Raw genomic sequence first — 115043 nt, 5'->3', positions numbered from 1 at the left:
AGCTCACTGCAATTTATGTGTATTATACACCTATATTATAATCAACACGTCTAAGTTATCTTCGGCCACATAAATAATTTTTTCAATTTTTCTTTCTAATATAAATTGTAGCATGGGCGTGTATACTTGATTCCGAAGTTCCTATATTAGTAAGGATGTTCAAAAGAGGAAACTTATAAAAGAATCCAACATCATCAACAAAATTGAAAAGGAAAAAAAATATAACAAATGAATTATCCATTAATGCCTGCTATATAGTATATCTTAGATCATCTCCTACCCATCCTCTACTTCTATCTCTATATTTTCCCCCAAAATAGAGAAATTCCATTATAGAAGTAAAAATACTCCAATGTATGTCTTTATAATAGAGTTCCTAACTAAGTTGCTTTGGCCTAGTGGTAAAAGAGCTTCAGCTGAAGTACCCACCCCTGGATTCGAGCCTTGGTCACTGCGGAATTTATATATGGGCTGCAGCGTCCGAGACCGAAGACCGTTAACGGTGAGCCACCTGGTGACCTTCGGGTCCATGCTCCTTCGGTCTCTAGTCTGGACCACCACGGTGGGACCAGAATACTCGGTTAGCAAAAATATAAAATAATAGAGTTCCTTTATTTATAAAGAAAAATATAGAGATATGTTATTTTCACTTCTAAATGTAGAGGAAAAAGTAATTTTTTCTCTAAATTTTCCTATAAAATAAAAGAACTCTATTATATAAGCATACATTGAAGTATTTTCAGCTCTATAATAGAGATCTTTATTTTAGAGAAATATATAGAGATGTACATTGGATATGCTTTTAATTACACAAGAGACGGGGAAAAACTTTTTTTTTTTGTGCACCCGATGGGAAAAAGCTAAGAACTCTATTTTCATAATATATACAAAAGGCTAAAATGAATAGAGGAATAAAAAATTGGAGCAATGTTTTTTTTTTGTCAAATGGAGCAATGTTTCGTATGCAAAAGAAAACAAGAAGAAAGGTTGTCTGCATAGGGAGGGTGAATTGGGGTACACTTGTAATAAACGCCATAATTCGCTTCGTGTTTCTTATTTCAACCATCAATGGCACAGCTCCATATCACAGACACCATCATCTCATTAACTTCTTCATTCTATATATAAATCTGTAAATAAATGTGTGTATATATATATTGGTGTACCCATAACACATCTACATGGACTTATTTTTGGTTATTTGTTTCTGTGTTGTTTGCATGAATATCAGTAAATAACGTTTGTACCCATCCTACACTGTCCAGATATAAGCTGTCCATTTTTTCCTACTTTTTATATAGAAAGTGAATTATTTGTCCAATTCTTGATAAAGCGAAAAAGCGAGGAAACTTTATCACTGAATCAGTTTAAATAGATTTTTTTAATTGGTCAGAGTTTTCTGTAAGAAATATCGCATGAGGGCTTTATTATATATGCATAAAAGCAAATGACGTCATAAGAATAACATAGTAATTTGTTATTTATGGCATGATAAGTATCATCATGATGTTCACTATTGTAAGTTCTGTTAGTAACTTTCATTATTTCACTAAACGTACCATGGTGTTCAGTATTGTACGTTCTGTTATAGGCCGTGCATTTTTTTACAGGGCCGTGCATTTTACTTATCTAGTATGCTTTTTATAAAATTAAACATACAAGAAAGTTAATATATATATATATATATACAATTTTTTAATTTTTCTTTGTACATATTTTTAGCCGTAACTAAAAACTGGATTTTAGTGAAATTGATGCACATACATGTGATGTTACCGAAAACCAGTTGCGTCTATAAATTTACAGAGCTAATTTGGAAAATTTAAATGGTGATTATAAATTTATACTACTACGGTTTACAAACGAATACACACACGAAAAAACAGACGCTTCTCCTTTTATTCTCATCCTTCCATTTGCCATTAAAAACTTAGGTGTATTAGATGGTCTCCGCATTGATTCAAAGGAACCTTTGAATCTGACGTGATGATCGTCTTGATATCGCGGTCTATGAACCTGAACACTTCAGTTGCAGTGTGTGAGACTTGATTATGGAGAGCGTTGTTACGTTGCTTCCATATGTGGTAGACTGTTGCTACATTTACCACACTCCACACGTGCCGTGTGCAGTGGCGGACCTATGTACATCAATGGGGTGCCACCTGCAACCCCATAAATCTATATAAATATTATTTTGTCCATAAAAACAATGGAAAAACAGTAGCTCTCCTGGTTAAGTTCAGCATCTGACCCCTCTAAACCGTGGTTCAAAGCCTCTTGATGACACATTTTAGTTGTTTTTCCTTTTTATGTACATAGTTTGACCTAGGTTAAATTTAATCCTCGGTCCGCCACTGGCCGTGTGTGCATACAACTCCATGAATATTAACGTCAAGGTACCTCTTATCAAACGGGGCTTATATAGAGTTGTAACCCTTGTATGACGTATCACTAATTACAACCTCTCTTATCAAAACTGGTGGAGATAAGTTATGTATTTCCATGGATAATCTTGAGTTAGTGCGTTAGGTTGAGAAACGAAATAGGAAATGATTGCGAGCATTCATTTAAAGTTGCAATTTGTGAATTCACGCTGGTTTTAGACAGATGTACGTGGGCAACAAACACTATAACAATTGTTTTTCTATGTTTTAATTTATTCTCTCATGTCACTGTTTTTTTCATATTTGTCTATCAAAATGTGTTTACCAAATACATTTAATTAAGTTTCTATGTTTATTCTCGTAATTGAGTATCCTTAAAATATCCATTTCTTGAATAAAAAACGCAATGAATTAATTAAGTGTTAACTCATTTTTGAATACTACATGTTGGGATCCCGCATGAAATTTAAGAAAATATCTTTACTAATATAATTATAGGAATTAATCCATTGTCAATTAATCTATGATAAGTCCAAATTTAAGAGCATCCTATTTAAAGTCAGAACTTAATTTTAGCATATGTATGTTGGATTTTAAATATTACACTGAGTTATGTCAAACTTTAATAGGCGAAACTATACATTTTCCCGTGAAAGCTCGCTACAAATAGGTCATATACAAATGTAATTCAATATAATTATTAAATTTCCGTTCTAATTAATTATAGGAGTATCACTTAAGAAAATAAATTAACTATAACAAGTAGTAGATGTACTAACATGGAATTTCTATTTAATCCTAAAAATGTGTTCTTCTAACTCTCTTATCAATGATCATTACACAATGGATTTCTTAATAACATATTACTTGTTCTTCTTCCAAAATAATTGGATGTTGTTTTTTTAATTTTGCCAAGAAAAAAAAAACATCTGTTGAGAATTAACATCTGTTGAGAATTAACTCATGTTACCAATTATCTAGCTATTGTTGAATAAGTAGGGATAAAAGAAGGACTGATTTATTATATATGTATTTTCTTCTTGGTGTGAGTCAACGAGAGAGAGAGTAGCTTTATGTTTTGTGTGAAGAGTATAAGAGAGTAAGAGAAAGATATAATTATTATTGCTCATCTAACTTTTACAAAAGGGAGAGAAGTACTATTTATAGATGGGTAAAGTCGGTTAATTCTCACCAACTTGGAAGAAGAAGACAAAATCACCAAGAGGTGATGGGTGACTGTTTTTACAGATGAAAGACATCTGTTTTCCTTTGGATAATCATTCTTTTTATAATTATCTTTTTAACACTCCCCCTTGATTATCCAAACTTGTATTACGTAGTGTCTCGTTAAAAACCTGGTCATGGAAAAACCCATTGGGACAAAAACCATGACAAGGGAAAAAGAGTACACTGCCGTAATCTCCCCCTAAAAGTAGTGGACCTAGCTTCCTTGTTACAGGTCACGCAAATGTCGCATTCCGATACCATAGACGTGTTTTCGGAATATTGTAGTCGGAAGAGCTTTGGTGAACAAGTCAGCTGGATTGTCGCATGATCGTACATATTCGATGTCCACTTCTTTATTTTTCTCGAGCTCCTTTATGTACGAGAAAAATCTCGGAGGGATGTGCTTTGTCCTGTCGCTTTTGATGTAGCCTTCTTTGAGTTGAGCGACACAAGCCGAGTTATCTTCAAATATTTTCGTCGGCTCTTTCTCGTTGACTATTCCGCTTGATTCTTGTATGTGGTGACTCATTGACCGAAGCCACACACATTCTCGACATGCTTCGTGAAGCGCAATAGTTTCTGCATAATTTGAAGATGTCGCAACCAGAGTTTGTTTCTGGGACCGCCAAGAGATCGCGGTTCCACCAATTGTAAAAACATAGCCGGTTTGCGATCGAGCCTTATGAGGATCTGATAAGTATCCTGCATCTGCAAAACCAACTATACCAAACTCGGGTTTTCTAAAATACATTAACCCTAAATCAACTGTACCTTGAAGGTAACGGAATAAATGTTTTATTCCGTCCCAATGCCTGCGAGTAGGAGCAGAACTATATCTCGCCAGTAGATTAGTAGCAAAAGCTATATCTGGTCTGGTACAGTTTGCAAGATATAACAGCCCACCGATAGCACTCATATAAGGTACTTCTGGACCTAATATCTTCTCGCTATCTTCGCAGGGCCTAAAAGGATCACTCTCAACATTGAGAGTTCTACCAATCATTGGAGTACTCAAAGGAGTCGCTTTGTCCATACGAAAGCGTTTCAATAACCTTTTCGTATAGTTTGATTGATGCACAAATATTCCTTCTCGGAGATGCTCTATCTGGAGCCCAAGACAAAACTTTGTCTTGCCGAGATCTTTCATTTCAAACTCCTCTTTCATATGAGTTCGAGCATCATCAACCTCCTTTTGAGTTCCAATTATGTTCAGGTCATCAACGTATACAGCAATGATCACAAAGCCAGATGACGATTTCTTTATAAAAACGCATGGACATATCGCATTATTAACATATCCTTTACTCAAAAGATATTCACTTAAGCGATTGTACCACATGCGTCCGGATTGCTTTAATCCGTAAAGTGATCGCTGTAACTTGACCGAGCAAATCTCCCTGGATTTTTCTTTCAATGCTCTTGGCATTTTCAATCCCTCAGGGAGTTTCATATATATATCGTTATCCAACGATCCATACAAATATGCAGTCACAACGTCCATGAGATGCATTTCAAGATTTTTAGACGCCGTTAGGCTCATCAAAAATCTAAACGTAATTGCATCCATTACCGGGGAATACGTTTCCTCAAAATCAATTCCCGGTCTCTGAGAAAAACCTTGGGCAACTAATCGGGCTTTATATCGTGTTACTTCATTTTTCTCATTTACTTTTCTCACGAATACCCACTTATACCCAACAGGATTTATATTCTCAGGCGTTATGACTATAGGTCCAAAGACATTTCTTTTATTCAGGGAGAGTAATTCAATTTGAATGGCCTTCTTCCACTCCTCCCAATCATGTCTTTTTTGACATTCTAAAATGGACCTTGGATCGGGATCATCATTTTCATGATCGATCTCTTTGGACACAGAAAAGGAGAACATTCCATCAATATCTTTTATCTTATTTCTGATCCATATCTTTTCATCTCGGGCGTAGTTGATGGAAATCTCATACTTTTCTGTTCCCTTCTCGTCATCTGGATCATCTTTATCTATGTCTTTATTCAGACATTTTTCAGTATCAGGTTCTTCTAGAACCTTACTTTGTTCATCCAATTTCTTTTTCTTTCGGGGATTTTTATCTTTAGAACCCGCTGGCCTCCCCCTCTTTAACTGAACCTTAGGTTCATTTATTTTATTTCCACCAGTTTGTTCCTTAGGAACATCAACTCTTGATGGAACATTTTCAGCGGGTATACATGACTTCGTCACCCTTCTCGTATCTGTGAACGCATCTGGTAACTGGTTTGCCAAATTATGCAAATGCACAATTTTCTGAACTTCCAGCTCTCTTTGATTCGTAGGAGGATCAAGGTGTAACAACGACGGTGTACACCAAGTAAGCTCTTTAGGAATTTCTCTAAGTCCTCCCCCTAATGCTGGAAATTCATCCTCATTAAAATGGCAATCGGCAAATCTTGCCGTAAACATATCACCAGTTACTGGTTCCAGATACCTTATTATACTTGGTGACGTATAACCCACATAAATTCCCAATCTCCTTTGTGGGCCCATTTTTGTTCTTTGTGGCGGAGCTATCGGAACATAGACCGCACACCCAAAGACACGGAGATGGGATACATCTGGCTCTTGCCCAGATGCCAATTGTAAAGGGGAGTACTTATGATATGCACTCGGTCTTAGCCGAACCAGTGCAGCCGCATGCAATATAGCATGACCCCATACAGAAATTGGGAGCTTTGTTCTCAAGACTAACGGTCTTGCAATCAACTGCAACCGTTTTATCAATGACTCAGCCATGCCATTTTGTGTATGCACATGGGGAACTGGATGCTCCACATCAATCCCCATTGACATACAATAATCATCAAAGGCTTGCGATGTAAATTCACCAGCATTATCAAGCCTTACTTTCTTAATGGCATATTCTGAGAACTGCGTTCTCAGCTTTATTATCTGGGCAATGAACTTTGCGAAAGCCGTATTTCGTGTCGTCAAAAGAGACACACTTGACCATCTAGTAGATGCGTCAATCAATACCATGAAATACTTAAATGGCCCGCACGGTGGGTGGATCGGCCCACATATATCACCATGTATTCTTTCCAAAAACACTGGTGATTCATTACCTACTTTTGCTGGTGATGGCCGAGTTATAAGCTTTCCTTGAGAACATGCATTACATGTAAACTCGCCCGTTTGCAAAATTTTTCCGTTTTTCAACGGATGGCCATTCGAATTTTGCACTATCTTTCTCATCATGACTGAACCAGGATGTCCTAGCCTTTCATGCCATATTTTAAATGTATCAGTAAACTTCATGTTTACCACGGCATAGGACTCAGTCATGGTTATTTTTGTACAATATAGTCCAGAGGATAACATTCTTAACTCTTCAAGTATATGTTTTTTCTCGGACTTAATGCAAAGAAATTCAATGCCATCTTTACTCATAGTCTCAATATGATATCCATTTCTTCGGATATCCTTAAAACTTAACAAGTTTCTATGAGACTTGGGGGAATACAATGCATAACTTATTTCAAATATCGTTCCCCCTGGCATTGAAAATTTCGCTCTTCCAGAGCCCATAATAATCTTTGCATTACCAGATATTGTACTTACGCTTCCAGCGTAATTTCTTATTTTGAGACTGGAGAAATATTTCTTATCTTTGATTATTGTGTGCGTTGACGCACTATCTGCCAAACACAAATCTCCATCCATAGTCTCAAAGTTTGGCATTCTTTCTGAATTTAAAATATTCATAAAACATATATTATTAAACATTAAACATAACAAACATAACATATATCTTACAACAAAATATATAGATACTATAATACAGTCTACTTATATCACATCTATTTATATTACTCATCGATATTCTCTGGTTCAACCAGAAAGTCTGATACGTCGAGATGAGTATCATCGTTTAAACCATGAAAGGATGGCCCAGGTTCATCAGAGATGAAGTTAGTTTCACCTCTTCCTTTCTCTTTTCCCTTTTGGGATTCTCTATACAGATCGGCTAAATGTTTTGGTGTACGACAGGTACGTACCCAATGACCTTTCATGCCGCATCTGTAGCAAACCGTTCCCGTTTGCCTTTTATCATCCTGGCCCTTTTCATTCCTTTCATTTTCGTGGAAGTCTTTATTATTTCTTTCATCATAGGGACGGAATCTTCTTCCTCGTCCTCTTCCACGACCATGATAACGGTTTCCACCACGTCCACGACCTCGTCCTCTCCTATTATCATAACTGGATGATGCAACATTCGCTTCAGGGAATGGAGCAGATCCAGTGGGACGAGCTTGATGGTTTAAAGTCACGAGTTGATTATTCTGCTCCGCTACAAGGAGGACTTGCATCAACTCCGAGTAACGGGTATATCCACTCACTCGGTATTGTTGTTGCAGGATTACATTTTCAGGATGGAACGTGGAGAGAGTTTTCTCGATCATATCATAATCACTTATTTTCTCTCCACATAACATCATCCTCGAAGTAATTCCGAACATCGCGGAATTAAACTCACTAACACTTTTGTAATCCTGGAACCGGAGATGGATCCACTCGTGTTTAGCTTTCGGTAAGATCACATATTTCTGGTGATCGAACCTCTCTTTTAAAGATTTCCAGAGGTCACAAGGATCCTCTTTCGTAATATATTCATCCTTTAAACCATCATGGATGTGGTGTCGTAAAAATATCATGGCTTTAGCCTTTTTCTCATCCGACACCGTTTTTGAACTATCGATGGTTTCCAAAAGCCCGTTTCCTCTCAGGTGCATTTTTGCACCCACTGCCCAGGTCATATAATTATTTCCCATAATATCCAGGGCATTAATTTCGAGCTTTGTCAAATTCGACATGATAACTGTATTCATAGAATAATATATATAGTTATAGTAATTACAAGAATTTAAATGCGTAATTTAAATGCAGAAATTAAAGGCATAAAATAAAAGCATAAACTTAAATTGCAGAAATTTAAATTGCAGAAATTTAAATTGCAAGAATTTAAATAGCATAAATAAAATCGGGAGGCTCAGCCTACCACATGATCCGAGGAGTCATAGACTACCATATTGATCATTTTTCAAAGTCCGAGGAGACATGGTCTACTATTTTGACCTTTTTATTCACGGAGGCAAAGCCTACCACGTGTTTCTCTGATCGTGAAGGCATAGCCTACCATAACGATCAGTCGGGGAAGGCAGCGCCTATCATCCCGAACGGAGAAGGTCCAGCCTCTCACTCCGAAGCAATAATAAAATTTAAATAAAATAAGTATATTAAAATACATAAATTTAAACATTACCTCGGTTGGTTTAAGAACTTTTCAGATTAATAAACTTCAGTTGATCAGAGCCTCGTGCTGATAACGTGTTGAATAAGTAGGGATAAAAGAAGGACTGATTTATTATATATGTATTTTCTTCTTGGTGTGAGTCAACGAGAGAGAGAGAGTAGCTTTATGTTTTGTGTGAAGAGTATAAGAGAGTAAGAGAAAGATATAATTATTATTGCTCATCTAACTTTTACAAAAGGGAGAGAAGTACTATTTATAGATGGGTAAAGTCGGTTAATTCTCACCAACTTGGAAGAAGAAGACAAAATCACCAAGAGGTGATGGGTGACTGTTTTTACAGATGAAAGACATCTGTTTTCCTTTGGATAATCATTCTTTTTATAATTATCTTTTTAACAGCTATGTCCTTTTTTGTTATTTTTAAATGACCTAAATAGCAGATCGATGCTGCAACTTTGCAAAAATTTATCGTTGTTCTTCCATTTAATAATGTTTTCGCTATGATATTGTAGCTCTATTATATTTTCATGATTGAATTATTTTTATTTATATATTGCAGTGATATAAAGAATTAACACAAGGGAGAATTTAGCCACGCGTGCCAACATGAGCTGTATGTGTGGGTGGTGATAGACGCGCGTGCCTCAATATCTCACGTGTAAATAAAGACAACAACATATTTCTTAGGTGTTTAAATATTTTCTCATAAAAATTAAACGTTTGGTATTTAAATACCACATGTTTCTTTGGGAGGGGGGAGGTTTTCTATATTTTAACTAAATTCATTTTCCTAATAATATTGCAGTACCAATCAAGTGCCTACTTTCAAAATAACAAATAAAAGTTTAATGTTTAAAAATGACTAAATTAAATCGATGACCAGCATGACGAGAAGACACACTATATAACAACAATGGTTGTGCCAAGAAGCATTAGTGGTGAAGATACACTACAACTCCAAAAATAGAGTTTGTGAGCTTTCAGTCAGGTTTCTTTTACACTCGTTTCTTGAAATTAGATTCTTGTACTCAAAGAAACCTTAAAACTATTTACCTTTTCTCTTTCCGGACTACAAAGTTAGATTTATCAAAACTTAGAGCTCGGAATCAATGGAGATCAAAGCTGAAACGATGCAAAAGTCAAAGTTCAAAAGAATCTGTGTCTTCTGTGGAAGCAGCCAAGGCAAGAAGAGTAGTTACCAAGATGCTGCTGTTGATCTCGGCAACGAACTGGTAATCCATGAATTTCAACTTATTGGTAGGTTTTGAGACAAGATGATATGCTTCTTTGGTTTCATTGTGTTCTGCAAAACCTTTTCGGATTTTGATAAAACATGTTCACAAGATGTTTGTTAATGTTTAGGTTTTTCAAATTCAGAGCATTTTTCTTTCTTCTTTGGAACGTGCCAACTTTAGAATATTCTGGTTGCTACTTTGTTAAATGGGTTTGAGAGTCTCAAAGCTTCAATATTGTTTTTTTTATTATCCTTTAGTTTAGCAAATCTAGGGGTGTAACTATGTTTTTTTGTTCTGCAGGTTTCAAGGAATATTGATCTAGTCTATGGAGGTGGGAGCATAGGATTGATGGGTTTGGTTTCACAAGCTGTTCATGATGGTGGTCGTCATGTTATTGGGTAACTTTCTTATAGTCAAATCACTTAAAAACTATATACTCTGTTTTAATCTCTTCTCTTAACAACTTAATGATCTTTATGGTTAAGATCATACAACAGAAAACTGTCTTTTGAGCTTGTGATATAACTAAAGTGTTGGGTTATGTTGTTGATTACTTCAAACTAAACCTCTTTTGTCATCTTGTTGTCACTCTACAGAGTCATTCCCAAGACCCTCATGCCCAAAGAGGTATGAACTTTTAAAGTTTTTTTTTAAATAAACATTATTATTTGTTTATTTTTGACTCTTAAGTTATGTTTTCTTCTCTACAGACTCCCATTCAAACCCATTTTAATCTTCAGTCTTTGCTTCTGTTTTACTCTTTTCCCTATTTATTATAATCACCTTTACTTGATTGAGTAGTTTATCTTTTCTACCCCCTATTTTTTTTCCTTTAGGTATCCTAAAATAAAATATATGAAGAAAATTATTAGAAAGATGTTAACTAGAATAAAGTTTTGTAAAACAAAATGTATGTAAGAGATTTCAAAAACATCCAAATATCGATTACTTGCATAGCCATCATTGCTTTTGCCTGTAGAAGAGTCCAAAGTTGCTTTTTCCCTTTAACTGCTTTTAATTATTACTTCCTTTTATTTTTCTAAAATTTGGTGGATGCTCTTTGTTATGGCAGTTAACTGGTGAAACAGTAGGAGAAGTAAGAGCAGTTACAGGTATGCACCAAAGGAAAGCTGAGATGGCTAAGCACTCCGATGCTTTTATTGCGTTGCCAGGTTTTGTTTTAAACCCCATCCTGCCAAATTATCAAATAATATTTTGTTCCTTTGCACAAAAGTAAATATTTATAAGTTCAAATATTGTTTTTTTTCAAACAAAGTAATGATGATATAGGAAAACTGGTCAAACCTGAAGGGTTTCGTATAAAAATAATGAATGAGAGAATTCAAAGTCTTGAAGAACAAATATTTATTTGGTCACAAAAATAGACTGATTTTGCAAAAGAGAGAAGAAAAAAATTGGTAAAAAACATGATTTCTTGGTCAAGCTGCAATGCAGTGTGAAAGCTACTGTGAAAAGTTTTTCCTTTATTTTTTAAATGCAAAAATGTAGAATCATAAAAGTCACCATACTCTTAAAGATAAAGGCCTTGACACATCAACATCTGGCACTTAAAATTAGATATTTTTTCTCTCCTCTTTACTCAGCTGATTGCTCTGCTTTTTTTTTTAAACATAGCGGTACTCTGTATGGCTTGTGTAGTCTTGCTGTGACCAAAATTTTCCTTCTTGCCCATTTCAAGCTAAGAGACAAAATCTGAAACAGTCCCACAAATAGCATTGCCCACACTGAATCTGAATGATCCTGCTTTAGTAATCATGTTGACACCAATGTACTAATTGTTACAGAGATGGAGAAGAATACATCATTTGGTTTTTCTTGTATACATAACACACTATTGACTTGACCATGTCATAATAATAATTTAGTCTGATCTCTTTTAACAAAAAAAACCTAAAGTGTAGTGTGGTAATTACAGGTGGCTATGGAACCCTTGAAGAATTGCTTGAGGTCATAACTTGGGCTCAGCTTGGAATACATGAAAAGCCGGTAAGAAAACAAACCCTCTTTCATATTTTCAAGAAAGATTCAAACTTTTAAATGAAAATTCAAGAACCCAAAATCACTAAAACAATTTTTTTTCTGCAGGTGGGTTTGCTCAATGTTGATGGATACTACAACTCTCTGCTCTCATTCATCGATAAAGCCGTGGAAGAAGGATTCATCAGTCCTACTGCTCGTGAGATCATCGTCTCTGCTCCTAATGCTAAAGAGCTTGTGAAGAAACTAGAGGTAATTAAAGTAAAATCGAGTTGGATTGTTTCTGCATTTCACCATAATCTCAAACATTGTTGTTGTTGTTGCAGGAATACGCACCTTGCCATGAAAGTGTTACGTCTAAGCTTTGCTGGGAGATGTGACGGATTAGAGAATGATCAAGATCAAGAACTAATATATCTATTATAAATATTTATATATAGATATGAAAAAATGTCTAGAAGATTTTCATGGTTTTGATCTTACTAAAAAAGGAATAGATTCTGTTTAGTTGGGGTAAAGTTTATGTAAATTATTAGTACTAGTACTAAAGTCTTTTAACTCCAAACTATAATGTCTTGACCTGTTTAAAGTTGAATCTTATCGGCTAAGTGAAGTCTTGTCACAACAAAATAGTGACACACGTGGAATGTTGAGGCAAAGTTAGATTAAGTGGTTGAGTTTGGTGTGAATAGATGAAGTTGAAACCTAACTTATTATAGGTTGCAAGTTAAGATAGGATAATGATGATGATGCACATAAAGGTGTGCAACGGATACTTCTCCACAGTTTCAGGAGTTTGATAGAATGATAGTTGAGTAACAAACAGTAAAAATTAGTTATATAACCATATCAATCAATCAGTCACTCAAATCAACAGGAAAAATGTACGACTTACACTTCTCCACAGTTACAAGCTAGACAAATCACAGTGAGGTATAAGTGCAACAACAACCTTCACAGCATTCCTTCATGAACTACAATGTAGCTTTCACCTACTATCACGAGCAACTATGAAGGTACCATGATGCTTATTACGAACATGAATGGCTTGAAACTGTTATCATTATTTAGTATCTATAACTTAAAGGATGTAAAGATAACATAACACGATCCAATACTATGACAACAACAGATGATTTCAGTGAATTGAATTGTAGGATGTATTATCTCAATACAAGGTGATGAAAACGGTGGTGTATATTACAGTTATTGCTAGTACATGTTCCAAGAAAGAGCCTACAAATCGTATAGGACAACTGTTATACATGAGCGAAAACTAAAGACAGGAGTCTGAGGATGTCTATCACGAAAACTAATCTAACGGGGTGCCTGTCTTGAACGGCACTTTAACCTTGAAGCTTCCAGCTCTTGTTTTAATGTCTCTATCTCACCGAGCAACGCCGCATTTTCCTAAACCCAAGAGAGCAAAAAAGTAATGAGCCACAAGCATCCAATATTATAAGGAGTGTCGATTGGGAAATGGGAATGTCACCTTATGTAATGAATCTAGCTTTTGATTGAGAGTAAACGCGTTTCCATTCCCAGATGACTCTTTCATCTGAACAAGAAAAAACAATGCTCTAAAAAAAAAGAAGAAGTCTTTCTCTGACTACATGGAGGAGGAGCTTAGAGAATAGTACCAGTGCCAGCTCTGTGTTACATTTAGAAGCCTTCTCAGCTTCACTGTCAAACATTCTCCGCCATTCTGCAGATTCATCCATTGCTTCCCTATTCGCCAAATCAAACTGTCTCCTACACACCAAATATAAACTATCACCAACCATATAAACACAGCTGAGCTACAAAAAATCAAATCAAAGGAAACTTAAAACATAAAGTCTGAAACTTTAACGAAACTAACGAACCCTTTTCACAAAATCCCAACACTAGTAGCAAGACAACCCCTGAATGGAGAAAAGAGAGGAGGAGAACCTTAAGCGTTCTGTGTCATCAGACGATAGAGTGTAATCGATAGTCCACAGCCTTAAGTAAACAGCGACGCCAAGAACAAGAGCTAGAGCCAGACCCACTAGTATCGTCTTTCTCTCAGATCCTCCCGCCATCCTTCCTCCTTCCCTCATCAGAGGCAACATTCCCGACGATTTGATTGTTTCCGATTGAGAGAAGTAAAGACGGTTCTGTCAAACCGGAGATTTATTTCAACTAAATCGTAATAGAACCGGTTCGGGCAGCTGTTTGGATTCGGAACGTTGTTCTTTAGGTTCTATTCGGGTTATTATGTTTGGATCGTTTCGATTAATACTAACTAGATTTTGACCCGCACAACCGTGCATGTGTTTATTTCCACTTTATAAACATATAACATTATTATTGGTATATTTTTTTATTAATCCCTTATATACTAAAGCGCAAGTCGCATCACCAATCTAAAGCTGACATGTGAAAAATCTATTTTTCAAAAAAAAAATTGGAATAGAAAACAGTCTGAAAAAAAAATAATGCTTAAAAGAAAAAAATAACAGAAACCATAGAACAATTTAAAAAAGTAGCCCACAACCCATGATTCTTTGTTTGTTCACTGTCCTTTTCATTTGATTTTTTTTTTACATATTCTGTTTTGTATTGTTTCGATCAAGTTAATTATTGTCTAATTTTTTTAATCTTCCATTATTAAAAATTCTTTCAGTTCTATTGGTGAAACTGTTTTCCAATATCTTTACCGTCCCACTACCTTCACTTCTTTTGCATCTAAATAAACTGAAATCTCCACATTTAAAAGATCAGAAAACACCGTAAATTATAAGTTTCACATAAAACTCAGAAAATTTCTAACACATGTATTCATTGCGTAAAATATTTAAGCACGGAAGACATAGAACAAGAAGCACCAACTCCTCAAAATCTAATAATAATGGTGATGAAATGTCTTAACACTCTCATTTAAAGCTCCATCGAATGTTTCGTTTCTCAAATGCGTTCAAGACCTCGAGTTCATCCACAAAAGCAGTTGTCAACTATTAAAGGTGTGTATTTCTGTATTCATTTAAGTGGTAAACAATGGTAACTAAAGCTTTTTCTCAAAAAAAAAAAGTTAACTAATGTAATGTTTTTCATCTTTAATTTGACAATTATTTTGCCCTTGCATAGCAAGGGCCATAATACTAGTTAATCATATATTTAAAGTTTATATAATTTTTTTGATACAATAATTTTATAGTGTGCATGTTTGTCTATTCAATTAATTGTTTTGAACTATTACATGTAATTGTGACTTATATATTTATCTTATTAGATTTGCTAACTAATATATGCAAAGTTCAACAAATTTGAAAATTATTTGTATTTATATTTTTGAAATAAAATATTATCTATAATTTTTAATTAAAAATATAAGTAATATAAATAAATATTTTATTATTTAGTAATTGTATTTGTATTTATGAACATATTAAAATATTCATCTACACTAATATTTGAACATTATTACAATTGAATATTAAACAAAAAACACTGATATATGTTTTTAATATGTTAAATTGAAAAATGTTCATGATATAATATACATACAAATTCATGGTGAGATGAAACTATTTTTTAGTAACTACTGGTGGACTCCATCAATTTAAGTTTAGTGAAATTTTTATATCTACGACCAATATAGTTGCGGGCAAATAATATACCCGTAATTTGAGTAGTAACTTTTTGAATTATATTATTTAATATTGCAATATATTTTTCCTTGATATTATGCTGATTTTTTTTCCAATAATGTTAAAATAACAGAATTATAGGATTATACCATTTATATATGATTTTTGTAACAAACAACAAATATTTTTGCTGTTAAATGAATATACCCGTATTTGATGTTTTATTATTTTGAATACAGCCAACTTCATCTTCTCCAAATGATGTCTGTGTTTCAGTATATAAAAAAATAAAGATCATATAATACAAAGAGAACAATAACTCAAATAAGGCCAACACAAGTGCAACAATAAATTCAAAGAGCATCGTAACTCAAATATCACTCGAGCATGTTTACTAAAAATAAAACGCTGTTAGTAACAGAGTTAGTTTGGTTATGAAGTTATGGCCATGAGATATGTTTATATGTATATTGTTACATATTTACATGATTAAGTATTTAATGAAAACGACAGAGACACATGAAATAAGACTTATGAACTAATGTATACATTTATATAGTAACAGAAAATGTATGGTCATTTATTATAAATCTAGACTATGAGACTCATGTCATTGATTTTCTATACAGTAAAGTGAAATCATCACGATTAATAAAAGATGAGTTGGTAATGTGAGATTTTAGGTGACATTAATTTGAAGATAAATGATAAAACAAATAATATGATAAATATAAAATGAATTTCTAGTAATAGGTCTATTAGGTTCATTTTTTAAAAAATCATACATGAATCAAGATTGTGACTTCTGTTTTAATATATAAGATTGGATATCCGATATATTTAAAATTTTAAATTATCTTTCATTTTAAATCGGAATTTATTCTTGATTCAGTTAATAACTCTTCAGTTTCGTATATTTTAGATTCATATTAAGATCATAATATGAAATTGTGTATTTATAGTATTTATTTAAATTTTAATAATTATTTTGAATATTGATTCCAATCTTAAGTTTTTCAGAAAACAATTTCGAATTTTAACATTTTTAGATTTTTTAAAATAAATATTTATTTGTGCTCGGTAATTATATCTCGTGTTGCAGTTTATTTTATCCACTTTCTCTATAATCCATTGTTTTTCTATTCACCAAATCAAACTATCTCCTACAGCAAAGTAAACATTTACTTGATTAACCACAATTAATATATACAGATGAACTACAAAGATCATTTCAAGGGAAATTGAAAACATAAAGTCAAAAACTTCATATTAGTGTTACAAAAAGTACAAATCTAATTCCAAAATTAAGGCTGCACAAATACCCAAACTAATTGTCTTTATTTTCTTAAAAAAATTATCTTTTAATTTAGAGAGTATCATTCTTACAATTAGTGTCATTCTTAATATTGACATATTGTTTTAATATTTTTTTTTTGTCTAAACTCTAGTAAAGCAAATATGAAAGATGTGAATGTACATTACTATTTGATTATTACAAGAGACACATTTTAAATTTGAAAAATGTATCGTCTTTTTTAATAGAGAATTTTTTCGAAAATATAATGTGTGTAATGTTTCACTGTGTTTAGAATAAGCTTTTTTGTCTTATATATTTAGTTTAACTTCCACTGTATTATGTAACTTTTTTAATTTAATATGGTTATAATATAATTTCAAACCTAATGAAAACACTATATTTTAAAGAAAAATATTAAACTACTTCTATATTCTAAAGGCGAAATGGTGAAAATATTAGATACAATATTATAAAAATCTATTCCAAGAACTCAAAAAGCCCAAAAGTTCTATTAAGGACAATATTAAACCAAAATATTCCAATCAAGCATGACAAATTCAAATATTTACGGTTCTTGTGGGTTTTAGATCGGGCTGGACTTGACAACCCGATTGACATTCCTACCCACTTCAGTACATTTTAATTACTTAAACAATTAATTAGTTATATTAAAATCTCTATAAGCAATTTTCTTGACAAAATATGGTTTAAATTTTACTAGTTATGAAAATAATGGTTCTTATCGAATATAAGATCAGATTTCTTAAAATAATATTGAAAAATATAAAAGTTTTTAAATATTTAGCCACTATAAAATATTTAAAAGTGCTTAATACTTTAATGATCTTGTTTAGATATAAAAATACTTAATTTTGAAAATAATAATGTAAAATTTTCATTTAAAATGTAGTTTCAATGTGTGAAATCCACTCCTTATTACTTTCTAAATCCACTCCTTTTTGAAAATAATAATGTACCTGAACATACCGATCAACTACATTAGAAATGTAAGACTTAGAGAAATAAGTGTATTTATATATATTTCATATATATTTAAAAGTTTATCCATACCATTCTAAACAACTTAACAAAATTTTGTGTAGAAAATAGCACGTGAGCACGGAGGGACGACCACATGTCACTTTGAGCAACGACAAGATGCTTCAAAAACATTTGTGTATGACACATTGGAGAGGACACCTTTGAGAATTGTTGTAAATAATTTTCCTATCATTGAAGATGTTGGAATGGTAAGTAAATTACTTGACTCTCTCTCACTCTTTTTTTTTACTTGACATACAAACAAATAGATTATATATCCACACAAAATGTATGTGCTTTTTTTGTAAGTAAATTACTTGACTCTCTCTCACTCTTTTTTTTACTTGACATAAAAACAAATAGATTATATATCCACACAAAATGTATGTGCTTTTTTTTTGTACGGAATCTATCATGTGCCACTCACTCTAAATGATACAACTCAAGAACATGCTCTACTTGTTGTTGCAAGGCGCGTATTAGATGGTGGAGTAGATCGAGTTTGTGGTGGTTCAGAATTCATGGGGAGTAACATTTGGCAACAAAGGTTATTGTAGATTGTTTCTCCCAGCGGATGGCATTTTCAAATCTTTTGGCCAAATTTTGATTAGCTAAGCTAATGGTAGATTTAAGAAGATTTGTGGGTTGTTTTGCTGCTTCTTTTGCAAATGGTTATTGAGGTCAGCGAATAACACTGAAAGAATGTAGTAAACTCTATGGATTAGACAGTTGTTTGTTTTCTCGATTTACATCTTATGTTAGTTGCTTATCATTTCCTGGTCACGTTAAATTCGTTAAAACATTTTCATCATCTATAATATAGATTACCGCAAGTATCTAGTAGAACACGTAAAAAACACAACATGTCATCAAAAAATCGATGATGATTCTTCATAAACCCTCTATAAAACTAGAATTTTGTGTATCTATAAAATTAGAATTCTGTGCATCTCTTCCCAAGTTTCAGGGAGACTGCACACTCAAATGGCTTATGAAATCCTAATTTTGTGGCTTTACAAGATTATCAGAGTCTCTGGACCGAAGCAAACCGTACAGGGATATACACTACTTTGATGGGTATCACTTGTTAAAAAGTATGACTTCTCCCTAGAAGAATTGACTCGTATCACTTTGCTCGGGATAGCCACCTTTCTTACCGGTTTCACAAGTGAAGTGTGCATTCATGATCAAGATGAGTGAGATCAGAACGTGCTACTCGATTGACATCTATCCGAAGATGTTTACGGATGTCTAGAGCGGGCAAAAAGATGTATCATGCACGGGCGCTAATAACCTAAAGCTACACTCTACAAAAACTCTATAGAATTAAGAAACTAAAATCAAATAACATTGAAAGCAGCACTAGTCCTAATAAGAAATTATTGAAAAATCATAGGTGCGCACCCTATCAAAGGTCCAGTCATTCTTAAACAAAAAATAAGTGAGTACAAAAAGTATTAAGAACCTTAAGTTAAAATGTTACAACCATTAAAAAAAATGTTACAACCACTAAATCTAACTTCCCATGATACGCCATTCGCCGCGAGTTCCACCAAGATGACAAAAAAAAAAGAAGTTAATGTTGTATTTATTTAAATTATATTTTTTTAAAGCTGCAGCAAGCGATTTTCTAAACAAAATTATTGTTTTAATTTTACTAGAAGAGGTATGCAAAAGCAGGTTTTACTAATTCATTAGTCTAGAATCATGCACATGAAGATTTACATATTCAAATAGTACCCTTCATGTATATGACAGAAACAGAAATACCATTATAGGGTGACCATCTTCAAACCAAAATCATAAAAGACATAGATGTTTCATCGTGGACAAAGCTAATCCAAACTAACTACATACCTTAAGGGTTTGGTGTAGGAGGAGTGGGTCTGCAGAGGATGGGGTGTCTCTTTCTATCAAGAGTAACCATAGCCTTGGCTTGATACTCAACAAGTGGCCCATCTGGCTTCTCCCTGGCCATAAAAGTAATGTATGACTTGGATCTGGGTCCTCCGCGATAATGACCTCTCACGACTTCAACGAACTCCACCTTGGGATCCTTTAAAAAAAAAATGATTCACACAATGTACATATATAACTACTACTTGTCTGAACAAAAGCAGAGAAACAGAACTAGCCTTGTCTCGGTTGTGTCTTTCGAGACAGACATGAACCATCTCTTCCCAGTAATCACGAAACGTTCTGTCGGGAAGTGCGATCCGGTCCAAACCCACTGGACAGATGCCTTTGTAGTGATAGATATGCTTTCGGTTTGGATCAGCGTAAAACCCCTACACAACACACAATTGTACTCTATCATTTCATATGATTTCAAACCCTAAAAAAAAAAAAGAGGTCGTACGTACCTTGCTGTTGATAAGCTGGCGTTTAATGATGTTGTAGTCTTCTATGGCCTCCTCTTCGTCGGATAAAGTGGAAAGCTGCACATCCGGAGAGGAGTAATACTCTACACCATCGAAGCTGTCTACATCCCACTCAGGCGCCTGTAACATCTCAGCTTCGCTAATCTCACCATCGCTCTCTTCCCATTCATCCTCCTCCTCCTCCTCAGGCTCGAACTCGGCCTTCCGCTTTGAATTCACAACGACGTCCATGGCTTCTGCCGTCTCTTTTCCCGAATCTCCTTCTTTCTTCGTCTCTGTTGGTTTGAGATAACTTGAAGATGCATCCATCACTGCTTTCTTCATCTCTGCTTCAATTGGGAAAAGCGAAAGCCAATAAACTAACTTTTCTTTGTAAATATTCCTATTTGTATAAATAGGAATCTCACTTTTCCTTTTTTCTAACATTATTAATTTATATATAAAAACTCTATAGATTAAAATATGTTATTTTATTAAACAAAAGTTTAAGATAATACTAAAAATGTTTTTATTATAAATACATCACATACAAATTAAAAAAATGACCAAAATATTTTGTTAAAGAGATACATACTAAGATAAATTAATCTAAATTGAAGATTTTGATTTGAGAACTGTGGTTTAGAATTTTAAAAATTAAATTAATATTTAAAAATGATAAATGATAAATTTAAAAATAGTTTCAAGAAAAAATGTTGGATTTCAAAATATTTTTTTTAAATAAGTTTGAAATAAAATAACATATTGTTTTAAAAAATTATAATAATAATTTCATTTAAAGAATTATTATATTTATATATATAGTAAATGTAGAATGGTTATTTTAGGATCAAATCTAAAACCAAATCTATATAGATTTTGCTGTTTTAATGGAATTTGATGATTTCAATAGTTGAGAAGATTTTACAAGTTAACTAGATTTGACAAATTTTATCCAATATTCTTACATAGATTTTCATTACTTGTGTATAGAATTCTATTGATTGTTATCAACTTTTAAGGTAAGAAATTAATGGTATAATAGGAGAAAAGAAAAAAAGAATCATTTCAATTATTAAAAAGACAAAATGTCATTGTACCTTTTAATATATAGATATATAAATAAAAGTTATTTTTTTATAATTTTAAAATATATGGTTTTAAATTTGAACTTTTTATATAAAAGGTTTCGATTTTTTTTTTAAATTGTTTTTTTTAATTCTTTTTGAATTTCAAAAATAGTTTTTAAAACTATTTTTTTTTACTTTTATTAAATTTTTAATATCTTTTTCCTACTTTTATGTTAAAGTTGTGATTTGTATTATTTCATTGTTCAATTTTTGTGTGTTTTTGTATGCGAGTGTATTTTATTGCATAGATTTCCAAAATCTTATTGGTATAGATGATATTCTCAAAGTTTAGTCTTATGAGTATAAAAAAAGAGAATTTACATCCCAATAACAATAGATTTTAATAGAATCTTAAAATCAATGAAAACTAAACTTTTCCAATAACAAAAGATTTTGAGTGGAATTTAAAAGTCATCATCCCAATAACAATGGATTCTAATTAAATTTTAAAAATCCATAAACCAATAACAATAAAATCTCAAAATTTAATAACTCCTCTTGAATTCTTCTACCAATAACCCCCCTAAATCACTTTCATGGCTAGAGGGTGGGTATAACTATGAGGACTATCTCATCGTAAACAGGCCAAGTCCAACCAAGATCAATTTATGATCATTATATGATGTTGTTCTTTTCTTTGAATTTCTTCAAATGGATTTTGTTTAAAGCCACTTATTAGTGATCAGCCTATATTAGTCTTACAAAGAATACAAATCTAAGTCTAAGATTAAGGTTGGACAAAAAGTCAAATGCAAACCAACCTGGAAAATAAATTGAGACCAAATTAACTGAAATCAACATATATTCAACTGCGCTTTCTTCAATAACATTTTGGATTTTAGATTCTAGATTTTATTAAAACTCAAAAGATTCATACCAACTCCTAATACAATTTAGATTTTAGATTTTATTAAAACTCAAAAGATTCATACCAACCCCTAATATAGTTCTTCATAAATATCATAAAATACTCAGTAATTAAAATAAATATCTAAAATAAAAACAACTAATTTAGATGTTCAGTTTAGTATACTTTATGTTGTGTATTATGTTATTTTAATTGTTTTAAATAATATAAACTCCTGAACCCAATCTGAATAAAAATGATGTATAATGATTTTTTATTTATTTTCAAAATAACATGGTACTTGAACCGATCCAAATAAAACTAAATTTTCTATGTATAAATATCTGAATAAAAAGTAAATTAAATCTATATATCAAAATTCGAAAAACCGAATTATTTTTGTTGAACTGTTTCTAAACCCGATTAATTAATCCTAAGAAAAAAATCAAATAATTTGCAACAAAAAAAAAAAAAACATCGAATGGATATCAAAAAATAATACACAAGGGTAAATTCGTCATTAAAACTCCATTTTCGTAAACCCTAGTTTCGAGACTCCATATCTTCGAATCTTCTTCAAAACCCCATCTTCTTCTTCTTCAAGCAAGCGCCTCCTCGAGAAGAAGAAACCACCAAAAGACAGCCATGCCGCCGAAGTTGGACCCAAGCCAGATCGTTGACGTGTACGTCCGCGTAACCGGAGGAGAAGTCGGAGCAGCGAGTTCTCTAGCCCCCAAGATCGGTCCGCTCGGTCTCGCCCCCAAAAAGATCGGAGAAGACATCGCGAAAGAAACCGCCAAGGAGTGGAAAGGCCTACGCGTCACCGTCAAGCTCACGGTGCAGAATCGTCAGGCTAAGGTCACGGTGGTTCCGTCGGCGGCGGCGCTGGTGATCAAGGCGTTGAAAGAGCCGGAGAGAGACAGGAAGAAGGTGAAGAACATCAAGCACAACGGCAACATTTCGTTCGATGACGTGATCGAGATCGCGAGGATCATGAGGCCGAGATCTATCGCAAAGGAGCTGAGTGGGACCGTGAGGGAGATTCTCGGGACTTGCGTGTCTGTTGGGTGTACGGTTGATGGGAAAGATCCCAAGGATATTCAGCAGGAGATTCAAGAAGGTGAGGTTGAGATTCCTGAGAATTGAGGATAAAACGGAGAAGTGTTTGTGTTCGGTTCTGTGTTTTTATTTAGCTTCTATGTTTCGGTTAAGAACAAGTCAGTTTTGGTTTTGTTGTTTTGTCGTATGCTGTGGTTTGCTACTTTTGATGATCACTTTTAAATTGAAATGGTTGAAACTTTGGCCTAGGAATCGAAATGGTATTGCAGCAGCTTTTTGTTGCAAGACTACTTACAATGTTCATCAAATGGTGTAATCACTAGTACATAATGCATAAGGTTTATGAGTAGAGTGACGATAGATACTGTGGTTTATAGAAGAAGTTGCAGTGTAACATTCATTTTACATTTTCTATACTGTGCTCTTGCTCCTGGCAAAAGACTTACGGCCTCAAAAATTGCGTAGGGGTTTTTGTTCTTCATCCACTTTTAAAATCTCCATTGAAGATTCATTTCTGAACGCTTTTCTTACGGGTTAGTCTAAGTATCCGGTGCGGATTGGAAGATGGAAGATCAAATAAGCTTAAGCAAAGTGACTTGTTCTTAAGTAAACGAACTTACATTGCGAAGATGAAAACGTAAAACACTAGACTCCGTTGATTGGAATTCATACAAATAGAAGTAGAGGAACCAAAAAAAAAGAAAAACGCATGAGGAAAAGGAGGGCATATTTTAAAAATCATGTGCCGAAATACTACACAAAGAGTAACTACTTCTGTTGTGTGTGTGTGGTTGAATTCAAACGTTGGCCGCACTTCTGAAGGATCCGAGTGACTTGGAACCGGAAGCTCTTAGGACGAATTGGTGATAAAATGCAGCAATCGCAGCTCCAATGAATGGTCCCACCCAGAATATCCACTGAAATTAGACCAAAAAACTTCCAATTATTTTCCCATTAAACAATATAATCTGTCTCATTAGCTTCAATTAAAAGAGACATACGTGGTCATCCCACGGCTTGGACTCGTTGTAGATAACCGCAGCTCCGAAACTCCTTGCCGGGTTAATACCGGTTCCGGTGATCGGAATAGTTGCCAAATGAACCATGAACACTGCAAACCCAATCGGAAGTGGCGCCAACACCTTTTCATTTCATCATTGATATTAATTCATTAGTATCAAACTATATATCATGTTACCTAATACCTAATAATCTAAAATTACTAAATTTATTTGACTGCTAAAATACTTACGGGAACGTGGGAGTCACGTGCGTTTCTTTTGGGGTCTGTGGCTGAGAAGACAGTGTAGACAAGAACAAAAGTTCCGATAATCTCTGCGGCGAGTCCTGTCCCTGTGCTGTATCCGTCGGCTAGAGAGTTTGCTCCTCCGCCGTAACGCACGTAGTAAGCGCTTTGAAAGGCCTTTACGAACCCAACTCCACATATAGCACCCAAACACTGAGCCACCATGTATAGAAGCGCTCTAACCAACGTTACCTTCCGGGCCAAGAACAAGCCGAACGTCACCGCCGGGTTTATGTGACCACCTTCACATAAAAGGGGCCAAAGTTAAATAAATGATAAAACAAAAGGTCGACTTGTAATGTTTTTAAATAGCTGAACCGGGTGTGTAAACCGGGCTGGTTTGGTCTAGTAATACCTGAAATACCGGCGGTGCAGTACACAAGGATGAAGATCATGCCACCAAAAGCCCAAGCGATGCCGAGGATTCCTACGCCGCCGCATTCAACTCCACCGGCGGTTGTGTCGGACGAAATCTTGTAGCCAATGACAGTCAAAACGGTGACGTACAAGAAGAGAAGAGTGGCTACAAACTCGGCGATGACGGCTCTGTATAAGGACCATCTTGTCAACTCCTCCGCGTCGAAAAATGGTGTAGGCGGCGGGTCTTGGTAATCCCTCGCCGCAAATCCTTCTGCTCCTTCCACGTCTTTCGCCATGTATGTATGATGTTTCTAAATTTTCTTATGAATTGTTGTTGTTGTGGTTGTGAGAAGATGAGTAAAAGGTTCTCTTTATATAGAGTGAGCTATTGATTAGTGTTACTGTATAATTGACACTACTATTTATAAATTGCTATAAGAAAATTTAGATTTAAATCTAAATTTTCTTATGAATTGCTATACTGAGAGATCGAGGTCCCCATGTCACGTCATTAAATTTTGACCGTTGACAAACCATCAAAAACCATTATTAAAACGTGAGCAAAAGCAAGGCATGAACAGAAATAATAATGATAATTATAAATACTATTTTAAAACAAATAACTACATATTCATAAATTTTTTTTTTTTTTTTTTTTTTGTAAACTTCATAAATATTCATATGATACAATGCAATCATACAAACATGCCTTATCTGTATAAGCTGTACCCGCCACATGCATACGTAGTTTGAAGTTTTGATAAATATTCGTAACATCATTTGTAAACATTAGAAGTATTTATTTACATCGTGTCACAACACTATTCCTGTGTTTTCATGCTTAGTCTGGATTATTCTTGCATCTTTTCATGCTTAGTCTCGTAAAAATATAAGTACGCGAATGTTTGAGGCTTTACATTTTCAATAGAAAGCGACAAGGATGAAAAAGTCATTTTATGTGAATTTCTTTTCTTTTTTTTTTGTCAACCATTTTATGTGAATTTCATCTTTTCTTTATTCCTAACATCTATGTATTTTTTGAATTCTTACTAATGGTAATATATAATGTTTTAAAAAGGATGAAAAATAAAGTAAGAGCGAGAAAGTGCACATTGCTGACAAGGAATTATTTACTCCAATAAGAACAGAGAGGCGTCGCTAAAACGATAAGGTTATATTGACGTGGCAAAACATTAGCCATAAACACCACAGTCCTTTTGTCTATGTTCAGTTTTTCTAATATTTTTTTGTTCAATATACGTAAGAAAATTGCAATTGAATTGAGGAGAGAGAGAGAGAGAGAGAGAGAGAGAGAGAGAGAGAGAGAGAGAGAGAGAGAGAGAGAGAGAGAGAGAGAGAGAGAGAGAGAGAGAGAGAGAGAGAGAGAGCAAATAACTGTTGACGACTTGTGGGGTCTATGGTACGTGGCATTATAGTTGTGGTTGAGTGGAACCGAAGTTGGATTTAATCTGCATGGGCGGTGCCGATACATTTGTCCGAGCTATGGGGCGGTATACTGGACCCACGCCGCACATCGAACGTCCACAATATTTTGACCTTTAGTGGAAACAGAACCATTGAATAGAGGACGTTTGTTTTATCCTGTCCGTGTAATTATTATGTTAATGTAATGCAGCTAACCCAAAATAGACTTTTTCTATCACCCAGTTTTATAAATAGGTTGAGACTATACAGTATATATTTGTCCTGCGTCGGAAGTCTTTTATTTGCTCTGTCCGTCTCAAAATAAACAACATTTAGAATCTTCACACCGATTAAAAAAGTTATTAATTTATTTAATTTAATTCATTTTTATAAAAATATCAATAACTATAGTTAATTTAACCAATAAAACATTATACACCGTCCGTTTTATAAAGATCTACATTCTAAAAAAAAAGTTTTTAAAAATATATTTTACTTGTTTTGATGTGTTTTCTTAATATATGTGAAAAATCTAAAAATCTGTATTTTTTGTAATGGAGGGATATTGTATAATGCAAAGAGTCACAAACACCAAATAACATTTAATTTGTATAAAACTTATAAACATCATTTAAAATGAAGTAAAAAATTCTTAAAACACCATTTAAGTGAAATGGAGGTAAATGTTATTGAGTTTCGCAAAAGATAAGCCTCTGTAATTTTCACTACAATTTATAGAAGAGCTTATGAGATTGCGAAAATTGTCGTAGACCTTTGATTACCGTCTTGGCGCAAGCGCAAGGTTGTCCTCGTTGGCTAAATAATTATTTCGACAAATAGATAAGTGCTGATGTGTGGTTCCTCTGTCTTTATCTTGAGCTTTTGTTTACGTCTTGATTTTCGGTGCTTTATTGTCGTTAAGCTTCTGCTTGTGTGGCTGTTTGGACTTTCACATGTTTCTTTATTCTTTTAGTAATCCAATTTTTTATACGGAAAAAGCTTTTTTTTTTTTTTTAGACGGAAAAAGTTGTAACAGCTTTAAGTATACGATATAGATGAATTTAGGCGATACAAAATAGAATTACTGAAACTAACTAATAACATCATGTAGATCAATCAACTTATGAGTTTTTGTTTTATCGACAGCTACTTTGCTCGTTTTAGAGAGGGATTGTAGATACAATATACAAGCAGCAACTGAAGAATGGTATAATATATCGACATCATCCGAACTTTTACCTCTAATCAATCTTATCTGGCTATCTCAAAGTTTTCAACTTATAACTTTATGATAAGATTCATATTATATTTTTTTTTGTGTAAAAGAGTGACAGCCTATATTATTGTAGGGGATGGACACAGCTCGTGACATAGGACAAGGGAAAAAATACAGACGCATATAGTATATTAGGGTCGGTCCAAATGATAGCTACATTTAGGTGTGGGGCGGCGAGGCTAAGTTTAATTAACCATAAAACTCCATTATCTACCATACATTTAGAATTAAGAAGTCGCTGTTCTTAATAGCTCCACAATTATTCTTTTACATTATCCAAATCTTAAATAAGTTCAGATCAAGTATAAAAGATCAGTAACATTAGTTTAAACCAATTTTCGTTTAAGTTGAAAAAGGGCTAACCAAAATAAAGTCGAGTTCTACCTTTGTTAACAAAACAATAACTTTTTTTTTTATAAAGGCAAAACAAGAACTATTTAACTATCCTCAGTTAATATTACAATCTCTTTTTTGCTATGAAAATACTTTTTAGATGGAAAGGTAGTATATAGTTCAACAGTTTGATTATTTGACTATGTAAATAATATCATGAAAATCATTTTGCTAATAAACGGATATGAAAATTCTGCTTGCCAAAAAGTATAGTTTATTACGCAATACTAATATATTTAGATAACGAGAGAGGGTTTTATGGCGGAGGGTTCTTCTCGAACTTTTTTTCTTTGTTTGCATTTTCTATTTGATATTTTTAAAAATTATTTCAATAAGATCGATGTAAACTATAATTTTTTGAAAAAAACTGTCTTTGTCGACTTACTATAAATTTATTTTTTTAAATATAGTTAATCTCATAAAATGTTTCTTATAATTATATTTCAATATATGTTTTAATATACCCGAAAACATAAACCTATCATTTGGAAATAGAGATAATATTAATTATGGAGCAATGATTAGTATGGTTTTAGATTATATATCAAGACAGCTAGCTAGGTAATTAATTAGTGCAAGCTAGTTTTCCACCAAAATAATCATAATCGTCAATTCGTCATATATAATTCTACATTCATTTACGAGTAATAGAATAACCATAACCTACCAATGAAAACATTATTGTAATATAATCAAATAACAATATACGTATAGCTTACAATTATTCATATGTATGCATAAACTCACTCTATATAAACAAACTTTTCTTCATCTATTCACCATCATAATAACCAAAAACACATTTTTCCTAAATAGAAATATATTAAATGGCTAAAGATGTGGAAGGAGCAGAGGGAGTCACGGCGAGGGACTACGAAGACCCACCGCCTACTCCGTTTTTCGATGCGGAGGAGCTCACGAAGTGGTCTTTATACAGAGCAGTCATCGCCGAGTTCGTAGCCACTCTCCTCTTCTTATATGTCACCGTTTTGACTGTCATCGGCTACAAGATTTCCTCCGACACTAAGGCAGGAGGCGACGACTGCGGAGGCGTCGGAATCCTCGGTATCTCGTGGGCTTTCGGCGGCATGATCTTCATCCTTGTCTACTGCACCGCCGGTATCTCAGGTATTAATATACAAAAACCGGTCCGGTTCAGTTTTAACAAACATACCCTTTCATTTATAGTTTATTTGATATTGACCCCAAACTTTATGAAGGTGGTCACATAAACCCGGCGGTGACGTTCGGCTTATTCTTGGCCCGGAAGGTATCGCTGGTTAGAGCGGTTCTATACATGGTGGCTCAGTGTTTAGGTGCGATTTGCGGAGTTGGGTTTGTCAAAGCCTTCCAAAGCGCTTACTACGTGCGTTACGGCGGAGGAGCCAACTCTCTAGCCGACGGATACAGCACAGGGACTGGACTCGCCGCAGAGATCATCGGAACTTTTGTCCTGGTCTACACTGTCTTCTCAGCCACAGACCCCAAAAGAAACGCACGAGACTCCCACGTTCCCGTAAGTATTTTTAGCATCAAGTAGTAATTACAAGAACGTTAGTTAACATATGATATAACTCGAGCTACTAATTAATTATACTTGTATGTAATAGGTGTTGGCGCCACTTCCGATAGGGTTTGCGGTCTTCATGGTTCACTTGGCCACTATTCCGATCACCGGAACAGGAATTAACCCGGCAAGGAGTTTCGGAGCTGCGGTTATCTACAACGAGTCCAAGCCGTGGGATGACCACGTATGTCTCTTTTAGTAGAAGCCAATCACACTATAATTAATGTTTATGATGTGAGAATAATTGAGTATTTTTTGGTTTATTTTATTTACAGTGGATATTCTGGGTTGGACCATTCATTGGAGCTGCGATTGCTGCATTTTACCACCAATTCGTCCTAAGAGCTTCCGGTTCCAAATCCCTCGGGTCCTTCAGAAGTGCGGCCTAAGAAAAACAATTACAAAATGGTTGTTATGGTGTGTGTACAAATTTGGCAAGTTTCAATTTCTTATTGTCTTTTTCTAATTTCTGGCATCAGTGTGGGGATATATGTGAATGAATGTTTGTGTGATCGGGGAAAACAATCTTAATGAAATCATATTGTTTTTGCCTGCTTTTAATTTTCCTTTTTTATTACCATCATCATTTTCAGAAAATAAAATGTTACAAAGATTTAGATACTCTACAATGGTTCAATACTTCAACTTATAAGTTTCATCTGATTCAGGTTAGCAATATGAAGAGGATTAAGAGATTAAAGTAATAAACTAAAATCGGATAACTCTAGTCCAACGTACATGAAAGTGAACACTTATTTTGTGTTGACATTACCATTCACTATTACTACTTTAAGATATAAAGAACTTGATTTTGTAATGGTTCAAAATAGGTCTGGGTATTTTACCCGATACAACCAAAATAGCAAAGTAGTTAAACATGTTTTGATATGAGCATGTCCGGATAACCGAACCCAATCGGTTAATTATATCGGATACCCGAACATACATATATATAACATTAAATCTACATCTCTCATTCTCCATTTAGTTTAGCCGACTGTGCAATCTGTTGAAATTGTTGAAACAAAGCTAAGCCTATTTAAAATTGAGATTGATTTAATTATGTAGAATTTGATTGCATCGAAGTTTTCCTAGTGGTTCTATAGAGATCTTAAAATTTTGAAAAGCTTTGCTTTTCTTCTGCATCTGATTTCAAGAGTGAGATCAAAGCACGTTTGTTTGTGTGAGGTGAATTCTTAATTAAGAAGAAGAAAGAAAGAATAAAGATGTGTAAAGAGATCTCATTGGTACATCTTAACTTTCTTCTCATTCTGGCCATTACAATATTTCTTTTCTCCACATTTTTAAGCACCTACAAAATACTAATTTTTTTATCTGCAAAGTATACACTATAAATACCCAAACCCGAAATAGGGATATTCGAATCCGGCCCGGTATATAAAATTAACAGGTTCTAAACTTTTATAATAAAATATCCGAAATCCGAAATACTCGATCCAAACGGAACGGTATCCGAAACAATGCGTCACTTTTCTTGAATATACGTACAAAGGTCATCTTCTGAAATAACAAATCATAAAGTATATAATAAGATGGACACACAAGTTTGTTGGTAAATCCAGTCGAGGCCCATCTAAAATAGGCCCATTATCAAGTAACCAAAAGAAAAGAAAAAAAAAAGGTTTCTTCATCAGCTTCGACCTGTCGTGAAAGGTTTGAAATTTGAAAAATGCAACCCATAATAACAGGGAATATGCCTAATCACGAGTCAGGGACACATAATAAATGGGTGTAGTCGGCAAAAGAACATTGAACGGGTTCCACCGGTAGCCGGTGAAAATGGTCTAAATTTCCCGGCAACGTGCACAACCGCCGCTATTAATCGCATGTTTCGTCCTAATTTTTCCTTTGATGATATGATTATTTGCTTTTCTCTCTTTTTTAAATATAAAAACCGATCCTCTTCCTCTTCCATTGCAACAAATAAAAAGAAAAAAAAGGAAGCAACTTTTTTCTCTCAAAAACCTCTCCTTTTCTTTTCTAAGAAGCTGCGTCATCTGTACGAATCCATTCCTCTCCTTTGCTTCCTCCTCCTTCGATCGGTCTACTCCTTCCTCCATCGCCGTGCGCGCGCTCTGTGGTATGTTTCTCTCTTATCCGATCCTTTGTTTGAGCTGAGGTTTCGTGTTCGTATAACGGTTTGTGTGTATCTATATGCTGAGGCGATTGCAATTAATCAATATGTCTTTTTTCTTTTTTAACATCTCGTCACCGATCATCTGTTTGCTTTTCCATCGGTGACTTTTCCTGCGATCGATCTTACTTTGTTTTGAATGTACAAGTCATCATCGTTGGTATGTGTTGATAGAAGGTGAAATGATCACATCAAATGATTTATATTTATTGTTCTTTTGATGCTCTTCAACCTCAATACATGTATGTTATTATATGTAAATGAACTATTGAGTTTGCTTAGTAATTAAAAGAAAAAAAAAACATTTCTGAGCTTGCAAATGCTTTTGTAGATAAATTTAAATATTGAGATGATTTTCTGTGCAGGTTGAAGCTTTGTGTAATCAGCCATGGGGCACAGACATTTTCCTGGTTCATCCCAATTTTTTGATGATGATGAACATGATCAAGGCTGGAATCATATACACCCAGAGCATCCATATACGAGTCTAGGTAACTATTCGTACATTCATATTAGATCTTTACTCTGTTTCGAATTTCTATCTTTGAACCTCGTTCTCCATTTATAGACTCAACTTTTGGAAGAGATATTGAGTTGATGATGCATGCTTATGTTTAGGTTAAGAAGTTCCATGTGGTTCTCCCTCATGGGTAGATTCGGCTTCACTAGGTAGTGAGAATTAGGAGGCAACATGTTATAACCATCACATATATATATCCTTTACCTTTTCCCTGTGCATGAAATTTCTGATCTTATGTTATTATTAATATGTCCACGTTTTCTCAGAAAGATCTGGGACCAGTGAGAACAACAGACCGCATGCTTATCTAGCAGAAAACTTGTTGAGTGAAGGAGTGCCAGTTTCTTCACATTGGAACTCTTCTATAGGACCAAGTGCCTACACTGCTCCAGTTCATGGTGTGGAGAGGCCACACTACAATCCAGGCACTTCGGGCCCATCCCATGTTCCTTTCATGAGCTCAGCAGTTGCGACTTTCTCTGCTCCGCATGAAACTTATGTGACATCTGCATCTTCTTCGAACTGCAACAGCCATACATGGTCAAATGATAGCTATTCTGATCTACCTATGGAAAATATGAGAGGATCACTGAAGCGGAAAGCCCCATATGATTCTTCCATCTATGAAATGGGTAGCTCAAGCCAGTACCACGGTGACATAGCTTCCTCAGACATGCATTTCCCCTCGGAGTTGCACATGGGAAAATCAATAACTCATGATCATGATCCTCATTACATGCCGTGGCTCATGGACCCAACTCATAGAAGTAATAATCTCTCTATCAGAGGAGAGAGTTCTTCAAGGAATGTTCGGAGCCGTCCTATACTTAATTTAGAGACGGGCTTTAATACTCATCCTACACACCACAATGTAGAGCATCCTACTTCAGGTCAGTTTCCTGGTCAGGCATCTAACAGAGATAAGGACTGGAACTATCCTAGACTCTCCCCAGTTCCTGGAGGTATGCAAACTTCACCTGGTCCCTCTTGAGGTGTTGTTTTCTACATTCATTAACCACATTACATCTCATCTTGCAGATATAAATGGCTTTAGTCCAGAGACGAGTAGTTTTCTTCCTGCGAGAAGTGTTGTCAACAACACATCTGGTGATACCTCTGGCTATCACCAGGGGATAACCGGAAACAGAAACTCTGCAGCTTCACACTGTTTCCCTGGAACTTCAACGCAATCTGCAAGCAGCTCCCGCTTCTCTCATAGGTCAACACCTACCTATAGAGCTTCATCAAACAGTTTGCGGTTGGGACATGTAGCATCTTCTTCTTCAGACAGGTCTCATTTTGTTAATGAGACATACCCTTCTAGGCATCTAAGGCCACCACCACACATTTCATGGCGTAGCAGTGGTCGTCCAGGGAGACGCAGGAGTTCTTATGAGAGGTTTCAGCCTCCTTTCGATGAAGCTGCTCTCCATGAACGGTTTTCATCTCAGGTCTGGTTATCCTTTTCTGTACAACTTACCAATAATAACTTAAGCTTCGAAGCTCAAGCCAATGTGATATAGTGCATATCTAGTAGCAAGTGATGGGACCAGCCTCTCAATATTTTTTTTATTTTGATGCAGGGATTTATGGTTGTAGATCATCATCTGCAGCATGGATCCAGAAATATGCTTGATCACCACAGAGACATGAGGCTGGACATAGATGACATGACCTACGAGGTTAATTTTACAACACACTTAATTCTTTGTAAGCCTTACATAGTTAGAAGTCTTGCAACTGATATTTATATCTAAAATGATTGACACACTTCAGGAGCTTCTTGCGCTGGGAGAAAGGATTGGGAGTGTCAACACTGGTCTATCCAACAACGCAATCTCCAGTTGCTTGTCAGAGACCGCATATTACCCTTTGTATCAAACGGATGAGCAAAGAAAATGTGCAATCTGCCTGGTAAAGATTGCTTCTTCTAAATCATTTTTATGTGCAAGTGGAAGGCTATATGAAGTTAAAAGATAGGCTAATGGTGTGATGTTGGTAATGGTAATGATTAGGAGGAGTACGTGGAAGGAGAAGAGTTAGGAGAGCTTAAAGGGTGTGGTCATGACTACCATGGTGGGTGCATCAAGAAATGGCTGTCTATGAAGAACTCTTGCCCTATTTGCAAAGCCCCTGCTATACCAGATGCTTCTTCTAAGAACCCATAATAAACTGTATTTAGATTATTAGTTTACCTCCTTTACTTTATGGTTATATTTTCTGTGTGCATGTTTTTTTTTTAAAGAAAAACAAAAACATAAGTTGTCATAGTGACGGTTGTAAATAGAAGGGAAATCTTCTTTATGACAAAGAGGTGATCCTTGACTTTCCCCTGAGGATTGGTAAGCTCTTCTCCAGTTCTGTAAGTCACATCTTTCATTTTCCAACCATCACTTAACTATACAGTTTTGCTAAGACAGTAGTTCAGAACTTACTACTAAGAGATCATAAAACAAATTCAGCTTAGCAGTTTTGAGTTTCCTTGGCCACGTTCAACCATTTCGTTTTATAGTGTTTATTGAAATCAAGCATAGCATAGCATAGACTGGTATTTAAAAATAGACCACTAAGGGGTGCTATTGCTTGTATAAGTCTAAATCAACTACCACATCAGACTTAAAATAGGTAAGATATAAAAACTTTTGCTTCAGTTTACAATATCAGATATATGATTTATCTAAATGTTTTAAAATCGTTATCATTTTATTTATAAAGTCAACATGATATCTGATTTCGATGATAGAATTGAACTCCATTTTAAGAGGATTCTAATTTAAAATTTAACTTCAGATTTTAAAGAAATTTGTATAAAAATATAAACTGAAGCTAAAATAACTTTTGGTACAAGATCAAGTTACTTTCAAAGTTGTGTCTAATCATAGTATTCAGGACTTCAGGTTCTACGGCATTAATCATCATAGCTCACCATGTTCATAACTAATGGTACTCGCTAATTTAGGTAGTGCATAGGGCCTTAGAGATATTCGTAACTTAGGATACTAGCTATAATGTAAACTTAATTAAGCAGATTAAAAAACTAAAATACAAATAATAAGGGTATAATAAAATTTTAATGTTAGGGATAAGGCTTTCCTAGAGATATTCATTAGGTCAACTCAAATAAGTCACATTCATTTTCAAAAAATATAAATTATTATGTAGCAATAAGGCCAATAATACACTAACATATTAACGAATATATTGATTTGTTTCGGACGAAACGACAGGAAATCAAGAATTATTATCCGACACGCTTGCTGTGTCGAGCAATTTTCCGGGAGAGAAGCAAGGTTGGTCCACATTTCTAAGAACAAGTAACGCAGTTTCCTTTTCATTCTATTTAGAAGAGATATATGAGAGTAATTCCATATTAGCATCTTAGAAGTATTACAACATTGAACTAAGAAATTCAGGTCGTGTTTCTTCGTTCATAGTTGTCATCAACGATTTACTAATGATCAAAGGTTTCTCTTCGGCTTTAGGGAAGACTTGATGAAACATTCGTTTGAATCTTTAAATTTTAAGTGCCTAATATATGTGTATAAGATCACAAGGTAGTTTATTGGTACGCGGACTTTGGATTTTATTGGTATGTGGACTTTAACCATGGTTTAAAGACATTCCATTACACTTCATCTTGTGCCCACATGAATATAAGACCATGATTTCGGGCTTTCGGGCTTTTTTTTCATTTGAATATCCAGATAAATGGTCAATCTATGAACTATCTCCTCTTAAAGATTAGTCTAACTAGATTTTTTAACCGCGCTACGCGCGGATAAGATATTATATGTATTTCTCAATTCTAAAAAATAATGTATAATATTGTATTATATTATTTAAAGAATATAAAATAAGACCACATAATATAAATATATTTTTTATATTTTCTTTGTGAAAATCATTATGTTGTTTGATTGTTGTACTTAATTCACATATTTGCATAGATATTTGTGATAGATGAATAACTATATTTTTATTATCAGTAAATAATATATATTTATTATATAATATAAGAAAAATGGAATTATTTACTTTTTAACAAACTTGTCTCATGTTGGGGACTCGGTTATAGATATATCATATTCGAATGAAACATTTTTACACTTATCAATCTTCTTAACAATCAAGAAACAAATCTGAATATCAAAACAATATCTCATACAATCTCTTTGTGGAATAACTGCTCTGAAGAAATTGAATTTATGCATCAAAAAGGACTGGAAATGGATGTGCATATGTGTTATCTAAGTCAGCTTTACAAAAAACTATTTATAGTTCATATATCATTTATGTCCATCCTATTTTTTTGTCCATCATTTCTTAAACATCTTGAAATAAGTAATGCTAATTAATAATAAACTTTTTACTCACAAAATAAAAATCAAATTTGTCTAATTATCGCTTAATTTGTCTAACTGATATATGTATTTCTCAATTCTAAAAAATAATGTATAATATTGTATTACATTATTTAAAGAATATAAAATATGACTTCATAACATAAATATATTTTTTAAATTTTCTTTGTGGAAATCATTATGTTGTTTGATTGTTGTACTTGATTCACATATTTGCATAGATATTTGTGATAGATGAATAACTATATTTTTATTATCAGTAAATAATATATATTGATTATATAATATAAGAAAAATAAAATTATTTACTTTTTAAACAAACTTGTCTCATGTTGGGGACTCAGTTATAGACATATCATATTCGAAAGAGACATTTTTACAGTTATCAATCTTCTTAACATTGAAAAAACAAATCTACATATCAAAACAATATCTCATACGATCTATTTGTGGAATAACTACTCTGAAAAAATTGAATTTAAGCATCAAAAAGGACTGGAAATGGATGTGCAGATATGTTATCTAAGTCTCCTTCACAAAGTACTATTCATAGTTCATATATCATTAATGTCCATCTTATTTTTTTGTCCACCATTTCTTAAACATCTTGAAATAACTGATGCTAATTAATAATAAATTTTTTGCTGGAAAAAAATCAAATTTGTCTAATTATCGCTTAAATATTTTATTAATATGGTCTAAGAAGCTTTTAAGTGATATCATAGTTTAATTTATTAGTTTTTTTTGTTAATTTTTAGAGGTTTTTGTATTTAAGATTTTTTTCCATATTAAGCTTCTATTTCTTTCACAGAATTGATATATATATATATATATATATCATAAAAATTACCATCAAATCAGTTTTACTTATTTATTATTTTGTTTTAACGAAAATACACTTTTTAAATAATTTAATTTAAAATAAAATTATATATTAATTTGCTGTATTTTAACAATTTCATTGATTTAATTAATTTGCTTTGGTGGATAACTTAAAAAGTTTTCATATGAATCGGGGAAAGCAAGCTTATGTTGTTATATTATATTTATTTTGTGTATATAGAATCTATATACAATGCTAGTGTAATAAAGAAAGAACATTATTTTTTTGTAACTTCAAAAAGATACATTATTACAATTTGAAATGAATCAAAATTGAATAAAATGGTAATTAAATATTTGTAAATCTAATTGTTTAGTTGGATTCTCATGAAAAAAAAAATCGATTGGTTAAACAAATGTTTCAAAATTTGTTGTGGTATTGTTTTGTCTATAAATTATAAAATTTATTGAATTAATATATTTAATTATTGCATCCTTAAATAATATTTTATTAAGACATTAGAAAAATATGTTTTGAGTTGTTTTGTCAAATTGTACAAAAATCTATGCTTTTTCATATTTGTAACTTCAAAAAGATACATTATGACAATTTGAAATTAATCAAAATTGAATAAAATGGTAATTAAATATTTGTAAATCTAATTTTTTTTATCTTGTTTAGTTGGATTCTCATGAAAAAAAATCGATAGGTTAAACAAATGTTTCAAAATTTGTTGTGTTATTGTTTTGTCTATAAATTACAAAATTTATTGAATTAATATATTTAATTATTACACCCTTAAATAATATTTTATTAAGACATTAGAGAAGTATGTTTTGAGTTGTTTTGTCAAAATTTTACAAAAATATATGCTTTTTCATATTTGTCACGAAAATTTATATGTTAAACTTACTTTTACAAAATTCTTAACTTTGTCACGAAAACAAAAATCTATGATTTTTCATATTTGTCAACGTTCTCACACTTTCTAAGAATATATTAACTTAGCCACTTACTTTTTTTTTTTAACAAAACAAAGTATCGGAGTCTTGAAAGTTGAATTCATATTATTGTAAATGTACATAAAAGTTTGTGATTATATACTTAGTGGTTCTTTATATGTGTCCAAGAAAGTGTCAATGGCTTAGTGGTAACTGTTCTATATATATATCATACCAACCCGGGTTCGATTCTCACCTTCGCATTGTTTTTTTTATTTTTTACGAAAAATAAATGAGATGACATGGCAATTTCGGGTTCTCTGATTGGTTGATTTTTCTATCCTATGTGGACACCCTCTCCATGGCTTATATCCCCCTTTTAGTATAGTATAGATCCTTTTACATGTCCAAAATAATACCCCAGATTAATAATAATATATATATATACATATATGGATCATTCAATTTCCAAATTATCCAAACATATATATGTTTGGATCATTCAGTTTTTATACCGTAATTTTTTCATGTTTCATAAATTTCAAGACCGATCCTATATTTCGATATTGGAAACAACAATGGACTTGTGTTTGTGGTATCAGACTATCAGTTATCATATACTCCTTCTGTTTCCGAAAGTAAGATTTTCTAAAGTGTTCACGCTTATTAAGAATTTAATAAATATTTATAATTTAATTTTTTTAATTTTATTATACACTTTCCAATAACTTTTCATCAATGAAATTTAATCCATTCAAATATTTTCATTTAATGTTTCTTAAAAGTATAAAAAAGTACCTTAAACATATAGAAAATCTATCTGTAAAAAATCTAAAACATCTTACTTTCGGGAACGGAGGGGGAACGGAGGGATACGTTGAAACCTAGGGAAATGATTATAATCTTTCTTGTTTAGATATAATTTAACATGTCAGTTAGCAATTTGTGTTCTATTTTTGTCATTCATCAACCTTTATTCCACGGCCGCTTTCACTATTCCAAATATATGATCAAGATTCATTGCAAGAATATTGCATTTCAATCTTTCTAAACAAAACTTCGTATTTAAAAAGAAAATCATTAGTATTATACTTTTATTACATATTTACAAAATAAACTAAACAAAACGCTCGGAATCTTAGAAAGTAAATACATTGTTATTGGTGAAAGAGGATCATTACTCTCATAAGCATCTAGAAAAAAACACATATACTTTTAGATGTAGAGTAAAACTGGGGTGGGGGATCATATACATAATGAGTGTTGAAGATAAGTGAAGCATCGGCAACAAAGCATTATGTGTGGAAGTGAATGGATTGGACGACAGCCGCCATCGGTCAAGAAAGTGGGATCCTTGGTTTTTATTAGTGGTTTGCAAATGCGCATGCGATTACGCAAGTGCCTAAAATGTCAAACTTAATGGCTTTCAATTAATTCATTCATAATACACCAAGGAATCTTCGAAAAAAATATTGCATGCTTTCAAGTTAAGTAAACTATGAGTATACTTTTAAAAATGCATTAGAAAACTAATGAAGTGTTTATCATTGCAAAACGAATTACGATACCAATCTAAGGGCATCTCCATCCCTACTCCATTTTTTCCTCTAAAATAAAGTAAAAGTGAATATGGAGTAAGGAATACTCCAACCCAACTCCATATCTCACTCCATAATGAAATTTACTCTATAAATGGAGTAATCTCTTTTTTGTTTGTTCATCACTCCATTATGGAGTGAGAAATGGAGTAGGGTTAGAACAATTTTACTCAATTTTTACTTTTACTCCATTTTGAAGAAAAAAATAGAGTTTTACATTGGAGATGCTCTAAAACAGAAGTATTATTAATGCAAGATATTTTAAACAAACAAAAAAACTTAAATTCTAGTTTCAAAAAAAAAAACTTAAGTTCTTGTAATTATAAATTTTCTGAAATAATACGTATGAACTTTTTTTATATTGCTCTGGAAAAGCAGTGTTTTAGTAAATTGCATTATAAAAATTTCGCACTACATGCATATTGTGATGAAATATATTTAAAATTTTAACTTAATACGACAAACTGGAAATCAAGAAAATGAGACGACATCCTTCCTTATAATTTTTTTTCCTTATAATTTTTTTATGAATACTAAGTTGAAATAGTGGCAACCGATTTGAAGTTGCTGATTAAGATAGGTCTAGACTCGTAAACGTCCAGCAAAAAGCAACTCTCAGTGCCACCATAAATGCATATAAACCGAACTCACCAAATGTTTTGTGGAGTGTGTTATTACATAAGTGATACAGTGGTCGACGGATGAGCGGCTGATGATGATATAGAACATTCAGTGACGTCAAAATATCCCATTTTAACATCGATAAACGCATTAATTTTGCATCAAGAACATGTCCGAAACAGTGCAGCCTCAGTGTAAAGAAAAAGAACATTCGCTTATGGCAGCAAAAAAATTTCAAAATCAAAGGCATCATCTATTACTATAACATCATAATATAATTGTAAAACATGAGTTTGCCTATGTGACAAAAATGTAGACAAACGTTAACTGTTAAAGAAATTAGAGTAATTAGATTGATTGGCGATTATAGGTTGAATGTGATTTTGAAATATATTTTTAAAAATTTGATTAAATTTTACCTTACTTGATTATAGGCATAAAATACATTGAATAATTTAAATATTTTATCTAAAAGTTATTTATAAATTTTAATGATAAAACTTGATTAGATTTTTTTAGAAAATATTGTTGTATAATTAATATTTTTTCTTTGTTAATTTAATTCTTTATATGTTTTCTTCTACAGTATTACTGTATAGATTTTTTTTTTTTTTTCGACAAACAACCCTTTTATATTGATGAAGCAATGTTATCCTCATGGAGGAAATTTACAATAGAGATTGGTACATAATAATGGTATGTGTATCCATCACCAATAGTAATTGTTTTTGCAAGAGAGTCTGCAACCTTATTATTGTTTCTTGATGTCCAAGCAAACACACAGTCTTCAAATCGATCACGCCATAGATGTATTTCTCTTATCCAATTGCAGTACCTGAAGCTCCGTTTGTAGCATAGTACCAAATCCAATAGTTGTTGACTATCACCTTCAAATATCAATCTCTTATACCCTTTTGTCCATGCACTCTGCATTGCCAGTAATAACGCTTGCATCTCTGCTTCCAAACTATCATTAATTATTCCATGTATCACTTGACCTGATCCTTGATAAGTTCCATTTGTGTCTCTAAAAATCCAACCCGCTTTTGCTTGACTTGACGCTGAAATTCCTCCATCATAATTACACTTCATATATCCATCTGGTGGTTTTTTCCAGCTTGAAAACACCGACCTGTTCCTACTGTATAGATTTTTATGATTCGATTCTAACAATTATAAACGTTAACACGGCTCCGGTCCGAAATGACGTAAAACGGCTTTACGGCTACACATGCTCAAAACTCGTATAGATCACTTGGACCAAAGACCGGAAAACTAATCATTTATTATTTTTTTTTAATACAAATTATATTGTATGTATGATGTATGTATCTCTATAAAAGATAACTTAAATATCATGACATCAATCATAATCAAACTCTTCCAAAGTTCCAAGTGATTTAGTAAGTTCTTGTTCATGTGATCGTTGAGCATCTACTAAAACATCTTTCGTATTTGAGAAGACTTCTCACAATGTTCGAGTTTGACCATGGAATGACAATCATGCTGCAGCCCGACTCACAAAAAGCTTACCGATCGAGTCGGAGACCATATCCAACTCGAGATTTGAAGAGTAACTACTCTCTTTTAAAGTATGCATGCATTACCGATTTGAGAAAAAAATGCTAACATCACACAAATGTCTCTATCGAATATCTAATCCTCAACCCCATTTTCCAACAATATATTTCAATTATTGCTATATATATTATAAGACTATACTGTAGAGTCTATAACTTTATCTGAATTATATTTTGGTTAATTAATGGTTACAGATAATTAAAATTTTATATTTGTGGCCATCTTTAGAGATTTTTTATCTAATATGTATCCAATAATTTTGCCATGATGTAGTACATTAATGGGCCATGCATACACATACTTGTGACTAGCTAGTCCATTTCTCTTGTTCTACTTTTGTTACAACTGCAGAAACGAAGCAATAAGTTTCTAAAGAGAACTATGAATCCAACTAGGTAATGATATTTCGAATGGAAGGTAAAATGTCAGTAAGCTGTGAGAATCTATAAAAAATGGTCGTACAAGCTTTTGCAGTGAAGGGTAACAAGAATTTTTTATTAGTGAATGAACTTTCGAATTTAACATAATAGGCTATATATAGCATATAGTATACACCTAGGGATTAGCATGGTTGTAAGTTAATAGAGTTGGTCATATTCTAGACGGTGATGTGCAATATTCATATTCATCGCAAGCATTAAAAAATAATGTAAATATTCTATTTTTTTTTTCAATCCGATTCAATCAATTAGTTAGTACGTAATTCATATTATATCTCCTCCTTTTCTATCTGCTTTGCTTGTGGAGCATGGAGTTGTATGGGGATGGCTAATTAATAAATGAAGGTTGAAAAAATTGAGTAGAGGAAAAGGATAGTTTTGTATTATAATAGAACAGAAGTGAAAAGCCAAACTAATTAGTTTTGTATGATTATAGGATAAAATAGGAAATCAAGTCTCATTGTGACAAAAAAAAAGAAAAGGAAATCAAGTCTCACTGAATTCACATGTTCAACAACTATTGAGTTCACATAGCTAGTGGTTATAAATTTCAGTATTAATATGTGTTTATAATTTATAATTAAGAAACCACCAGTAATTACAAAAAGTGAATAATTAATATGGGCAACCACTATGGCTAATAAATAAAGATAATTATATAATACACTCAAGTCCCTTGAATTCTCTATATAACCCTACTTTGGTACACATAAAGAGACACACCAATCAACAAAGTAGAAAAAGAAAAGAGAGAGAGAGAAAGATGGCGAATGCGAAGATGCCCTTCTGTCTTTTGGCCTTCTTTTGTCTGTTATTACAGTTATTTTCCATCTTCCATATCGGTAATAATATTCCTCATTGCTCTAATTACATTGTGCCTCTCTGTGGTTCAAAAAAAAGCCTCTCAAATATCACATTTTTAGTCATTTAATTTCCACCGTAAAAATTCAACAAATATTTTCTTTTTATAATGATAGAATCGCTAACACGCATGTAGAGAAAACGAATAATTTATAGATTTTTGATAAAATTGTAGGGAATGCGGAACTGGAGATGAATTATTACAGAGAGAGTTGTCCTAGAGCGGAAGAGATAATCAGACAACAAGTGGAGACGCTTTACTACAAACACGGTAACACAGCCGTATCTTGGCTCCGTAATCTTTTCCATGACTGCGTCGTCAAGGTAGTTAACTGTTTTATCTACTCATAATATAATATCAAAACACGATTTATTTATGTTCATGTCTTCTCTTTGTAGTCGTGTGATGCGTCACTGCTACTAGAGACAGCGAGAGGTGTGGAGTCTGAGCAAAAGTCAACGAGGAGTTTTGGTATGAGAAACTTTAAGTACGTTAAGGTTATCAAAGACGCACTTGAGAAAGAATGCCCTTCCACAGTCTCTTGCGCTGATATTGTTGCTCTCTCTGCTAGAGATGGTATTGTCATGGTACGTATAGATATATTACCTATATGCATTTTAAGGTTAAGTTAATTAGTTTGGAATTGTTTTTATAATTGTGGTGCTGTTTTTTGGTTGAAATGAATAGTTGAAAGGGCCAAAGATAGATATGATCAAGACAGGAAGGAGAGACAGTAGAGGAAGTTACTTGAGTGATGTTGAGACTCTAGTTCCTAACCACAATGACTCCCTCTCCTCTGTTCTCTCAAACTTTAACTCCATGGGCATCGATGTTGAAGCAACCGTTGCTCTATTAGGTAACAACTTTTAATTCCTTATAGCAAATCTGAGTAGTAACCATCTTTTAACTGCACAGACCAATAGATTTGAGCCGGAAATATTAAGATAACTACTATTTAGAATGAGATAATGATGTAATTAGTTTAAGTCATTATCTGATTAGAATATAATCTTTGTAAAATGTTAAGCTATTGCTATGTGAATAAAACAACACAAACTTTTCAGGGCATGGTAACTAACACTACCAGGATGAATATTTTGGTTTTTGTTTTTTCACGATTTTAGAAAAGAAATGAGTTTTACAAAAAATGACTGTCACTATTACTCATCAGTCAACTTATATTATCGTAGGTGCTCACTCCGTTGGTAGGGTCCATTGCGTTAATCTAGTGCACCGGCTATACCCAACGATTGACCCGACTCTAGACCCAGATTACGCCCTTTACTTGAAAAATCGTTGCCCAAGTCCAAACCCGGATCCGAACGCAGTCTTATATTCCCGTAATGACCGTGAGACTCCCATGGTTGTGGACAATATGTATTACAAGAACATCATGGCTCATAAAGGGCTCCTTGTCATCGATGATGAGCTAGCCAGCGACCCGAGGACGGCACCTTTTGTGGCCAAGATGGCTGCGGACAATGGTTACTTCCATGAACAATTCTCACGCGGTGTCAGGCTCTTGTCCGAGACCAACCCTCTCACCGGTGACCAAGGGGAGATAAGGAAGGATTGTCGTTATGTGAACTCTAAATGATTATAATGTTGTGAAAGATAATAATAATCATGTGTGTGTATGAATGTATGTATGTATGTAACTATGTATGTTAATGGTTTGAATTCAATAAGAAGAAATATCAAATCATTATGGATTGAGATATAATAAAATCGTCTAAAGGTCCGATGAGTTTTTTTTTTAATCATTTGTGTGTTGTGTTAGATGAGTTTTTTAAAATCATTTTTAATCATTTGTTTGTGTTCGGGAGTGATTTAAAATCATCTAAAATTAGATCATATGATGATACGTACGTAGATACAAAATTTGTTAAGAACTCAACGTCGAAAGTATGATGATTTATTGATATATATGGTAAAGTTCTTAGAACTTAACATGATATCATCATCCAGTAATTGACATATACGTAAGATATATGTTATCAATCATACAATACTATCAAATTGGAGACAAAATAGAACTAATGACCTTTTTTACAAAACATGTTAAAAGTTTCACATCAAACATACGATGAGATCTAGAATAATATATAAAAGATCAAAAACGAGCTCAATTTATTAATTACTAATTACTAATTTATCATTTGGTTCTTAGTTCCAGTTTTTGAAATTTAACAATTTTGAGATCTTCTAACTACAATGTCTACCATTAAACAAATTATCTTACACAAAATAGTGGTCAACTTGGGGAAAATAATTAACTATTATTTATCAACTTGTTGACGCCACAAGCCAAATCATCATCATCGTGTTTGTTAGTTGTGAGAAGCCAAACGAGTTGGGTATTTCTCCATGTGTCACATCTCTTATTTCAATCATTTACATTATTATACGAATTTTTATTCTTAGTTTCTATTAAATTATCGGCAAATAATTTGGGCAGTCTCATTTGCTGTCTAATTAATAGACTTGTTTAATTTTTTTTGGGTCAAACTATAGACCTGTTTAGTTATTTGTATAAGAAATGGCAAATATCATTAATAGTAGTAGAAAGGTATAGATCTTGACCTCTTATCGTGAACTCATGTATATAAAAATTAAAAACCAAGTTAAAGAAGTCATATCACATGTAAAGTAAACTCACGGAGTCAAATTAATCACTACTTAGGGCCTGACTGGTTCAAACGCAGCGGTTGCGGTTGCGGCTGCGGGCGTTTGCGGATGCGGGTGGTTGCGGTTTCTAGCGGTTTTAAGAGATTTGTACGACTGGTTATGCGGTTAAAAATTAGTGCGTTTGCGGGATAATTATGACTGGTTAACTACCAAATACAGCAGCGGTTAAATAATAAATTAACAATATTTACATTTTATATAATTATAAAAATATCAAAAATCATAATATTATAATAAATATGTAAATTATATTTTCAAAGTTATAGTTTTAAATTTTTAAAATTATAGAAAATATTTTTATTTTAAAATTTTATAATATTAATTAAAATATAATAGATATATTTTAGTATTTTTATAATTCCATTTTAAAAAATTTATTGAATATTTTTATTTTTGTATTTATATGGTTTTTAAAGAAAAAGAAAAAAAAATTATCCTCCCGCAACCGCCCGCAACCGCAAACGCTAGCTGGAACCAGCTTTTGATTTTAAGAGGTTCAGAGCGGTTTGAAGCGATTTGTAACGGTTTGGATGATTGTTTCGAATCGCTGTCAACTGCTACCAACCGCAAAAGCTGCGTTTGCGGGTGGTAGCAGGGAAACCAATCAAGCTCTTAATCCAAATATTATTACAATGGATCTAATGCAATTAATACGAGATAATGCATATATGATTAGAGAATATGACTGAATCTTGAAGAATAAAATTGTAAGATAATTGCTATAACGAACCTCTAGTGGAAACTTTTGCTATGAAGTACCTTGCTACGTGACGTGAGAACCAAACGGTAGTGATATTATAATATAAATTTAGTGGAGTTTCCAAATATACAAAATTATCTATATAACGAAATTCTAAATTAATATAATATAATTCTATGCAAATTTAACAAATCTTTTTGTTTTTAAAATCAGCAATTCTGAAATCTAAGTCACATCTATATACTCTAAAAGTAGAGAAATATAAAAAATGACTTTTTGTAAATTAAGAACTCTAAATTAATAAAATTTTATAATCCCAATTTTATTAATTTATAGAGTAAAATGTGTTTCCTCGATTTAAAAGCTTTGCTCGAAACTCGGTTACGTTAAACTAATCCGGTTACCCCTATGTTAACACCTTACGAGTTGTGAAACAAATGAATATTACATACCATTAACAGTAAAGATATACATATGTTTGAATGCGTAGAAGAAAAGATCTTTACACGCGACAAATTACACAGACGTAGAAGGATTTTATTCAAAAAAAGTAAGCACATGATAGTTCGTGTTCCACAGAAAGACACTTGTTTATGTATGTAACAAGTGCTATTCAGACCACTGGACTCACTTACGGCCCATGGTTTGTTCACTTGGTGGGAGCACCACCACGGTAGACTGAGCATTGAAACCAGGGTGAAGAACCTTCCTGCGGAGCTCACGGCCTTCTTGACAAAGGGCACATGTATGGCAAAGGACGTGTGTGACAAAGTCACAAGTCGTCTCCATATGCTCCCTTTGCATCTCGTCCTCAATGCAGCTTCCGCAGCAGCCACACGACCTGTTCATCGCCTCAAAGCTTCCCTGTTTTTTACCCAAAAAAGAAAACAAAAGATAGGTTCAGGAGATGCAATTTCTCATTAGAAGAAACGATAATGGGAAGACAAAACAAAAAAGGATGCAAAATGAGACTATCCTAAAGGCTAATAGACAGCCCTTTATAACTAGAGCCACTAGAGGGCCTCTGACGAAACCAGGCGACGATGGTACACAAACTACAATCTCTTGGGGCTAAGTCCCTACTCGTCATCATCCAAGCAATCAAAGGACAACCTTTTTTTTCTCTCAAATTCACTTGTCTGTTTCCAAATGAAAGAAAAAAGAGTAAAAAATACCTCAAGGTTAAACTTGCGGCGAATGGCAGAACGGCTGGAATAAGAGAACCATGGAGCAAGGCAGTTCCACCCAAACAAAGATTTCCCAATAAAGTACAAGCCTGAATACGTCAAGCAGTGGTTCGAAAACGTTCCTGGGGCAGACCCAAGCCTCTCTGCATTAGTTCCATAAAGCACACATGGAGCCACACTTCCAAGAAGACCTAACAAAAGAAAGCCATTACCATCATCATCACTAAAAGTTTCATCAAAGCCACATAACATCTCATCTTGAGGTTTCTTCTCTTGATTGCCTATTAAGCTTAACCTTCAAGACCCATATTTAAGCTGAACGATCTAAAAATCGACTCTTTCAACAAATCACAATCAGATCATTTCCAATTCCAATCAATTTCGATCGACCCATTTCAAAAGATTGACTCTTTCAACAAATTACAATCAGATCACTTCCAATTTCAATCGATTTCAAAATTCCCCCAATTTCAAAACCCTAATTATAGAAAGCAGACGAAAAAAACACTCACAAACTTCGAGATCGCTGCTGCAGAATTCATCGTTTCGTCCGAAACAGGAGAACAGACCGGAGTTCCACTGGTTTCTCCCGATCGGCTCGCCGATCACGCTGCCGTTGCTCACCGGCAATCCATCCGCCGTCCAGCCGTATTCCTCCGCCGCGGGAGGAGGCACGATCGGCGCCGTCTTTGTGTCCACTTTCGAGTTGATCTTGGTGTCGTTCACTTGCAAGAGAGGACTCGATTCCTCATGGTCGTTGCCTCGTCGAGCTTCGCGGTTGTTGTCTTCTCCCGCCATATTTAGCAAGAAACCTTTTAGATCTGAAAGAGAAGAAGAGAGAAATAGACTCTTATTACGCGTCCCGTTCTACGCGTGAAGTAATTTGAATTAGAAATGGTCAAAAGACACCTTCGTGAGTATATTAATCTTTTATGATTTAAGAAATATTTTTAAGCCCATTAAGATCTCGGCCTATCTAAGGTCCATGAGGAACTTGTTATTTTGGTGGGAAATATAAAAAGAATTTACAATTGTCTCTCTTTACAAAGGGATGCTGGAGTTTTTGTGAAGATACGTTAGTATGGATTTGACCTACTGTATATGAGTATATACAGTAGAAGAGACTAACGTGAGCCTAATCAAGACAACAACATAATTTTATGGAAAAAGAGACAAAACAAAGATAAACATGTTTTCATTAGGAGTAAACTGGAGACAAACTCCTAATATATTGGGCGAGTCGTCAAAACAGTCTCCACTGACTGTTTCACGAACTTGAATCTGTCAGTACTCAATAAAGAAGGTCACTTAGATTTGGTGAATGCCTTTGAGAGTATTTCTCACATTACAGCAAGATGTTGGCATAGATTCATATGATCAATGAGGTTCTAGATATCTATAAGAAATTGCGTAAATGATAATAATTCTTTTTGCAAGGTTTGTATGAGATAAAATACTTTTTTGAACAAAATTTATGCAGTGGACGTAAAGAACCGAGCCTGCGTCAGCCATCAAGGTCTCTATATTACCAGATCTAAAATTGTCAAACTAATATCAATATATATGTGTGTGAGAAAAAGGGCTACAGTCGATCCAAATATAAAACAAACTAACGAGACGAGTAAGACTGTTTGTGCCCAGCCTTATATAACTTAAAATCAAAGTGCTTTCTTCGGTTGTCAAGACCATACGAGTTAGGCGATACGAGGCTCTCTACGTACGTATTGACATCGAACCCCTGAGTGAGGTCTACCCCATGAAGTTCCAGTTTCCTCCATGCATGGGTCTCAAAATTGTACAACACCATGTATTTATCAAGCGCCAGAAGAACCTCCTCACTGTTCTTGGTCGAACACACCGGTTTCATCAACCTGCACAACAAGCTGATCCGGATTCTGGTCCACGAACTTGCTACACCGTACTCATTCATCACCCAAATATCATCACGCAAATCGTATGATGTATTGAAAACACAGAGACGCCCGTTGAGACTCCCAACGACACTATTTGGACGTTCCTCATCAGGAAATGGCACCTCTCGAAACTCTTGGGTTATAATATCAAATGCTAATATCACTCTTGGGTTCCACGCAAACCGTCTCGGACGTTGGTGGTTTTCCGTTGCATCTTTGGCGGACCGATTAGCTTCCGGTTTGGGTTTATTTGACCGGTTTATCCTCGCTTGACCCATGATGCAAGTCGCTTTAGGTGAAGATGGTTCTTGTGTCTCCGTCGCGTTTATAGGTTTTCGCGAACTTGAACTCCATCTGCCTCATGTTTAAGTTAACAAACATCTTAAGGCAATTTTTTTTTTATAAAAAAAGATAGTGCTATTTTAAAGAAAATGTAATTTTGATATTCTTTTGTTATAAAACAAATCATTTTAAATTTTTCAATGCAATTTCAATGTGTTCTTGAAAATTGTTTTCTTGTTTTTTTGTACGGAGAGTTCTGTCACAAAAACCGATCATATTCGTGTCCGAGTTCACTGAGTTCAGTCATCTATACTATAGTACTATTTCACACACAACAAAGATATTTAAAATCAGTTGTTTTAACTGACATAATTATAGTCGCATGTAATTAGCCCATAATCATCGGTTATCTATAATAGCGCCATATATTGTGGTCATTAGATTATCTAGCCTAAGATATGGACTGTCAAGCAAGGTCAATAGCGTCAAAACAGCATGTGCACATGGAATAACAGTTCATGGACCGACCAAAATTTGGGGATATCAATGTCATAAATCAAATTACATACACTATGACCATAGAGTATAATAAAAAGGCTGGTTGCATTTAACTCTAGGTTACCTATTGCGGTGGCAACTGGGAATTCATAGGATCCCCGACAAGAGAAACACAGTAGTGCATGGAGTCCCAAACTACTATACCTAACCTATTAACATATGTGAGTACTACTTCACCAAAGTATACACAAATTAAAAACTAAATCATAAAGAATAAACAAAAATGAGTTAATCGATGTTTATCTTTCTTCCAATCTAATTTTTCGGTTTTTAGGAGTCCGATTCAACTTTTTTTTCTTACCTTTTTTCAGTGGCTGTTATATGTGCTTGTTGGGTCAGTGATAGTCTATCTTAACTTAACAGTTTGATATTATGCGGTCGACTTCTTCTCATTCGTTGGATAATTTATCGTGGAGTTGGCTTTGTTGTATGATTTGAGTATCTATTTCTTGAATTTAATTTGACTGATTTAAAAGTTTTATTTTAATGTGTGTAGGCGTTAACCTATAGGAGGGATTAGGTGCATCTTTTTGGCAAAAAAGGTATAGAGGATGGGAGTTAATATATACTAAAGTATACAGAGAAATGCATTTCTAAACCTTGATTTATTCAAACAATTAAAAAGATAAATAGAAAACTACAGGGGCTTGTACTGTGAGTGACTCATAATATTAGCGTTAGCAACTAACCAGCCATACATTGTGAGGCTCTGAGGAGCTAGCTCCGGTTCTCGGTGTTAGCCCGTTGCGGTTTACTCGGAGCTCCTTTGGGTTATTGGAGTGACAGTTCTTCATGGGAGACTCGTGTGAAGATTGATCATCCCATCACTGCTGTTGGATCGCTTGACTCACATCGGTGAGTTAATTTTCGGTCCGTGTTGTAGGTTTGGAAGGTAGACAGCAAAATGTGGCTCTCACCGTACCTGTTTTTTGATGAGGCTCGCGTTAGTTTCTGAAGTCGAGCTAAATAAGTGTGGCTACTTGAGGTCTAGGTGGGTCTTTCCATATGGCACGAGGAGTATCTTTCTGAGAATTGTATTCTTTCAGTGTCAGTGTTTAATGGTCAAATGTATTTAAATATTTGCATCTTAATTCTGACAACCTTGTATTGGTAGTATCTTTCTGACAACCTTGTATTGGTATACAGTACTATATAACGCCTTGTCGGCCTTTAGACAAAGCAATAACAAATTTCTATTGAACTTTTTGTTAATCGTGTTTTAGTTCTTTTGTAATTAGGTGATTCTAACAATTGTTAAAGTTCATCAATTAATGAAAAACTATTAAATGGCTAGTTAAAAAAAGTTTAAAAAACTGTTCTAAAAGTTTCTTTGATACTGTAGTAAACATGCCTTTTTCTTTTATGTTTGATAATCAGATAGGTATCAAGCTGTTTAAACTAGTTAGAACATCTACAATCATCAACATTTACTTAAATCATTTGAATTAGTCATAAAAAAAATTGTTTAAGTTATATTACCTCCGTTTTATTTTAATTGTCCGTTTAGGTTTATGCACACAAATTAAAAAATATATTTAATATCGTATATTTCTAAAATAAAAATATTATTATCTATACATCTAACCATATTTCAATCAATAGAAATTGTTAACAAATTTTGCATTAAAATTATAAAACTACACTTATTTTAAAACAAAAATTTTATATTACAACGATAATTAAACTGAGATGTAGGAAATAACGAATTCTTCCATTTACATTCCCAATTTTTTCTAACCCTAAAAAATAATACAATTTCCTACTTTAATAGTAGTAAAAGAACATTAACCCGTGATTTTTGTTGCATGTATATATTACATTTTCAGTGTTTCAAAAAAAAAGTGCTATATAATAAATTTTCGTCATTAAGAATTACCAATAAACCTGATAGGTTAAATACATTTACATTATTTTTTGTTTATACATGTGTGTATATAAGGTATTCCTAACTTTTCAATTACTGGATATATGAAATCACTTTTAAATGATTTATCTCCATTCGTTCAAAAAAAATGATTTATCTCCATAACATATTAAATTAATAATAGTTCTACATTTTACGGTTTTCTCAAAAGTCTCCACCACGTTTCATAACAGAACTATTTCGATTTATACTAAACCTTAATTATCCATAACCTAACATTAATGTAACGTTCTTACGTGTACTTCTAGACAACTTAAATCATTCAAGATCGGAAAGAGAACTGGGTAAATAAAACAAAAGGTATTGAAGGGGTAAAATAATAATTTCATAGAACTCTATTTTTCTTCATAGTCTCTCTTTCTCTTTCTGGAGTTTAATTGTAACAGTTCACTGGAAAGAGAAAGAGACTTGGGTAAACGAGTAGAGAATCCAGCGAGAGAACAACACTAGGGACAAAGAGAGAGGAAGAGGAAGAAGATGATGTCAGAAGCTCATTTTGTCTGAATAACAAAGTCTCTTGGAAGTTTGTTTGTGCGAATCTTTCCATTTCCTGGCATCTCCGATCTCTCTCTCTCTCTCTGTTCTTCAAGCAGTTCAGACCAGAAGAGGAAGCAGCTAAAAGCCAAGTTTTGTTTGCAGGTGAAGAACATCGAACACCATTACTTCTTTCTCTTCTTTCAATTAGTTTTCAAATAGGTTTTTTCTCTTTGGTGTGTTTGAAAAATCCTAATATTTTCCTTATATTTATGTGTGCTTATTTATGCAATTATTATGCTGCTGAAACTGTAAATCTCTGAGGGTTTATGTTAATTATCATGTTTACTCTCTTCAGCGAAAAATATTTTTATAATACTTTCCAGGAAAAGAAAAAGCAAATGGTTTCTGTTGTTTCTCAAATTTGTTTTCTGAGAAAATGACAATAATTGTTATTTTCTCCCACGAAAGATTCCAAAATTTGAAGACAAAACAGATGACTTGAGAACTAAAAAAAATAATAATAATCTAAAGTGGAATATAAATGTACTTTCTTTGCTTGTAATTGCGGCTTATCTATGTGATTAGGTGGAAACATCTCCTTTCTCTAGACTGTGAACAGTTTCTTTAAATGTTTGTCTTGTTGTATTGGTTTGGTGGTAGTGGTAGTTAGTTTCAAATGGAGTCTCATTGAAGCTAATGTATTTGTGTAGTTTGTTAGGGCTTCTTTTTCCCTTTCTTGTATACTTGCTTAAGCTTTCTACTTCTGTTGAGTTTGTTGTATATGCTTGTAATTATCTTATAATATAGATTTGTGTGTGTGCTTCTTGCTTCTTTCTCACACAAAACAGTTTGTCTTCATGTTCCTTTTACCAGGTTTTTCTTCACGGGAGGTATTTGACTATATCCAAAAGAGAGTGTCAAAGCAATGCAGTCTCCAAAACCGAGGTGATAATCTTTACTCTCGTCTAAAGCTTTTCTCTGCTGATGTTTCTCTTAGGGTCTTTGGAGTTAATATCCGTTTAAATGTTGGTTTCAATGGTTCTTGGGGTGTTTTAGTGGTTCTTGTATCTTTTGTTTGTTTGCTTATGCTTTTGTTGTGACTATAATAGGCCTAGATCTTTGGAAGTGCCTCAGAAGAAGTCTCCTACAGCATCTACTAAAACTGCTCGTAAGCTCAAAACCACAGAAACTAACCCAGTTTCATCTCCCAACCCAAAAATCAGGACACCAAAAGCTCAGAGCCCAAAAGTAGTTGCTGATCGCTGTTCTCCAAGAACCCCTGTAAATGAGGTACTAGCAGCTTTGCACATCGCTTTTCTTGATCATTGCCTATACTCTTTGATGCATACAGGTCTCAATTTTCTATGTCTCACAAGAACTAGTTTGTGTTGTGGAGAGCATATGGCTCAAATCTTCGTGCTGCTAAGTACTCTTAGATGTTTTAAGTTTGTCTATGTAACAGCAACTATGCACGGTTGTGTAGTTGAGTTGTTTGTATTTTCTGTTTCTTTTGTAATGCAAGATTCAGAAGAAACGGACAGGGCGAACACCCGAAGTAGCATCTCAGATATCTCAGCTGCAAGAGGAGCTAAAGAAGGCAAAGGAACAGCTAAGCGCTTCAGAAGCTTCAAAGAAAGAAGCTCAAGACGAAGCAAACGAGACAAAGCACCAGCTAATGGAGATCAACGCCTCCGAGGACTCAAGAATCGACGAGCTTCGCAAACTCTCTCAGGAACGAGACAAAACATGGCAGTCAGAACTCGAAGCAATGCAGAGACAGCACGCCATGGACTCAACTTCTCTAGCTTCTGCAATGAGCGAAGTTCAGAAACTGAAAGCACAGCTGTCCGAATCCGAATCCCTTGAGAACTTGAGGATGCTGTCTCTTGTTGAGGAACTCAGAGTGGAACTGTATGACGCAAAGGAAGGAGAAGCTAGAGCTCACGAGATTGTTTCATCAACCGAAAAGCAGTTAGAGATAGCTAACTTGACGCTCGAGATGTTGCGTTCAGACGGGATGAAGGTGTCTGAAGCTTGTAACGCCCTTACAACCGAGCTAGAGCAGTCCAAATCCGAGGTGAAGTCGTTAGAGAAGCTCGTGAGACAGCTCGAGGAGGACTCGTCATCAGTGGAAGAGCTCAAAGAAGAGATAAACGCTGCGAGGGATGAGATTAGCCAGCTGAAATCTGCGGTGGAAGTGACTGAGAGAAGGTACCAAGAAGAGTATGTGCAAAGCACGATGCAGATAAGAAGTGCTTATGAAAGAGAGGCTGAGTTAGGGGAAGAACTGAAGAGAACCAAAGGTGAAAGAGAAGCTTTGCATGAGCGTTTGATGGATAAGGAAGCTAAGGTGAGGATATTAGCTGATGAAAACGAGTTACTCAACTTGAAAATCAAAGAAACAGAAGGGCGTGGGGTTACAAGCGAACTCAAGAAGGTGGAAACTGATCTGATGGAGAAGGAGATGGAGCTGCAGAGTGTAATGTCCCAAAACGAGAGTCTAAGAAGCGAGATGGAGAAGATGCGGAGCGAGAAGAACAAGGCCTTAGAGAGGGTTGAGAGTCTGAAGGAGGAAGCGGACAAGAGTGTGAAGAGAGGTGAGAAAGCGATGGAAGAGCTAGGGGCTGCTCAAGTCAGTAACACGGAGCTAGAAGGTGAGCTAAGGAGACTCAAGGTTCAGTGTGATCAGTGGAGGAAAGCTGCAGAAGCAGCAGCTACTATGATCTCTGATGGTAACAAGAACGGTAATGGGAAGTACGTGGAGAGAACGGGGTCGCTGGAGAGTCCGTTGAGGAGGAACGTGAGAATGTCTCCTTATATGGATGAAACTGATGATGATTTGTCTTCGCCGAAGAAGAAGAATGGGAGTATGCTTAAGAAGTTTGGTGTGCTACTGAAGAAGAGCCAGAAGTGATAACTGATTTATGAAAAGAACTACCATTGTTGTCTTTATTGTTGTAAGCTTTGTTGTTGTTGTTGGTGCGAACTATGTTCACTTCTTTTTCATATTGACTAAGCTCAAACTCTGATCAATGTTTTATGTTTATGAATCTCAACTTTGTTGTTCCCAAACTATATTTTAGGAACCAGACAGCAAGTGCAAATCAAAGCTATACAGCACTTGTCGATCTTGTCTTAACCTAATACCTTATTTATAATATAATATGTTGCAGGTGATTTTGATTCACCACTCTGCTAGATTCTGAGACAATCAGCCTGGGACCCCTTGAAACAGGATTGGCCATTGCTTAAAAATTTGTGAGAACTTGTGGCTTGGGACTTTCAAGACTTTGGTCCTAGTAGCAGTTGTTGATTCATTAACAGAGTAATAGCCTTTAAGACTCTAGTTTTGCATGAATATAAATATGCATGATCCACAAACCAAATATAAATAAGAATACCTTGACTTGTTCAGAACAAATCCAAAGGAAAAAACAAACAAACAATGAGATGATTATTGTTACAGTTATGCATAGCAAAAACGCATCCTTTTACAACAACAACAACACACAATAATATACAGACGAGCCGCGTGGGAACACCATCATACTAGTCTGTGCCCGGCATTGGAACCATCATATGCTGACCCTACATTTACATACCAAAGTCATATGGGATATTTACTTCATAGTTTTTGTTTTCAGGTATATATCACAAAAAATGCTTTACATGGTTTTCAGTTCTGTAGAGGCCTAATCACACAAAATAACATTATGTATGCACAAACACTCTAACTAGCTGGAAAATGATAATTGGATCTGTAAGGTTTTGAGATTCTGTTTAAGCTATGGATACAGAGGAACTTAAGGATCTTATGAGTAAGTAACGAAGCGGGATATACTAAGTGAACAAGAAGAAAGAAGAGAAGGGTGTGATCGTTATGTGTGTGAAAGAGAGGAGAGGAGAGGAAAAATTACTTGAGAGCTGCCGTAAGGACCTTGCGGGAAAGAGCCTTGGTGAGCAAGCTGCGAGAACTGGTAAACAAACTCCGTCATGTCAGAGACTAAAATGAGTCTTAACTAAAGGGAAACAGAGGAAACGCGCAAGTGTACCTGGCCATTTTGGCTTGATTGGCCATCTTTCTTTGCATTTGCATCCCCACCTTTTGCTGATCCCTTTGTGTCACCCTGTCGATATATCCAAGAGGAAATGAGCAGCGAAGAATCAATAATTTGATAATAGTATTGGGAATAAAGATGAGAAGAACCACTGACCTCCATCTGTAATGTTCCAAGTTCATGTCGTAGAAAAAGAAAAGGGAAAAACAGAGTAAGTGAGTGAAATCCAAAGACCCTCTTCGTGAACTAGCATAACTAAGTAGACAATAAAGATAAGTAGGTAAGTGAGTGGGAAGAGAAAACAAGAAGATTACCTCTCTATATCGAGTGAGGTAAACCTTGAGGGGATCGATGTAGTCTTCAAAACCTAAAGTGGCCATAGCCCAAAGCAAATCATCTCCATTAATGGTCTTCCGCTTCTCTCTTTGGCACTTATCACTCGCTCTGCTCATCAAACAAACATTTTTTTTTTCAGTAAAACAAGAGACCCTACACACAAACAGAACCTTAACCCTGAAGCCAAACAAAGAAGCACAACAAGAAGAAACAGCCAAGTAATTACCAAAAAGAACCTTTCCTTTTCAATCAACCCCAAAGTAACTAACTACACAAGTGAACTTAAAAATCACCATAAAGTTTCATGCTTTTTGACAAATCTAAGGTTCTGAATGGTAACTGCGGTTTGAGCAGTGTGGGACAAACGGTTTAACTGCGGTGCGGTTTTAACAGTTATAAAAACGTATAGATATATGATATATGTAGAGATTTTTGTTACTGTTAAGCGGGGCGGGTTTATAACATTCGAAGCCTAAAGCTCCATGTTCGATAAGAAACCTCAAAAAAACAAAAGGAAGGAAGAAGGGAGGCATTACTCGCTGGTGATGAAGCTGATGAACTCGGAGACGCACTCCTGGACAATCTCCTTGGCGTCCTTAGCGATCTTACCATTAGCAGGCAGCCCTCTTTTCATGATTCGGCTTATGTTCGCAATCGGAAGAAACCTGTCTTGCTCGCGGACGTGCGACGACGACCTGGGGCTCTGGTCTCCGCCGCTCTCACCGCCTCCGGGACTCTTGGCCTGCGACTCCGCCATCTAACACAAAACAAACAAAATTAAACAAACAAAAAAATGGAGAAGAAGAGAGAGGAGAGGAGATGGTTTGAATTTAGTTACCAGAAGAAGAATTCGAAAAAAGGGCGGGAGTGAAATAGAGAGGTGTTGATTGGAGGATGAAGGAAAGGATGCTGGGAAGAGAGATCGGGAGAAGGGAGAGATTTGATCGGACGCTTGAGAAACAAGAGAGATAGAGAACCTCTGCGATTTGAGATAATTAGGTTTTTTGACTTTTCTCTCTTTTTATCACCACCGTTCGTTCGTTTTTTTCTTTATTATTTAATATTCCACCTTTCTCTTCTTTTCCTCGCTGGTTCATATTCTACCAAATCCTCTCATGCCACGTGTTCTCCTAATCTTTTTAGGTTACTATTTAATCATGTAATACTTTTGTCTGTTTTTTTTTGTTATTTAAAAAGAAAGAATAGTGTTATTTTGGTTTGCACTGAGAAGCATTATATAACAAAACGTTTTAACAACTTTTGTTATAACCAAAGTAAAATCATTTTTAACATAAAAGTGGTACTTAGTTAGCACTGTCTCATGATATTGTGGATGGATTAAATTATAGAGTATTTGTACTCCCTACACACAACTTCCTCCATATTTGCATTCTAAATTATATTCCTTTGTTGCTGGATATACAAATCATAAACTGGTCGGGAAGGATGACAATAGAAAAGATCTCTATACTACCATATTTCAAAAGTTCATCTCAGTTAAAAGTTAAAACTAGTAAACTGTATTGTAAAAATGGCAATTTAAAATTCACGGAATTCAAAATTTCCCAATAACATAAAACAAAAAGAACGAGAAATAATTATCGAGTTAAAACTTAAAACGTGGAATATAATAACATTAATATATTTCACAACCCCAAATAAATCGTCAAGAAGTAATTAAGAAAAAAACAGCTCGAAGCATTTCTTGTACTCCAAAACCATAGCGTTACCCTCAAAAACTAAAAAAAAATTCAATTAAAAAGACCAAACAACGTGAAAGCACATGAGTGATGATTGCAAGCATCATGCATTCTATACAAAACCCGAATCCTCTACTACCGAGCTGTTGGCGTCAAGACAGACTCATCAATAGACACATAGTTATCACGCATTCCCATGTTGAACGACGACGAATGCGCCGAGCTTCTTGAAAACTCATCCGATATCCCTCCTCTTCCAACCAAAGCTTCCTTCTCCATCCTTATCGCGTCTTGTATATCCTTCTGCACCTCCGACATCGACGGTCTCATGTTCCCGTGAGGCTTCACACACAGCAACGCCTTCTCTGCTATCTTCCACATTGACTGGAGACTGTAGTCATCTTCCGCTAGCGCTGGATCTATGATCCCTCTTATGTCCCCGTTGTCTATATGCATCTTGGCCTACACAAAACCAAACAATAATCCACTTTTATGACCGGAAATAAACTCTTTCTAGACCAATAAACGAACAAACTCTGATACCATTTTTTCTTAACTTTCAACTTTAAATTTTAGTATCAGATTTTTTAAACTCGAATTAACCAAAAAACAGGAGTCAAACCGGAAGTGAACTGGACCCGAAATTATCTTGATATTAGCCCGTTCCCAACTTTGTAACCGAAAACTGAAATAACCAAACCAAATTTCATACGGATCCTATATTTCTTGAACCGAAAAAACCAAAAACCAAACTAAATCGAACCAAACCAATACCCGAAATACCCATGCCTCTGGATAAGTCCAAAAATCCTTTATATATACTCAACAAAACAAAAACCAAAAACCAGAATGCAAGAAAACTAGAAGATGAAAACTAACCCATTGGACTATGTTCCTGCAGTTGGCACCGAAGTTTTCATTAGATATGGCTTCTTGTCCTGATATAAGCTCAAGAAGAATGACTCCGAAGCTGTATACGTCACTCTTCTCCGTTAACTGCTGCGAGATATAGTACCTAAATAACAACATTATGTTAGTGTCAAAGTTAAAGATATGTGATGTAGTTCGTTAGTTATGCGTCTATAGCTTACTCAGGGTCTAGGTATCCAACTGTGCCACGGACAATGCTGGAGACATGTGAGGTTCCATCAACCGCGAGTTTGGACAAACCGAAATCTGAAACCTTTGCCCTCATGTGTTTATCAAGTAAGATGTTACTCGTCTTGAGATCCCTGTGTATGATCGCTGGAACACATCCTGTGTGAAGATACTCGATCCCTACACACAAACAGATACAAAATCAGATACTCAGAGAGATCAAGAACTCTTTATGTTTTGTTTTGTAATAAGGTTTCGCAAGAACCTCGTGCTGCATCTTCAGCTATTTCAAGCCGTTTGATCCAGCTGATTCTCCTGTCTCGTGGTACCACACCTGAACAAGAAAACGCTTGTTCACATAACGTTAAAAGCAAAATGGTTGCAGCAAATAAAGAGTAAGAAGGATATGTTTTTACCGTAAAGATGCTCCTTCAAGGTCCCGTTGTGCATGAACTCATACACGAGCATGTTTCTTCCCTCTTCTTGGCAGTAACCAAGAAACTGCACAAGGTTTCTATGATGTATCCTTGAGAGTAATGTAACCTCGTTAGCGAACTCTCTCTTTCCCTGGTACGAGTTATTCCCAAGAACCTTCACTGCAATCTCTTTCCCCTCTTTTGTTAAACCATAGTACACAATTCCAAAGCCTCCTGACCCAATCCTCTTCTCAAACTTGTTTGTGGCTTCCTCAATCTCGTAGAGTGTGAAGCAATGTGCAGCGTCTCCATGAGCTTCACTCAAGGTAGATGACGCTCTTTGAACATGCGTGGGACGAGTTGTTAACTCAGCTAAAAGCAACCAAAAACGAAGAAGGTGAGTAACATTAAACCAAACCTAAGAATCATTGAACACAAAGAGTAAACAGATACCTGAAGTTTTCCTCATCTTATTATCCTCCTTCAATTTGCACATGCACATGAGTGAGATGATGGTGACGATTAACAGAACAATAGCACCAACTGATGCACCAATGATGACACCTAACTTCCTCCCTTTATCTCCACTTTCTTTAAGATTAAAGTTCCCAGTGAAGCTGCAAGATTACAAGAAGAAGACATGAGTGTACTGATCTAGCTAGGAACTATTCATGCTAAAGACTTACTTAGAGATCACGTTCTTGGTCAGGCTTGATGGTATTTTCCCCGTTAACAAATTGTTCTGCAAGTACCTGCAGCCATCATGCAGGTTAGCTGATGTAGATTACACAACCATGTCTTGCCATATGCGTTAATAATATAGCAATAAGTAGCTTACAGTTCAGTCAGATTTGGGAGTTTAGCCAACGAGGAAGGGATCTTCCCTGTTAGTCGGTTGTTCTCCAGGTGACTGCCACATCAAAACATTTTAGTTCATCAACATTTATACAAAACTAAGAGACAACTTTGGTCCTAAAGAGAGTGTTCTTTACATTATCTTCAAGTTCAGACACCGAGAGAAGTCCGGTATTGAACCAGTCAAAGAGTTCCCATCAAGCATTCTGCCATAGACAAGAAGTTGCAACATCAATAATGTATGTTCCCAAAGATAGAAAAGTCTAAGAGATGAAGTAAACTTACAATTCAACCAAACCAGTCAACTGCGTCAGTTCAGAAGGTATATCTCCAGTCAAGTTCATTTCAGACAGCTTGCTGAAGTAATCAACAACAGTCAAAGTTAAAAATAACAAACCACAAGATGCTCATGCTTCAAACAAAGCTACTTACACAGCAACAACTCTTGGCTGTGGATCAGAACTGCAAGTCACCCACGACCACGGTGACGGTAAACATGGGTCACCACCTTCTTGACCCCACACAGTTGAAGAATATAGAGATGCCAAATCAGCCATAACACTTGCTGCAAACACAAACAACCATACTTAGAGACCCACAACACGTAACACAAAACCAACAAACAAAAACGCAAAAAACTCACCATCAACAGAACCACCACTCTTCTCCAGGTACTTACTAATCTCCATAGCATTCAGAATAGGTCCTCTCGAAGAATCAGCCGTTTTAGCGAAACGGAAGTTGAGCACATAAGGAAGGGTTATGTTTACATAGCCAGGCTCGTAAACCTTGTACGCTCTCTGAGTGTTCTCCTTGACGTCAACAATAGATTTGCTGTACTCAGGATGATCAGGCAGAATCAACCTGAACTTCCTCGACTCGTCTTCAGCCAAATCCTCTATCTCGGCGAAGTATGTGAACGCCCGACCGTTACCAGGGAAGCCTTCGAGATTCATCCTGTAAGTTAAGGACCCGTTGGTACCCACCACAGCCGTCTGCATCACCTTCTGCGGCGGTTTGTCCATCACCGCACCGTTGTCTATAGGCGATGTGGTTGACACTCTCATGGTACCAGCAGCAACATCGACGAGGTAGTTAGCTTTCTTTAGCAAATCTGATTCCCATATTCTGTCATAGGGATCATCCGGATACCTGCGATCAACAACTTATTCTCTCAACACAATGTGGACTCAAGAAGCAGATTATGAACTATTACCTCCTTTCACATATGATATACTCCCTCCATTTCATTTTAAATGTTGTTCTACACTTCAAAATTTGTTCCATTATAAATGTGTTTTATATTTTCAATCCAAATGTTTGATGGATTTTCCACTTTTATCCTTATCTTTCAGCTCATTAATTAACAAAAACACATTAAATGTTTGATAGATTTTCAATCCAAATGTTTGATAGAAAGTTTAATGATTTTATTAATATGTGTGTGAGTGAGTATTAAGAAAACACATTAAATCAGTATTATAAATGTATCATTTTTTGCAATGATCAATTTCCAATAACTATAGTAATTCAATAAACTTAATTAATTTTCTTGAAGTTTTCAATTTTTTTCATAAAAAACATAAAACATTTACTGAAATAAAATCATTTCCAATAAAACTATAGTAATTTTTTCAATTTTCTTGAAGTTTTCAATTTTACTGAAATATTTTTTTCCTAAAACATCTATCTTAGGGAACAGACTAACCTCACAGGATCTTCAGTTTCTGCACCGAAGTTTATCCGTGCGGAGACACTGAGATGAAACTTATCTTCAAACTCAGTGAGATACATTGAGCCATTCAACTGTCTAAGCTCAAGTGTGGATATAAACGGCTGTCCCGTCGTGGCATTGGACAAACAAACACTAACACTAGGACTAGAAGCCAGAAACACAAGCTCCGCCGTTTCAACGGTGGCGGCTTCGGAGATAACAATGGTCGTCCAGTGAGTTGCTCCAAGGGAGATATCGAATTTGGGATACACATTGTTGCTGTCGAAGTTGCCGTAAAGGAAAGTGGCTCTCACGAGGTAACGGTTCCTGCTCGTGACATTGAGGGTGTAGCAGTATTTTCTTGAGTCAGCAGGGAAGTGCCTTAGAGTAGTGTACTGAGTCTTTGTTTCGTTGAGTGAAGATATGTTAGCGGTTGCTCCGAAGAGATGGTGATCATCAGGTGTCCAGTTAAGTCCCAGTTCATCGGTGAATGGCTCTGTACCTCCACAATCCAAGCTCACAAAACCTGCCCTCATCATCAACAATAACAAAAGTTTGAGTTTTTATGTTGGAATCAATTTCAATTCCCACAAAGATTCCATTTTTTTTCTCAAATCTCAACTCAGGGAACTAACGAAAGGCAAGATTTTCAAAATAAAGGAGAAACCTTACTAAGAAAACATCAGAGAGTACTCAAAAACAGACAATTACCTGCGGATTGAGCAGATGAGGAAGTGAAGAGACAAGTTGAAGCTAGCAGACACGACAAAAGCAGTGAGACTCTCATCATCTCCTGCTCGGACATAACACTGTTCAGCAGTTTTAGAAAAAAAGTGAATGTGATCTCAGAAAAGTTAGGGAATAAATAGAAATTCCCAGAAACAGAACCTAAAGTTAAGTACTTGTCTTAAAACTCTAGAGAGAGATCTGATTAACACAAGTAAAAACAGCGTGGAAGAGGTGGGTTTGTTTCTTCCTCGTTAAGTGTTTGCTTTTCTTATGTGAGCAGCTTTTACACAGCAGTGGAGGGAGAGAGAGAAAGGTGTTAAAGGTCGAATATGGGGTCCATCTTCGCCTGGACTCTACTCGCTTCGAGTTCTTGACATCTAACGGTTCTTATGGCTTTACATTTAATTTAATGGTCCAGATCATGTGTGGTCCAACTTTCCATAACGTAGAGGATTCTCAATCCACTGCTGTTTCTACCAAAACGGTGTCGTCTCGTATTTCCGGATATTTAAACGAATTTTTATAGTCATCTATCTACATGTTTATTTAAGTGAAAATGATTATTTTGTAACTGATAAAAACGATAAATATTCTAAAACTACGTGATTCTGATATATCATACGCTAAACATGAATCTGATTAATGACAGAAATTCAGTTTTTATTCGGTATATTCTTGACTTTATTCTTTACTAGGGTCTCGGCCCGCCCTACGGGCGGAATATTAGTTAATTTGATATTCACTAAATGCTCGAGTTGAAATTTATTTTAAGATTCAAGAATTTGGTTATCTGTTATGTCTTACTTATTAGTATGCGGTGGTATAGTTGTTTTTCGATTATTCTTGTTTTGGTATTGTATCAAATTAACTAATTGTCTAACTCATAATTATAGATGTACAAATGTGGATTTGTGATAAAGTTTGATGACATTACTGTTTTTTTTAATTCTTATTCATAGTGGAGTGTGCATGTGTCAGAAAGAGGCCTATAACAATTTTTATTTTTTTGTGTATGGATTTTAAATATATATTATTTTGTATTAATCATACTTGTTCTACAACATTTGTTTGTAGACTAAAAAAATTGTTTTCTATATTTTTAAAAGAGAAAATATTTAGTCTAGAATATAACATGTACATATGTATTGACTATATATAGAAGTTGAGTGTTATTTTAAAATGACATATGTATAGAGATTTTTCAACCATTATTTCACTGGCACAAAACATTTATAACTGTAAATCCTTCTTTTAAAAGCAAAACTAATAAAAGCGTGTACAACAAATGTATTTTGATATATATTATATGCATCAAGTTATAAATGTTGGAAACATTGCAAAACTGTTTGGAGCAAAGTTTTTAACTTCACGATCTTCATCTTGACGTCAGTTCAGTGTCGGCCCTGGCCACAAGCAGAAGAAGCATGGGCTTCCAGCTGACACGATAATAAGTATTTTCGCGGCCATATTTTTATAAAAAGTGACTTTAGCCTAGTGGTTCTAAGAGAAATTACCAGTGCTAGAGGTGTTGGGTTCAATTATCATTAACTGCATTTATTTATATATGTAGATTTTTATTTTGATCAAGATACTTGACTTTATTTTGTCACAGATGCAAAGATAGGTTTTTGTTTTGAACCGTATACGTCGAAGTATTTTTGGTATCCCAATAAGAAGAAGGAAATAAACAACATTAATTATTCTCTTTATCGACATCAAATAGAAAAGTTGATCGTTAACTAATCGACCCTAGTGACTCAAACGAGTGGGACACACGTGACAGCCTTCCCAAAATAAGTCTCCCACATACATGTTCTATGGTTTTATAATGTTTGAAATTTAGAAAACTTGAAATTCAGTGTTTTCCATAATGTTTTAACATAACAAAATGTAAGGTATAACTTGAGTGAAATATTGTAGTCCTTTTCTAATTAACAAATATGCCCTGTTCGAAAACGCGGCCGCCGAGTCCGAAAACGCGGCGAATAAACGCTTGGCGTTCAAGCAGCGTTTCGATTTGGCGTTAATCGGACAAAAACTCGGAGACTTTGATAAACTTCGTTTTTTGCCCATTTAAAGTTAAAAATCAATCAATATATACAAGATCTGTAAGTATTAGGTTAAAGAAACAGAGAAAAGTGATGTAGCTAAGAAAACTAAAGAATGCGGCTGTGTTTTTGAGTTGCAGAATCGCAGCCCTAAATGAGGAAGATGAAGTGAGAATTACAATTATACCCTTCATTAAAGAAAAACAAAAAAAATATGACAAAAATTCGCTAACTTGCCTTCGAACCCAGGTTGCTGGGACGTTTAAGATGCCGGAAACCACTGCACCAAACAAACAATTTAGTTTATATGCTAAACTATATAATAACTAGGCCCCGCGTAAATCCCGCTTAATCCCCGATTTTTCAGTAACTCGCTAGGCCCAGGACAACCGCCCGACTAGCGCCTAACGTAGTTTCGAACAGGGCAAATATGTAGACAAAATGTACTCCTATCATCCTCATATTAAGAAATTGACAAATTCAAATTCATCAATCAATGTTATAAATTTTTGGCAAATAAGTGGTAAAATTTTTTTGTAGATAGATTAAAACAGAGCATGGATATGTTCAAGACTTCAAGTTGTATGATCTTGTAGATAGATTTGAAAAAGGTTTGAATAAGAAATTTAGATATATCAATTAGGGTTAAACACCAGAATTTAATTAATCCTTCCTAAGCATGATGTGATCAATATCTTAATTATACAGATAGTCAGTTTTTGTTCGGATATAGTTGAACTTGTTTTTTACTTTATTTTGGTCAAGCTACTCTGTTGAAAATTGTAAAAAGGCTAAAATATTTTTATTTTCGAAAACGCCAATAAAATGCCTGGATCAATTAAAAGGTAAAATATATTGTTTTTTTAAATACTCCAGCAACCGTCAAACATTGAGAAGATGGCATCATAGGGTTTAGGAAGATTAGACAAACTTGAGATATGAGTGTTTAACTGTTTTATCGACTTCCTAAACCATTGTCGCATCGGCCAATGAGCACTCTGTCTCTTGCATTACTAAAATTAGGCCTGGGCATTCGGGGTCCCAATCGGGTTTCGGTTTTATCCAATCGGGTTTCGGTTTTTCGGGTTCATCAAAATCAGGCCCATTCGGATTATATGAAAGTTCGGTTCGGGACCGGTTCGGGTTCTATCGGGTTCGGATCGGGGTTAGTGAATCTTCAAAGAACCGGTACAACCCAATATACTTTCGGGTTCGGGTCCCAATCGGTTTTTCGGTTTAAAAGTACCTGATTTTTACCTATTTTATAACCAAAACATGAGTAAAATCGGTTCTTCAGTTTTAAAATATCTGATTTGTACCTATTTTGTAACCAAAACTTAAGTTAAATCGATTCAAAAATAAGGAACATCAACCGTGATTATTCAAAATCAAATGAATGGTAAACATATTTACTGATAAAAAAAAAACCAAATATATAAAAGCATAAAACGAAAACCAAGTTCTCATGAAATGAGAAACATTGGTTAACGAAAACAAAATTAAAATCTAAATACTTCAAGATTCAACGTCCATCTTTAACCATCAACATTCATATAATAGAACCACCAACCTTCATGTAATAGATAAGTATTTTAGATTTTCAATATTTCTTAGTGTATTTTGGATACATATTATGAATTGAGATCATGTTTGGTACAAGATCTTTTCGAGGTTTTGAATGTTTCGGGTTCTATCGGATATCCATTTAGATTCGGGTTCGGTTCGGATAATACCCATAACCCGAAATACCACAAAACAAGACCCATTCGGTATTTACGTCGGGTTCGGATCGGTTCGGATTCATTTTTATCGGATCGGATTCGGTTTGGGTTTTCGGGTTCGGTTTATTTGCCCAGCCCTAACTAAAATGGAGTATGTTTCTTTTGCCTTTCCCAATAGGCGTTAGAATCTTCTCTTCGTTTAAGTACGTTTCAAACTCTAATTGTATTCGAAGTATTGTTATTATTTTATTCAGTTAAAATTCTATTTGTATTTTCTCTCCATTTGGATCATCTGTACTAAATTGTTAAGAGGCAAACACTGCACTCCGACAAAAACTAAACCATCTCATTGAAAAAAAAAGCTAAACCATCTCTTTATGTAAACTTGGTGGTTTCTATTATGGACTTGATTTATGAAAAAGATGTAAAAAATCACTTAAAATTAGGTAAGTAATGTTGGCGTGCATGTGTTAATTTTTACCTTTTTTATAAATTATTTGATGATATTCCTAAAAATATAAGTTATTTTGATATTTTTAGGTTCATAAATTTTTATTCGGACCCGGAAGAATCCAAGTCCGAACTCAATCCGAAAATTTATAATATCCAACAAAGTACATTGATACCCATGTCTAACTGATTCCGTAAATAAAAAAAATATTAACCGGTTGAATTATTTCATAAATGAATCAGTTTCATTTAAACTTGTGAAATTGTTATTGTTAACACGTAAAATTAAATTTTATCAAATTATTATGGTAAGTTTAATTAATGAAGTAATTAGAAAGAGTGAAAAAAATATGTAAAAATGTAATAAAACACTTAAAATATGTAAGTTTTATTTTATATATCTGTAATAAATATTGTCGAATTATTTGGAAAATATAATAAATTAAGTGGTTAACATTACTTTAAAAATGAGTGAAAAAGATGTAAGAAATCACTTAAAATTAGGTAAATAAAATTTTGTACTTCAGATTTAATAGATTAGATAGACGTTGATTTTCATCTCCATTCATGCCCGTGCCCGAATCTGCCATATGTTTTGCAAACGTGTTCCCGGAGCAATACAATGCTCTCAAGATGGCTCGGCCTTTGTCTTGAGATGTGTGGGAAGGTGGAACTGTTATGTGCTTTCTCTCTTGTATGTTTCTTCAGTCACTTTTCATGTTTTAATGTGTTCCACTGAGTAACAAGCTCTGGCATTAGTGGCTTCATGTGTATCATTGGAGATGGAGAAGTGTGATACATGATACATAACTTTAAATGAGTTTATTGCTTGCCATTTAGCTAATAACATTTTCTCCCAGCTGAATTATTGACATTCAATACAAAAAGTTTTACATTCTTAGTGTAGTGCAATAGCTTAGCATTAACCAACATTCTCTTGGGAAACGTGGGCCCGGATAAATCAATGAATGTCTCGAGTTCCCTGTGCAAGAACCTTCCTAGATACACATGCACTTGTTCTGACGCCGTGGAGCACCAGCGCAACGGACAACATGGAGGAAGGTACTCACATCGCATGGAATCCATAGTCTGGAGTCAGCACTGAAACCGTAAGCATCCTGTGCTTGATCCAGCAATGCCTTGAAGAGTGGGTGTGTAAGCAAGCTGATCTTTATCACAAACCTCCTGGACTCCTCACCTACATAGACAACCAAGTGTCCCTTGGGGACATCCTTTGGTATCACCTCAGCTTTCTTCTTGAACGCCCAGCAAATTCTTTGGCAGCATGTCTTGCAAAACGTACAAGGGGGTATGACTTTGCATGTCATCATTTTCAGTTTCTTTTCGCAGGACTTGATGAACTTGCTCTTCATTTTAGTAGGAGGAGAAGATTGATATATAATAAGTTATAGATAAGATAGATAGAATGTTGTGATGAGAGGATGTATCTTTGGATGAGAGTACAAGGTGAAGAATGGGTTTATATATATATATGAGGTAGAGTTATCAGAGCTCCTCATTAAATGTTTGAAGATGACAGGTAGCCAAAAGGGGTGAGATATGGGCAACTTTAAAATGATACAGTACTACTATTCAATCATTTTTGCTCATATAGTTGCATTTTCATACGAAATTGTACGAACACACACTCTATAGTTAGACAGATGTGCAATAAAAAACTGCTCTACACTTTTTTGCTTAGTTCAAATTGCTGTCAGAGTTCTTGGGGGGGGGGGGGGGGGGGGGGGGGGGGGGGGGGGGATTAAGACTACTCCACAAGACAATAAGTGAATAAGAGCAGAGATAGAGAGGAGATAAGATCTGAAGGAAGGAGTCCAGGGATGGGTCTAAATCTTCGTGGAGAAAGTTGATGGGAACATGTGTTCCGCAAGAATTAGACTAAAGATCTATGCTAAGTTTTCTCTTAACTCTAAGCTCTCTTGGAAATTAAGGTTAATTTTCTTTTAATCATTTGAAATTTTTATGTAGGAATACAACTTAAAAGAAAAAAGCCACAGCTTAAAATCGAATATAAAAAGTAAAACTTCAAAATTAATACTTAGATGAAAAATCAACAAAACTTTTTATATAAAGTATGTATATTAATCTATTCTAACCATAGTCATGTATCAAAAGTTGACCCTGGTTTATGATTCATGCATCAGCTTGATCTGCAGAAATGGTTGGCTCTAGAATCAGATCACTTCTTGACTTGTCTACATGGAGTACTACAAAACTCTGCAATGATGTTGCTAAATGTGATCAGCATTATACTTGGCAGCAGTTGCTGTATATGCTGATCCGACTTGGCAAAAAAATTTACATACCGGTAAAAAAGCGCTCAGTAAAAACAGCTTGGGAAGAATCTGGTTCACGTACTGAATATAGAACCATGCAATAATGTTGCTATGATCAGCCTTTGATGACAAATATAAACTCTGATTATGAATCTGTATGATAAGGTAAGTTAGCATTTACATGTGAGTTTTAATCGATCAAAAAAGCACCGTACAAGTAGACGGGGACGAATGTAGTTCACAAGATAGAGATAGAGATGATGAAATGGTTATTGTCTCCTGGGAGGTTACATAGATGGAGAAGTGTCAATATTGGAGGGTCCATAATAAGAGAGAAAGAGAGTATCATTGATTAGGGTTCATCCCCCTAAGAACTCACAAATATGTTTCCTTCTAAGTGAGTAAGAGAACCTCATTGTTACACCATTTCTCTTCCAAAATGTCTCTCTCAGATTCTCTGTATTGTTTGTGTTGTGTGTGTGTTTTGTGAAGTTGGTTTGAGTCTGTCAAATTCAGTAACAACGACTGCTATTGTGAAACTAAGCTGGATACTTCTGCCTTTAATTTAATGCAAGCATGTGCAACTCTTATGATGTTATATATACAGTACTTCTCCCTTTTCCTGGAAGATAGAAAAAGAATACCGCGCCATAGAACATGTAGAAATTGCCTTCTAAGGGCATCTCCATCCCCACTCAATTTTTTTCTCTAAAATAGAGTAAAAGTAAATATGGAGTAAAGAATGTTCCAACCCAACTCCATATCTCACTCCATAATGAAATTTACTCCATAAATGGAGTAATCTATTTTTTTTTTGTTCATCACTCCATTATGGAATGGAAAATGGAGTAGGGTTGGAGCAATTTTACTCCATTTGCACTTTTACTTCATTTTAGAAGAAAAAATAGAGTTTTACATTGGAGATGCACTAAGTTTAGAGTACATGGTTTGGAATTTAGATTTACTAATTGAAAAAGATCTAAACCTTTTTTATTAGGATGAGAATATATATAAAACACTATAAAATATATCATTTTAATCTTTAAATTTATCTGCTTATAATAACGGATAACAATTTTGTTTATATGCTGGGTTAGAAATACTGAACTCAAAACCATGAAAAATATCATGTGTTAACTTAATATTTTTTTTTCTCTTATTAACTTTAATTTTCTAAGGTTACAAATTTATGATTCATTTTTTAGCGATTTGATTTTTATTTTGAGCTGGGCCAAACTATTTTTTCACTGAACATGATCATCACAAGTCACACAAGTCTTCATGGTTGTTCTGAGCACACGTGCGTTGCCGGTAGTCTTTGGTTTGAACTTGCAAACAACAGACATTGTTATTATACTCGATAGTGATTGGAATTCAAAAATGGACCAGCAAGCTGAAGATCGTGCCCCACTGCCCCCTCCCATCGAATTGGGGGACAAGAAAGAAGTTAGAGAGTGTTTGCTGTTATATCCAATGTTACATAAAAGACCGCTTGATTCATGAATGGTATAACTCATAAATCACCTCACAATAAGCTTGCGTGTCTGTTTATATGTAAAGTTAATACCATCTCATGTAAGGTTTTGCTTTTGCATAATCACTTATACAATCAATTCAAGAACAATAAAATTATTTACCTTTTTATATAGAAAATGCAATTAGAGGGATCATCTTAAAAAGTCCACCTTGTAATTTTAAATATATTTACAATAATTCACAACTCAACTTGTAACAACCTAAACTTGAACTTGACGATTCCAGCTATATCGGGTTTTCTGATCGGTCCAGATCGATTTCTTTTGGATTGAGATTATCTGGATCCTAGACATTTGGATCCAACTAGATATTTGAATTTTTTTGGTTCGGATCGGATTGGTTTCCTTCGAGACTGGGTCAATCTATGTATATAATTAAAATACTGGTAAAATACATATAATTTTAGGGTACGTTACGAATATGGTGTGATTTGTCTATTTAGAACTCAAAATACTTAACTTCCATCAAAATTTAGTTGAAATCTATCATATTATCTAATAACCAGAAATAAACTATTAATAATGAAATTAAATATTTTTAATTGAAATTAAATATTTGTAAACTCTAAATTAGACATTTAAATTTTGATACTTAAAAATATTGCAAAATAATAATGAAGATTGTAAACAAAAAGACACTACAACTAAATCATAAATTAAAAAATATAAATTATAATACATAGAGTTATCATTTTGGATATTTATGTTTGTATGAATCAGTTCTTATCCAGTCGGATCTATTAATGTCGGACTTTTCGAATTTGGATCTATTCGAATCAATTCTTTTTAGATCCATTTTTTGGTAGAAAAATTTTAGATTATAAATTTTTAGTTGGTTTAGATCAGATTAGATACTTTTAGATCAGTTTCAATTCGAATTTTTGGGTCTGGATCAAATGTCTTTAGCTAAAAATGGACCCATAATCATTACCAAAAAATTTCTGTCCGTGTTTAGGTTTCTAAAACTACTGTATACATATAGTACTTTACGTTAAGGATGCATACAATTAATGATACTACAGTATTTTTCTAACAAAAAATAAAATAAAATAATAATGATATTCTTTTTGTAGGGATGGGACATCACCACCAAACACATAAATAAATTAAAAATTAAACTAAAACCAGCATGCATAGTATCATACAATCTAACCCAATCATATTTCAAAACGAAAATTCCAAAAATATATTTATGTAAACTTATCTGAAACTCTGAACCAATAACATGGTAATTATGTAAACTTATATGCAAATAATTAAAACAAAATCCTATTTTAGCCAACATGCGTTCTTGTTTCCGATTTCTAAGAGTATTATTCTTCATCAAGACACTGATTACTGCAAGAAACCATGAATGTGAAGGACAGTGAATACAGAGGAAATGAACAAAATAATATGTTCCATACGTTAGAATTTAGAGGTTGGTCCTCTTGTGCTCGTAGGGAGATATCATGTCTTCAGCATTACTGCAGATGGGTTTTAGGATTAGGGAGATATGAAAGCACATCCAAGCTCCTATTAATTCAACAAAAAAAAAAGGAAAAATAGAAGTCAAAACGTTCATCTCTATCAGAGGCTTTGCTCTCGAAATGTTTCGTTTTTAAATAAGATCGTCCTTAGTATTTCTGCTGATGTGGTAGAAAGTGTGCCATGAATTTACCTTCGGTCATGATTGACATGAAAAATCATGATGTGAAAATTAAGATCGCTATGAGATTCTGATCTGAGATTCACCCTATCAGCTCGTTTTTTTTTATCCTGCTATGGTGTTTGACATCAATAAGAATTTGTTTCCGAGAGTTCCCATCTTCAAAATCTATCAAGAAGCTTTTTTCTAAAACTGGAGTACTCATTTTCGTTTTCATATATCAACATAGAAGATGCAAATAAAACTGATATCCTACAGACAACTTATAACTTTCCAGGACAGTTCAAATGATTTGGTTTCAATTTTAATCTACTAGACTTTCTCCATCAAGACTTATCAACTCCTCTTCTTTTTCTTCTTCCTTGAGTTTCTTGAGGAGCCATGAAAGTCACACAATGACTTGGAGTGGAGCGAAGCAAGTTCTCTTACACGATGCAGTATATCCTTAGGGATAGTGCGACCCGCTGACCACCGTCGTTTTTCTTCACCCTGAGTATTCACAAAACTGTGTTAAAACAGAGGATTTCTCAAAACATTAACCAAATGAAATATAAAAGAAAAAGACAAACCTCTTCATCCCCATTATGCTTGTTACTGCAACTTGCTTTCAGTAGATTACGCCATTTATCCTGCATAATGAGAAAAAGATAGCCGAGACACTCACTAATCACTACTATAAAAAAAGAAGAGATTGATTTTGATGAGGTGGATGGTGAAAAAAAAAAGATACTCTGATATCAACAGGCGTGCGGTGGGATGATGAATGAAAGAAGAGGTTCTTTATATCAGTCCATTTGCCAAGACCAAAGTGAGAGATACCATCAAGCAGCTTCACCACTTCATCTATAGTCCACATCCTGTGATGCTTTCTCCTGTCAGTTCGGATTTTGGATTTGATTGTTGTTACAGATATGTCATCTTCGCTCTCAGATGAAGTTATTGGATCATCAGATAACAATGTATCGTCCTGTAATAACATCAGGTTTTTAAAATTAGATTAACAAAATAATGTGAAAACACTCAGATAGTCTTAGAGAGATGCAAACCATAGGTTCTTTCCGAGGCCTGAAGTCATAAGACAAACAAGACTTTGTTTCACTGAAAGAATCTAATCTGCAACATTGCAAAAAGACAGCTTCACCAGTAAATCTGATGTACATGGGATTATAAGAATGGAACAAGACAAGATTTTACCTAGTACAACGGGTGTTGAGCAAGTTCTTGTTTCGACTCCTGCCTCGTCCAACCCAAGAGCCTAGTAAAGTGGATAGCGGTTTCCTGTCATCTTCTGGCTCATCTTTAACTTTTACACTGGATTCAGCATGTGGAACAGCTGTTTCTTTTGACCACTCGGAGAGTCCAATGCTTCCACTAGGAGAATAAGATTCTGAGCTGAAGTTCATAAGACCATAAGGTTCACCATCTAATTCAGATACTTCCTTCTTGACTTGTGTTTCTGCAAACAAGTTATCGAACAGACTGTAAAGTGTAAACCACGTCTTGCTCAGAGATGCACTAAGACGATAAAATAATGTTAAATTTTTTTACCTGGAAGGTGTGATGAGTAGATATGTTCCACTTCCTCAACTTCATCCAGAAACCCATCAAGAATCTACGAGATGAGTTATATAGCAATATAAGAAGTTCATTTTCATGAATGACAAAGAAAGAAACCATGTAACGGAGAGCATAAAGAGAACACATACTTCTGGTTTTAGACCTGCTTCCCCATCTTGCGTGCTCCAAGAATCTAGTGCACCTTAAAAGATAAAATGAAAGATAGCTCCGTCATTAACCAACCATAAGCCCAATTTACCGAAAAAAACTTATAAAAGCATTCAGCATATTACTTGAGGTACCAAAATCATCCGGGAGAAAGGAAAAGTCAAGTCCAAGTGAAAACTCATCCATCTTGGAGCTTGTTATGCCCATATTCTCCATACTAAGGCCTAAGAAACTGTCCACGGAGATATTGTCATGTCTAGGTTCCATACGCTTCGTGTCACTACTCATGTTGTCCTTCATTGAATGGCAAACATATCAAGAAAAGAAAGTTAAAAAAAAAAGGTCTAGAAGTCATAAGATAAGATACAAACGAAGAATAAAGAACATGTTCTCACAGTGTGACACTTGAATCCAGCAAAAGTTTCAGGAGAATAAGGTCTCGGGTCCATACCAAAAGGAGGCACTATTCCAGTCCAGTCCATGTTTGTTTCTTACACTACAATATTCACAAAGTACATACAGGTCACAATTAATTGAAAAGAACGCTACAATGTAGGTTCCCTATTAAACCAATCTAACATGACAAATCACAAAGCTAGAATTTTTCCTAATCCATATAATACTAAAATAGTGATAGTAAACTTTGAAAAAAAAAAAATAGTATACAAAATACACAACATGAATCATGTTCTCTCAAAAATATATATAAAAAAAAAACTTGACTTTTGCCTCTAGATTGAAAAATAAAAATAAGTAGATAATGATCAGACATTCCAATAGGCAAGATATCTGTCGGATTATCTTTTACGATAAACACAAAAAGAAAAAAAATCGAAACTTTGAGCAGCTACAAATTGTTTATTACAGTCATCAACAAATCGAATGCAATGGAAAAAAGAAAGAACAAAAAGATAATATTACATAGAAAGTGGGCCACAGAGACATACACTCTAGAATAGCCCACAATACTAGAAAAAATTTAACTGGAAAATAAAAATGGAAAAAAAATCTCAGCTTTCCTTAAACTCAACTCGTAATCAGATAAACATACATTGAGATCTATCACAAAGAGAATCTAAAATACATACCAGTTAAGTATAAATGTATAGGAGATCATTCAACAGAGAATCTTGAGAGAGACAAGGAGAGGAGAAGAGAGGAACACTAACGGAGATGATGAACTTGCGACTCTTGTGCTGGACGAGTGTTGTGCGGATTCCAAGAGCTCTATTTAATGAGTTTGAAATCCAAAAGTGACGTAAGTCGTCATATAACGTGCGTTTCAAGTCCGCAACGACGACAGATGTTCTTCATGAACGTTTTACTGTTTTATTATCCTCTCACTGTTACTCAGTTAACGGAAAAGTTTGCGGATTCCTTTTAACGTCGTTAAATGATGATGACTCCAATTCATTAGACGCCGACTTTAACCCCCGTTTTAATGAACATACAGATAAACATGGGCTACAAGGCCCACTGTTCACTAGTGTGTCGTTTTTAGAAAACTAAAAGGATCTGTCTATTCGTTGCCGTTTTGGTTTTCCAGAAACACAATCTGTGCCGTTTTGGTTTTACAGAAATAAACTCCTTGCCGTCACATCAAGATCTAAAGAAAGTCGCAACGAGAGTAAAAAGAGGAGCATATAGAGTGAAGACTTAGGATTGGGCTTGGACGTTAGGAGGAGGATCTCCACCAGAAATCAAACCTCTGATCTTTACATCATAGTATACTTCTTCCACTCTTCTTAGGTCATACTTCATACCTGTCAAAAACCATTATGTTCATCATCATCTAGCATTTAGCTCTATACATATATATATACACAATTTGGAAAGAGGTAGACTTACTGTCGAATTTCTTGCGAAGAAAATCGTTCCTGAGGTTGAGCATGCGGAAGGCTGCATGAAGATCCGTCAAGAAGTTCATCACCTTTCTCGGGCAGTCATAGTCTCCTGCTGTTACTCTATTCACCACGTACCTAGGCTGATCCAACATCATTTGCATAAATATTTTCCCTTTTTAAAAGGTTTTCCTAAACCAGCTGAGATGATGGTTAAGGGATAGAAACTAATGATCATACCAAATCGTTTGACATGAAGCAAATTCCTGCAAATTTTAACAAAGAAAAGCTTGAAGATCAGAATATATATTGGACTCTCCCAGCTAGACAATTTACAAGTTCTTTATAAGAAACATACCGGTCAGATAATCTTCTGTCTCCAGCCCAAACTCCAAACTGTTCACTGAAAAATAACAATGAAGTGGAATTAAAACAGAAAACAATGACAGATTATTTTACCAATACTTGTTTTGCTAATTTTCATCAAGAGAGAGACAAAACGTAATTTGAAAAGATTCCTCATCCAGATTTGCAGTAAACCAGCATCATCATCTTAATACAAACACCAGGTCACTGTGATATATTTGGAACCATGGAAAGAGTAAAATGAGATTCAGAGACATACACCCAAGTTTAGCTTCAGCTTCGGTATGCACAAGAAGAGTTCCAGTTTCTAGCCAGTGCATAAAAGCAAGCTGTGAGACCACTGCCTGCGTCTCACTCCTCCAGTCCCCATGGTACCTAATAAAATCACAAAACCTTCATCACTAACTAAAACCATTTCAAAAGACAAAACTCTACCACATGTAGCAGCTACTATATCCACCTATAGTACTGTCCAGGACACTTCTGAAGAATCTCAGCAAGCCGACCGTAAAACTTCTTCAAATCATCGATCTTTTCCTTAGCTTTCTCAATTATCTCTGCTCCACCAACAAAACGAGAAACGCCGTTAGTAACAACAACACAGCTTCAAAGTGAAAACATTTAAGCACAAAAGGTCAATGCGTGATTCAAAGATCCAATCTTTCCTCAAGAACAAGTACTCATCTCGTGTCTGGAGACAAACCCACAACAACAAGTGACTCCAAGATTCGTTCTTTCCTCAAGAACAAGTACCTGGAATGGGTCGAGATTGATGAACGAGAAGGAGGTTAGCTTGAATGAGCCTCGTGGCGGACTCAATCTCCATAACCACAGCGCGAATCTGCTCTCTCAAAGCTGCAGACTCTTCGAGCTGGACACGGAAGCTCTCGAACTGCTTCTCGAGAAGGTGAGACTCCGGTGGAGGGACCTGGTCGTCTCCTGCCGCCATAGGAATGTAGAGAGAGGAAGAGAAAGGAGTTGCTAAGAACCGACGGCGGAGAGGAGAGGAGCGACGAGGAGCAGCGAGAAGATGGAGAAGGGAAGAGGAGATGGGGTTAGGGTTTATCAGACGAGATGCTGTCAAGTGAACGCTTCGGTACGCTGTGTTCATCATTTTGTTGTGTTAACTTGCGCCGCTTCCTTTTTTTCTCTTCTTTATGAACCGAATTGAGGATAAACCGGCACAAATTAACCATTCCAAATCGCGAGAAAAATGAAACCGGTTTAACTTTTGGATATTTGGGGCTTAATGGGCTTTTTATTCTATGGGGGTTAGGCCTAATTATAAGCCCAATATGAGTAGGCAAAATTTGAACAAGGCTTTCCCTGATGCTAACTTCTTGATATTATCAGCATTTGATAAAGCTGGAGAAGGTAAAAACCAAACTAGAATCTCAAAACGGCTGTGAACCAACAATAAGCGAGTGGGCTGAAGCTATGGGACTAAGTGGTTCTGTCTTGAAATCTTAAATCCACCGTGGCAGAAGCAGCCGAGAAAAGCTGATTACAGCAAACTTACGTTTGGTAGTCCATATAGCTAAACAGTATCAGAACCGTGGACTCAACTTTCAGGACTTATTACAGGTTAGCTTCAACCAAACACATTGGTCTCGTCTTCTAAATAGAGTGATCTAACTTGAAAGCCACGCTTGTTTAGGAAGGAAGCATGGGGCTAATGAAGAGTGTAGAGAAGTTCAAACCGCAGTCCGGATGCAGATTCGCTACTTACGCCTACTGGTGGATAATCCATTAGAAAGTCTATATTTCAAAACTCCAGGACAATCCGTTTGCCGGTAAGTACATTCTTGCTAAGGAACTGATCAGATCTTTCTCAACTACTAGAGCAAGAAATGGTAAAATCTACCCATGTTAATACAGGAGAACGTGTACATGCTACTAGGCAAAGTATCAGAAGCCAGAAAAACGTGCGTCCAGGAAGGAAAACTACCGTCCTAGTAAAGAGCAACTCGCAAGCCACGTTGGGGTCTCAAAAGAGAAGCTGGATAAGCTTCTGTCCAATACAAGAACACCTCTTTCAATGCAACAGCCCATTTGGTCTGATCAGGACACCACTTTTCAGGTAAAACCCTTATAGAAGATGTTACTTTAACCCGAGTACCAACATGTTAAAAACAGTTTACTTCATTTATAGGAAGTAACACCACTTTTCAGGTAAAACCCTTATAGAAGATGTTACTTTAACCCGAGTACAACATGTTAAAAACAGTTTACTTCACTTATAGGAAGTAACACCAGACAGTGGGATTGACACACCGGCGATGAGCGTGGGGAAACAGATGACGAGGAACCATGTAAGGAATATTTTCAACGTACTGAGTCCAAAGGAGAGAAGGATCATCAAGCTGAGATTTGGGATTGGTGGTGGGAAACAGAGATCGTTGTCGGAGATAGGAGAGATTTATGGACGGTCTAAGGAGAGGGTAAGGCAGCTAGAGAGCAGGGCATTGTACAAGCTTAAGCAGAACATGAACATCCATGGACTCAGTGCTTATGCTGATTTTCTTGTCTAGCTCATGGAGACAATAGTTTTTTTCTTCTATTAATAACAATATGGTGTGTGTGTGTGTACAAAATAATATATACCTTTGATGATAATGTTTTCTTGGATAAGAGTTGTATCCAAGATCAAATTTCATGGTTACATTGATTTTTTAATAATTTTAAAAATTCAATGAATTGTGATAATGCTTGTTTAAATTATTTATATAAACTGGAGCTGCTTTATAATTTACTAACTCAATAGCATGTTTTGATTTGACTAAAAATGTACTATATTAATATCGAATTTATAAGAATGAATATATTTTCTTGTAGATCGTTATAAAGCTTTATAGAATACATTCAACGATATAATATCTTAAAATATTAGCGTCTAATTTAATTCATTACAAATATACTGGTGGTAGAGGAATGGGTATATATTTTCAACCATTTTGAGGTAGATATGCTATATATGTTTATATCCTATTGCAAGTTCTTTGAGTGATTTATAACTTTTGAATTGTCTTCTGACGCAACAATTTCACATGTTCATTCTACAGTAGAACACCCCCGCATTTATTATAATACAAACAAATAGAGATGAACGAACTTTAATTTTTTAGTGTTCGTATACATTTTCATGATGATATTAAATTTCCTCCGAAAGTCTTCTGAAACTTACGAGCTTTGAAATTTTCTGTTGGAACCCTGCTACTGCTAGTTTTATTATACTGTTTTTTTTCTTCTGAAAAATCACTACAAGTATATTTTGAAATGATAAAGTTGATCTCTACAAATTGGCTATTAGCATGTTTGAACAACGTTAAAAACAATAATGTTATATTCAATTTTGGATAGCCACATATATATTATTTTCTTTATAATAATTAGAGACTTGACATCCACAACCAAATTAATCTTTACAGAATATGGTTGATGATGCTGAAAGCAATAATCAACATAAATAGTATACTCTGAGCTTTTTTACATGTATATTTTGAAGGTGCAATTTAAATTTGATTAGTAAATTTTCAGGAAAAGCGTGTAAAGGTAATGTAGTACGAACCAAATAAATTGCAATGAAGACAACAGTTGTAACAGATGGTAGGGTTCGGCTTACACGGACGACCACTCACGTTCAGGTGCATGCCAATGCGGCAATTGCCTCAAACATTAATTAGCTCAATCTTGATTTTACATAGATGTCGACAAAAAAATATACATTAGATGTCGACCAAATTAAATAAATAAATAAACAAAATAAATTTCAACTCTGCATAGTGCTTGTTTCTTTCCCTTACGACATAACATAACAGTGTAACTCTTTTTCTCAACAGTGTTAGTGTTTTGTTGATCTTCATAGTCATACATGGTTTGCTTTGTATATAGTAAATCTATTTGATCAGTTTTTTTTTCCAGAAATACTTAAATGGGTTATTTTGATAAAAACTAAATACTCAAAACTGATTTTAAATTAACGTTCAAATTTTATATCAAAATGCTAATATCATATATATGTCAACTACTTTGAAGTTAGTGACATTATATTCAAATAATCATTTGAAAGCAACCTCAAAAAGAATGATAACTCATTCTATTTTTGTTTGATTTTAGTTTCCTTGGTTTATTCCTAACTAGTATAAAACAAAAAACATACAACAACTTAAAAGTCTCCAATATTTTGGAGTCAAAGGATGCAATTTAAAATAGTTTCTAATATCATGCAAACATAAACAAGTAAATACTCACCGCGTTTGGTTGGATTGGACACTTGGTAAAAAACATACTGTTGAGTTTTTGACAAAGATTGCCCCCTCCACTTGACAACTATATACTAAACTCTCCATATTTGTGTCTCTTCTACTAAATCAAAGCTCATAAGCAGAAACCTTCAAGCTCTTCCCTTTCCTGCACCTCTTTTTTGTTTTTTTAAGAGTTTTTGGCACTAGGAGAGAAGAAACAATCAATGGCACCAGAGGAGAATAGCACGTGCGAGCCTTGCAAAACGTTCGGGCAAAAGTGCAGTCATGTCGTGAAGAAACAAAGAACTAAGTTTTATATTCTACGCCGTTGTATCGCTATGTTAGTCTGCTGGCGTGACAACAACCACGACCGAAACGACTCTTGATTGCTTCTTTATGGATAAACTATTTTCCTTTTCTACTTAATTAGCATTTTACTCTCTTTTTTCTTTTTTTTTCGCTCAAAAGACATGTAATTTAGTAGTTTTTCTTGCACTTACTCATTGTGTCATTATCTGAATTCAAAATCCACATAATGTATGTCAAGTTCTTTTGGGTTATCTAGGGTTTTCATCTTCATAGTTTTAGAATAATATATACATATATCTATGTGCATACGTAATAGTTAGAGTAGTTCCTTTTTTGGTTGCAACTTCATCTTACTTTTTTTTTTGAAAAGGAGAGTAGTTTAGTGATACACCATTAAAGTAAAATTTCTTTATGTGTGTCAAAAGCAACTTCATCTTACTTTTTGTCATACTTGAAGGCCAGTATACAAAACAAGTCTGCATATATGACTAAGATTGAGAGGACCATATATAATTTCTTCATGTCAAACTTAAAGACATTAATATATTTCTAGATTATGTAACATTTTATAAAAAATTACGTAGCATCAACCGACTTTCGCTATGAGTATACATTTTCAAAAGAATATTGTAAGAAGGCAAAATCGAATCCATGAACACGCACTTGATTACGAGATACATCACAAACTGTAGCAATTTAATTATATTTTGTTAAATTAATTACAAGCAATTTATACATCACCAAATGTGCCAATTCATATGATATTTTGTTTAAAATTCATAATATGTATTGCAGAATTCAAATAAGAAGAAGGGTTTTTTACAAATTACAATTATATTGTAATTCAAGAATTATTTTGAGGGGTTTTTGTAAAATAATTGGACACAAATCGATGACGTATTTTCTGCCAAAGCAATCAGCGTGAAGCCCTAAAGTACCGGAAATAGATGAAACGTGGGGAAATTCTGGCCTTTCGTATATATATATTGTTTATTTTTGGTCTTTTTGCATATTCAAAATTTCCTTTTGTTAATTTAAAAACTAAGGATTAAATAATATGTTTCAATATTAAATCACTGAATGAGAATAAAAATAGAAGCTGTCTCATATTCTAAAGATAGAAAAATTCTCTGCTTCAGAATAAAACACATCAAAATCGTCATCAGGTTCGGAATCATCGTGCAGGTAGACTCCGTCTCTTCTGCAAGTGATAATCTTGTCCTTTCTCTATTCCCTAGCTAGATAGTCGCAAATGACTTTTCCTTTAACAAATCACTAGGTAATAACCCGCGCCTTGCGCGGGATGTGATTATTAGTTTCGTTATTTTTAATAAAAACACATTAAATCTGTTTAATCTGGATATTGGTTCAGTTTTAACTTATTTTTTGGTTTATTCTGTTAGAATGTTTGATTTTTTAGTTTTTTTTGGTAAAAACCAAAAACTATTATTATTTGTTTATTTTTATGTTATAAATTTTAGATAATCGTCATGTCGAATCAATAGTTTCATATTATAGTTTGTAAACGGATAATAGTTCAAGAAAAAGAAAATAAAATTATTAAGACTAATCATTTCACTACAATTTGGTCGGTAGTGAAAGAAGCATTAAGAAAAAATATATTTCAACTTCCAGAAAAAAAATAGATACTTCAGTAGTGGTAAACACTTATAAAGTGCTCACCTCAAGGTGCACATGTATGTGTATGTAAAAGTATATAAAAATAAATGACAAATATATAAAGATATTGTTAATTAATATTAATGACATTTTTGTTCTAAATAATACATGAAAGATAAAATTAAAATTAATTAAAAATTAAAAGGCCTTGACATTAGTGAATTTTTTTATATAAAAAACTCAACTGTATCCATAAATAGTTGTGGGCACAGATCGAATATCCGAGTATTTGGAGGCATTCATGTCGATTCAATCTTTAGCCACTTGGATAGTCGGTGACTATGATATTCGAAATGATTTAGAATTTTAAAGAATATCCGATTTGATCCGTAAATAAAATTTAAAAAATAACTGAAAATTTAATAATAACGTTTTATTACAAAAATAAAATATTATTTACTTTTTAAATTTTAATACCTAATATAATAAATTTAATTTATAAAAATATTGTAAAACTTATATAAACTATAATATATATAACATATATATATATATATATATATATAATTCTGTACATATATGTATATATATGCATATAATAGATCGAATTTGATAATCGCTCCTAAAAATATTGGTATTTGTGATTTGCTTTTCTTTAATTGTAGTAGTTGATTTGCTTCGTAATGTTACGGATATCCATATTTTTTGGTTCAATTCAAAAAGGATAACGAATTGAATCAAAACTTATAAATATTTTGTCCAACTTTATCGGTAAACAATAAAAATAATATATATATAGTTTAGCTTTTGATTCGTTATTTGTTTTGATTCGAACCGAAAAATCCAAAGTTTTATTGGAACCATGCATATGAGTTTTATATTCAAAAAAAAATACAAAGTATATAGTGTGAACATATTTATGAATATAGTGTGAACACATTTATGAATATAGTGTGAACGCGTTAACATATTTATTATCAAATCATTGTGAGGCTGCCACGTATCTATTATAGTGTGAATGCATTTATTACAATGCTTCTCCTTTAATATATAAGGGATTTTCTTAAGAAATTATGTATACCTTTAGCAAAAAAAAAAAAAGAAAAGAAAAGAAAAGAAGGTGTTTGTTCAGTCGATCGCATTTCTCTCTCCCCTCTTTCCCTCCTCTCTCTTCTCCAACCTTCACGTAACAAAGGCCTTTGCTTTTCCGGTCGCCGCTCCGCCGTTCGCGGTCGCCGGATTCTCTCTTTTCTCCCCCTCTTTCCTCTCAAGTGTTTCATCTGTCCTTCTCTCCTTTGTGTTTTCTTCTCTCTGCGGCAGAGTGAGCTCCACCTTAGCTTAGATCCGGAATCTGGGTTTCAGATCTAGGGTCTCCGGCGGTGAGTCTAGGCGCGTGAGGACATCGTCTGTCTTTTCTATGGCTTAGACCTTTGGTTTCGTGCTTGGAGTTCCGGTGGTTTTGTGTTGCTTGGTGTGTGCTCTCGGGTGAGTAGTGGCGCATGTGACGTCGGTTGGGTCTTCTCTGCGGTGGTTCTCTCGAATTTCGTCCGGGATTGGTTCGTGGTTGGCTCTGACTAGGAGCTTTGTGGCGGGCTTCTTGTTTCTGTTCACTCTCGGGTTATTGGGTGTCCTTCCGGTAACGGCACGTGAGAGTTAGTCTGGAGCTATGGTCGGTAAGCTTGATCTCCGGTGTCTCTGGTGGTCGCGTGTTAGTCAGAACGTTCTTTTGCTCCATCCGATCTTCGTATCTGGTGGTGTTGCGGTTTGTTTTGTCTCCGTTTGTGTGCAGGTCCGGTGGTGTGGCCCTCGGGTTCCTCTCACCTCACCTAATAAAGTTGTCGGGGCTTGGTGGTGGCGGTCGTCGGGTCTCCACCCTCTCGGGTTCTCGGTCTCGGGTTAGCTTGTGGAGTTGGTTGGGTTAGAAGGCAATGGATAGGCTTTAATTTGGCTCCGGCTTTCTAGTGTGCTTGGTGGTATCTCTCCGGAAGAGGTGTTTCGGCCGGTCCCAATGTTCTATATGAGTCTTGGGTTCAACGGGTGTACACGGTCACGGGTTGGTGAGTTGGAGGCAGCAATCTTCAGCATCCTTCTCCGAACGACGGTACTACGAGATCCTCTTCGTGCTGCCGGATAGTTGTCTCTTGGGTTAGCTAGAGTGTTCGGGTTGTGATTCTTTGGGCAGTTCGTGGCGTTTAAGTTTTTCAGAAGCTGTAGGAGCCGTGTGTTTCAAGGTTTGAGGGCGCCTTTCTCTCCGGTAGCTCGCGGCGACTGGAAGCTCTCTCTGTTATCGACTTGCTTCCTGATCCTTCGCGCTAAAGTTAAAGTATCATCCTAAGCCAGCTTCTCCTTGCTTCATTTTGTTATTTTCGTTGCTTAGATCCCCTCTGTTTAGTTTATTTTCGTACTTTTGTTATTAGTTTGCTTTGTACTTCTGTAAAAAATTGAAAACCTTGGTATAATAATTTAACATTTTACCAAAAAAAAAAAAAAAAAAAAAAGAAATTATGTATACATTCGAATGTTCTTTTGCTTAAATTTTTATGACTACTATATAATATTGACTCTTGTCGGTAATATGTTAAATCGAGTTGATACTAACTACCCATTTTCTGCTATATTAAATAAGGGGACCATGTAAAACTCAAAACAAAACTGACGGCTTCACTAGCGTAACCGCAGCGATTACAGATGTGGATATGGACGTTTGCGAATACAGATAGTTGCGGTTTAAAGTATTGTTAAAAAAATTGTATGACGTGATACAACGGTTACAAATTAGTGCGTATAAACTGGTTAACTACCAAACGTATCAGTGGTTAAATAATAAATTAACAATATTTATATTTTATATAATTATAAAAATATTAAAAATCATACTATTATAACAGATATTAAAATTATATTTATAAATTACACTATTGCATTTTTTAAAAAATATAGAAAATACTTTTGTTTTAATAATATAAATTAAATATAATATATATTTTAGTATTTATATTATTTCAATATTAAATTTAACTAAATATTTTTATTTTTATATGTATATAGTTTTAAAAAAAAACTATTTTAGCCTCCCGCAATACCGCAACACAAACGCTAGCTAGAACCACCTTTTAAATTTTAGAGGTTCAAAGAGGTTTGTAGTGATTTATAGCGTTTTTCTGCAATTGTTACAAAAATTGCGTTTTTGGGTATAGCGGGAAAACAACAATATAACGTGAATAGTGAATATTATCAAATTTACCACGGAGTTTTGTTATTTCTATTTGAAACGTGCATGTTTGAACTTTGAATTTGGATAATGATATACAACAATGACATCAGTATAAACCACTAGATTGTCATTTATCTAGAAGTTAATGGATAGTAAAACACCTGAATATACAATTTAATCAACTCCATCTATATTCCATGCATATAATTAATCACTTCACTTATAACATAACCTTTTAATATTTTGTTGACACAACAATAACATCAGTATGAACCACTAGATGGTCATTTATCTAGAAGTTAATGGATAGTAAACACACATAAATATAAAATTTAATCATCAACTCCATATACATTCCATGCATATACAGATTAATCACTTCACTTATAACAAAACCTATTAATATTTTGTTGACACAACAATGACATCCGTATAAGCCTAATTTTGTAGAAGTTAATGGATAGTAAAACACATGAAAATACAATTTAATCAACTCCATCTATATTCCATGCATATACAGATTAATCACTTCACTTATAACATGACCTATTAATACTATGTTGACACTATGAAATTAGAAGCAAACTTTGACACTATGAGAAAAGAAGCAAAACTTAGGGATGCATTGCTGACGCACACACGCAAAAATAAAATAAAATAATAAGAGATCATATTACTTGATTAGTTGAGGGTAAGACAAAATTAATTATTCTCAGTGACTGCTTTGAAGTTTCAAACTATATAAAAGGTAACCTCCTAAGTGATGATGTCAAAAACAAAAGAAAATGATAATGTTACTCTACTAATGATAGTTAAGAGATTATTCAGGAGGACTGTATTTTTCCACACGCTAACAAATCATTTAGTACGGCTGCAAACTCTGGATACATACTGAAAATTTCCAACCATGGAATCGAAAGAGAGATAATGGAGTAACAACATTGACTGACGCAAAAAGAAATAAAGATGAGAGAGAACAGAGATGGAAAATAATTATGAAAAGAAGTTCAGTACGACCTATAAGAGCCCACGTGGTCTTAGTCAAATTCATTCTATTATTAAACAAAAAGACTAGTAGGTGGAGTTCCAAAAAAAAAAGACTAGTAGGTGAATGATCTTGTAGATACATTTTTTTTATTGCATTACACTTCAATTTAAAATGTTGATCTTAAAACTATTTTGAATTTATGAACGATTAGAGAATAAAGTTTTTATTTTTGAGAATAAAAGTTAGGATAAGAATCTTAGTAAAACCAACAACGATATCAGATTCGAGGCTACGAAATGACATTTTATTCAATAAAGTTATATTTATTTGCAGTATATATCGAGTAAAGTTTATAGTGAATAAACTGAAGAAATGTTTTAAGAAAAGGTGAGAGATAGTTTTCTCCTAAAAATACTTTTCTCAGACGGTAAAAAGTGGAGTTTTTAGCGGAAGTTAAGAAATTGTTTCTTAGCTTCCGCTAAGAACTCCATCCTAAAAATCTCGGATTAATTATGCTCTTACAAGCTAATCGACGTAGAGTTAGCAGTGGAGCTCTAAAGTATTTTTGTTACAATATGAACAAATCAGTTCCCTCTTCCTTATCATCTCTTAACATAATCAGCATATCAAGTCTTCAATTTGGGCCAATCCACTTATTATCCATAACTTGAGCCAATCCACTTGTTGTTTCATTTCAGACAATGTCTACGTGATAATCATAATGCAGTAACAATAAAATAAAGAGAGAGAGAGAAATAGATAGATAGGTATCCATTAGTTTTGTTTGAAGATTTAAATATCCATTAGTTTGCAACCACAAAATACACATCCACTAATTTTGAATTTATTTAACTGTTGAGACAGAGTTACTTGTATTTTCTGTTGCCAGATCAACTTCCATGAAGGAGACATGGGTGGCCTTTGATTGGATTTTGCAACCTATCACCTAATTCATATTATCATCATCATTATTAGGTACTAGTTTAATATTTGTCAATATGTTTGAGCAATGACAAAACATCTTAGTGGATTCCCATTTTGATTAAATAGACTAATTGATCATTCAGATGCATGGTATTACTTTAAATAAATTGATGATATTTGTAGATATTTAATACCGGTTCTCTAATATTAATTAAATTCAAAAAATTCCAAATACATTTTTAGGTAAAGACATACCTTTTTGAAAACTGAGGCTAAAAGATATAAGATAGAAGATGTTTGGCTTCATTTTTTTTTTGGTAACACAGAAGATGTTTGGCTTATTTCATTTTCTTTAGCCCCGAGTGATAAAACTTTCTTTACTTTATTTGTATTGTCGCTTTCTTAACATCTCCCACTAGTTTACATCGTTACGTGAGACCTAATATTTGGGTCATATGCTTAAGAAAGCGTTGAAGATAGCATGGGAAATCAGTTTTCTTGTTTATTTTATTTTCTCTCTATTGCGACAAGAAGTGATCAGTTTGGCAACACGTACATGTACACATGCAATTATCTGCCTATAGAGGAGATTTCCACGCTATCCGCAACATATGTCTTGTATTCTTTATGATTAAATATGTTATGAACATATTAGTATTCGATACGTTTCCAAAGATAAAAGTTTATCATAAGTGGATTATGGGGTATAGATGACATATATATTCTTCCATAAACAAACCTCAAAACAGGGTGTGTGTCAGTGTGAGTGTGTTGATTTATCCTCAGCATCCAATGATGTTTGCATAAAATACACTTACAAATTTTCATAGTTATAATCACATAGATACAATACAAAGAAAAGAATATTAGAGAGAAAATAGAAAGTGACGGAATCATTATCAACATGAGTTTGTTATAATCGGTTTGTCTGCGTGCATCACTCCAAAATATTTATGCGTAAAAATGAAGTCGCTCTTTGTATTTCATTTCAAGAGTAAGCGACCATTAATCATGCAAAACCATTATATAAATAATGACCATATGTACATAGCAATAATTAATGCACACATACACGTAGAGAATGCAAACGAATGCTATATGTCAAAAACACTTGCGTAATTGTGCAATTAACAAACTCAGCACACGAAAATGGTCATGTAATCTTTGTTCAACTAAAGCTAATAAATATGTTATTAATAAGCATTTACGATTATACGCTATAAAAGACAATTTGATACAGATCAGTAAGTAACAACGGAGGTGACAAATTTTTTGATTTTCCTATGATACATTTTTATATTTTTTTATCCGGCATACCCATACATGTATATGATCAGATATAAGTACTGTCTTGACTAAATAAATTACATGTCTTTTTTTGTCAACTTAAAAGTATCTTGAACATATGGATGGATTCAGACTAATTTTCAGTGGAACGTGCGATTTCAAATGTATCATTTTCTATATATTCAAATAATGTCCAAAGTTTGATTCATATCTGTGTGGTTTTATATCCATGTGGCATTGTGGCCACAAGGAAATATTCATGTATTGTGTTACATATTAAAGTTAGTGAAACTATCACAAGAAAAAGAAAATGAGCTTTTTGATATTTAATTTGGACGGTACATATATATATTTACTCTATTTTTGAGAAAGTCCATATGAAGATTAGTGTGTTAGCCTAAAGTTTAATGCTAGATAAGAAATTGTCTAGTGGCGGATAAAAGCGTGTGTTTAGTTGCGGATATACATTTTACCCTTTCATTCAATCACCCTAAATCAGCATAGCCCAAAGATTCAAGAGGATATCACAAATCATCTTGAATACACTTTAAACTCATGATCAGTTGAAGCATAATCAAGCTTTAAAAGGATAAGATAATCACAAAGTAAACACAAGAGAGAAAGTGGTAATTGCATGAACTTCAAAGATCCAAAAGGTGATTAAGAATACGGCCAACTCTAGCGGAACCACTATGTGATTTTTTTGGTCTTCTGGTCTTAACAAATACTTACTATTATATTCCTTTTCACTATTTTACAGTATTTTTTCTAGTTGCTGCAAAATTAAGTAAAGCATTAGTTTTTAAGTACCCGCTAGCTCCATCTCAATTTCAAAAGTTTATCAAAAGTTGCCATTTTTGAATGTTCCAAGCTTTAGGTTTCGTATATATACAATTCAAAGTCCATGTTTACATTTACATAATGGAGCAACCGTTAGGGTTCTCGTCGCTGAACATTCCAGGAGGCGCGTTCATGTTAGGATGCGAGTATGGCACGTAACTCTCACTCATGTAATTGTATCCTGAACCTGAATAACTCTGATCTTCTAACGAATACGTCTGACTGTACACGTGTCCTTCTTGCCAATACATTAGAGCCGTCGGATACGAATATCCATAATAATCCATTTTATTCACCATCGCCACCGGTGTACCTCCTCCACCGCCACTTTCCTTCTTCTCAACGCCGTCTCCAGTCTCTTTCTTCTTCTCTCCGCCGTCTCCAGACTCTTTCTTCTTCTCTCCGGTGGCTTCAGCTTCTTTCTTATTCTCACCGGTGTCTTCAGCTCCTTTCTTGTTCTCTCCGTGTTCGTTTCCTTCCTTCTTTACTTCACTAAATCCGGAGGCAGGACCTTCTTTGTTTCCTGCGGTAGGAGCAGCAGCTTCTGTCTTATTATTCTCGGCGGCTCCGTCGTCTATTTTGGCCGGAAGAAGAGGTTCGACAGTTCTTTTGAGTTTCTTTGTGAGGAGAGGCACAAGTTCTTTAACATCCATCATTCCTTTCAGTGTCACTATGTCTTTAGTTGCATCAACAGCCACAGTTTCAACCCCTGTTTCAAGTATTTAGCATCATTAAATTTAGTCTTAACTTGGAGTAAGGAAAACAAAAATCAACTTCGTTTGTCTATTAATCTCCCTACCTTTGATTTTCAATATTATTTTCTTGATTTTCTCAATACATCCCTCGCAATGTAGTCTGATCTTTAAAGCCACCAAGCTCTGAACAAAAACAATATAAAGAGAAATCAGTTATACATACTACTTTCTTGTTCTACTTTTTATTTGTAGCTACAAAATAATAATGATTTGATTCATACCTCTTTGGGAGCGGGCGGAGGAGGAGGAGGATTAGGAGCCGCTGCCTTATCTCCACCGTCGGATTTCTTCTCTCCAACGGCAGTGGCGGCAGCAGATGCGTCTACTTTTGGCGGTAATGGTGGTGGTGGGTTGGTGAGTAACACCTTTCTCTTCATTTTCTCCTCCAACGTCTCTTGGAACTTCACCGGATCGATCTTTCCGACCACCGTGAGCTTGTTACCACTCATATCCGCCGTCACATCTTTCACTCCGTCTAAGTGCTTCACCATTCGCTTGATCTTCTTTGCACAACCTCCACAGTGCATATCCACTTTGTAAACAAAGGCGGAAGTAGCAGCCGCGGCGGCCGGGGCAGCAGCAAAATCTCCTTCACTGCTCTTTGGCTTGTTGTCGATCGTCTCGGCAGAAACTACGGTGGCTGTCTGCTTCTCTTGTTCAACTTTGGCACCTTCTTGTTTCTACACACATAATTAAACACATGCATCAAGAAAAGTTGTGATAACAGAAAAAAAATCGTGATAACAAAAATTTCAAGTCAAGTCAAGCCAAAAATATAATAGAAAGCCACTGACCTCTCCCATTCTTGATTGGAGATAAGGATTTTTTTTTGAAAGAAAATATTGTAATTTAAGGATTATGAAATGTTTGAACGAGAGGGAGGGCAAATGTGTGTGTGTATTTATAGGGAAGAGGAGAGTTGGTTTGTGCGTGGGATTATTGTTAATTTATATTTGTTACTGAATATTATATTATGGTTTGATGTTACATGATAATATTCGTCTTCATATAGTTATGATATTATACATGTGTGTATTTGTTATGGGCCGAGGTCAGCGACAGTGTGCTGGGCGAATCCAGCTTATTAATTAAGTGGGTGCACTATTGATTACAAAATGGAAAAGGTCACAAGGTGGATTTCAAACTTGGGTTTAGTATGGGTGCACAACACCACTATTCCACCTGCTCTAACTGAATTTTTATGTTTTTCTATACGAAAATTGCATTATAAATAAATATTACGGGGTGCACAGGCCCCCAAAATGGGTAACCTGGCTTCGCCCCTGAGTGTGCATTTGACTCCCGTTTGACACAGGTGAATGAGTGATGGTAAGAGACACGAAGGCACCTAGTTCTACATGTGTTGCTTTTGAAAACAAAAAGGGTGTCATTTCTCATCTTTGACCACTTGATGACTAGAGTCCAGATTAGCCGAATCTGAATCAATTTAAGGTAAAAATATAAATATACACTCAACTTATACATCCTGTAAGAAACCAACTTCAGTTACATATCACGGTCCTGAATGCGACCTAATCATAGAAGCAATGTAAATTTAGTAGTCTTATAAGGTTAAATGCATTTGGTTAATTTATTAATAGCTAGATCTATTCACTCGTAAAAAATGTTCACGAAAATAATGGACAAACTATAATCAGTGGATTCAGATAATAGTAAAATAATCTTGTATTGTAAATTCGTTCCTATCTTTGTATTTAATTATTTATGCTACTTTGATTTCTAAGATAATTGTGATACTTGAAATATATAAGTGGTACTTTAATTGGATACATAATAAGCTCATTTAACTCATAAAAGATCAGATCCATATTTTAAAATACAAGAAGAAACCATCGCACATGATTGTAATTTTTAAGTAGTTTGACCTATTTCTAGGTCTGTGTGTGGAACGTGCATATATCAGCAAACTACCAAAAAGAATGTGCATGTATTAATATTTAACTATATGCACATTTCAAAGAAAATGGTTAAATATTTTCGAGTATTAAGAATGTAATCTCCACGTTCCGTTTGAATATACTATTCATTTCACGCAATTCGTACAACACTAATTAATAATTCAGCCAGTTTCAAAATATAAGTAGTTTTATATAAAAACATTTATATTAAAAAAGTTGTTACTTAAAAATATTGTTTAATATATTGTACAACCAATTATAAGAAAAACATACATAATGTTATTGGTTACACAATATCCAATAAATACAAAATTACATTAACATGTGAAAATAATTTATATTTAAAACAAAAATACTTCCACAAATTTAATATTATGAAAAAGAAGGATACAAAATAAGTTTGGTTCTTTACAGAGAAACTATTGATTTTAAGTTTTTAACTAAATAACTTTGATTGAGATTTCACCTCCATGGAACGATGCAAGCTGCGAGGAAGTGTCTATCTAATAAGAACATGAGGAAATTAATATGTTTACAAAGGCTTCCTCTTATAAATCAAATCCTTTCGTGCTGTCAAAAATGTAAACGAGGCCAAGTTGATAATCCATGGGCCTATGTAAAGCCTTTTTAATAAGATGGGCCTCATGTCAACCTCATTGGGTTACATTCAAACCGCCAAAATTAGGTTAGTTTATACCCAAAGCAAGACTCTGCTAGGGTTTCTCTTCCGCATCGTCGTCTCCATCTCCTCCTCGTGTAGCTTCTTCTCTAAACCGTAAGTTTTCTTTTCTTGTTACATATGAAACTCGTTTAGATTCTTACAATTCGCACACTGATGATTTCAATTTCACCAAAACTTATGAATAGAAAATGGGTAGATGTCCGACGAGGAAGGTGAAGAAGAGGCGTTTGTCTCACAAAACAGCTCGTCGCGACAAATTCGAAGTCAAAGGCGACGATTTAGTGTACACTGAGCTGCGTAAACCAGAGACGGAGACAAAGCCTTTGGAGCTTAACGAGGATTTGCCTGGGATGGGTCAATTCTACTGCTTGCATTGCGAGTAAGATGTTTTATTAATTCTAGTTTTTTTTTCTGATGATATGTTATGTTTGAATCAGACGTCTGTGTGTTTCTGTTTTTGTCATAAATTGATATGTTTCTCTAGTCTTTGTTTGGATCCTTGACATTTATGTTTCCGGTTATGTTCCAGATTGATTCATTTGTTTTGTTTGAATCAGGCATATGTGTGTTTTGTCTGATGCAGTTGTGTTTTTTTTTGTCGTGACTTGATATGTTTCAGTCGGTATTTCTCCAAGGCGTCTGTGCGAGATGATCATTTCAAGACGAAGAAACATAAGAAGCGGTAAGTGGAATCCTTCCTCGTCTTGCTTTTTGATTAAGTTTGATTAACGGTCATTAGACTTGCGACATTATATCTGTCCTGCTTGTCTGATGTTTAAACTGTTAAAAAAGTCTGAGCAATTGTTGTTTGAATAACTTGTGTGTGTGTTTGTGCATGAAGTGATTTGACTTTGTTTTCTCCATTTGGATTGTGTGTGATTGTTGCAGTGTGAAGATAATGAATGGACCAGCGCCACACTCGCAACTCGATGCAGATTTAGCCGCTGGAATGGGAATGCCGGACAATGGTCCAAAGCTCATGGCTGCTTGAGTTTACTTCAGTTTTGTTTTGTTTTGTTTCGTTTCTCATTAGTCTACAGTTTATGGAACCTAGATTGTTGTTGGTAGAGATGGTCCTTAGTAGTTAAACTATATAAATCCTAAATTAATGATATGCGTTTTTTTGTTCTGAGTACCCGTATCAAAAATGTCAATGGAACATCCTTCTTCTGAATGGTGCCGACTCCGTCGTAATTTGCTAACGGAAGAAAAACTTGCTAATGAGCTTGCACTCCAGCTTCTTTAATTTTCTATTTAAGTCGTTAACCTCAAACAAGCTTCACAAGACCACCACATCACATGTTCATGCATAAGCATAGGATTGCAACGAATGTCATATTGGTAATTAATTAATTGTATGAATCAATCCAGACAGTTGATCAAAATATGGATCTAATTTTTTCTCTGGATGATTACACTGTTGAAAACTAGTTAGATATATTAAAAATATGAAACTTCTAGATATCTCCAATTCAAAACATGACAATTTTAAATTTAGTGACATTTTTTTTTTCCACTGAAACTTTTTCATTATACTATAACTTTGAAACACAGTCTGATACAACAAGGATTACAACAAGAATTTAGTGACAATTTAAATAGTGATTTTTTTTAACATTATAGGAAAATGGCATTTTAAAATGTTATTTTCTGTTCTAAAGGTTTAAAGTGTTAACCTTTGCCACTTTGGTGGTTTAAAATGAAATTTTTAATATATTATCCATTCTTTACTTTCTATTATTTTTTTCGTTTATATTTTAAATGTAAACTAGATTTTGACCCGCGCAGGCGCGCGGGTGTATATTTTAAAAAATATGTTGATATTTGTTTTTCATGTAATTATTAGGATTTGGAAAAATGAATCCGAGGAACATAACCGATACCGATCCAAAGATATAATACCAAACCCAAACATAAATTGATTAAATATTCTAATTATTCAAAATTTTGTTATTTAGAGAACCGAATCTGATCCGAACCGAAGTATTTGGGTATCCAAATTTATCTAAAAATAGATTTATATACTTATATATATTAATTATTTTTAGATTTAACGTATATAAAACATCAAAAATGATACTTTTAAATTGGTTTAAATACTTGAAAATATATATAGATAGTCAAAAGTAAATATCTGAAATAGTTAAAGTATACTCAAATCACCAAAAATACTTAAAATAATTATTTATTTCGTATCCAAAATTTTAAATCAAGCCAATTGATATGTTAAGCTTAAGTATTATAACATATGTTATTCAAATTTATACGTAATATATTATTTTATTTATACATTTTGAGAAATTTAAAATATATAATGATTTAAGACTTTAAAAATAATTTAAATTAGTTATCCAAACCCAAACCAAACCCGCAAAGATCCAAATCGAACTCAAACAAAAATTTAGAAACATTCTAATAAGGCTGAAATCTTTGACCCCGAAAACCCAAAATACAAACCGATCAGAACTAAACCCGTATGGGTATCCAAAAGCCCATCTCTAGTCATTATTATATATCGTATTTTATCATCATATAATTAATCGTATTTTATATGTACCATCATATAAGTAATCATATAATTAATAGTATTTTATACATACCATCATATAAATAATTACATATATTATATTTTTAAAACTTAATATGAAATATGAAAACCATAATTTGAGTTGGTATTTCAAATTGGGCTTTGTATTATATTTTTCTTATATATATTGACAATATTTTTTTATAATGGTTATTGAAAAATAGTTTAGTAAAAATCTATTTTTGAATATATGTATATTTTTGAATCAATTTTTGATATAAATCAAATTTGAATTATTATTTTGATTTGAAATATGTATATAAAGTTTAAATTTTGTTTTATGGTTAGTTTAGAAAAAAAAATTTTAGGGAATTAGATTGACCTATTTTGGTATATTTTAAAAGTGGCCTAGATAACTTTCAATTTTTTTAAAAAAACATAAGCCCATTACTTTTTTTCTTAATACTACTATCCTTGTTTTCAAACAAAAATATTTTTTTTTAAAAGACTGCAATCCATGTTTCCAAACACTCCAAATTTTTAAAAGTCCTATTCAAGTCTCCAAACACTCCAATTTTGTACTTGAGTTTTAATAAGATAGATTAAAATCAATCTAATTTGATTACTCGTTCCTATATCCAAAAGTTTTTGTTGAACAAGATTATGGAGAAACCTATCATGTCTACAGTTATTCTGACCTTCCTTTAATTTCTCTACGAGTGAACTTACACATGTGCCGAATGATGTGCTACATGCTTCTTAATTCTTAATTATCCTCCACTATAACTTCCAAGTATGAATTGCATTACAACTAAAACAAACAAGTCGCCATCATTATCATTTAAATGCATACATGTATTTATGGTCGCACGCGTGTGTTACACAAAGAAACGAAATCAAGAATTGTTCATATAAAATCACATATACACAAATGAAAATGTTGTCTTTTCATTTCTTTTTGTTCTTTTGCTTTGGGTTTTCTCATCATCATCATCTCGTCTAATGTCCTTTTTGGACCCATCTTCTTTCTCTCATTTTCTGTTTTCTCATCTTCATCATTTTGTTCCCCACGTATGTTCGTGTGTCTATGTATCAAAGCATCCCTTTTCGACAATATTGTCAAAAAAAATTCTATCAGCTTTTGTATGTATTTACTTTACTAATCATGATCTACTTCAAAAAGCCATGATTTCTCCACAAGAGAAATTTAAAATAAAGTTGTAGACCCACAACATTCAAAAACTCATCAAACCTATAATTATAAAACTTAAAAGATCACATTTCGTCACTTCTTTTGTCCAGGACGGATCTCATGATTCTAAAGTTAGTCTTATCCTGAAATCTAGAACAAACCAAATGAATGTGTATATTATGTAACATCGTGTGCACTCAATGACTAAGACTATACGGGTTCTCAAAACTGATTTAGTATTCTATTACAATTATGAAAATTATAATATGATGACTGAAAATTATAATATCGTGAGGACCTATGTTAAGCGGTTTTATTTACATTTTACACTTCACTTGAAAATTTATATCTGACGATTATATTTGCACATCATAGTCAAAAGATTTTTTTAGAAACTTTTTTCCATTAATTTGTATTATTGTATATGCCAAATTTTGCAATGTATAATTATTAATAGACATTTAATCAAACCATTCACTGACAATATAATTTTATGATCAAGATAAAACTGATCTCAAATTTTTATCTTTCGCTAAGAGTTATGCATCGGCCACTGTTTCCATCTTCACATCACTAGGAAGGCTCGTAGATTGCTTAGGGATAAACTGATATTACACAGATGAACAATTAGATTACTCATAATAATACACAATAATAATAATACTATACCATCAATTCTGAAACGTAGTTCCAAAAATAAAGTAACCTCAAAATTACAACATAAAAAGAAGAAAAATGAGCTCGCAGAGTTTATACAGAACATGTTCTAGTGCGTGTTGTTTCTTTTGACTCTGTTCTCTCTTCTTCTATATGACCAAAGTAGCAAGTACTAAGCATCATCATCCTTAACCCTAGAACTCGACCCTGACGTCATACCAATCACCTGAGTATGCGTAAACCTCTGCAACTGTATCATCCTCGCGTAGATTCCATCGGGATAGTTCTTGAGAAGATGCGAATGCGATCCTTGTTCCGCAACTTTACCATCATCAATCACCGCGATCACGTGTGCGTTCCTGATTGTAGACAACCTATGAGCCACGACAATAGATGTTCTACCAGAACAAGCCTGGTCCAATGCTTCTTGCACCGACCTCTCTGACTCTGCATCAAGAGCACTTGTGGCCTCATCGAGCAGCATGATCTCTGCCTTCCTCACCAAGGCACGTGCTATCGCTATCCTCTGTTTCTGTCCTCCCGACAGCTGAACGCCTCTCTCTCCGACATAAGTCTTGTAGCCATCAGGCAACGCGGATATGAACTTGTGCGCGCTGGCTAGCGTCGCGGCTTGGATGATCTCTGCTTCGGTCGCGCATTCGTGTCCGTATGCGATGTTTTCGTATATTGTCGTGCCGAACAAGCAAGGCTCTTGAGGGACTATGGCTATGTGTTTCCTTATGGCCTTCAAATTGTACTTCCTTATGTCTTTACCGTCTATCAAGACTCGGCCTGAGGACGGTTCGTAGAATCTCTGGATGAGGGAGATGACTGAGCTTTTACCGCACCCGCTCGGACCGACAAGGGCCAAAGTCTTGCCAGCTCTAGCGCGAAGGCTAAGGTCACGGAAAACTTGAATGTCTGGTCTAGAAGGGTAAGAGAAATCAATGTGTTTCAGCTCCACTTCGCCGCGTAACCGGTCTGGAACCGGCGTGGTATCGAGATCATCCGGTTCGATCTCGGTTTTTCGATCAAGAAGTTCGAAAACCGACCTCATAGCCTGACCACCTTTGATGAAATCAGGAGCTAATGTGAGTGTCTCTGCTGCACCATTAGCTGAGACCATCAGAACCATGAAGACTCTTATGGTTTTGGAGAAGTCTGAGATGCCGTGTTTCACAAGCCACGACGCGTACCATAGCCCTAGAGCGTAAGATGCGTAGAGACAGAACTGAGCTACACCATAGCCACTTCCAGCGATTTGTCCTTTCCAGAAGCAACGTTTCAACGGTGGTTCGAGGTTTGCAGTGTAGAGACGAACGATCTTTGCCTCTGAATTGAAAGCTGCGACTGTTCTGACATTAGCTATGGCTTCGCCAGCGAGCTGTGTTCCCTTGGCATGTGCTGCTTCAAGGTCTCCAGAGAATCCAGTCATGAACATTTTCTGATGAAAAAGACAAAACAAATGAAGAACAAATGTTTTTAAAACCGAACCAGTCCGATGAACCAATCATAAAGTCGGATTGGGTCTTCAATTTATTGAAAGGGATGAAAAACTATCAAATTATCAAAAATCCATAAAAGGATGAACAAAAAATTTAGTTAATATTTCTAATGTTTTATATTTGATATATGTTCTTATTCTAATATGTATCATATTTACTATAATTATTTTAGGTCTATATATTAAAAATTAATATGTATATATAATTTAAGTTTCAATTTCAAACCATATTGAAACGTGACCCAAATAATTATCCGGTTAACCTTCGGTTTTAGAAACATGGGCAAGAAGACAAACCTGTAAGACAGTTGCAGCAACAACAACAGGGAAGACTGCAACCAACACAAGTGCTAGTCTCCATTGCAGAACAAACCCAGCAGTGCAAGCAACAAGCATCAACGCTGTGTTCTGCACAATGACCGAGATCCTATCTCCTATAGCTGATCTCACGTTATTAGCATCAAGAGCCAACCTCGCCGAGATTCTCGCGCTCTCATTCTCCTCTTGATCAAACCAAGCCATCTCGTTCTTGAGCACAGCGGTAAGCATCTTCTCACGGACCCTCTTGGTGAGATTCTCCCCCACAATGTCCCAGAAAGAATGCTGGAGCGTGTTGAAGATGAGAGCCGCAGAAGAGAGACCGATCAAGAGGTAACAGTATTTATCAATCTGTTTGATCATGTAATTGTGGTCCGGGTTGTAGTAGATGCTTAGGACCGCGCTGAGGACATACGCAAAGAAGGCGCTGAGCGAGCCGCAGATGACAGAGCCGACAGAACCGACGAGAGCGTATTTCCACTCCGGAGAGTTCATTTTCGCTAGCCGCCAGAAGGAGTTGGCTTGGTCCTTGAATGGTAGCTTATCGTGTCGGTAGTTTGGGTATGAAGAAGCTTCGACGGAGAGGCTGAAGTCAGTAGTTGAGAAGTCGGAGAGTCTCCGCGAGTACGGTGACCTTCCATAAGAAGAGTTCCGAGCTATTATCGGTGAGCTAACCGAGTTTCTAGCACTAGACGGTCTGCAACAACAAGTAGAAGAATAACATTAAAGCATATCTCACCCAAACAAAAGCAAAATGAATCGGAACATACCTAGCACTACTCTTTCTTGCGTTGTTCATAGCGGTTTCATGAGCTGCCTCTTGCATTTTAATAAGCTTAGAGTAGATACCATTCTCTCCCTTGGCGAAAAGCTCGTCGTGAGTACCAATCTCGGAGACACTTCCTTGCTGAAGCACAGCTACAAGGTCAGCTTTGCGGATGGTGGAGAGACGGTGAGCGATGATTAGAGTCGTCCTTCCTATCATGAAACGGTCCAAAGCTTCTTGCACTAGCTTCTCTGATTCAGAATCCAAAGCGCTTGTGGCTTCATCTAGTAAAAGTATCGCCGGGTTCTTTAACATGGCTCTTGCTATCGCTATTCTTTGCTTCTGTCCACCTGAAAGCTGCAGTCCTCTCTCCCCAACCTGGACATTATGTTACATTACCAAATGAGTATGAATAAACTTAACTGTAATAATGGTTGATGGTCTTCAAGTTAAAGAATAATAATGAAACATATAAAAGTGTCAACATCAACACACATGACTGAAACTACTTGTCACATGCGTTGTTGACCAAACCCATGTGGCTCTGTTATAAATGCTTTTTCATGACCACTCTTTTGACTTTCGAAAATACATTAAACTAATGAAAAATTTAAAGAACACAGATTCTAAAACCATTTATGAACCATGTGACCCAGACCTGTGTGTCGAAGCCATCAGGTAGTTTGATGATGAAGGAATGAGCATTTGCGACTCGAGCTGCTTCTTCTACCTCGACTTGATCTGCGTCGGGACGGCCTAAGAGTATATTCTCTTTGATAGAAGTGGCAAACAAGGCTGGTTCTTGGCTCACAAGACCGATCTGTTGCCTTAACCATTTAAGTTTCAGAGTCTTCAGGTCGTGCCCGTCTAGTAAAACTTGACCTGCAGGGAAGATAACAAACTTGTTAAAAACAAACAATGCTCTCTAGCAACAGTAGCAGAATCTGTTCGGACATGTTGTTTGACCTGAGGTTGGGTCGTAGAACCGCTCGATAAGCGAAACGACAGTGCTTTTGCCCGAACCACTGCTTCCGACCAAAGCTATAGTCTTCCCGGCGGGAACAGAGAGTGTGAAGTCGTTAAGGATCTTAACATCTGGTCTTGACGGGTACGAAAAGTCAACGTTTTTAAGCTCGACAAGACCCGTGACAGACTCTAGCTCCACGCCGGACTCGCTGTTACGCTCTATCGTTGGCTTGTGATCAATGATTCTAAAGATCTTTGCAGCAGCAACTTTAGCTTTCGCAAACGCAGCCATGCTCGGTACTGATTGTCCCAACCCCCTTTAAAACAAGAATCAAGAACTCAATAAAAAAAAAACAATCTTTTTAATCAAACGATGAAGAAAACAGAGAGAAGAGTGCTTACAAGCCACCGATCATGACGGCGAACATGGTGGCTATAGCGAGACCACCGTTGGTCAAATGATGACGGACGAGATAGCCACCGTACCAGAGCAAGAGAGCGTAGCAACAGAAGACGACGAAGTAAGTGGCGCCAAGTCCCATTCCTTTAGCGAAACCTGTTTTGTAACCGAGTTTCTGAGCTGTCTTCAAAGCTGATGAGTAAGCTTGAGAGGCTCTTGATTCTCCGACAAAAGCCATTACTACCCTGATCTGTACCACTGTCTGCTCAGAACAAAACAAAACAAAACCAAACCCAGATGTAAAGACATGATTTTGATCACTGGATCAAGAAAAAAAAATAGAAACTTTTTTCGTTCTTGGGATCTGTGCACTCTACCTGTTCGACGATATTACCAGCTTGTGAAAGAGACTCTTGACTCTTGTTAGAGAGCTTAGAGAGAGTTGTGGTGTGGATTCCTCCGATCACAGCTATCAACGGAACCACCGCGATAGTCACCAACGCTAGTTGCCACACCGCCGTGAAACCCACGATGAATCCCGACACAAAAGTCGCCATGTAATGGATGAAGTTACCCAACTGAGATTCAAGATTCAGATCAGATCAGATGAGGAAAAAGAACAGAGCAAAAAAAAAAAAGATAAAATTTTTTTAGCTTACTTTCTCGCTGATGGCGTCTTGAACCATAACAGCGTCGGTGTTAATGGCGGAGACAACATCTGAAGTTCGAACCTCAGTGTCGAAGAACTGAATGTCTTGGTTTAAAGCAGCTTCTAAGTACTTTATCCTCATCTTCGTTGTTTGTCTCTCTCCAGTCCACATCCAACACGAAATCTCTGCAAACACAACGAGTTTTTTTAAAAAAAAATCGAATCTTGCTCACGGATCAAGAAACATAAAAGTTTTAATTTCTCTTTCACCTGCCCAGGAGGAAGCCCAGATTGCAGCACCAACGACAAGAAAGTAAAGCGCATACTGTAATAAGCAAGTTTTTAGATTAGTCTTGTAAATGATTTGAGACAAAAACAGAGAGATTTAAAGTTTGTTGTACCTTGAGAACTTCTTGCATCATCTTGTCGACGTTATTCGCGTTAGAACCGAAGGAGTTAACGAGATCGGCGAAGAATCTGAGGAACAGAGGCAAAGAGCAGCCGTGGACGAAAGCACCAACAGAGCCAATTGTCATCAGTACATAATCTAACCCATCTGCGAATCTGAAAAGCTCTTTGAACGCAACTCCACGAATCTCTGCTTTTTTAGGCTCCTCCACTGTTGCCGGAGGAGGAGGAGTACCACCGCCGTTTTCCATCTCCGGCGGATGTTCTTGGAGCTCTGTTTCTGGGTTTCTTGAGTTGCTGTTACTATTTGAGGAAGGTTCAGGGAGAAGCTCAAGTCCTTGCATTTCGGACCAACGCCATTGTTCTAATGACTTTATTTCTTCTTCTATCTGAACAGATTCTTGGGACATTTTGTGTATATGTTTTGCTACTTTGCTTTATAGAGAGCCTCAAAAACCACAACAGCTCTCAGAAAAAAGAAAAAAGAAAATATTCTTTTAAAATTTTTCTTATAAATATATATAAATTTAAAATTAAATTAAGACACCGTAGCTTCTTCTTCACAACACTTATTTTTATAATCCCATCTTCGTTTTCCTCCGCTCTATATGCTTTCTCCCACACTAATCCCACTTCCGTTTTTGTTATTTAATTAATTCTCTATTTATTAACCTTTTTTAACGGTTTGATATTTTTTTTTATATAGTACTATCCTATTGGTCAGTCAATTTGTGTATTTATGCTCTTCTCACAGATTTTTACTATCTGGTTATTAGTCACTCAATTTGTGTATTTATTTTTGACCAATTTTGTAAAGAAGATATATAGATTGCCAAAAATTGAGTTTTCGTGCAGTGATTTTCACTTTTTTCAGCCCACGCTTGATGTTTTTAATTTCCTTTTCCACATTTGTTTCCATGTTCTTGGATCTGTTTGCTTAGTGGGTCTTTTTTATTTTGTTGCAAAAACAAAGTTAAGCAAATTATTTATTTTGTTATTGCGGTTTCTTAATACGTAGAAAACATAGAAAGCGACTGATGATGGAAGAGATAGAGAGAGAGAATGAGATTGATGGAATCCGACATAGAACACTGTTCTGTAATGGAGATAAGTTTTTGACACACTACAGTTCTGCTCTTTTGCTTTAGTCCAAAATTTTTTTTTGTATATAACATTGTCAGTTTGTCACTGTAAAAAGGGAATTTTTACTTCTTTTCTGTATAATTAGTTTCTTAACATCAGATTCAGAAAAAGAAGAAAACATTCACTTCTTTTCTTATTGACCAACTATGGTAGGTACAATTATTATCAATTATGTTTGTTGTTAGATCTTGAAAATGCGGACAGTAGTAGTCATAATCTGCATCACCAACTAAAGAAAACTTACAATGAAAACCATTTGCTTCATAAATTGCTTGTAAAATTTTGTTCTATTATTATATAAAAAAACTTTTGGGATCAATTTTGCATGATTGGAGAGATTCCACTTGGAGTTTCATCTATCAGATGTGGACGAACATATCTGCAAAGTTATTGATGGATGGTTCTATGAACCACAGCTCGAATGCAACTTCCCTTAAACTTAAACTTTTATGATGTAAATGTTTTTGCAGTGAGAAATGCTGCAATGCATAAGATTAAACCATCAACAATAATGTTAAAGCTAGAATAATTAATTATATACGATGTCTTTGACTCTTTTCTCAATAAAATAAAAATATCATTTATTTCAAACCGATCATGTCTTTGGGATTATAAAATTATAAGCAAGTTTTGGTGGTTGAGTTTTGTTGGACATTGCATTATGATAATACTCTTTTGTTTGGTTTTCAGGATATCACATATCAAGGAGTTTAGGAGTAAAAAATTGGTAGTGTGTAAGAAAAATATTTATGTTCACACATTCTCCATTTTCTTTGTCTTCTTTCCTTTAATTACGGCCTTTTCTTTTTAATTATTTCTAATTGTTAGTTAAATACAATAATTAGCATTAACCAAATTAGAAGATAATGGGGTTCACATTAACAGACACCTGGTATTCAAAAACGAATCTAACCGGTTTAGTTTAATCTATATGGAGAAACGAAAGTCATGAATGATAGTGAATTGTTTTTGTGATTATTTAATGAAAAGAAATAGGAAAAATCAGAGTCAGAGTAAGACACTGTGGTACGGAAGATAAATAATGAAAGCCATATTTTATGGGAAAGAAGTTCAGCTGCTTTAATCACGCCTCTAGAGATCCTAATTTAAATTGTCTCCCCATTTTCTTAAGTTTTACACGTAGGTATTGTGACATAGTGTAAAATGTTCTTTCCTAGAAAATCCGAGATTAACAGTTTTGACTGTCATGATCAATTAATTAAGTAATAACAGATGACATAGTATATCTGATTGATTAGAACAGCTAACAATGCGACATCATATTATAATTAGTGGCATATAGTATGCAAAACTCATATAGATCATACGGTATGTAAAGTAAAACTGATAACCGTTTCAATTTTACTACTCGAGTGGAGCTCCTCTCGTTATTTTCATGACCTCTTCGAATTGGACCGTATGTCGCTTCTGTGCCTCATTTGTTCAAGGTAAACTAGGAGATTCTCCTTGAGTTGATAGCAATGGAATTTCAATTCTGCTGAGGAGGCAGCCTATCGGCCCACTCTTTTTTGTACTGATTCGGTGGACTCTAGCCGGTGTTAACTCTGATCCCCACCTTGTTTTACGATATGACATCGCTTGTTGGATGGGGTTTATTGCAGATCTTTTCTATTTTAGGATACAAAGTCTTCTCAACTTTTTTTATGTTTCGGGGTTCATTTGCTTCTAAATGAAAAAAGTACGGCGTAGGAGTGGTGATGTTGGTAATTCAGATGAATGGTATATGTTTCGAGCAGTGGGAGGAAATCATTTCTTGTTTGCTTTGCTTTTTTAGTGCTTGTGACTTTTGGTTTCTCTTAGTGATGATTTTGGCTCGATCTCTCACGCAAATCTTATAAGTTTGCATCCGTACTTCCAGTCTTGTTTGCTACCAAACGGAACGGCTAGAGTGCCGATTACCTTTATTTCCGTATTTTTAATTGTTAGATCAAATACAAAGGTTTATATTTTGTTATAAGCATTTTGTCACCTCAACCTCATTTCGGTTAATGATATTTATATTCTTAGCAAAAAAAAGAAAGTCATAATCGAAAAAGAAAATAACTCTTGTCATGGTTTCTTACCGAATCGAGTAAACATGGTGACCTTCTTCAAAGTTAGTTTCTTGTATATATTTTTGCTCATTTTTATAGTTTGTAAATAACTATTTTTGGTGATCGCACGAGTTAGACAATTACATAGGTAAACGGTTTGTTCCTTTTTTTTGAACTCTATCTAATTATCATTTTTACCACTACGAAAATATACATCAAGTAAGTATATTTTACTTAATTCGAAAATCAAAACCCATGAAAGTATTTTCCCAATAAACTTTATTTAAATTTTAAACCCTTTGTTGACTTCTAGTCCCCTCTCAGTTTCCTCACTCTGACATGTTTCACAGACCTTTTATTTTTTGTTCCACTATTTTCATAAATTAAAAAAATATATCTTATTCTGAATTAGGTTTGGAAAATATTATTTGGTAAAAATTTGAATATCGATTTACATATATATAAAGTTTGAAGTATTTTCAGCTAAACTAACTCATATATAAAATAATCTGTTTTTAACAGAAAGTTGCATCAGTGATTCCCCGTTTGTTGTAACAAAACCTACACTACTTTATCTTAATTAGTAGTTTTATTCTTTTTCCGAACGTAATTAATTATTTAATTTGTTTACATGTATTTGGTCGAGTAAAATGCAAAATCCTTTGTTTAAAAAGTCACAACAGTCATTGGCCCACTTGGTTTGTAAATAAACAGTTAAGTGGAGACAATATGTACAGACTGCAGTGAAGCTTCTGTGATCCTGAGTCCTGACATTTAGGTTAACTTAGATAGACCATATAACTTGTCCGGTTTAAAAGGAAACTCCCAAAATTTTACATTTGACTTTGAAAATGAAGTAGAAAACAATTTTGGAGTATTGTAATAAATGATGTTGTAATTTGACTTATGAATCAGTCGAATTATGCACCATATTAACTCTAATCGGACACTAAATTATGCACCATATTAACTCCAATATGACACTAAAACACCAAATTTGATGTGATTTTATCTCTAATAAAGCACTAAAAATGACATCATCTCACTAGTGTAGCGTGAATAGTGTTACACCAAATTTGGTGTAATACTATTCATTACACCAAAAATTTATATTCATATTTTATTATGTTTAATTTAATAATATAATTAAATTATTATTATTAATCAGTTTAAATTTGTAAATAAACATAAATATATTATATTATTTGTATTTTTAAATTACTTTTAAATAATTAAAATATTTATTTTATTTTATTTACAAGTAAGAAATTACTAAGTGATTATTATTATCATTTTCTTTATATGTATAAAATAAAAAAATCATAGAAATTTTATATTTTATTTTATTTTCAAATAGGAAATCACTAAATGATTATATATTGTCATTTACTTTGTCTTGTAATGTATTTTAATTTTAAAATATCGATCATACTCTTTATTTCAGTTATTTTTAATCATAATGAACCATTAATACTATTAGAGTATTAAATTATTTTACAGTTAGATTTAATAGTAAATAAGTAAATCTTAATGTAAATTCACCAAAAAATAAAATAGCATTTTTATTTTATAATATAATTAAACTTGTATTACTAACTAATACAAATTTTATTAAAATAAATATATTATTTTGTTATGTGCTTTCATAACTAATAGTTTGTAAATGTTAATATAATATTTTATATAAAATGAATATATAAAATGTATAATTTTGTTAAACAGAAAAATATAAATGTAAATAAATTTTATAAACATATAATTACGAAAAATTAATACATATAATATCTAAATATGATAAAACAATTATTTATCAATTTTAAATAATAAAATATAAAATTATTACTTTTTGTTTAATATTTGATGTCATGGTTAGAGATGAAAAAAAAAGTTTGACACCAAAACATTAAATTTGGCGTAATATCAATACCAAATATTTGTACACTTTCCATATTCTTTAACAAAAAAATATCAATACCAAATTTAGTGTCATGGTCGGAGATGCCCTTAACACATTTTCTTTGATGCATGCATGTTTTATCTTTACTAGTTTACTCCCTTAAATAATTTAAAGATATTTTTTACAAAAGAAATGTCACTAACGTTACAAAATTCGCGACAGATTATAACCGGACAATATATATACACATATTTGGAATATTGTTTTAATTTACTTTATCTATATCACCTGAAACAAAATTAAATCAGCCACTTTTGAATCCAAACAAGATATAATTGCCACTAGTATATATAGGCTAGTGGTTAAGTACATGGATTGGTTATGTTGCATTTTTACTTCAAACTCTGATAAAAAAAATTGACTAAACATGATTTAGTTTCAAAGCAAATGCATGCTGATTTCAGTTAAGAGAAGAAATTAGGACTAAAGATCTCTTCCTGATTTTTTTTTATAAAAAAGATAAGTGGTAATTTTGTTTGGTTATAATTTTCGTTTACGGTTTACTGAATACTCCTTTATGATCTAAAGTTTTATGTTGACTTTGAGAGGATTTATTTGCATTGTTAGGATATGTGTTGGATTTTAATCAGCACTTTAAAATATACTTTAGGTTTTAACGGGAACTAAATAGTAGTTTTTTTCTTTGTTTTTTAAGTATGAAACATTCTTTTGTGTTTGGAGTGTTAAACACTATTCATGAAACTATACAAACAAACATTCATTATTGTAGCCATAGGAATATAAAGATGTTACGACGTCATGTCAGATAACCAGGAGGTCAAAATGACAACACACTAAAATTAACCTCATGGAGACACGAATTGGTACATAGGACACTCACGTAAATGGAAAGTGGTAATAAATTGAAGAACCAAAATGTTATTCTTTTATTTTCGTAGAAACTAAATTTTCAGGCTCTTGGTGTTTGCATTTAGGTTCAGTAGCTTCTTTCTATTTACATCTGAACACACTGAAAACGATATCGTGATCGTGTGAATATAAACATAAATATTTATTTCTGTTATACACACATTTGCATGAATGCTTTGACTTATCTTACCTGTTCAGACTGATTTCACCACATGTACTTGATCATTATTTAATGCGACAACTACTTATTTTAAAACCCTAAATGTTCGAAATACATAATCACTCATTTTCATTTTCATTTTAGTTGTCATTTTTATGTTTATGCACATACATTAAAAAACCTTTTAATTTTACATATTTCTAAAAAAAATCATTATCTATATATCTAATCATATTTCAACAAATAAAAAAGTAGACTGAAATATATTGTTAATAAATTTTGTATTGAAGTTCTAAAACAATATTTATTTTTAAACAAAAATTTTATTCTAAAACGACAATTAAATTAAAATAGATGGAGTATTAAAAATTAAAAAATAATTTTTTTTTGGTTTTATGCTCAGCAAAGATTATATGCGGAAAATTTACCAAAGTCATCTTTCAAGAAAGAAACGAAATTGGAATACATAGCTAATCTCAGACTAATTAATTGGTTATTATAATCAATATAACTAACCATATTTATACTCTCTTTTTTTGCCAAAACGTGAACTTTCATATAAATGAAGCGTGATTGTTAAAGTTACAACAGGTTTCAGACAATCTAGAGTTAACATTGGCAAAAAAATTAAAACAAGGTTAGGTCTAGTCAAATGATTCCAAATCCATTGAACAAGTCGATGATGTTACTCAAAAGCGAGCCATTCTTGCATTAGGTCGCTGAATTTCCTTTGGTGCCGATGACCCAGGATGATATCTCGATATCGTCTTTAAAACTTGAGCTGCTGAGGTGTTGAACCATATTTATACTCTGAAATCAAAAAATCTAATGCATGTAGTTTCCTAGTAAGAAAACGTATATTATCAATAAAATACAGTAGTAAACATTTCGTCTCGTCTGTAAAAATTGAAAACATACAAAGAGGATTAGGAGGTGGATAAAATTAAAACAGTTGAATTCAAGTATCGCCAGAAGCATTTAATATCAAATAGCTAAGAGGAACATACACAGTTAATGGCATGCAACAAGCCAAGGCCGGAAAAAGAAAATAAAGATCAAATCCAATAAAGTTTCGATCCGTACGTCCCATAGTAAATTTGTAATCAGAATTGTTTTTCTATCTTTTACTCGATTTTTAGTTTAGCTAACAAAATACCCTTTTCATAAATTATTTGAACAAATTCTGACAAGTACATTCGAAAAATGATAAATTCTCGATATTTAAAAACAACATACGAGAATAATTTTATATATCCTGAAGAAGTCAAATTGATTACAAAACAAACTAATTCGGTCAAACAAATAAAAACGTAAATTCCACGCTACTCTCAAAGGTTATAGTAAATAGTCTAGTCTATCATAGGCTGGATGCACAATCTCAAGGTTATAGTATTATATATATATATATATGAAAACAGTTTTAAGAAATCGTAGTCTAATCCAATATAACAATCTTATTTATAATTATGTAGTATTTAACCGTTCATTTTATAAACTATCTAATATAATATTTTGATTTCATTGCTGAATAAGGGTGAATAATGCTTTTCCGTTTATGAGATGCTTACTTTATGTATATTTATTTTTTAATTTTTTGATGACTATATGAACATTCAGCAACGTTAACCCTTTTTATATTTTCTTTTTAAATACTGCATAATTAATGGAAGATCATGTGCTTTCACTTACGGAAAACTATAACTAAAAGCAAAAACTATCATGTGATAATGTAAAGCTATGTGGTCCAAACTCCCTCCCCAAACAATGAGATTGTAAATTAACAATTGCATAAATTATCTATAATATTAAAATAGAATTATAAATAAGAATTATTTATTAAATTTACAACTTATTTACAATCGTATGCCACTAAATTAATTAATAAGCTTAATTTTAAGCATGTATTACAGTTTTTTTATTTAATTAAAAAAAATTACTACTTCCTATAATCTAGCTAACCAACAAATTAAATTTTGCCGTAGTTTGCTACTTTGCGCAATCAATTTTAGATAAATTTATATTTTTCGTTATTGTCTTTATGTTGTAATTAAAAATACTTCTAATTTTAATAGTAAGATACTGATAAATACACAAGATTCGAAAGTTTACGGATATCTGGACTTTTCAGATCAAATCAAAATGAATAATAAATCGAATCAAATTTAACGGATAAAATGTATATCCCTATTCCACATGCCTTAAAGAATAGTTTAGGCTTTCGTTTTGTGTTTTTCTGATTAACAAAAAAAATTATTCATAAGTTCGAACTTAGAAGGTAAACCTATCAATCTCCAACACAATAATTGAGAAAGAAGACGTTTTTTGTGTGCCTTCAACCAAAATCGATAGCGCAAATCACAGCACAGCTTCTTAATCTCCAACACGTGCTCTTTGTTTTTTAATGTCAATCATTTTCCTTTATTTCAGTAATATGCTTTTGCTCTTAATAATTGGCTCCTTGTTTTTGAAGTTTAATTTACTAATTACTAGGGTCGGCCCGCCCTACGGGCGGGATATTAGTTAATTTGATATTCACTAAATGCTCGAGTTGAAATTTGTTTTAAGATTCAAGAATTTGGTTATCTGTTATGTCTTACTTATTAGTATGCGGTGGTATAGTTGTTTTTCGATTATTGTATCAAATTAACTAATTTTCCAACTCATAATTAATTATAGATGTACAAATGTGGATTTGTGATAAAGTTTGATGACAATACTGTTTTTTTTTTTAATTCTTATTCATAGGGGAGTGTGCATGTGTCAGAAAGAGACCTATAACAACTTTTATGTTTTTATGTATGGATTTTAAATATATATTATTTTGTATAATGCATACTTGCTCTACAACATTTTCTTGTAGACTAAAAAAAATGTTTTCTATATTTTTAAAAGAGAAAATATTTAGTCTAGAATATAACATGTACATATGTATTAACTATATATATAGAAGTTGGGTGTTATTTTAAAATATGTATAGAGATTTTTCAACCATTACTTCACTGGCACAAAACATTTATAACTGTAAATACCTTCTTTTAAAAGCAAAACTAATAAAAGCATGTACAACAAATGTATTTTGATATATATTATATGCATCAAGTTATAAAGGTTGGAAACATTGCAAAACTGTTTGAAGCAAAGTTTTTAACTTCACGATCTTCATCTTAACGTCAGTTCAGTGTCGGCCCTGGCCACAAGCAGAAGAAGCATGGGCTTCCAGCTGACACGATAATAAGTATTTTCGCGGCCACATATTTATAAAAAGTGACTTTAGCCTAGTGGTTCTAAGAGAAATTAATAGTGTTAGAGGTGCTGGGTTCAATTACCCTTAACTGCATTCATTTATTTTGGCCCTAAATATAAAATGAGACACGTGTCACTCCCAGAACGCACGATTTGATGACGTGGCTTCACGGGAGAGAGGCGAACATTTCTTTATATATACAGATATGCTAAGTGGGCTGGAATTTCGTAAGTGCCTTCACGATTGTTTCATTATTGTAAAGATTAAGGAATCTTGGTTCTGCGAATCTCCATCTTAATTGTCAGGTTCGTACGTATTATTAGGTTCTTTTACTAGCTGTATTACGATCCTGTTTTATAGGTAAAGTTCAGAAAACGTCTAACTAGACACCTTTGGCCTCTGTATATTTAGAACGTTAATAATTTATAAAATTAGAGAACACTAATATAAGTGCATCTACACCTTTGATAAAATTCGTTTTTTAGATAATCTAAACTATTATCAGATTAGTGAAAGCATGCTTACCAAAAAAATAGGATGACTTTTTTGTCAACCCGTAATTCACCTGTATTTTTAGTAAAATTCAACAGGTTCATCGTATAATTAGTTAAACAGTTGAAAACAACAACAACAACAACGCCCTCATAGCTCATGTATGAAAGACATGTATTTAATCTTAATATAGTTGTACACATAAATAATTATCATCATAGGTCAATTTCTTTTATCATCCGATTGTGTTTATATATGAAAATTATTAGGCGATGATATAGTATGATATACAACGTATGTAGTCTAATAGGAAAGATCATCCTATTAGTTTGAAGTACTATTATAGAGGACATTTTTCCAACCCACATGTAGTTAGTAGAGAGAAATTACTATTTCCTCTATATTTCGACGGAAAAAATAATTCCCATATACTGTATTTAGAGCAAAATAATATCAATTTAAAACTATATAGTGAAGATATATATATATATATATATATATATTTATTTATTTAAAATAGAAGAATACATTGAAAATTCTCCAAACTTAACTTGTTTCATGTATTTGTTTTTCCTCTATTTACATAACTTGTCTTTATTTTGAGTGAATTGTCTTTCCAATAACCAGTCATATCTTTTTCTTCTTTTGTGAAAGCTTTCTATTTGAATGTTAAAACCCTAATTATATGATTGTACGGTCATGAGATGGCATTTTTGTTTGTTTGCTGATATTTTTATGATTTTATCCATTTATCAGACCACTCAACCAATTTACACAAACTATCTGTATTCCCAAAATCCACCAAACACTTTAATATGGTTTCAACATTCAATATTACGAAATTAACGTAATGTCACCAATCATCCTACTGATGACTCGTTTACGACTTTTATTTAATATGTTAACTAGATTTTAAACCGCACACCCGTACTGATAACATTTCATTTATAAATATAAAATTTTATATTATTTTGTATATAATAAT

The 115043-nt window shown here is 34.1% G+C and overlaps 21 protein-coding genes, 1 long non-coding RNA gene and 1 pseudogene across 27 annotated transcripts; 9 read left to right on the top strand and 14 right to left on the bottom strand.

The window, feature by feature from the left end:
- Positions 1-3837: 3837 nt before the first annotated feature.
- Positions 3838-4614, bottom strand: LOC125607137 (secreted RxLR effector protein 161-like). The gene has a single exon (XM_048776960.1). The coding sequence runs from the start codon at positions 4612-4614 to the stop codon at positions 3838-3840; it is 777 nt and encodes a 258-aa protein (XP_048632917.1).
- Positions 4615-7451: 2837 nt separating this feature from the next.
- On the bottom strand, positions 7452-8375 carry LOC106409797. Its single transcript, XM_013850357.1, has 2 exons — positions 7790-8375; positions 7452-7609 (listed from the first exon to the last, which is right to left on the bottom strand). Exons 1-2 carry the CDS (start codon positions 8373-8375, stop codon positions 7452-7454), a joined length of 744 nt encoding a protein of 247 aa, XP_013705811.1.
- Positions 8376-9783: 1408 nt separating this feature from the next.
- On the top strand, positions 9784-12724 carry LOC106420066 (cytokinin riboside 5'-monophosphate phosphoribohydrolase LOG3). Its single transcript, XM_022715947.2, has 7 exons — positions 9784-10128; positions 10432-10529; positions 10728-10758; positions 11204-11303; positions 12068-12138; positions 12238-12381; positions 12456-12724. Exons 1-7 carry the CDS (start codon positions 10006-10008, stop codon positions 12507-12509), a joined length of 621 nt encoding a protein of 206 aa, XP_022571668.1. The 5' UTR covers positions 9784-10005; the 3' UTR covers positions 12510-12724.
- Positions 12725-13244: 520 nt separating this feature from the next.
- BNAA03G17060D lies at positions 13245-14333 on the bottom strand. Its single transcript, XM_013860887.3, has 4 exons — positions 14062-14333; positions 13770-13881; positions 13622-13687; positions 13245-13539 (listed from the first exon to the last, which is right to left on the bottom strand). Exons 1-4 carry the CDS (start codon positions 14220-14222, stop codon positions 13447-13449), a joined length of 432 nt encoding a protein of 143 aa, XP_013716341.1. The 5' UTR covers positions 14223-14333; the 3' UTR covers positions 13245-13446.
- A 5127-nt stretch (positions 14334-19460) lies between these two features.
- On the bottom strand, positions 19461-20846 carry LOC106420027. The gene is made up of 4 exons (XM_013860865.3): positions 20442-20846; positions 20214-20366; positions 19936-20134; positions 19461-19593 (listed from the first exon to the last, which is right to left on the bottom strand). Exons 1-3 carry the CDS (start codon positions 20781-20783, stop codon positions 19937-19939), a joined length of 693 nt encoding a protein of 230 aa, XP_013716319.1. The 5' UTR covers positions 20784-20846; the 3' UTR covers positions 19461-19593; position 19936.
- A 1956-nt stretch (positions 20847-22802) lies between these two features.
- LOC106392722 (60S ribosomal protein L12-2-like) lies at positions 22803-23726 on the top strand. The gene has a single exon (XM_013833524.3). It carries the CDS (start codon positions 23061-23063, stop codon positions 23559-23561), a length of 501 nt encoding a protein of 166 aa, XP_013688978.1. The 5' UTR covers positions 22803-23060; the 3' UTR covers positions 23562-23726.
- A 325-nt stretch (positions 23727-24051) lies between these two features.
- LOC106392712 (aquaporin PIP2-2-like) lies at positions 24052-25618 on the bottom strand. Its single transcript, XM_048775694.1, has 4 exons — positions 25136-25618; positions 24727-25022; positions 24476-24616; positions 24052-24391 (listed from the first exon to the last, which is right to left on the bottom strand). The coding sequence occupies exons 1-4, from the start codon at positions 25434-25436 to the stop codon at positions 24272-24274; spliced, it is 858 nt and encodes a 285-aa protein (XP_048631651.1). The 5' UTR covers positions 25437-25618; the 3' UTR covers positions 24052-24271.
- Positions 25619-29037: 3419 nt separating this feature from the next.
- On the top strand, positions 29038-30339 carry LOC106392705 (aquaporin PIP2-2-like). Its single transcript, NM_001315990.1, is given in 4 exon segments — positions 29038-29362; positions 29455-29750; positions 29845-29985; positions 30077-30339. Coding segments are annotated over 4 exon segments (852 nt in total). The 5' UTR covers positions 29038-29061; the 3' UTR covers positions 30191-30339.
- A 1220-nt stretch (positions 30340-31559) lies between these two features.
- LOC106441063 (E3 ubiquitin-protein ligase MBR2-like) lies at positions 31560-34806 on the top strand. 2 transcript variants are annotated; one of them, XM_048775692.1, is made up of 7 exons: positions 31560-31902; positions 32322-32447; positions 32743-33438; positions 33515-33927; positions 34060-34158; positions 34253-34390; positions 34492-34806. In XM_048775692.1, the coding sequence occupies exons 2-7, from the start codon at positions 32345-32347 to the stop codon at positions 34642-34644; spliced, it is 1602 nt and encodes a 533-aa protein (XP_048631649.1). In that variant the 5' UTR covers positions 31560-31902; positions 32322-32344; the 3' UTR covers positions 34645-34806. The 2 variants fall into 2 exon arrangements, with proteins under 2 accessions (XP_048631649.1, XP_048631650.1); XM_048775693.1 differs by lacking the exon at positions 31560-31902 and adding an exon at positions 32575-32625.
- Positions 34807-43508: 8702 nt separating this feature from the next.
- On the top strand, positions 43509-45408 carry LOC106392662 (peroxidase 21). The gene is made up of 5 exons (XM_022715944.2): positions 43509-43683; positions 43878-44026; positions 44102-44290; positions 44391-44559; positions 44894-45408. The coding sequence occupies exons 1-5, from the start codon at positions 43605-43607 to the stop codon at positions 45298-45300; spliced, it is 993 nt and encodes a 330-aa protein (XP_022571665.2). The 5' UTR covers positions 43509-43604; the 3' UTR covers positions 45301-45408.
- Positions 45409-47517: 2109 nt separating this feature from the next.
- Positions 47518-49188, bottom strand: LOC106441061 (cell number regulator 8-like). Its single transcript, XM_013882834.3, has 3 exons — positions 48791-49188; positions 48267-48469; positions 47518-47955 (listed from the first exon to the last, which is right to left on the bottom strand). Exons 1-3 carry the CDS (start codon positions 49074-49076, stop codon positions 47719-47721), a joined length of 726 nt encoding a protein of 241 aa, XP_013738288.2. The 5' UTR covers positions 49077-49188; the 3' UTR covers positions 47518-47718.
- Positions 49189-49758: 570 nt separating this feature from the next.
- On the bottom strand, positions 49759-53111 carry LOC125606830. The gene is made up of 2 exons (XR_007338048.1): positions 51721-53111; positions 49759-50545 (listed from the first exon to the last, which is right to left on the bottom strand). It is a non-coding gene; the product is annotated as an uncharacterized LOC125606830 (long non-coding RNA).
- A 225-nt stretch (positions 53112-53336) lies between these two features.
- On the top strand, positions 53337-56552 carry LOC106441060 (interactor of constitutive active ROPs 2, chloroplastic-like). 2 transcript variants are annotated; one of them, XM_013882833.3, is made up of 4 exons: positions 53337-53594; positions 54306-54377; positions 54542-54722; positions 54961-56552. In XM_013882833.3, the coding sequence occupies exons 2-4, from the start codon at positions 54358-54360 to the stop codon at positions 56344-56346; spliced, it is 1587 nt and encodes a 528-aa protein (XP_013738287.2). In that variant the 5' UTR covers positions 53337-53594; positions 54306-54357; the 3' UTR covers positions 56347-56552. The 2 variants fall into 2 exon arrangements, with proteins under 2 accessions (XP_013738287.2, XP_013738286.2); XM_013882832.3 differs by having other exon boundaries at positions 53338-53594; positions 54955-56552.
- A 246-nt stretch (positions 56553-56798) lies between these two features.
- Positions 56799-58860, bottom strand: LOC106441058 (nuclear transcription factor Y subunit B-8). Its single transcript, XM_013882831.3, has 7 exons — positions 58665-58860; positions 58363-58583; positions 57805-57934; positions 57647-57652; positions 57485-57559; positions 57350-57406; positions 56799-57020 (listed from the first exon to the last, which is right to left on the bottom strand). The coding sequence occupies exons 2-7, from the start codon at positions 58581-58583 to the stop codon at positions 56982-56984; spliced, it is 528 nt and encodes a 175-aa protein (XP_013738285.1). The 5' UTR covers positions 58665-58860; the 3' UTR covers positions 56799-56981.
- A 561-nt stretch (positions 58861-59421) lies between these two features.
- Positions 59422-64656, bottom strand: LOC106441057 (probable LRR receptor-like serine/threonine-protein kinase At1g67720). Of its 3 annotated transcripts, none has more exons than XM_048775691.1 (15): positions 64498-64656; positions 64321-64402; positions 63604-64135; positions 62539-63047; positions 62328-62460; positions 62181-62252; positions 62033-62101; positions 61879-61950; positions 61727-61792; positions 61494-61657; positions 61041-61412; positions 60890-60958; positions 60618-60804; positions 60406-60541; positions 59422-59988 (listed from the first exon to the last, which is right to left on the bottom strand). In XM_048775691.1, exons 2-15 carry the CDS (start codon positions 64397-64399, stop codon positions 59662-59664), a joined length of 2787 nt encoding a protein of 928 aa, XP_048631648.1. In that variant the 5' UTR covers positions 64400-64402; positions 64498-64656; the 3' UTR covers positions 59422-59661. The 3 variants fall into 3 exon arrangements, with proteins under 3 accessions (XP_048631648.1, XP_048631647.1, XP_048631646.1); XM_048775690.1 differs by having other exon boundaries at positions 64321-64418; positions 64512-64593; XM_048775689.1 differs by having other exon boundaries at positions 64321-64614.
- A 4701-nt stretch (positions 64657-69357) lies between these two features.
- LOC106444735 (indole-3-acetic acid-induced protein ARG7-like) lies at positions 69358-70255 on the bottom strand. Its single transcript, XM_048775688.1, has one exon. The coding sequence runs from the start codon at positions 69928-69930 to the stop codon at positions 69556-69558; it is 375 nt and encodes a 124-aa protein (XP_048631645.1). The 5' UTR covers positions 69931-70255; the 3' UTR covers positions 69358-69555.
- A 3952-nt stretch (positions 70256-74207) lies between these two features.
- Positions 74208-77049, bottom strand: LOC106441055. The gene is made up of 10 exons (XM_048775686.1): positions 76851-77049; positions 76158-76258; positions 75888-76056; positions 75744-75796; positions 75586-75649; positions 75232-75493; positions 75084-75150; positions 74768-75004; positions 74607-74666; positions 74208-74526 (listed from the first exon to the last, which is right to left on the bottom strand). Exons 2-10 carry the CDS (start codon positions 76242-76244, stop codon positions 74374-74376), a joined length of 1152 nt encoding a protein of 383 aa, XP_048631643.1. The 5' UTR covers positions 76245-76258; positions 76851-77049; the 3' UTR covers positions 74208-74373.
- A 207-nt stretch (positions 77050-77256) lies between these two features.
- Positions 77257-79107, bottom strand: LOC106441056 (translin-like). Its single transcript, XM_013882830.3, has 7 exons — positions 78723-79107; positions 78430-78526; positions 78229-78344; positions 77962-78006; positions 77844-77869; positions 77611-77746; positions 77257-77525 (listed from the first exon to the last, which is right to left on the bottom strand). The coding sequence occupies exons 1-7, from the start codon at positions 79081-79083 to the stop codon at positions 77419-77421; spliced, it is 888 nt and encodes a 295-aa protein (XP_013738284.2). The 5' UTR covers positions 79084-79107; the 3' UTR covers positions 77257-77418.
- Positions 79108-79234: 127 nt separating this feature from the next.
- LOC106442823 lies at positions 79235-81602 on the top strand (annotated as a pseudogene).
- A 258-nt stretch (positions 81603-81860) lies between these two features.
- On the top strand, positions 81861-82822 carry LOC106442821 (small polypeptide DEVIL 16-like). The gene has a single exon (XM_048775687.1). It carries the CDS (start codon positions 82438-82440, stop codon positions 82597-82599), a length of 162 nt encoding a protein of 53 aa, XP_048631644.1. The 5' UTR covers positions 81861-82437; the 3' UTR covers positions 82600-82822.
- Positions 82823-91380: 8558 nt separating this feature from the next.
- LOC106443517 (heavy metal-associated isoprenylated plant protein 5-like) lies at positions 91381-93026 on the bottom strand. The gene is made up of 4 exons (XM_013885076.3): positions 92945-93026; positions 92372-92830; positions 92195-92273; positions 91381-92104 (listed from the first exon to the last, which is right to left on the bottom strand). Exons 1-4 carry the CDS (start codon positions 92951-92953, stop codon positions 91470-91472), a joined length of 1182 nt encoding a protein of 393 aa, XP_013740530.2. The 5' UTR covers positions 92954-93026; the 3' UTR covers positions 91381-91469.
- Positions 93027-94725: 1699 nt separating this feature from the next.
- LOC106443518 (zinc finger protein 593 homolog) lies at positions 94726-95883 on the top strand. 2 transcript variants are annotated; one of them, XM_013885077.3, is made up of 4 exons: positions 94726-94844; positions 94937-95130; positions 95371-95433; positions 95640-95883. In XM_013885077.3, exons 2-4 carry the CDS (start codon positions 94940-94942, stop codon positions 95740-95742), a joined length of 357 nt encoding a protein of 118 aa, XP_013740531.2. In that variant the 5' UTR covers positions 94726-94844; positions 94937-94939; the 3' UTR covers positions 95743-95883. The 2 variants fall into 2 exon arrangements, with proteins under 2 accessions (XP_013740531.2, XP_048631642.1); XM_048775685.1 differs by having other exon boundaries at positions 94802-94844; positions 94931-95130.
- A 3198-nt stretch (positions 95884-99081) lies between these two features.
- LOC106437888 (ABC transporter B family member 1) lies at positions 99082-104633 on the bottom strand. Its single transcript, XM_013878894.3, has 10 exons — positions 104132-104633; positions 104001-104055; positions 103741-103916; positions 103459-103659; positions 103084-103343; positions 102682-102998; positions 102374-102597; positions 101720-102093; positions 100929-101646; positions 99082-100571 (listed from the first exon to the last, which is right to left on the bottom strand). The coding sequence occupies exons 1-10, from the start codon at positions 104546-104548 to the stop codon at positions 99300-99302; spliced, it is 4014 nt and encodes a 1337-aa protein (XP_013734348.2). The 5' UTR covers positions 104549-104633; the 3' UTR covers positions 99082-99299.
- Positions 104634-115043: the final 10410 nt, after the last annotated feature.

The sequence above is a fragment of the Brassica napus genome, chromosome A3 (genome assembly GCF_020379485.1).
Source record: "Brassica napus cultivar Da-Ae chromosome A3, Da-Ae, whole genome shotgun sequence".
Lineage (NCBI taxonomy): Eukaryota > Viridiplantae > Streptophyta > Magnoliopsida > Brassicales > Brassicaceae > Brassica > Brassica napus.
This window is presented reverse-complemented; position numbering and strand designations above follow the sequence as displayed.

Bases quoted from the DNA above. Each gene is read 5' to 3' on its own strand.
- LOC125607137 (XM_048776960.1), bottom strand. From the start codon at position 4,614: ATGATTGGTAGAACTCTCAATGTTGAGAGTGATCCTTTTAGGCCCTGC.
- LOC106409797 (XM_013850357.1), bottom strand. From the start codon at position 8,375: ATGCACCTGAGAGGAAACGGGCTTTTGGAAACCATCGATAGTTCAAAA. The intron at 7,610-7,789 runs GTCGTGGAAGAG...CAAAACATTTAG, and splicing joins TGGTGGAAACCGTTATCATG to CCGATCTGTATAGAGAATCC.
- LOC106420066 (XM_022715947.2), top strand. From the start codon at position 10,006: ATGGAGATCAAAGCTGAAACGATGCAAAAGTCAAAGTTCAAAAGAATC. The intron at 10,129-10,431 runs GTAATCCATGAA...TTTGTTCTGCAG, and splicing joins TTGATCTCGGCAACGAACTG to GTTTCAAGGAATATTGATCT. The intron at 11,304-12,067 runs GTTTTGTTTTAA...TGGTAATTACAG, and splicing joins TGCTTTTATTGCGTTGCCAG to GTGGCTATGGAACCCTTGAA.
- BNAA03G17060D (XM_013860887.3), bottom strand. From the start codon at position 14,222: ATGTTGCCTCTGATGAGGGAAGGAGGAAGGATGGCGGGAGGATCTGAG. The intron at 13,882-14,061 runs GTTCTCCTCCTC...TTTGGTGTGTAG, and splicing joins GATGACACAGAACGCTTAAG to GAGACAGTTTGATTTGGCGA. The intron at 13,540-13,621 runs GTGACATTCCCA...TCTTGGGTTTAG, and splicing joins AGCTAGATTCATTACATAAG to GAAAATGCGGCGTTGCTCGG.
- LOC106420027 (XM_013860865.3), bottom strand. From the start codon at position 20,783: ATGAAGAAAGCAGTGATGGATGCATCTTCAAGTTATCTCAAACCAACA. The intron at 20,367-20,441 runs GTACGTACGACC...TGTGTTGTGTAG, and splicing joins GCCAGCTTATCAACAGCAAG to GGGTTTTACGCTGATCCAAA. The intron at 20,135-20,213 runs GCTAGTTCTGTT...TTTTTTTTAAAG, and splicing joins AAAGACACAACCGAGACAAG to GATCCCAAGGTGGAGTTCGT.
- LOC106392722 (XM_013833524.3), top strand. From the start codon at position 23,061: ATGCCGCCGAAGTTGGACCCAAGCCAGATCGTTGACGTGTACGTCCGC.
- LOC106392712 (XM_048775694.1), bottom strand. From the start codon at position 25,436: ATGGCGAAAGACGTGGAAGGAGCAGAAGGATTTGCGGCGAGGGATTAC. The intron at 25,023-25,135 runs GTATTACTAGAC...TTTTATGTGAAG, and splicing joins CTGCACCGCCGGTATTTCAG to GTGGTCACATAAACCCGGCG. The intron at 24,392-24,475 runs GTATGTCTCTTT...GTCTAATTTCAG, and splicing joins CCAAGCCGTGGGATGACCAC to TGGATATTCTGGGTGGGACC.
- LOC106441063 (XM_048775692.1), top strand. From the start codon at position 32,345: ATGGGGCACAGACATTTTCCTGGTTCATCCCAATTTTTTGATGATGAT. The intron at 32,448-32,742 runs GTAACTATTCGT...ACGTTTTCTCAG, and splicing joins GCATCCATATACGAGTCTAG to AAAGATCTGGGACCAGTGAG. The intron at 33,439-33,514 runs GTATGCAAACTT...CTCATCTTGCAG, and splicing joins ACTCTCCCCAGTTCCTGGAG to ATATAAATGGCTTTAGTCCA.
- LOC106392662 (XM_022715944.2), top strand. From the start codon at position 43,605: ATGGCGAATGCGAAGATGCCCTTCTGTCTTTTGGCCTTCTTTTGTCTG. The intron at 43,684-43,877 runs GTAATAATATTC...ATAAAATTGTAG, and splicing joins ATTTTCCATCTTCCATATCG to GGAATGCGGAACTGGAGATG. The intron at 44,027-44,101 runs GTAGTTAACTGT...TTCTCTTTGTAG, and splicing joins TCCATGACTGCGTCGTCAAG to TCGTGTGATGCGTCACTGCT.
- LOC106441061 (XM_013882834.3), bottom strand. From the start codon at position 49,076: ATGGCGGGAGAAGACAACAACCGCGAAGCTCGACGAGGCAACGACCAT. The intron at 48,470-48,790 runs GTGAGTGTTTTT...TTCTTTTGTTAG, and splicing joins CAGCAGCGATCTCGAAGTTT to GTCTTCTTGGAAGTGTGGCT. The intron at 47,956-48,266 runs GTATTTTTTACT...GGTAAAAAACAG, and splicing joins GCCGCAAGTTTAACCTTGAG to GGAAGCTTTGAGGCGATGAA.
- LOC106441060 (XM_013882832.3), top strand. From the start codon at position 54,358: ATGCAGTCTCCAAAACCGAG. The intron at 54,378-54,541 runs GTGATAATCTTT...TGACTATAATAG, and splicing joins ATGCAGTCTCCAAAACCGAG to GCCTAGATCTTTGGAAGTGC. The intron at 54,723-54,954 runs GTACTAGCAGCT...TTGTAATGCAAG, and splicing joins CAAGAACCCCTGTAAATGAG to ATTCAGAAGAAACGGACAGG.
- LOC106441058 (XM_013882831.3), bottom strand. From the start codon at position 58,583: ATGGCGGAGTCGCAGGCCAAGAGTCCCGGAGGCGGTGAGAGCGGCGGA. The intron at 57,935-58,362 runs GTAATGCCTCCC...TTTGATGAGCAG, and splicing joins ATCAGCTTCATCACCAGCGA to AGCGAGTGATAAGTGCCAAA. The intron at 57,407-57,484 runs GTACACTTGCGC...TTTGTTTACCAG, and splicing joins AATCAAGCCAAAATGGCCAG to TTCTCGCAGCTTGCTCACCA.
- LOC106441057 (XM_048775689.1), bottom strand. From the start codon at position 64,414: ATGTCCGAGCAGGAGATGATGAGAGTCTCACTGCTTTTGTCGTGTCTG. The intron at 61,793-61,878 runs GTAAGCTACTTA...TGATGGCTGCAG, and splicing joins CTCCCAAATCTGACTGAACT to GTACTTGCAGAACAATTTGT. The intron at 59,989-60,405 runs GTTAGTTTTCAT...GGTTTTGTGTAG, and splicing joins GCAGGAACATAGTCCAATGG to GCCAAGATGCATATAGACAA.
- LOC106444735 (XM_048775688.1), bottom strand. From the start codon at position 69,930: ATGAAGAGCAAGTTCATCAAGTCCTGCGAAAAGAAACTGAAAATGATG.
- LOC106441055 (XM_048775686.1), bottom strand. From the start codon at position 76,244: ATGGACTGGACTGGAATAGTGCCTCCTTTTGGTATGGACCCGAGACCT. The intron at 75,797-75,887 runs GTAATATGCTGA...TTATCTTTTAAG, and splicing joins GGATGATTTTGGTACCTCAA to GTGCACTAGATTCTTGGAGC. The intron at 74,527-74,606 runs GTTTGTCTTTTT...GTGAATACTCAG, and splicing joins AGCATAATGGGGATGAAGAG to GGTGAAGAAAAACGACGGTG.
- LOC106441056 (XM_013882830.3), bottom strand. From the start codon at position 79,083: ATGATGAACACAGCGTACCGAAGCGTTCACTTGACAGCATCTCGTCTG. The intron at 78,527-78,722 runs GTACTTGTTCTT...TTGGTGGAGCAG, and splicing joins TCAATCTCGACCCATTCCAG to AGATAATTGAGAAAGCTAAG. The intron at 77,870-77,961 runs GTATGTTTCTTA...TAAAATTTGCAG, and splicing joins GACAGAAGATTATCTGACCG to GAATTTGCTTCATGTCAAAC.
- LOC106442821 (XM_048775687.1), top strand. From the start codon at position 82,438: ATGGCACCAGAGGAGAATAGCACGTGCGAGCCTTGCAAAACGTTCGGG.
- LOC106443517 (XM_013885076.3), bottom strand. The intron at 92,274-92,371 runs GTATGAATCAAA...GTTTTTGTTCAG, and splicing joins CTCCGCCCGCTCCCAAAGAG to AGCTTGGTGGCTTTAAAGAT. The intron at 92,105-92,194 runs GTAGGGAGATTA...TACTTGAAACAG, and splicing joins AATAATATTGAAAATCAAAG to GGGTTGAAACTGTGGCTGTT.
- LOC106443518 (XM_013885077.3), top strand. From the start codon at position 94,940: ATGGGTAGATGTCCGACGAGGAAGGTGAAGAAGAGGCGTTTGTCTCAC. The intron at 95,131-95,370 runs GTAAGATGTTTT...GATATGTTTCAG, and splicing joins TTCTACTGCTTGCATTGCGA to TCGGTATTTCTCCAAGGCGT. The intron at 95,434-95,639 runs GTAAGTGGAATC...TGATTGTTGCAG, and splicing joins ACGAAGAAACATAAGAAGCG to TGTGAAGATAATGAATGGAC.
- LOC106437888 (XM_013878894.3), bottom strand. From the start codon at position 104,548: ATGTCCCAAGAATCTGTTCAGATAGAAGAAGAAATAAAGTCATTAGAA. The intron at 102,999-103,083 runs GTAAGCACTCTT...CTTGTTTTAAAG, and splicing joins GCCGTCATGATCGGTGGCTT to GGGGTTGGGACAATCAGTAC. The intron at 102,598-102,681 runs GTCAAACAACAT...TCTTCCCTGCAG, and splicing joins GTTCTACGACCCAACCTCAG to GTCAAGTTTTACTAGACGGG.